At 32.0% G+C, this 144,179-nt stretch overlaps 6 protein-coding genes across 15 annotated transcripts; 3 read left to right on the top strand and 3 right to left on the bottom strand.

Annotated features, from left to right (window-relative positions):
- Nucleotides 1-66,659: 66,659 nt before the first annotated feature.
- LOC126773385 (mitochondrial inner membrane protein OXA1L-like) lies at nucleotides 66,660-67,991 on the bottom strand. Its single transcript, XM_050494321.1, has one exon. It carries the CDS (start codon nucleotides 67,890-67,892, stop codon nucleotides 66,717-66,719), a length of 1,176 nt encoding a protein of 391 aa, XP_050350278.1. The 5' UTR covers nucleotides 67,893-67,991; the 3' UTR covers nucleotides 66,660-66,716.
- Nucleotides 67,992-68,627: 636 nt separating this feature from the next.
- On the top strand, nucleotides 68,628-70,626 carry LOC126773359 (U3 small nucleolar RNA-associated protein 15 homolog). The gene is made up of 4 exons (XM_050494272.1): nucleotides 68,628-68,829; nucleotides 68,915-69,013; nucleotides 69,158-69,340; nucleotides 69,428-70,626. Exons 1-4 carry the CDS (start codon nucleotides 68,728-68,730, stop codon nucleotides 70,613-70,615), a joined length of 1,572 nt encoding a protein of 523 aa, XP_050350229.1. The 5' UTR covers nucleotides 68,628-68,727; the 3' UTR covers nucleotides 70,616-70,626.
- A 1,840-nt stretch (nucleotides 70,627-72,466) lies between these two features.
- LOC126773323 (DENN domain-containing protein Crag) lies at nucleotides 72,467-107,283 on the top strand. Of its 6 annotated transcripts, none has more exons than XM_050494153.1 (35): nucleotides 72,467-72,620; nucleotides 72,870-73,021; nucleotides 80,661-80,825; nucleotides 84,643-84,882; nucleotides 85,580-85,667; nucleotides 88,361-88,520; nucleotides 89,630-89,821; nucleotides 90,016-90,117; nucleotides 91,518-91,690; nucleotides 92,035-92,126; nucleotides 92,225-92,346; nucleotides 92,984-93,086; nucleotides 93,637-93,725; nucleotides 93,900-94,064; nucleotides 94,201-94,417; nucleotides 94,489-94,660; nucleotides 95,039-95,225; nucleotides 95,502-95,668; nucleotides 96,177-96,268; nucleotides 97,296-97,400; nucleotides 97,539-97,664; nucleotides 97,729-97,832; nucleotides 98,076-98,190; nucleotides 98,481-98,592; nucleotides 98,891-99,076; nucleotides 99,545-99,628; nucleotides 100,636-100,713; nucleotides 100,997-101,223; nucleotides 101,683-101,804; nucleotides 102,119-102,304; nucleotides 102,518-102,608; nucleotides 102,782-102,973; nucleotides 104,131-104,281; nucleotides 104,381-104,497; nucleotides 104,846-107,283. In XM_050494153.1, exons 2-35 carry the CDS (start codon nucleotides 72,895-72,897, stop codon nucleotides 105,033-105,035), a joined length of 4,839 nt encoding a protein of 1,612 aa, XP_050350110.1. In that variant the 5' UTR covers nucleotides 72,467-72,620; nucleotides 72,870-72,894; the 3' UTR covers nucleotides 105,036-107,283. The 6 variants fall into 6 exon arrangements, with proteins under 6 accessions (XP_050350110.1, XP_050350113.1, XP_050350112.1 ...); XM_050494156.1 differs by having other exon boundaries at nucleotides 72,467-72,652; nucleotides 99,557-99,628; XM_050494155.1 differs by having other exon boundaries at nucleotides 72,467-72,652; nucleotides 102,122-102,304.
- On the bottom strand, nucleotides 107,270-109,626 carry LOC126773392 (uncharacterized). The gene is made up of 3 exons (XM_050494329.1): nucleotides 109,323-109,626; nucleotides 108,919-109,137; nucleotides 107,270-108,023 (listed from the first exon to the last, which is right to left on the bottom strand). Exons 1-3 carry the CDS (start codon nucleotides 109,524-109,526, stop codon nucleotides 107,331-107,333), a joined length of 1,116 nt encoding a protein of 371 aa, XP_050350286.1. The 5' UTR covers nucleotides 109,527-109,626; the 3' UTR covers nucleotides 107,270-107,330.
- Nucleotides 109,627-112,298: 2,672 nt separating this feature from the next.
- Nucleotides 112,299-132,595, top strand: LOC126773417 (alpha-tocopherol transfer protein-like). Of its 2 annotated transcripts, none has more exons than XM_050494362.1 (7): nucleotides 112,299-112,400; nucleotides 118,305-118,394; nucleotides 126,867-127,026; nucleotides 129,208-129,463; nucleotides 130,382-130,492; nucleotides 130,645-130,781; nucleotides 132,275-132,595. In XM_050494362.1, the coding sequence occupies exons 2-7, from the start codon at nucleotides 118,307-118,309 to the stop codon at nucleotides 132,396-132,398; spliced, it is 876 nt and encodes a 291-aa protein (XP_050350319.1). In that variant the 5' UTR covers nucleotides 112,299-112,400; nucleotides 118,305-118,306; the 3' UTR covers nucleotides 132,399-132,595. The 2 variants fall into 2 exon arrangements, with proteins under 2 accessions (XP_050350319.1, XP_050350320.1); XM_050494363.1 differs by lacking the exon at nucleotides 112,299-112,400 and adding an exon at nucleotides 117,616-117,662.
- A 1,396-nt stretch (nucleotides 132,596-133,991) lies between these two features.
- Nucleotides 133,992-143,775, bottom strand: LOC126773421 (alpha-tocopherol transfer protein-like). 4 transcript variants are annotated; one of them, XM_050494369.1, is made up of 7 exons: nucleotides 143,759-143,775; nucleotides 140,322-140,400; nucleotides 138,724-138,886; nucleotides 136,249-136,495; nucleotides 135,705-135,815; nucleotides 135,127-135,260; nucleotides 133,992-134,651 (listed from the first exon to the last, which is right to left on the bottom strand). In XM_050494369.1, exons 2-7 carry the CDS (start codon nucleotides 140,398-140,400, stop codon nucleotides 134,540-134,542), a joined length of 846 nt encoding a protein of 281 aa, XP_050350326.1. In that variant the 5' UTR covers nucleotides 143,759-143,775; the 3' UTR covers nucleotides 133,992-134,539. The 4 variants fall into 4 exon arrangements, with proteins under 4 accessions (XP_050350326.1, XP_050350325.1, XP_050350327.1 ...); XM_050494368.1 differs by lacking the exon at nucleotides 143,759-143,775 and adding an exon at nucleotides 140,907-140,985; XM_050494370.1 differs by lacking the exons at nucleotides 140,322-140,400; nucleotides 143,759-143,775 and adding an exon at nucleotides 140,907-140,985.
- Between the last annotated feature and the right edge of the window lie 404 nt (nucleotides 143,776-144,179).

The raw sequence follows: 144,179 nt of genomic DNA, 5'->3' as shown, positions 1-144,179 counted from the left end.
TCACATTAATATGGATTCATGTATTTTACTTAAATTTAATAGGAAAGAATTTACATCCTCCGTGCTCAATAAATACATTATCGCTAAAACTGAATCGTGATTAAAAATAACACTAAAATAGAAAGTTTCGAATTCTGAAAAAAAAACACAACTTGTTTTATGAGGAACAAAATTTAACTGACGAGCTCGAAGCTCGTATCTGAAATCTGTAACACAACAGGTTCCCCAAAAGACTATTTTATGAGACTACGGTTGGGAAGCTACATTATGAAAATTGCCTTCTCGACGTAAACTGTTATTGTGTGCGAAGTAGGTGTTTTCTCAGCAAACACGATTTGGGAGCACAATGTCTCAATTTATGCGAGGCTGCTATCAAACGAAGGTCTTCTAACACGCGTAACAGATATTGTAATATATAATTGGAAGTCTACACTAGACTAATGATATCAGTTGTTTTATGTAGTACAGTTGTACTATTTTACTAGTGTAAATTATAATTGCATAGAGCTTAGAGAAATTACACTATACTCAACAATGTTTTTCTTGAACTCGGTAAATAATGTATTCATTTTTTTATTTGGATTTACTAATTGTCATCGGTTTGTTATTGTAAGCATTCGAATCTAAATTATTAAATAAAAGTATTAATGAATCAGACTAATAATTTCTTTTTAAGTATTTTATTTTATTATCAGTGTATTGTTTTTATAAGATCACGAACTAACGAGTTCTTAATTGCGAAACATAAGTTAACTATAAATGATGAAAGAGTAAGATCTTCTGACCAATTTAGTCTCAGCGACACAAAAATACATTACAGAAGAACATATTATAATGAACAAGGGTGTGCACAAACTATTCTCTCACTCTCATTATCTGACGGGACAGGAAATCCGACACGACCGGAAGAAGTTCAGGCGCAGGACCAATCGCTTTACGTACTTTAAGAATTGATCGACAAAAAAACCAAATAACATTTTTATTGACTCGACCTGGGGCTTAACCCAGGAACTCGGGGTAAACTGGCCGAGAAAAGGCAATGGCCTTTTCGCGGTCTAGGAGCTAGTACGTTAATCTAATTCTAATCATTTGGGTTATTTATTTGTAACGACATGTGTATGACAATTACATATTGTGAAGGTACCGTTTAAAAAAACAATTCTTTCCATACATTATAATTTACCTAAATTTCCTGTTAAAATGCCCGACATTTTATCTAGCTTTTGAACTTCATTTCAAACTATACAAAATTTTCATAAAATTAATAATACATGATTTTACTAAAATATATTTTAATAAAAATCAAAAATAATCAACGAAATTATAGTCATGGATACTGTATGTAAAATAAAGTACGCAATTATGTTAAAGTTGTACAAGATAAAACAACGCTAGAACACTGTTACGGGTATTATGCAAATATACGAGACCAACAGAAGATTTAAAAAAAATACAAGCTTGTATCCCAAGTAAAATACTGTTGTCTATGCTTTAGAAAACTAGCAGAATATAAAATTATCAATGGTAATACATTTATAGTAGTACGAGCATATTTAATTTAACTTTATTGAGAAAAGTAAATGAGTTATTCAATTAAGTATTTGTTCTTGATATTAAAAAATAAACTTTTATTTTAACTTGATTTGGATCTGGAGCGATGTTGGATCACTGCATCTTCTATCGCATCTATCACATGGAATATTATAATCATTCCCGTTCAAGCACGCAGGCACCAAGTAGCTTAATGTTAACAAAGAGCGCTTTCCGTAAGTATATCACAAAAGTGGAGTGTGGTTCTACGTAGTGATTTTATTCTCTTCAAAGTTATTTCGTAATACCTACTTTGTACAATTAAGCTATACCGCAAATTTATTTTATTTATCATTCCCTGTTATTTAATAACTTGATGTTTCATTAATAAGTATAAGCTTGTATAATAATAAAAATCATTTTCAATATTTCACGAGTGAGCTCTTACAGCGTAGCACAGCTGAACTGCAAACATCGAATATTAAATATCATTTTAGTACAAGGAATTAGTAGCAATTCTATTTCAGTCAAAAATTATTGTAGCTATTAAATTTTTAATTAGCCCGGTTAACTGTGACCTGGAATCAATATATAGCTACCAATTAATATGCGATGCGAAGTTTGTAGTTATGTCGAATTTAAACTTTCTACTCCAAGATTACAATGTAATGGGACGACAAAACAAATATTTGCTCAATCTTAAAAATTATATATCCAAGTTTATTCGATTTAAAGAGCAGGAAAACATATATCTTTAAACAGGTCAATCAAGCGAATTTAAGAATCAAGTGTACGCAATTTTCACATCGGTAAAAGGCCAACACTAAAAGCGAGCTGAATTTAAAATTTTTAGATAGTCTATAAGTGCTCACTGAGTCAGACACCGCTTTGTTGCAGCCTGTCCACTGTGCTTTCCGCCTACTGAAATTGTGTTTAATGCTTTAGTTTCATCTTATCGAAATATATTATATATAAATGAAAATATTAAATCGCATTGATTGCTGAAAAATATTTAATTTGATAGAGTTTATAATTGATGTATATAGTTGTACGCTTTATATATGAATCATTAAAATTTCCCAAAAAAGCTTTTTAGTGGGCGTCTACATAAAAAAATAGAAAATACTATTCTTTTGTAAATCATGTTGAGAAGCTAAACTAGCTATATTTATTTATAACTAGCTAATCTAGCTTATATTAATTAAATACGAATTATATCAAATGTTATACTGGAATTTGTATTTAATAAATACTAATACTCACAGTATGCCGAATATCATACATTCATTTCTGACTCAAATTTTGGTGCGATTTTCCAACACAAAGCCTTAATTATTTCAATTGGAACCGTGTCGGGATCCTGTCACATCACAAGGTTCCTAATTGTAGCAGTGACACCCTGCATTTTAAAATCCATTCGTTTCGAATCTACTGCTGGATGCCGAATATCAAATATATTTACTTGGTTTCGAATGCTTTTTCATTTCTTAAAATATTACAAAAATGTTAATTCAAATCGTTAGTTACAAAGATAACGATAAATGCTTAATCAAGTCTCCGGGTCTATTTGAATCTAAACTAAAACGGCATAATTGATTTTTGAATAGAATATTTTCGTAGACAGGAAACGAGTTCCTTTATTTCGAAAAACAAATGTAGGTATTGCATTAGCTGATACTAACGCTAATGAGATTAAATTTAATTTTTGGATGAAAGTACATATGGCATTTTAAATGTGATGTACATTTAAAGCGCCATTATGTATAGTCATTGGAAGTTACAGTATTTATGTTTTAAAATGTGTGAAAAAAGATACAATAAAATAACTTCTAATATGAATTACACGTTGATAATAATTAAAACAAAAAATTTTGTTTACACAAACATTAGTTACTAAGGAAATAATCTTTAGAAAGATAAGAAAAATCAGAAAATTGGTCGTTGAAGTAATACACAACTCATACATATTATGTGAAAACCTATATACTTTAGGTGGTTTAGGTGTTTAATGAAACAAGTACCGTACAAAATATATTCTTTCTATTTATAAAGCCACTGCTCTGTGTAAAAATAGGTGTACCAAGAACAAAGGATGGTTGTTATACTTTTGTATAGCGCTAAATCGAGTCTAAACATAGATGTCATTTCCTCACATCGCTTTACAATCTAATAAAGCCGATACCAGCCAATAAGCCCGCGAACAATCGCTTTAGAATTCAAACCTACAATTTCTTTGACATTCCCCTACAAGTGCCATCAGTAATGAGCTGACAGTATTGTTTGAGCTTTACACATAGGACTTGTGATTAAATTAATATTTATTTAGTGTTGTGAATTATTATAATAAAAAATATTATATTAAAATTGATACATTCTTGTACTCGACATAAACGCTTTTTTATATATATTATAAAACAACAATTTAGAAATACAATTATTTTAAGATTAATATTACTATGTCAATATTTAAGAGACAAGACAATCCAGCGGATAGAGGATTTCAAATCCGAACCAGCGTCACTGAGTTTCATATGCACTTTATGTTTACTGTAGTTAAGAAAGCTGTATTTGTCCGATGAAATTTTGTCACATCATCCAATCAGCAACGGAATAGCATGGTGGAGTAAGGTTCAAAATGTATCCTTAACATAGCGACCATTGCAGCCAGCAAGCATTACTATTACGCTTCTCGCAATAACAATTTTAATGTACTTGTATTTACTTTTTGGAAAGATAAATCACACGATACAGTAACACAGGGGTAAAAATTTATACACATATACTGTATGTGAATTACTAATATACAGTGTCATAAATCTCAATCTATTCATAGTTTTTCTCCTTTTATAGGTTGTATTTATTTATTATATACTTACTTAAGCTTATATAAAATTGATTAACTTTAAAAGAAAACATCATGAGGAATCCTGCACGTTTCAGATAAGTCTTCCACAAGTGTGTGGAAATCTAACAACCCGCAATAGAACGGCGTGGTAGACTCCACCACAAACCTTCTACTCAAAAGAAGAGAAAAGTTCAAACCGACTGTAGAACATTTAAAGACTTTTTTTAACTTATAACATTAGAACAAAAAATAAGTACGTCATGTTATATAAGCACCTTGATTAAAAATACTTGAAATTTAATAAATATCCTATATAACCTCAAAATCTTACTGGATGAGATTATAATCGTACAATTACTTTAATTAGATTCGACGTCGATTGACAAAACATTTTAATGATATCATCTGTGCTATAAAATCTCCATAAAAACCCTAAAGTTAGCTCGGAAACGACTTCGTAGACCCTTTTTACACAAAGGGGATCCACCAAACGCCTATTGCCCTTTAACAAAGCTTTGAAGTACTAGTTAATTAAATGTTTTGGTGCTAACATTATAATGAAAATAGGCATGTTATTCGCGGAAGTTTAGCTATTATTATATAGGGGTTATACTGAGATAGTAAAATTGATTAATAAATTCTTTATTTTATAATAAATGAATACATACCATAAACGTTTTCACCTAATGCTTAAAGGAATGTCCTATATATAGAGTTTACCTAGTAATATAATATTAACACGTAAATTCAATAACCCTGGGGCTATTGCCTAACAAATTTAGGTCCATTTTCATACGTACGCAGTCACGACATTGTCCATAGGGTTTGTAAAAGCCCGCCTGTTATATTTTACCGCCAAATAGCAAAACTTAGTATTTTTGTGCTTCGGTTTGAAAAATGAGTGAACCAGTGTAAGTACAGGTACAAAGGAAATAGCATCTTATGCGTTGATGACGCATTGAAGATGTATGAAATGGTTAGTGTCTATAGACAGTGGTGACCAATTACCATCAGATAAAAGAAATAAAAGTGATATAGGTTAATGTGACAATTTTCACATGGCTCGTCAATGAAATTATTACCGTGCACTACGAATGCTTATCGAATACAATGGGTCTAAAGCAGTAACCACCGTCGCAAATATATATTGACTGCTAAAGATTTGTTTATATGAAAGCCGATATGGTCCAGTGGTTAGAACGCGTGAATCAACCGATGATCGTAGGTTCAAACACAAGCAAGTACACTGAATTTTCATGTGCTTGATTTGTGTTTATAATTCAACCGTGCTTTACGGTGAATCGTAATCGTGACCAAACCTGCATGTAATCTACTTCACTGATCTAATCTATTTCACTGAAATTCTTCCACATGGTGGTAGAATAAGCTCCAAACTGTCTCCTTAAAAAAAGGAGAGGAGGCCTTAGCCCAGCTGTGGGAAATTCACAGGCTGTTACTTACTTACTTACTATATAAACACAAGTACAAAACGACAAAGCTAGCGCAGGGTATATCGTGTGTTTTGAGTATAAACAAGCATAGTATAAAGGGAGCACAACCAATTGAGAACCTAGAGTAAGGGCGATAGTTGTCTTCTATAATTAGTTTCGATAATAGCAAAATGTGCCGTGTTATTTTGTAAGAACGATCACTTGTTCTAAATCACTAGTTAGCGCAATACTATAAATAAGTTGTTCTAAGCAACTGCTCACGATCGGCACAAAGGACTGCTAGTGACATGGGCACTCTATAGCGTATTTATATTCTATGGTCGTTTGCTTTTTGACCGCTAACATACTGTACTGGTGCATTCTGATGAATCTGACGTTGATATGATTTAAGCAGTAAAAACCAAGACCCTCTCCTAAAAAAGAAGCCTTAGCCCAGCAGTGGGACATTAACAGTCTGTTACTTTTTCTTATTTATTTATTAACAACAAAATATTAATGTTTATTTTTATTCGCGACAACATAAGACATGTCGGCTTGTTTGGGTGTTTAAACAATAAACAACAATACTTTTTTACTTAAAGCAGTAAAAACGTATTCTACATCATGATATAAAAAAATATCCCTTCATATAAAGACAATAATTTCTTCATTTAAAGCGTATGTGAAATATTTGTAATACATTTTCATTAAACGAACAATACAGTTTTATTATTACCGTATACTGAGAATACATATTTTCTTCTTTTAATCGATTTACAAATATTTTATAACATATTATATAACATACATAACATACAAGTATAATATTGAAATATAACAAAACATAGCCCAGTGAAAGCTTACATTATGCGTCTAAGCTATTCGATGATTATATTTTTGTAATAATTTAATTCATAAGAAATAATAAAGTTTGTGCAAAAGGCCGTGTCCGAACGGCGTGTTTTATATAAATATTTGCGGTTTCGTGGTGACTACACCACTGCGTCAAATACCTTGACTGCTTTAATTAAATTTTATAGAGGAATATTTTATGTAGTTTAAATAAAAAAAATAGTACGTAAATAATATCATTTACTTCCTATTTTATCATGTAGAATATAGAAAATAGTTCTTTATTTCAGTGATAAAACTATAATACTCGATCATTTTCTCTAAGACTCATTATATTCATTTACTGTTTAACTATACGTTGACAGTACAACAAAGGCAATTTGTGTTAACATACAGAAAAACCTGAATGTTTTTATGTCATAGAAAATAGATCACGTGAGAATGACATATATAATTTATAGTAATATATATAGTAACGTATATACTAACGTGTCATGCATAAATAAAAAAAGATATAAATAAATAAATATTAAAACATTTATTTCCATAAAGTTGCCTAAGTAAAAGAATCCTCGACTTTAGAAGCCTACCACGACATGTATAAACACAAATTAAGCACATGAAAATTCAAAGGTGCCTGCACGGCCTTGAACCCGCAATCTTCGGTTAGGATTCATTTGTTCTAACCATTGGGCCAGACATCAGTATTATAATTAAAATTCCATTTATTGTAAATAATCAATTTCTATCTTTGTATCAAGTTCAGTTTATAGACATTTATTCCTCAAAAAAGACAATACATGAGAAATGTTTACAATTTAAAGAAAATATTATGTAGGTAGTTCGTCGTTCTTGTAATATCAATAATTTTGAGAGAGTAATACAATATTATGTATGTTATATTTTTTTTTTTTTTTATAGAAAAGGAAGGCGGACGAGCATATGGGCCACCTGATGGTAAGTGGTCACCAACGCTCTTAGACATTGGCATTGTAAGAAATGTCAACCATCGCTTACATATCCAATGCGCCACCAACCTTGGGAACTAAGATTTTATGTCCCTTGTGCCTGTAATTACACTGGCTCACTCACCCTTCAAACCGGAACACAACAATATCAAGTATTGCTGTTTTGCGGTAGAATATCTGATGAGTGGGTGGTACCTACCCAGACGAGCTTGCACAAAGCCCTACCATTAATCTAATTATAAAAGAAAAGAAAAATAAGTAGTATCGTTACGAGTATAAACAAAAGAAATAGTAATTATAGTGGTAAACAATACGTTGGTAGTAGGTGTGTACATAATTAAAAATAGGTCTTTATAACATGTTGTGCTAATTTAGATTTAAACATATGCATTGACTTACAATTTTTAATTATTTGAGGTAATTTGTTATAAATCTTCACCCCTTCGAATGTAATCATTTTTTTACCGTAGTTTGTTCGAGTCTTCGGGAGTACCAACCAACAAGCTTCGCTTTGTTACTTCGTGTTTAAATGTGAATGATAAGTCAGTATGGAGAGAATTTTTTAGTAGTTTGTGTATTAATATGCAAATATTGTAAATATATAATTGTTTAATATTCATAATTTTAGTGTCTGTATAAATTTTTGTAGTAGGTGTTAAATATGGGTATCGAAAAATAAGTTAATAATTTTGTTTCGAATAATTTGCAGCTCTGCTAAATGAGTTTTAGCGGCAGTACCCACACCTCAATCATGTATAAAAGATGTGGTTTAACTAGGGAGTTATAGATGTTATAGCGTGGGTATTCCACGACTACTGCGCTACTTTAACGAACAACATTACGAATGGGACCAATGCATGAAGAAAGTTTTGCTTTGATTTGTTCTTGTTAAAATATAACAGATATTAGCTTTTAACATTAATATTTGCTTTGTAATAAAATACTAAAGTCGTTCACTATCGTTAAAGTTCCACCCACAAGAGTTGTAGCGTAATTATACATATAACTTGTTTCAATATATAATTAAAATATATTTTTTATCGCATTATAGAACTTCAATTAGCACGCATAAGCGCTACTCTTTATAGTATTAGTACAAGTCGAGTGAGTTTATGTAACGTATCGATTTTCATTTACTTATTTTAAATAATATAACATCGCTACATTGTCAACAGATTGAAAATAATTAACAGTTATCGTGTATTTATTCAACAATGTCAAATTTTAATCAATTAAGTCAACAAGAATTAATTGCTACTTTAACGAACAGAACATGTTGTAAACGTACACTTGTACAAATTTCAATAAAATATTAAACTGCCACAAATATTACCGCATTTTTTGTATACTTAGTTACTTTTTGTTAAATTTATAAAATGACATAAGAAAAAATATTTTGATGATTGTTTTTTTTATTCCAAAAAAATTAAATATTACGTCCTTACTATTTAATATGAAATTGGCGTTTTTTACGGGAGGAATATAAAGTCAATTTTTTTTGTAAATTATATTTAATTAATCAAAGTATGCACCGTTGTTATCTGTGCACTTCTTGGCAAAAGTTTTTTTAGTAAAGGGATCAATGAACTACCTATGAGAAGTAGTTCATTGATCCCTTTACTAAAAAAACCATCGGGGCGAGAATCAATAAACTCTTTAAAGGTGGTTTGGACTGCCGCATTGGAGTTAAAATTTTTTCCTTGTAAGAAGTTGTCCAAATTCCGGACAAAATGGTAATCTGTTGGAGCAAGGTCCGGGGAGTACGGTGGGTGTCGCAGACATTCCAATTGTAGCTCAACTTAGTGGTTGTTTGATGTGCAGTGTGTGGTCTTGCGTTGTCGTGAAGCAGCGGTGGCCTAGAGTGATTGACCAATCTCGGTTGTTTAGCAGCTAGTTCTTTCTTCATGGTTTGCAGTTGCTGACAATAGATATCTGCCGTAATCGTTTAGGCCAGATTTTAGAAAGCTCTAGTGAACGATACCGGCGCTAGTTCACCAAACGCTCACAAGTTACTTTTTCTGAGTCATTTTTCGTTTAGGACAGGATTTGGCTGGATCTCCAGGGTTCAGTCATAGCAACGAGCGCTTCCGATTATCGTACAGTATCCACTTTTCATCACAAGTAAGGATTCGATTTATAATCCCTTCATTATTGTATCGGTTGAGCAAAGTCGACACGTGTTTGCAAGTTCGATTCACTCAATTCATGAGGTACCCATCGTTCAAGTTTTATTACTCTGTCGATTTGCTTCAAACGGATTAATACAGTTTTATCATTTCTCCCGAAGCCTGCAGCTATCTCTGAAGTGCTTTGTGATGGATTCGCTTCCACAATAACCTTTAATTCTTCATTTTCCACTTTGGTCTCCGGCCGTCGACGGGGTTGGTTCTGAAGGTCGAAATTTCCAAAAACGTTGAAACTAAAAACGTACCGTGCTTTCTTTTGCGACACCAGCGCCGTACACATCATTAATCCTTCGAGCTGTTTCTGCAGCACTGGTGCCACGGTAGAACTCATACCTGTAAATGTACCGATATTTAATGTTTTCCATTGTGCGCTAATAAGCGACGCCAAAGAAAAAAATAGTGAGGAAAAAACAAATAAATGTTTGTTTTCATAACTCAAATGTATCAGCTAAATGAATGTATAAATTTGAATTTGGAATTCTTAACCAAACGAGATATTTCAAATCAAAGTGGTCAGTACGACAAAACGCTAATTTCATATGTAAGGACCTAATATTATTTAGGAATTACTAATATTTTATACTTATTGTTGATTAGTAAATAGCTGCAGACTCCGAATCCTTGGTTTGAATTCGAATTTTTACTTTTAAGAAACTCTCAATATAATCCCGGAGTAAGGCCGATTATATCTCTAGTCTTGTCAGTTTGCCATCCCATCGGACTATGACAACACTATAATATATTATGCATAAAAATATTCTGCTATGGTCTTAAATTTTTGTGAAAGACTTTATGACATTACTATTTAAGCCTCCCCGAATCATAAATTGTGTGTTAAAAGTAGGTATGACGATTCCCAATGAATTAATGAATTTACATCTCTAGGCGACACTTCATAAGAAAAGTTTGTCATTAGAATATTTTGCTCATTACATTGATACCGATAATTTATTTTATTATATTCATAAATCTTATTGAACTACGGTCTTCCATATAATTAACGTTCCTTAGCGGCTGTTTAGTTAAACACTGATTTCTATTTGTTAATCGTTATTGATTTGACATTCGAAAGAAGAACACACAGCATTATTTACTCCTCCAGACCGATTTCGGCCACGGCGGCCAATCTGAAGTGAGATTAGCCAACTACGCAGGAGATAGTATAGTGCACAAGTGTGTGCGCAAACACAGGTGCACTCTCTATTCCCTAACTCTCATAATCCGATGGGACGGCAATCCGACACGACCGGAAAGAGTTCAGGCGCAGGACCAACGGCTTTACGTGCTTTCCGAGGCACGGGAGTGTACACTTCCAACTTCCAGGCTCCGGGCTGCTACTGAGAATTTTCTGCCAGAAAAACCCAATAACTTTTTTATTGGCCCGACCTGGGAATTAAACCCAGGACCTCCGGGTCTGCGGTCTTATATCAAGCCACTAGACCAACGAGGCAGTTATTACTAATCACCTGCTAAACAATGGTTATAAGTAAGGCTAATAAAATCAAATACCTCTTATTATTAGGTTATATTATTTCTATTATTTAAAAATTGCTATAGATGATATTGTGATATCACTAAATATTGTATTCAAAGTGATAAAATATAGATTTATTCTTGTTGTCTGGTAATAGTAAAATTCTACAAGTTGTGTCCTCATTTCTATCGTCTTACCATTACATTACCGTCTCACCGCTTCAGTTGAGCGGTTGAGGCTTCAAGATTAATTACTTACACTTGGTCTTAAATACACATCATATAACATAATAATACATTCCTTATATATATAATAATTTTTTTTGTTTTCTTTTTATGCATGATGTATTCTTCTTTATCCATTGTGCCACTTAGAATATAATTTACTTTTCTTATATCATATTATTTTAATCAGTATACACATTGTTGAAGATCAAATAAAATAAATAAAGAAATGTATTTGTTGTAATGAATTCTAATATTGTTAATATATATAATATATATATGAAAAGTATAATTTTATATTAATTATACCTTATATATAATAATACCTTGCATACCTTGAGAATTGAGTAAATTTTAAAATAAAAAATTATACATAAACTTCTCATGGTCTACAACTTTTGTTGGAAACATATCCCTACATCCAGCCAGATAACATCAATATTTATTGTAATAAACGTGACAAATATAAATCATTTTTTGTAGTTTGACCTTGGAAATGAAATTTGTGAGTGTTTTGCGGAAAATTCTGATCAATCGGAGGTACGCGCGTTTTCGGAAGTTTATTAAGTTTGGGTGTGAGTTTTCTATGGATATTTGTCCTTCTATATAAATTTATATATGTATGTATGTACATATAAAACATTCAATTAAACTAAGTCCTTCACTTAATGACATTAGAAAAGATAACACGCCACCAACAGTGTCTAAAAATATCATCTAACATCCAGTACGGCGATGTGAACGTTTTTATTAGCTTTTCCTGCTAAGCGCACCGATGCCTCTGATATGTACATATAAAACAGCTTTTGTTGATTGAGTATCACACTCCATTGTTATCATATATCTAGTACAGAATTTTATTGCCTCGTTGGTCCAGTGGATATATAAAGTTGCCAATAAAAAAATATTGGGTTTTTCTATCAAAAAATTCTTAGTAGCAGCGCGGAGTCTGGAAGTTGGAAATATGCGTCACAATTCCGTGCCTCGAAAAGTACATAAAGCCGTTGATCCTGCGCCTGAACTCTTTCCGGTCATATCGGATTTGCCATCCCATCGAATTATGAGAGTGAGGGAATAGAGAGTGAATCTATGTTTGCGCACACACTTGTGCACTATAATATGTTCTACATAGTCAGATAACCTGCCTTGCGATTGGCCGCCGTGATCGATATCGATCAGGAGAACGTCACTCGTCACAACAGAATGTATGTATGATACTATTATTTATTTAAAACCTTTATTGACAACCACAACATGCAGTTAGAACAAAATGCGGCCAACCTTTACGCTAAACAGAAGTCCGTGAATTAATGGGCACTAAAAGTTTTTTTTTTTTTTTTTTGTTTTTTTTTCAGCCTTTTGCCGTCCACTGCTGGACGAAAGCCTCCCCCATAGAACGCCAACCATCCCGATCTTGGGCAGTCCGCATCCATCCCGGTAATACTACATCTACGGTTTACTAAAAGATTAAAACTTGAAATTAAAATCTATCAGTTTATATCGTTGCAAAAATCTTTCCCGGCTTCCGTTTTCTTCACCACATATGTGGGAACCTCCAAATCAAGAGTGAATAGGCATCTTCCAGGCAAACGCGCTCCACGTTAGACTGCATCATCACTTTCCATCAGGTTTGATAACAGTCAAGCGCTAGCCTATACATTTAAAAAAAAAGACCGTAAGAATCGGATTTTCCGTCATATCAGATTATGCGAGTATTAGTTTTAAAGAGTAGATACTAATAAATTATGTAAGTAATCTTAACTTTAATCAAATCAATCCATTCAAAGTGTATTTTTAACAGAACAATATGTCATTTTCTTTAGATAAAATACAGTATATTTATACTGTTTTAATGTTTTTATATATTAATGCCTCACTTTAGTAATTCAGTGTTTTAAAGCACGGAATAGCAACAATTACTTGTAGCTATGATGCATCAAATGACTTTCCTTCTGACTTATTAAATCAATACAGCAACTACAATAATTATTATTGTACCCAATTCTTGTATTACTAGTGGAATTTAGTAATGTGAGAATTTAGTATGTTATCAACGTAAAAGTAGTAAGAACTATCAATAAAATATGATTCAAAATTAAAGAAGAAGTTATACGCTGAAAACGTTCATACACATTCAATACATAGAACCTAAACATAATATTTATTTATTTTATAGGAAGCCAACACAACGTACAATGTTTTTACATGTCTGTCCCAGAAAATAACAATTCAAAATAATGACACTCATTAACACTTATATACATCGCAATTATAGGCTAACTCATCATGTAATTTCACATTTTCAGCTTCGTTCACTCCAACGTAACATTTTTAAAGATATCGCGTAAACAACACATATACAATTAAATTAAAGAAGAATAAAGAAATATATAAATATACACATACATACACATTATATATAAACATATATATATATACGAAAAATAAAAAAATTATACACAAAAACGCAGTACAGCCGGCAGTACTTTGACATTTAAATTTAAATATGCAATCCGTCATAATATTCTTTTATTTTAAATTTGTATGCTCCTTGCCATCACCAAACAAATCTAAATCCGCCTCTTTATAAACATTATTATACGTTTTAAGGGCCTTGTTTAAAGGCGCTGTTATGCCTATGTTTGTTCGTGAAAACCGATATTTAAAAGTCGGTATGTTCACAAATCTTGAACTCTGTCTTATAAGACAATAATATTAAAAACTTTTTCTGTACTCTTTCCAACCTGTCCTTATGAATTTGATAAAACGGATTCCACGCAACAGAAACAGGATTATGTCCTGGCGTATATTTGCTCTTATAATCTTTGCAAATAATACAACCCACTCAACTACACTGTACTCCCCTGGGGTAATCCGTTCCATTTTTTCCCCGAGTATAATGAAAACGTGTCAAGTTCACACCTGCGCGTGTTTGTCTCCCCGAATCCGTGTTAAATTGTCATGGAAATAAGCACACGATTGTGTCCGGTTTCAAAAGACTATATTTACGCCATTCGTCAAACAATAAAATGTTTCTCTCTCTCAACTAGATAAGTTTAGCAAAAAAGAACCGTTTAAATAATAATAATAATATATATTTTTTATTTATACCCAAAAGAATCATGTACACAATTTGCTTGTAGTATTATCTAAATTTAGGGTTTTTTTACATTAGCAACACTGGTGGTGGACCTCTGACTCCGAAACTAATATAAATTGTACTATCAGAGTCTAAATTTCTCGACAATTCATTGCACACTAGATTAGATTCCTAGATACCTTTAAAGGTGTAGTAAATATATATATATATATATATATGTGTGTGTGTGTGTGAGTGTGTGCGTGTGTGCGTGTGTGTGTTTGTGAACCGTTTAAAATTAAAGGCACAAAGGTACTCTGAGCCTATATTGTTTCTATTTAAAGAATTGTATTTATTTATTTCTTATAAAAACTTTATATTTTCTTAAAAAGGATTTCATTTTATGTATCTACTAGAATTTTGGTGCAATGTTTGCCTTTTTTTCTTACCTCTATGGCATTTGTACAATACATATATTTATAAGATTTAATGTTATTTTCTATTATCTAAAAACATAAAATATATATAATTAAATTACGGTAAGTTACAAAAATCTAATATTATTTAATAATTTAAGATTATTTCATAATTTTTTTATTATCAAATCTTTAAAAATTATACAATTTAACGTAAACATTTTCGATTCAATATTATTTCAACTAATAATTTGTTATTGCATTACTTCTAACATAATATTCCAAAGCTATTCTACCCTTTTAATTATCTATTACCAATCACACAAAATTTGTGCGCAGTAAGCCAAACGCTGCATTATTAGGATATTGGACGTGTCACGATTTCACAATTGAAAGGGTTATAATTGTCTCTGTGATGGCTGTTGCATACAAAGCTGTTCAATTCCAGCATATTCATAAAATATACGTGTCAAACTTTATAGACTGTCACTGTAATACTAGGTCTGCTAAATGTACAACCTATTATTATTGTAGAGTTATATTTTACAACGTTTTTAAATGCTATATTTATTTTTATAAGTTTTTTGACTATACTCTAGTCATAAATCCATATTATTTCAAATAATAAAGATCTCATGTGGCAATATGAAGTCAATTACGACTCCTCCAATGACAAGTGAATCGAATGAATGAGTTTATGTAAGCCTTGAACAAGCATAATCTACACATATATTGGTTACAAATGAAAAAAAGTTGTGTTCTTCTTTAAGAAGGGCAAATTTTCTTTATTTCACACTGAATCTTCTTCTAAGATGAACTCTTAGAGACGACGAATATACGTTACATTATGCAAAACTATATACACTATATAAGTCAATCAAATGTATAAATTATTTCATGAACACACATAAAAAACAAATGCGGTTTTAAATAAAGTTTTTATGGAAATAATCAGGATTTCCACACAAAAAACACCAAAGATTTACAAGCGTATATACGAAAGCCGTACTTAATGACGCCCGACGGTTCGAGTAAATATCGTCTACGTGTTATCACATCCTCGTATCGCTCTCTGCAACCGCCTAATAAAAGCAGACTCGAGCCAATAAGTCCCTGGAACAATCGCTCAATTCAAACACTACTCTCGTTTAACATTCGATGTGCAAGCGACTGTAATGAGACGAGGGTGTAAAATTTGTTCAAGTCTACATTGGAAGTTTGCAATTAAAGTACGCGATTTTCTTTGTATATTATTTTATTTATTACTAACCGGTGACCGCGACTTTGTCAGCGTAAAATTCGATATATTATTGAATAAAAGCGACGTTCACGCTTTCGAAAATATTGCTTTTTCGTTTTTTGTTACTTTCTTTTTATCACCCACGATCATTTTCAATAAATTTATTCAATAAACAGACACCGGTTTTTAATGTTTTATTATTTGTATCGATAAACAAAAATCAAAATATTTAATTCAACATTACACTTACTTATTGATAGTCAAATTAGAAATTACCACTGGTTCGGAAAAGAAATACCCTGATCTGAAAAGAACAGGCAAAACAGACTCAGCTGGCTTTTTTTGTGATCATGTCTTGTATACAAATATTCACAATAAAAAAAATTACCAGAAGGCGACCGTTTCATTCCCAAGGTGTCCATTCATAAATTAATTAATTGTTTATAATATAACCATTCATACAATGCATACAAGCGTTCTTTAACACTTTGTTTTAAATATAACAACAGAAGCATTTTGAACGCTTTCTGAGATCCTGTTGTAGAACCGTATTCATTACAAAAGAGTCACTGACTCTATGCAGTCGAGAAACAGGAGTAATTAGTTTGTGTTTGCTCCTCGTACGAATGTTATGATTATCACATTTTCAATCAAAATCATTAATAATTTTATTATATTAAATAAAAATAATATAAAAGAAATTTTCTTTATTAACTAAAATAAGATTATTATATTATATATAGTATATCCTTGGTAATATTAGCTTAATACCCATTTTCAGTTGTAATGACGAATTCGTAATCTGCAGTAAGCCGCGTGGGGTTCGATGCCTCATGCATGCATGCATGATATCACGTTGGTGCGACAGATTGATTAAAATCGTCGAACAAACGTGACTGCAGATCTAACGTAAACGTCGCAATTGCTATTTCCGAGTGAAACATAGTGATACACTACACTGGGGTTTTAAGGTCATACAATTTGTAGGTTAACATTTATACATAGCTATGTTGGATTATAAACCCAGGTAAGCACCTCTGAATTTTCATGTGCTTAATTTCTGTTTATAATTCATCTCGTGCTTTACGGTGAAGGAAATCTGCATGTGTCTAATTTTACCTAAATTCTGCCACATGTATTCCACCAACTCGCATTGGAGAAGCGTGGTGGAATAAGCTCTAAATCTTTTCCCAAAAAGGGAGAGGAGGCCGTAGCCCAGCAGTGGGACATTCACAGGCTGTTACTGTACTGTACTGTATGTTGGATTCGAATATTTATACTGACCTTGATAGCCAGCTTCATCTTGACGTTATAAATTATTGTTATTATAAATAACGGGTCATTAATTATCATCGCAGCGCGGAATCCGATGCAGCTTGATATATTGTGTCAAGATACATAATAATAGGATATTATAAATAAATGCATTTCGATTCTCTCCAAATTTAGTAAAAGATATAAAATATATAATATATATAAAGTTAAAATAAAGTAATAGCCTATTAATATTGCACTTTTATATAAAAGCTTCCACTTGAGGAGAAGGTATGGAGCGTATTCCACCACGCTGTTCCAATGCGGGTTGGTGGTGCTTACCCGGATTTGAACCCATATCTACGGTTGAAATTCACGGATTCTAACTACTGGGCCATCTCGGTTCTTACTATACGTGTACAATATATTTTACTCATACATTTTATTTTAAAATGATAAGATTGTATCAATATTGATTTTCCTTTTTGATCAAGATAGATAGTTCTAAAGAGAAAGAAATCACTCCCCCTAGAACAAATGCCTGTTTCCAATACATCCAATTGTATTACCCTGCGCCTCTAGATTGATGACAGCGTCTCGTGAGATTTCAATTTCCAAGTTTTTTTTAGACTTCAAGTCAAGGTATTTATATTACATAACTAATCCTCGTAGGTCCAGTGGCTAGCATATAATGCTATAAATTCTAAAGCTCCGACTTCAATTGTCGCGTTAATAAATATTTATTGAGATTGTTTCAAGTAATTCTCACTAGCATCCCGGAGTTAGGATGATGTTAAGAGCCGGATTATGTGTAGGCCTCTAGGCGATGCACGTCTCAAGCTTGAATATATTTTTTGTACGACAGCGCTATTTCATTATTTGTATATATCTATGCCTTAACCCTTTTTCAAATAGGAGGAGAAATATTGCCTACATTACCTAATGGATAATCCGACTCTAATAGTAGTGTAAGACTCCAGAGTTTTGGAATACACGTGATCTCCGGTCATTACGGATTGCTATCTCATTGTATGATAGTGAGGGAATCGAGAGTGATCGAACTCTTTTGTTGTATGGTATTTTCTGTAAAGGTTTTTGAGTTTAGCATCATGGCCGAAGTTCCGACAGAAAAACATAAATCTCTATTATTGTCTATATATAACAAATAATATAATAATAAAAATTATATGGTTTGGTTAAATGTGGCTTAATTCATTTTTTCAGAGAAATTTTACCGTTGCCAGATGTTGCGCACTCATCAGCCTTAATTATATATTTAAGTAAATAAGGGCTATAGCCATCACAATTTTATATAACCATTATATCCTGAATGTCTGGACATATAATAAATACAAAATCATAATAAAAGATGCGAATTATTGATATTTACACATGTATTGAATACAAAATGTACTCACTCGGACTAAACATCTGTGTTAGGGGTTGCCGTCCTAAATTTTACTGCGTTATTCATTTTAGATATAAAACCGTTTTTGGACATATTACGTTTTTTAAGTTTTAAGGCTTATCATATTTCTGCAGAAGTTTTTAAAGAAATGTTATTTTCGTAAACTTTGTCTATATTATGATTTGAGTGCAAATAAAAGTTGTTTCTATTTATCGACTATTTAAAAAAACTATCAAAAGATATATAGTTTAATCTCATCATCATCATCATACAAGATAATTTTTTTTTTTTATGTTATAGGCTGGCGGATGAGCAACTGGGAAACCTGGTAAGTGGTCACCACTTTGACATTGGCGATGTAAGAAATAGTAACCATTCCTTACATCGTCACTGCACCACCAACCTTGGGAACTGAGATGTTATGTCCCTTGTGAATGTAGTTACACTGGCTCACACAGCCTTCAAACCGAAACGCAACAATACTAAGTATTGATGCTTAGCAGCAGAATATCAGACGGGCCCGCATATTGAAATTTCAAATAAAATATAATTATTAATGATTCTTTAAAAGTAGGCATTGTTAATATATTTAAAAAAAAACTTATACTTTTACTTGTTTATAACTTTAGGAATTACTTTACTTACAAAACTTTTAATAAACATCAAATCATCAAACTATGATTTTTTAACATTCTTTTATCATATATAATAACTTTATTATTCTTTAAAAACTACAAACATACAAAGAAAATTTAATTAACGTAAAGTTAACTTCATCTACACTAGATGTTCGCAGTATTCAATACAAAAGACGGAGAGAGGTGTTCACGCGTGGGATGCAATCATTCCATATGGTTTGAGCTACCGTTAGTTTCACAATCGTCCGACCGCGTAATCCTTTACTCACCACAAGATAAAACACATACAAGCCACTGCAATTTTTTTTATTGCTCGTCCTACCGGACTGTTTAATTGATACAGATAATTTGACATTCATAACTCGTGGAACGCGTAGATTATATTTATTTTGACATTCATGTTGACGTCAGAGATAATAGGAAATACTATTAGAATTAATGATCAATTAATGTGCCTTCAGGTCGCAACAATTTGTATTTATGTATTATAAGTGTAAATTGCTCGTTCACCAGTGCTACATACTTACGTTATAGACACTAAATCTGAAAAAGTTCGCATTTAAAATGTATTTAATTTTATATTTGTAAATATGAATCATGTACTGAAATTTAAATTATAAGATATATTTTAGAAGTAGCACATGATATGACTAAGCAAGTAGTATAGTCATATTAAAATTTGTTTTATTTTCGTATTGGAAATTATAATAGTCCACAAAGTTCTCTATAACGATATGAAATTTGAATACGTCAAAACTTCTTTTAATTTGATAAATTAACTCGTAAGTCCATATTCAAAACCACAGACAGATAAAGGCGGTGAAGCGCGAGACGTAATCATTCCGTGCGGTCGAAGTTACCGCTTGTCTCTCAAGCGTCCGACCGTATGATTCAGTGCGGTATCACTTTCGCCAAAGTGATAGATTTGCATAAATATATAATAAAGTTTCATTTTTAATGATAATGATCATAGCTTTTTTCTATATGATAACATAATAGGAAATCAAAGTCATCCATGGCACCTACCTATTTAGTGGCGCTCTAACGTAAATAAACTATTGACGGCGTTTAATGAACAGAGAAAATAAAAATATAACCCAACAAAATAATTAACTCTTCATAAAAGGAATCTGTGTTTGTCAACATGTATTATGTTCTAATATTGCAATTAAAGATGATAAATTATAGAATTAATATTGTAAAGCAAAATAAGTTTAAAAATTTAATTATATTTATCTTCATTAAGTTTTCTTTGTGAGTGAAAAATAAAATACATTTTCCAGAATAATGATTAAATAGACTTTAACAATTACATTATTGTAACGGTTAAAGTCAAAAAAGGATGTCTATTATAATAGAAGAAAAAAAACCGTTTCTATTACCTTTTCAAGGTAAGTTGTGATTGTTTGAGATCGAGCAATGAACTTAAACTCTTACTGTCTTTAGGTACGTGCATACTACGTATCTGAACTCTATGTTTCCTTTGTGGTGGGGCGGTAAAAGCTATAAAATAACTATTACGTTTTTATTTCCAACTTACCTTCACCTTTGAATTATTTTGGCCGAGATAACGTATGTCAACATCTCATCTAAGTAAGGAGACATATAAAATCATTTTATTTTTATTTTAAAATATTGATTTTTGAATTAACGTTACTTTCTATGAGTATTTTCCCCTTTTTCTTCTTGCATCTTAGTTTTTCAAAGGATATCTACAAGTAATTCCCGGGATGAGTCCACCTCTGAACACTTTCATAATTTATTTGATTAATTTTTGTTTTATATGTTATTTTTATACAATAAATAGATAACCAATATTAACATACGATTGAATTGATCATTAAAAAAGTATACAAATGTTGATTAACACATTCAATTCAATAAATATGTATAAAACTTGCTTTAATAATGGATCGAATGAGATAATTGTATCTGCATTGTTCATTTTGTGATAATATAATTTTCGAATTTTATTTACAGCATTATGGAAATAAAAATCAAGTAGCTTAATTTTTATTTTTAAATATTACTTTAGTTTATATGAGTTAATATGCAACGTGGCGACCGTTTTTATTTCTGATAGCAGTATCATATACAGAGAATTTTCTTACACTACTACTATTGTATTAGACGGCAGTTTGCCAAGTTAATGGTAAGTGGGCACCATCGCTCATAGACCCACATCGCCAATGCGCCATCAGCCTAATGAACTAAGACGTTATATCCCTTGTGCCTGTAGCTGGTTCCACTGGCTCACTCATATTTCAAACCAGAACGCAACAATACTAAATATTGCTGCTTGGTGGCAAAATATATGGTGAATGAGTGGTGACTCACCATGAAAGTGGCATTCATACATATATTATAATTCGCTACACATCAATTTCTACAAACTTCAACCGATTGTCATGACACATGTATACATAAATACAGGCACGAAATCGTCCGCTTTGATTTGCTAGTCGCTTATATAAATAAAAATGAGTTTTTGTTTCCTTTTTTGTCGTCAATGCGTTCTTAAACTATTCGTCCGAATGTGTTGAAACTTTTGTGACAAACAATTTTACGTTCCATATAAACGTCTTATGTGTACAAATTATTTTATCGTGTGAAGCCGGGACAGACTGAGAGGAAAAATCTTTTGAGTATCTAAATATTTCTACGTATAATCTATACACTGTGTAGAACCACAGTTTTTTCCTACATAACCAAAAGTGCAAAGAGAACACTGTTTGTTTGCGGGATGTTATAACTCTACGAATTTCAAGCGATGTTTATTATATTCATTTAGAGTTCTTCGTGTTATTTTTACGATTCTCGCTTAGGAATTTTATGCCATTGTTCAGTCTTCATAATTACAATCGAAAAACAAGTCGCTGCTGTGAGAATCTACATTCCTATGTAGTTTATCATTCCACTACACACAAAATCACTCGCGTGTGTGTATGTATCAGCATATAAAAAATTATTGTAATCCTCAAATAGAAATAATTAATCAAAACTTTTTTTTTTACTACTATAAGAGTAGTCAAAAAAAACGTACAACCTTATACTCGTGCAATGCCTAAAAATAGTATTAATAAAAGATAGTAAAAAATAATTTTAAAAACAAGCTTTTATTCCTTCTCCTAAAACCGTTCTAGATTTTTTCGTCATCAGCATTAAAAGTGTGTGAAAAAGCTAGCTCAGCTCAAAAGTTAAATTTTACGAAAAAGCTATAACACCAACTAGGAATAGCAAAATGTTTTGTTCAGAATTGTATTCCTCAGGTTTAAAAAATATATAAAATAAAAAAAAAACATTCATACAATAATTTACTTTAGTCGTTATCTAGTCAACTAGAGTGCCCACTAGATCAACTGATCTTGCTAAAATTTAGTAGGTTTAATTTTGTACGCATTTATAAGTTAATATTGTACGCATTTACAAGTTTCGAATATTTTGTACTTAACGTAAGTATTTCAGATAAAGAGATTTTTGCGTATGTTTTCCCTTTTAACTTTAAGACAAGCCATCTAATGCTTTCGAAATTTTGGGCATAGTAGTGAAAGAGATACTTGGTATTTGCATGCTGTCTTTAATATATTTTATGATACAGCTTCATATTTAAACAACACACCTTTGTTAGATATGCCACATAATGTTCCTAATGAAAACATAAAAAGTATTGTGTTTATTTGTTATTTGCGCTCCAAAGTAACCCTCAAAAGTCAGAATTTGTTTATGAAACCTATTATATCACAGCTACGTCTGTAATTGTAACTGTTTATGAATACCAAATTTTAACGATTTTCATCGAGCAAATTTGATGATGAAAATCTATGACAAAAGGAAAAGCAGACGAGTGAACAAGGGTTTCATTTTCTCGCCAAATGTACAAAACCCTGACAAACAATCAAAAGCCTTATAAATTTTAAAATAAATATAATTATAAATCCAGGAACCTGTGACAATTCAATGGTTCTATTCAATGAATATTGAAGTCTCAGCTCTTAGCACCTTATAATCACCCATTTATTTTTAACTTTCACTAATTAAATATTATGATAATAAAGTAAGATTTAATGATTTGCTCAACTATAACTCGTGCAAACTCAACGGCACGTACTTCCGCAGCAACGTGCGACTCAAAGCGGCTGAAAGGCATCGAATTATGGCTCATATAACTATAGGTTCACACTTTAACGTCTACTGTTACACGTAATAGCTTGTTCAAGTAAAATACCGTTTTTTGTATATTTTTCTCCGAGTGTAAATTATATCCTTACTAATTTCAAGTACATTTATTAAAACGAATAAACTGAAATATAACTAAAGATAAAATGCCAGTGCTTAAATGTGAATTGTTAAAATTGTATTCCAATATATATGTTTTTTATGTAAATTGGTATTACAATACAATAGAAAAATACTTTAAAACTAAAAGGATCGGACAATATCACTAAATAGAGATAAATATCTTTAAGACAACTACTACTAGTACTAAAGGGGTAGTAAAGTAATATGGATGTTTAAATATTCATATACTATACATAGACATGTATACATTTATAGCATAATGTATTTATAGCATAAAATCATTGTTAAAACTAGATAAGAAAAAAATTCATCTCACAATCCACAAGCTACTTTTTAGCGTATAAATTGGGAAGAGATATAAGTCAGCGTGTTTTGTATAAAACTCCTTTACAACCTTTACTACTACAACAACGGTTTATTGTTTTTAACTACAAATTATTTTAATAACACCGCTGTCTACAAACATAAATCCTCAACCGTTTCGAAGACAAGGAGGCGGGACGTTCTGAAAATTATTTTCTTTTCAAGATTTTCAAGTTGCAGTAAAATTCCCTGGCTTCCACAGGTACAAGCTCCACTATAATTTGTGGAAACTCAACGGCACGTACGGAAATATACGGCTCTCCGCGGGGCTATGCCGGATCGAATTTACTCTTAATGTTGTATCGTCCCGTCCTCTATCTATTCGAAATGTCATTTCTACAGTGCTTCCATTTAGTGTTACAGTGCTTTGGAGAATATTATATATTCATTTACACACAACTCATTCGAATTCCTCTCAATCGCTAAGAAAATATAATACTTCAAAAGATTTTCGAAAAATTTCTATCTAAGCTGATCTTCATTTAAATCAATTTATATTTCTTTACTATTTAATAAGTATTGTTAATAAGAAGACCACAATCAAAATTGTCATCATAGAAGTCTGATTTAATCGCCGCTGAAGTGACATTCTGTAAGAACTATTAAGTTAGTTAAATCATTCTTCAATCAAGTGAAGATGATGAATCATCATTCAAGTAGTAATCTATTTTATAGTATTGGTAGGCGGACGAGCATATGGGCCACCTGATGGTAAGTGGTCACCGTCACCCATAGACATTGGCATTGTAAGAAATGTTAACCATCGCTTACATCGGCAATGCGTACATATAATAATACATCTTAGTTACCAAGGTTGGTGGCGCATTGCAATTGTAATTACACTGGCTCACTCATCCTTCAAACTGAAACACAACAATGCCAAGTACTGATATTTTGCGGTAGAATATCTGATGAATGGGTGGTACCTACCCAGACGAGGTTGCACAAAGCTCTACCACCAATAAACGCTGACATGTTGTCATTCTTGACATGTTAGAAACCGACTTGTGGTGTTTTAATGCGTATTTTAATGATTTTAATCAATGTCTCATATCACCTACTGAAATTTCACAATTGCATTCTGCACTTACTTAAGAGTTTGTTCTTATATGATATCTCTTTAGAAGAAAATTAAAAATGTGACTTCTTGCTCCGTTATCCGTCCCCAGCTTCTCACAAGACGGCCTTATCATATAATAATAAAGATACTAATATATTTTTAAATCTTGTGAAAATAAATAAGACAACAATGCTTGTTGTTCAAGATATTACTTTAAAAGGAGCAAGTCATAACTCGGTATACGTCTGTAAAACTTTTTCATTGTTCTTAAAAATTTAATCTGGCACACACATTTGTTACAAAGTTCGTGTGAGTAAATTAAAAGTGGTTTGCGCTCATCTTGCGAACTTCGTTCATTTTCGGGATAAATTTATACTTTTCTGTTTAAATTGGTAATGGCCATATGATTAATTTTATAAACATAATATGAGATCAATTTATCTTCTTGACTTTCTAAAGCAACAATTTATCTTAAATAAAAAACAATAATTACCACAATCCACTAATCAAGAATATTTAATTAATATCTATGTTATTTAACAACGATATGAATATCTCGTTGTGATTGTGCTTATAAGGCTGCAGATCCCAGACCTATTCCTGAGTCCTGGTTGGGCTAAAAAAAAGTAATCTCAGTAGAGTTTATCTTAGTAGCTACTCGTGTATAGTTCGGACTTAAACAGATGTCAGTGTGTGACATAAAGCAGTTGGTTCTACACCTGAACTCTTTCCGGACGTGACAGGTCTCCTGTCACATCGGTCTGTGGAAATAAGGGACTACACAATACAATACACATATACAATGTTCCGCAAATATTATTTCCGTTAAGAAGGGCCGCCGTGGTCAAAATCGATCATCAAAGTATTATTAAAAAACAAATATTCATTTATTATAATTTGCGTCTACAATAATTAACAGCGGCATTTTCTTTATCTAAAAGTTCTGTATCTGAAGTAACAGCAGGTAATATCCCTCCCTTAACTCCTCAACTTCGGAGGAATAAGATTCGTGCTGAAGTTGTGAATTCATTAAAAACAATAACAGTTCGAGCAATAGCACCTTTCTTATACTAAAATTAAACTTGTTTAAGATTTTAAGCATTCATTTTCTTAATATTCAGATAGAAATACATTTAAAAAAAACAATTCAATATACATTTGTTTATAATAATAATTAACGTATATATTCATTTATTGTTATATAGATTTATTGTATTGTTTGCGCACAAAAAAAATATTTTGATTTTATTGTTAGATCTTACAATAAAATTAAAATATTCGGACGATTACATTACAAGTTTTATTCTAAGACACGATAAATACAAAAAATGACAGCACGAAGAAGACAATTCTGTCGTTAAACAATAAAAAATACTATAATATTGCTTTAACATTACTTGAAAGCTATGCCAGTCAAAATAAAATCTATACTCAATAGTATCATAAGATCTTAATGTGGCGTCCTTTAACATTAAAACTATACTTTACATTGAACTACCTGGATAAATACAAATCGTTTGTTAGATATTTTACATGAATATGTTATTATACTTACGAGTACATTCCTGGTTATCAGGTCACAGATATATTATAATTTAAGGCGCAAGAGACATAACTTTTTATTTTCCATGCTTTCCCATTGACATTTAAATAGTGCTACTACTACAACTATTATATAATACTTCATAATGTCATCTCTTGAGATCTCTTGAGATCTTCTTTGTCTTGTTCAGAGTATCGTAACGGTAGCAAAATAAGCTTTGATAGTATATTTGTAGTTAATCGTTATTTTTATATATAATATAAATTGATTAGTAGATACGTATATGACAGAATTTTAACCGATACATACAACTTTCCTCATAGTGATTTCCTTTACCGCCATATGAGAATTTTTTAATGCTTACCCTCGTGTATTTAAATACGCAATCTTCTGTTTCGACTCACGTATTCTTATCACTGTATATCAAAAGACTACTAACTACTTAAATTTTAATCTCAGTAATATGCTCCTATAAGTGAGTGTCAAATCTGTGAGTTAATTATAATTCTCTCGCTGGTGGCTTATAATATAGATTTTGTAGCCGCTCATTCTCGAGTCACGTTCTAAAACTTTATCTCTTTTCTAAATTACCTTAACTATTTAATTTTATGTAAGCTCAATTCTAATGATACCTACCAGATTTATTTTTAAAACAAATTTTAGCTCATTCATGTCGCGTCGCTGGTCACAAGGTTCCGCTCCTCTTGACAAGATTAGAGCTTATTCCACAACGCTGTTGCAGTGCGAATTGATGGGTAGCTATATTGGTACATATGGCAAAATTGCATTATTCATCACATGCAAGTTTCTCCATGGTCCATCAAAATAATAATAGGAAGAAAAGGCCTAATAATCCTTTCGAAAGGTATCTACTTGAATTTCATTGCTAAGAAGTTCAAAATATATTAAAAACAATTTCAAGTGAAACAAATAGCATAGACCGGCTATTTACTCTTTTGAATAATTGAAGCGACCCCTGCGGGCTGTTTTCGATGCGCGGCGTCACATTTCAATCCATTTCTAGGTCACCGTGTAGCCCTTAAGTTTTATTTCGTAACACCGCAATCCTGTTTATCGGTAAAAGCATCGTGTCTATACATTAATTATTTTATTTCTTTATTATATTGAAAATTGCAAACAATTGCAAAATTTCGCAAAAAAAAAAACCGCTGAGTATCTTTCGCAGGTTCTTCTAGGGTATTTTCTTTTCCGAACCGGCAGTAATGTTTAATTTAACAATGAATAAGTAAGTGTAATTACTTACTGTAAGTGCTTTTATATTGAATAGAGAAACAAAGGAAATTGAATGGTATTGAATTAAAGAAAATTAAAATTATTACTCGGAATATTACATTGATATTCTGAGGAATACCGGTAAATATCGCATAAACTTTTATACAAACAATCTCAATGTTTCAAACATTTCCCTCAAAGATTTGATGATAACGCATTGATGGTGTAAGAAGCACCATTTTTTTCAAAACATACATATAACGTTATTATTTACCTCAACAGGTGACAGGAGAGTAATTTTCATATATAAAACGGGAATTGCTATTCCAAATCACAATCGAAGTGTTATACCATTTCTGTTATAAACAACATTAAAAAATATGTAAAAAATAACATTTATGCTTCTAATGTTCGGCTCATAATTCCACAAGTCGCGCCGCGCCAGCTCGCGTAACACGCCGTTTGAAAATAGTTATCGTGATGGCGCAAGTTGACGCGTGGCGCGGGTGAGCATCTCGTCGTACGTAAACATGGTGTGGCCAATGAAACATAATTAATAAAAATACTTTATTAATACCAAAAATATGACATTGAATACAATCTTAACAATATTAGTTTAAAAACTATTTATATTAAATGACGAGCACATAAGTCTAAACTAGTTCGAAATTAAACGTAAGTCTCTTCCAATGACATACTTCGTAAATACTTTATTTATTTTATAAATGCTACATGTAAGATTATGTGCAAAAAAACGGAGAAGCTTTATAAAACTCACAAAGCGCGAACTGCAAAAATAGATACAACCAACATGATTATATATAAAAATGAAAAGCTTATTTACGTTGATGACAACATACAGGAACAGCAGAGTCCAGCGCGTGCCGTCGCGTGCGAGTACGGGTAGCGCACGTCGAGCATTTCCCTTTAAAACAAACTACTAATTATAATTGAAAAAACTAGTTATAAGATTAATGCTAATTACCTGTAATATTGTATAATTATGTTGTGTTCTCAACCTATCCTCAAAAAAAGGAGAGGAGCCTCCTCTCCTAAGGGCTAAGGCCCAGCAGTGGGACATTAACAGGCTGTTACTGTTACTGCTACTATGTCGTGTTAAAATTTCTTAACTCTAGTGAAGGCTGAATTACTTTAAGATAAACATTTGTTTAATATTTACGTATCAGAAATTGCACTTATCTCTTATTGAAAACTTCTTGGACAAAAGTCAAAAGAAACCATTTTATACCCTCGCCTAAGTAAGCTGGAAGTCTGAGATAGATCTGCAATGCAAATGCTATTTTATTAATAAAGAGCAGCTGAATGAGAAATTTAATTCTGTATGCATTTTAATTGTCATCAAACTTCTTATTATGATTACTTCTGGCAATATTGACAGTCGACTCAATTCTAATAAGCACTTTACCTCTTAATTTATTGCTTTGACTTTTGCTACTTAACAAGCTTAAAGTATGCTTCAAAAAAATATCAAACATTATCATTGAATCATTGAAAACTTTCCTGTTTAGAAAAAGGTTTAGAGCTTATTCTATAGTAATGTTTCAATGCGGTTCGGTAAATTATAACAGTTATTTATATTAGAGCACAAATTTAGAGGAGCATCGGAGCCAAGAACGGTAAACATCTTTTTTAAGGTAAGGTGATGTTTAAAAATTATAGAGTATGGTATAAACTAAGAAAATGACATGCAAACTTCTTGGCAACAACTTTAATCTTTTACGAAGTCGGGATATATGGTCATATAATTTATGTAGTCCAAATATGAAACGATTCCTCTGTACATTCTGTATGTATTCCAGTTCGTTAGTAGAGATAGATCTAAATAGATAGACTCAACATAATTCAATACATAAATATACGTGCAAATAAATTTTCAACCATTTTTAGGGCAAAGATTTGGCTCAGGAGGTTTTAGTTTTAAATAGTAAAATGTACAAATAAACATCAAATAGAGCCAACGGAGGCGAAAATTTTTCGGATCACCTCTGCAACTTGAGGCGCTCTAAATTTTTAATCTAAGGCGAAACTGATACCGAAAAGGGGAAATATCGGCTTGTACTATAGTATAGTGGTATATATAGTTACAGCCTGTAAATGTCCCACTGCTGGGCTAAGGCCTCCTCTCCCTTTTTAAGGAGAAGGTTTGGAGCTTATTCCACCACACTGCTCCAATGCGGGTTGGTGGAATTCACATGTGGCAGAATTTCGATGAAATTAGACACATGGAGGTTTCCTCACGATGTTTTCCTTCACCGAAAAGCGAGCGAGATGAATTATAAACAGAAATTAAGCACATGAAAATTCAGAGGTGCTTGCCCGGGTTCATCGGTTAAGATTCACGCGTTCTTACCACTGGGCCATCTGGACTTGGCTTGTATTATCAATCTTCAATTTATTTGGGCTTATTAAATGTTTAAATAATTGATACTAAACTGCAATTTTATTGAGTTTCATATTGAATATATCGTTAACATTATGGATGTCATTAATTGCCTTTTTTAGGTACACTCGGTAGGTATACTCGAAAATGAATGGCATTAAATATTGCAAAAAGTAAAGAATGATACGAAAAAAAATTATATAAATATAAAATAGACTAGGTGACGTCTTTGTGATCTAGTTATGCCAAAGCAATCGTGAAAATTACTCCAATTTGACATGGGTGTACCTAAGGTACATAATTTAGTGACCTTACGCCAGGATCCGGCAGTTCTTAAAGTGTTGAGCCACGATATGATAGCAACCCTTACTAACTCACTACATTTAAGCAGCCCTTGTTATTTATTGGGTACTGTAACACTACTTATGCGATAAAGATTATTAAAAGTAAACAGAATGAGATACGCTACTTAACAACTTTGGTAATTAATAAGTTAACATTTCATGTTTCGAAGGAAGTAACAAAGTGTATGAATAATAAGATTAAATTATGCATAGAATATTGACAAGGAAGATGGACGAGAGTCGGTCTTATCGTTAAAACAGCGCTGTCTTGCAGACAACTTTAAATATTTAAAGCTCTTAAATCGTCATTTTGAAATACTAATTAAACTTACTTAACACTAAGACTTGTACAAAGCTCTACCACCAGTAGAACTTTGTGCAAGCTCATCTGGGTAGGTACCACCCACTCATCAGATATTCTACCGTAAAACAGCAGTACTTGATATTGTTGTGGTCCGGTTTGAAGGGTGAGTGAACCAGTGTAATTACAGGCACAAGGGACATAAAATCTTAGTTCCCAAGGTTGGTGGCGCATTGGTTATGTAAGCGATGGTTGAAATTTCTTAGAATACCAATTTCTAAGGACGTTGGTGACCACTTACCATCAGGTGGCCCATATGCTCGTCTGCCTTCCTGTTCAAAAAAAAAAAAGAACAAATGATATGAAAGCGAGTGGTTATTGATATATATGAACTCATTATTTACAATTAAATTGTATATATTGTGCAGGAATATCTACTAACTACTATCAATTTTATAAACTATTTATTTATGGAAAATTATGCCATATACGTTAATTATTGTATAATAATAACTACATTTACAGCTTCTCATACATACATAGTAGATATTCATATTGAATCATAAAAATCAAATAAATCAGAAGAAAAACGTATAAAAATGTGAATGAGACACGAAATTCATCTTAATAGCCATTCCTATCATATTTCGTCTTATTTATGGCACACAATTCATTCATATTAAAATTATAAATATTTTTCCGAAACGAGACCCTTGCCAATGGCCGTAAAATTTTATTTAAGCGAAAACAGATTCGTTCTCTATATTTATGTAAATAAGTAAGTTTTTCGAAATTATCTTGGTTCACAAAAGCAGTAAGTATAAGCAGCTGTAGTGTGAATCAAAACTGGACAAGATTGATAACATTTGTCAACTTTTCAAAAACAATGTTATGTTTTTATATTTATAAAACTGAGGTGTTGATCCGAGATCCAAAAATATCACATATGGATTTTAACCAGCGTTCGCAACTTCCAATCTGCGCGAGCACCACTGTGTTTCCATTATGCTTCATTTGTATTTATGATCTTATAATCGGTGATAAAAGACTTGATAAAATCAACTTACGCTGGATTTTGCCACAAAAGTATAAATTAAACCGTACCCCTGAAAAAATACGAAGGTATAGGTTTCAAGTACTAGAAACTTTACCTGGAGGCCTTGGATCGGTTGTAACGACTTGCGATTCGCATTATTGGCGACGCGAAAATCGCTAACACCCTCGAGCAATTGCGTCGAGATATAGCAGCGCTAAGCGCTTTCTATAGAATGTATCATGGCGAGTGCTATGAGGAATTATTCTCCCTCACTCCTGCTTCACCTTTCCTTCACAAGTCTACGCGTGTTGGCTCTCGATGTTACCGCCTAACTGTAACATCAATTCCATCGCGCACGAAGAAATTTGGCAACTCTTTTTTTGTCGCACCACTAAAAAATGAAACTCTTTACCAGCACACGTATTCCCCTCCTCTTACAACCTGAGTTCCTTCAAACGAGGCATGAATAGGCATCTTGCGGGCCGGCAAGGCTGGGTCGACAGTGCAGATTATTCTTGCCGACTGAACTAACCGTTGTCGCGTTTGGACTACCAGTTACCATCAGGTGGAGTGGTCATTTGCTTTCCTGGTATATAAAAGAAAATCCGTGCAGAGAGAGGATTTTATTCAGATGTGGGATTTATAAGATGTTACTTTATTTTTTTACTTATCTAATAAAACAACTTTACTTAAATTCTACTTTCTTTTTTTCAATTATTCTATAAAACATAGATAGGTTTAAAAGCGAAAAATATGAAGGAATCATTTATGTGTACTTACTTACTAATTTACTTCGTATGTCTTATTTGGCATGACAATGTCATGACATTACTTTCGTGTAAATTTTTAATACAATTAAAACTTAGTGTTTTAACAAATTAGAATTACTCGTTTCTCCCAACAGCCAACCTCTCTCCTTGTAAGATCAATATTTGTATCAACAGATATCAAACTTTTCATAATTAATTGCTTAAGTAACTAAAACACGTTCGAGGCTTTAAGTTACACAAGCTGAGAGCCATGCAGATGACGAGGGTGTAAGATCTCTGTACCGCTAAGTTTTCAAGTCGAATCTGCCATTATTCCACGGGCCCACACCTGCGCTCGTACAAATAACCACGTAAGGCTGACAAATTGTATCACATTCGTATTGGTCATGCGCGCTGTGTGGCGCGGCTCAGCGCGGCACGGCGTGCCGTTCTAAAAATTCGGTATGTTTTCAATTCGGTTCACGTTTATTCTATCTTTACATAGGTATCTATTAATATTCATATTCTATCAAGTAAAAGCGTGGAAGATTTATTATTTTAAAACACTCCTTTTCCCGTTTAATAAAATGGCACAGATTTAATAAGGCTTAAATATTTGTTGAATTAAGTATGACTAATAGTTAATTTTTTAATATGTTTATGAAAAAATTGATTGAATTTTTATACGTATTATTGTTTTCATAAAACTGGACACTAATTAAATGTGTTTTATATTTATTGTTTTGTATTTATTTATGTTGGATGATAACAAATTATTGCGGTCTCTTATAACAATAATAATACTTTCAATTGTATTAATAAATAAAAATATTAATTTTGACATTACAAATATGCTTATTGCTTTAATTTCATTACCGTTAATTTTCTCTGTATTTTGTAAGTAATTAAAATGAAAATGCCGGAGTAGTCTTCGCAATATCAAGAAGTTAAATTGCATTTAACATTACAAAGGTTATCGATATAGGGATTTCAGTTCGAGCCGTCCCCCGTACTGTTATATTCAAATTTTGATTCCCCAGCGTACTTCGCGTATGGAAAATTTAATAAAAATCCCTCGCGTACAGAACGTAAGCTACTGCCTTATCAGACTACCGTTTTATTTCTGAATCATTCGCTACCTGTAAATTTTTAAAATCGAATGAATATTTTAAATTGCTTTCACCAAAAGGTAAGGGATTTGGTTTTAAATTTACAAAATTTTTAATCTGTTACATCGTATCTGGAAATGTAATATGAAAAGAGGATTATGTATCAAAGTAACACGATAGAAGACGGTTATAAAACGTAAATTAAAGGCTTAAGTTTAATTCTTCACTCAATTAGGAATTCAATCCACTTTTCGTTAATTTACAAAAGTTTCTAAATGTAATCCGATGAAATCAAAAAGAGGTAATTTTTGCAGTGTGAAATTGTAAAGTAGTACATTTTTGCAAACTCACCGTTTGCTAATAGTTTATAATCACATAAAACCGTTGATCCTGCACATGAATTATTACTGGTCGTGTGGGCTTGCCAACCCATGGGGTTATGAGAGCTAGAGAATAGAGAGTGGACTTATGTTTGCGCACTATAATTCATGTTTTACACAGATGGCTTCTCTCTCTCAAGAATAAACGCCGTAGTCGGAATTGGTCAGGAGGTCGTCATACAAACATGTTGTATGCATTAATTGATATAATTAATGCATACAACATGTTTGTGTGCATTAATTATATCAATCATCCATGAGCTTTGTATAAGATATGTCTTTTTAATAAACGCTCGGTTTCCTGGAAATACTTTTATTCCGTGGATATGACAAAATATCTTTCATGTGGAAGTCAAAATAATTCTCCATTAAATAAAGTTTTGAATAGACTTTTAGATATTTATCTCATCATTTTTATTTCAGTAGATATGTATTAGTTAAAAAAATGTAATGATAGCTTATTCGTGTGAAATAATGAATAATATACCAATATCCATATATAATTAAGATATTTGTATTTTACAAATGTTACGATTCATTTTAGCGAGTAATAATCTTAGTAACGATTTGTTTTGCAATTACCGATATGTCTTTGAACATAATAACAGCCTATTTATCTGAAAGCAATAGCAAATAGACAAGACTCAGGGGTATTACAAATAACAGTTCTGTATAGGGAATATTACTCTAAGAATTATGTCATATGAACATGCCTAATACGAGTTGTATAACCATCAGTTAAAGACAGTTCTTATTTTGAAATATTCGTACTTCGTACATATTAAATCATACAAATAACAATTAAAGTATGTTCTAATGATAATAAAAAATATCTAATTATGGTTTTTTAAAAACAGAATTCAATAATAACTTAAAAAAATCGCTGTTATGTATCACCAAGTGTAACGAATGGAACTCATCGAAACAAACTAAATTAACCCAGACTCGAGGCGTTGGAAATCTTGCTATAGCAATTGTAGAGTCCAATAGTTCAAAATGATTATATCATCCAAAGTACACAATATATGAGCAGTATATCAAATCGTTACGACAATATTTACATTTGTGTTTAAATCGTCTACCTAGATATGCTGGCTTGACATACTGCCTCTGTTTGTCACGTCATACAAGTAAAATGCATATATAAAGATTTATTACGCATTAATTTTAGAATAGGAACAATATAAGATTATCAAAAGTTTGCGTAATTTGATTCTTCTGATAATTTTGAATAAAATAACTCTTCTGCTAAATAAACGTAATGGTAATAACATAAACAATAGTAGCATGGCTGTATTGAATCCATTTTTCAACGGCATTCAACCTACACCGAGCAATGACAGGTGGACATTTTTTAATCGTATCGTCAGTTCATCTGTATACCTATAAATCGCTAGTGTTGAATCTCACAGTGAAAATACAATAAAGCACATGTCACGGCTGAATCCGTACGCCCGTTGTCGCCAGCCAACACGTGAATAGAATTTTAAGTTTCATCTGTCCATTTTCAACCTAAATCTATATTCTAGCTGAAAGAAATGGCTTTAGGCTTAAATTGTTAGCACACCAGAGGTTTATAACTGTTTTATACTAGGAATCCTCTTTGAAATATATATAGACATGCTATGGATATGATAAAATTCTCTTGTGTAAGTGTGCATGTATATATATCTCTGTGTGTGTGTAAGTTGTACTAGATCTTGAAATTCCTATTAGGTTATTAATAAACCTTAATTATAAATAATTCAAAATATAACATTTTTCATGTTTCATGAAATACGTAAATATTTGCTTAAAACTTAATCGTAGTCTTAATTGAAAATCAGAAACTAAAACGCACAAAGTAGCAGATGTTATTTTGTAATTCTAAAACATTATTCAAGAAAAATCTTTTGGCGCCGAATAATTATTTAATTACTCTTAATATATTTTCCGTACTCACCAACTTTAATCCCCTTAAATTTAGTTCCAAAGTCAATGAACTTTTGAAAATTTCAACATAACACGATAAAGAATAAGAACGTATAATATTGACTATTATAATTTAAAGGATAAAATAGCGTATCGCCATAAATCGGTTTTTCATCATTTTACGACTAAAATACGAAGTGAGCACACTCACACACTACAGTGTTTAAAGTCGATGTATTCACGGGATCAAATTCTGAATGAAATTAGAAATAAGAGAAGCTCTCTACCGTTCACGAAACTGGTAATCAAAATGTGCTCTCAAGCACTTTTAAAGTGTCATATTACAAGCTAAATTAAACGTAAAGTTATTAAGGTACAAAATGTAGATTCTACTGAAATAAAAAATAATAGAATAACAGGAAATAAGCAAAAACTCTTTTTATCAAATATATTACATGTATAACTATATGTAATAAAATTCATATACCCTGTATTACGATCATGTGCCTTAATTTAATCATATATACTTTTTAAATAAACTTTAAAGTTATTTATTTATTTATTTTAAGGACCACTAGTAGCTACTACATGTTCTAATGTCAAATGTAAAACAATTTAGTGAAAATAGCTAACATGTGAAGCTTTTTAAAGTAGCCACAACAATTACAATATTTGTTTTAAAAATACATTAACACAATTATAGCAACATGAGTAGAAAGAAAAAAAAAAAAAGTCCAAATTGGTACAAATTAAAGACCATAAAAAAAATAAACATGCACTTAATAAAATTAAAATTAAAAACACAAATAGTTTGAATTGATATAGGTACAAATTAGAATTAAATAATTCATTAAATTCATGCAAAGTTTACGTTACAAAAAATTACTAAAAATATACTAATTAATACAAAAATTAGTAAATATACAATCGTAAATTAAATGAGTCTCAATTATATAATTTTTCTTTTGCTGCTTTTCACTCTCATTGAATTTATTGAATTTGTGGTACTTGGAGTTTGACCATTCATATTAATTGAAACATACATACTTAATTAATGCATGCAATGCATAATGCATGTTGTCGGATAAATGTCTGATTATTATAGATACAATATTTTTTTTGCCCCATGATAATTTGTATACAATTTTATACATCTATTGTCAAGGGGTGCACGTGTGTACGGGGTTCGTTCCACCAAGACCGTTACATTAATAAAACTCGTCATAAGGATTATAAAATTTACAACATAAAAAATCAGAGAGTGGGCCGTTGACAGTATCTGGTCAATTAAGTTAACATTAAAATAATAAAAATTTAAATATTGAAAAATTAAAATTTTTAGGGTTACACTATAAACAAACATATATCAATAATTATCTAGCCAAACGATGTACCCTGTACTGTGCTAATACTAGTAGTTAGTAATCAAGTTGGTACTCACTTATTCTCGTGTTTTTTTTTTAAATGCGTTTATTTGAATATCTTGTAAGAACTTTAAAACTTCTAGTCCTAATTACAAAGTGCTTATACCAGCCTTATACTCAGCCTTAATTTACGAAGAACGCTTATATCTAATATTTTTATTTTTATTTTAATAAGGATTGATAGTGTATGTTAAAAAATTGAATTAAATATAAAATAGGTTTTATCACTTTACTAAGAAGGATAAATTCTGACGTTAATTTTCTATAGACACTTTGGAGAGATTTTACGAATCTTTCATACATAATTTGCTTGTATTTGTTGTAGTATGTTTAACGTTCGCTTGGAAAGCGCCCAACTGACAACTTTCTCTTCAATTGCTTGACATAATGAGGTGCTCGTGTATCTAAAAAAAAACAACATATAGATATACGATATTGTCTATGTCCCTGAAAATTATCAATAAATACTTACTTTTTATTATTATATAACAATTATGTTCTTAATCTGACCTGACCTGATAGACATTAGCTACGATAGCCAATCTCAAATCCTGATAGCATAGAGAAATTATTGTTGACAAGCGAGATAGTTCAGTGAACAAATTGAGCCATCTATCCAGGATGCCATCCTCCTTTAGGCTATTAGACTTGTGTCTCAAAAACCGAAAAGATTCGGCTTCTACCATTGAAGACCTGCCGTCATCATCCTACCTACTCCCCAATAGGAGGCTGCGCTATAGAGTTACTCGCACGGTTCTCGCCTTGTCAGAGAAGTCCCAGGGGGACACGTATTGTACCAACGTTGCATCAATCATTCGCCATGGCCAGCAAGCACTCCGAAGAGTACCCACCAACCATACCCAGGAACGGATACGGTGATGACTGACCATCTATATGCTGCCCATGGAAAGTAAATTTTATAATAAAACATATGATTACTTTGTTATGAAAATTAACTGTTTATTACATCACCTATAAGCATCACTATAAGCAATATACGGAAAAAACAATAAAAACAGATTTTTACGTAATTTTAAGATAGAGGACTTATTAACAATGTGTACTCTCTCGTAAATAGCACCGAACTGATTAATGTGTTTGTGATTAGCGTTTAATTAAATTAAAACTTGTTGATGAATAACTTTTTGCAGAAAAAACAATAACTCGATTCTCCGTACTAAAAACTTTACTTCCCAAAGCGAATCCGTTTTTGAGTTTGAATTCTATGTTAATTAATTTTAAACTTTATTATTAATTTGCACAATCCAACAAATAATTCCTTTGAACAGTATATTTAAGTCATTAGAAATGCTAATCAAACAACATACATATTTTACGAAATTTTAGCTGAATATATATTTTAATAATATATTAATATTTGGTGTTGATGTTGAATATGGCGATAAAGTACTATCCTCTGGGAACCATCATTTCCGAAACAAAAAGTATACTTTATAGTAGACGAGAGTACAAATTGTAACGATGATGGATTCCAGTTATCATTGCTGTAGTTTCCACATAATGTTCGCGCAGACCGACTTTATAGTAATCAATATTTATTTTAAATTTGATATATTTATATTAAAAATATCTGCGCGCATATTCTTTTAAAACAAAATATTTGTATTAAAAATTAAAATGATGTTCAAGCAATTAAATTTAAATTATAGAGCTCGAATGGGTTTTTTAATATCGCAAAATAAACGAATAATCGAATGAAACGAGGTTATTATGAAATCAGAATATTTTCAAAGATATAAAGTGCTTCGCATTAAATTCTAAATCAACGATTGGATGTGCTAGTAATTTGATAACATGAATTGAAAAATATCTCACCTTTTTACTTTTACAAAACATTGTTGTACGTGTACAAGAGGGACAAATTAGTAGACACAAACGTGGGCACGTTAATTATGGGAAAATAACAAGAGAATAGCGAAGCAAAATAGTTAAAACTCCCGTACGACTTTAGTATCGCCATACAAATTGCACGAACACAAATGAAAACATACAGGGCGCATTTGAACTCGATACAGTCACAAACATAAGTGTAAAGAAACAAACTTATTTTTCAGCAAATTAATTGTAGAATCAGTTATCATATTGAACAAATAAGTAGTAAAAAAAAAACATACATCATTTCTTATAGTGAAAAATTACACAATTTTACCGCCAGTTAATATATGATACAAGACCTCGACGACGTATTTGTACTATGTATCATATATTAACTGATAGTATCACTGCTACAATAGACAATGAAAATACGCTCTGGCGTCTGCTACTTACAATACAAATAAAAATTTATATTTGTATAATATCCAGACCATAAATAATATATAAGAAGAGTAACATTTCTTTACAATTGTAGTATTTATTTATATCATTTTATAATTTTAATTTTATAATTATAATTCTTGTTGACATGGAAAACTAAATATAAAATTAAAAAAAAACTTAGATTTACATATTGTATGCGAATTTCCTTATAGCTTTGTTGTATTTTGCACAACGAATAGTACTTGGTTAATATATATTTATTTATAATTCAATTTTACTGCCAAAGTTCCGATAGCAAATCGCGAATCCATAATGAATAGTAAGTAACAGCCTGTAAATGTCCCACTGCTGGGCTAAGGCCTCCTCTCCATTTTTGAGGAGAAGATTTGGAGCTTATTCCAACACGCTGCTCCAGTGCGGGTTGGTGGAATACACATGTGGCAGAATTTCGATGAAATTAGACACATGCAGGTTTCCTCACGATGTTTTCCTTCACCGAAAAGCACGAGATGAATTATAAACAGAAATTAAGCATGAAAGTTCAGAGGTGCTTGCCCGGGTTTGAACCCACGTTCATCGGTTAAGATTCACGCGTTCTTACCACTGGGCCATCTCGACCATAATGAATACCATAGATCAATCAAGATCTCGACCAATGATATCACGTCAATTCAATGTCAGAGTTGTTTATCTTTACTGTTCCTGCGGTTGGAATTAACTATAGTTGGCAAGCGCTCTCACCTGTTATAATAATGATAATAATAATAATATCCTGGAACATTATTCACACAAGGCCATCTGTTCCCAAACTAAGCAGGGCTCGTACTGTGGAACCCAGACAACTAATATACTACATATACTACTTATTGTAAATACATACTTATATAGATAATTACAACCAGACTCAGGAAAAACGGACATGTTTATATACCCAAAGGTCTGTCCTGGGTGGGAATCGAACCCACGACCTGCGGCGTGAAAGGCAAGTATCTACCAACCACGCCAACCGGCTCGTCGTCGTCCATATTTATACGAAACGTTATAATGTTACCAATAAGAACTTCCTGTCTTAGAAATAGGTCATATTTATTATAATTTTTATTTATTGAAAAGATGTTATATATAATATTTATTATCAAACTTTTATTGTAAATAGTTATTGTTTAGATAAAAAAAAAGAATAATTAGAAATGTACCGCTACTAACGTACATTGGAGTTGTACGAGAGTGTAGCGTAATTTATGAGCAGGTCGGCTTTGTGGCCGTTGAAATAAACGCTTTTGTTCCCGACGCGAATGTTTCTAAATCACTCCAAGATACAATCGGTAATGTTGCACTTTTTGTTTCAAATACAATAGCTGAAGCGTTTTATTAAAATGCTACATGCAAAATCATACTATATTTTTTTTTACCAAAAGCAATAATGTAAGATAAATAGTTACCAAATTAATCAAAGTTAACATCCTGTAAATGTCATTAATGTTCAGTTATGGGATCTGTTGCTTAAGAATGTTTGAAATTTATTCCTCCACGCTGCTGTAATGCACGTTGGTGGATCCACTCATAGTAGAATTTCATCCGAGACTCCTTTACCGCTGAGCAGGAGCGGTGTTAACCCAGTTTTAAGCCCGCAATTTTCGATTAAGATATAAGATACACGTATTCTAGCCACAAGGCCATCAAGAATAAATTAATTTAACTAAATTCAGAACAAGAAACCTTAAGTTACTTTGTCTAAATTTGAGAATTCATCTTTTATATTAATCAAACCGTATATTATTTAACATAGGACTTAAGATAACAACAAAATATTTATATTTGACAACCTTTAATGTAACCCGTTCAACTATAAAACTGATGCCCAAGTAGGTACATATGAGACGCTTTTATATTTGATTCTAAAGGAAATTGTATCCAAGGAACTCGATTCAATCGAAGTACACGCAGCTCTTTCGCATACAGTCTTTGCAAAATGCATAAAGTTGCAACACCAAACTTTCTGCATGAAAATCGTAACCGAGTTTCACCTGCAATTTTCAAAACAAATATACGAAGAACCTTTACGAGAACTGCTTGCCGAAACTTATTTTCTATTCGATATTTCTTCTTCATGCAGAAAATTGTAATCTATGTAGCATAATTTATGTATTATTTGGCTGTGCGAAATGTCTTTGTCTACAGTCATTTCAATTCGCTATTCCGACGTCGTCTGAAGGGTTTAACTTTTATAACAATTGCCGTATTCTTTTCTGTTTCGTTCGAAGTTCAAGTAGCTCCTCTTTAATCGGCAATCGTAAAAAGTTTTGTAGCTATAGATAAGAGAGTTCATGAGTTATACAGACTTTAATTACGTTAGAAAAGTTTCAACTACCGTTAAATTATCTAACGTTGTATAAAATAACCTAACAGAGCGTAAATTATCTTAATAGTAGACATCATCATTATAATATGATTCCAATTTTAGTCTTTATTTTTAAATTAAACATTGAAACTCAAAATCCCCTTTATATGATAATTAATTCATTCATATAACTATAGTGTGTTACACTTAAATTCGACACAAACAATTTAAAATCGTATCAGTATCGAGTGTCGATACAAGTGAATCAATCGATTGGCAAACAATAGGGCTTAGTAGTGCACCCGCTTGGATAACTGTTTGTGACTAACGATATATTTATTTATATAGCGAAATAGTCGAGCATGTATATATATATATATATAATTGTACATGTCATTTATAAACACAAGCTCGCAGAAAAATACATAGACATACACACACAGGCACACAATTAATATATACACAATCCTTAAAAAATCAATTAGAAACTTTAGTACTGCAATTATGTATATATATATAAAGGAGCACCTATAAGTATAAATAAACACACAAAGTACATACATACCTAAACATATACTCTTAAATGTCAATAAGAAAGTTTGGTACTTGAACTATACTACTTGGAATAGCTATCTAATGTAATGTATACATTTATAAATGACACAAGCTATTCGCATTTTAAGACCATTAAAAGTTGATAGTCTATGATGGGTGATCATTAAAAAAACAAAATATCATTTATCAATATAATATTTTCAACAATCAATCAATCAATCAACAGCCAATCGTTGTCCACTGCTGAACATAGGCCTCTTCCAAGGTGCGCCAAAGCTCCCTGTCCTCCGCCTTCCGCATCCAATCGGTGCCAGCCACCTTCTTAAGGTCGTCGGTCCACCTGGCTGGAGGGCGCCCTACGCTGCGCTTGCCGATTCGTGGTCTCCACTCTAGGACTCGTCTGCTCTAACGGCCATCGGTCCTACGACATACGTGACCAGCCAACTGCCACTTCAGCCTGCTAGATTTGCAAGTTATGTCGGTGACTCCGGTTCTTTTCCGGATAATCTCATTTCTGATCTTATCCTTCAAAGATACTCCGAGCATAGCTAGCTCCATAGCACGCTGAGCGACTTTGAATTTGTGGACTAGTCCCGCAGTTAGTGTCCACGTTTCGGTACCGTATGTCATGGCAGGTAAGACGCATTGGTTGAAGACTTTCGTCTTCAAACATTGTCGATACTTTCAACGACATAACTTAAAGTTTTCATTTCATAATTGTTATATAAATAATTACCCACGTCCATTTTTTCTCTATTAGATTTAAAAAACGATTTTCAAAAACACACCAGACACTTGAAACGCTAATCATTTGACGAAAATAAAACCAATGAAAACAGATAATTTGATCAAAAATGTTTTTTTTAATTTCTAATTTGAATAACGAAAGAGAAATCAATTAAGCCCGACAGAGTCGCTATTTGATTTCATTCAACTCACTTCACATTTAACAAAATCAATTGCCTTTATTTATTTCAATTTAAGCGCGTTTAATTTATTTTCTATTTTATCTGTTCTTTGAATTGCCCTCCGAGTAAAGATGTTCCATTGATAGAATGCACGGATCTTAACTGATTATGGTGAGTTTAAACTAATTAAATTAACTAAAAACTACAGTGTATAATAACTACATATATATTTTGAAGATTGTCTATGTAGATATCTCCGTCACTTGGGGAGGAACAGTGATGTTCAAATTCGCTCCACCCAGTTCCAACAAGCGCTGCCGTCGTGGCTCAGTTCTAACACGTACTGCTGTTATGCTGGTTTAATGCCTTATCTCTCCTATTTTTTCTATCGTTGATATGAATGATTATCACCACTGATTTAATAAATCCTAAATCGAATTTGTAATAAATATTAATGATTCTAACTTACAGTTATGCAATTAAATAAAATCTTACGTGACTTAGTCCAAACAATCTATTTGCTGCTGGCAACTAAAAACCATTGACAAAATAATTAAATTTGTTACCGCCTATCAACAATGTTGATAGGCGGTGATGACCGCTGGCCATCAGCTGGTCCAATTGCCAGTCTGCCTACCTATTTTTAATAAAAAAATAAAACTTCGTATTGTATAATAATAAGAAACGTCACAGTTATATCAACTAATCAATACCATTTTGAAAGTATAACTAGTTAATTTTAAATAAAGTGATTTGTCATAAAGAACATGTTTTTAAATAAAAACAGACAAGAGTAGATAATCTAATTCAATGTAGATAGAATTTTTAACTTTTCGCTAAAACTGTTTACTTATAAACAAGAAAATAAGAAGAGAGAAAATACAGTTATAAGCACCTTAAACGAAAACATAATCCGCTGGCAAGCACATTCAATATGCGGAGTCTCCAAACTACTTGCCTTTTAACTGAAAACCTAATAACAATTTTTACAAGACTGCGGTAGTTATTGCCTTTATCTTTACCATTTTTTTTTTCATTATACAAAATTGAAAAAGAAACTACTGTAAGCAAAATTTTTATATTATAATATTAATTATAATACAAATACAATAGGTTAATTCTTGATTGTTAATAAGTAATGTCCTCCAGACCGATTTCGGCGACCACTCTCAAGAGAGATTAGCTAACTACGCAGGAGATAGTATAGTGCACAAGTGTGTGCGCAAACACAGGTGCACTCTCTATTCCCTAACTCTCATAATCCGATTGGACGGCTATCCAACACGACCGGAAAGAGTTCAGGCGTAAGCCCAACGGCTTTACGTGCTTTCCGAGGCACGGGAGTGCACACACTTCCAACTTCTAGACTCCGCGCTGCTACCGAGAATTATCTGACAGAAAAACCCAATAACTTTTTATTGGCCCGACCTGGGAATTAAACCCAGGACCTCCGGGTCTACGGCCTTACATCACGCCACTAGACCAACGAGGCAGTCAAGTGAATAAGTAAAATTTAAACTAATTAAATTAATACCGATGAGTATGTAATTTATTTGAGCTATATCTGTTTCTTTTATTTAAATAGTATTATACCTTCCATTCTACAAACATCGAATTAAAAGAACTACATTCAAAGTAATATTACTTTTATTTTACACTTGTGAGATCCAAACAGAAAAAGCGAGAGCTGAATTAAACGACTACGATGTTTCGTAGTCTGTAACCGTTTAGTTCAGTAACAACTCTTCTCTCGTTTTAATATAACATGTAAATAATATGTAATACAGTATGATATGTAGAATTTCACAACATTACGACAAACATTTAGATTTATTCATTCACCTCAGCACACAGATTTTGTTAAGCATTTAATTAAGATTGTCAGCAAGTATAATAATTATAAACAACATTCAAAATCAAAACCTTAAACCCGTTAAGGTAAACTCCAAAATCAGCGTGGCTAAATTTCTTTGCACGTTCGGGACTCGGAAAGTCGTTTCGCAAAGTAATTGCTTATGAGTGGAAGCGGATAAACGAAACGAGTTCCACTCTAGCGGGGCTCGTAAAATGGACTCAGGGGCTTGCATTTAATTAATACGACCACCACTACGTGAGAGCCACATCGTCTGAAATGGAATCATTCCTTTTGACCGCAAAACTGACTTTTCATGCCGAAAAACTCGGTATGTTCGCATTGGTTTGGAATAAAATTGCAAAACAAATTCGCTGCTTTCGCTTTGACATGAGCTCGTAAGCTAATTTTCACGTTATCTTTTTTTCTTTTTTTTTATAGCTAAGGTGTGTATTTATAAACGTTTTTATAAAAGGTTTTAAAAAATATAGCTCAGTTTAACTACAATATGATATTCGTTTTTAAATAATATTAGAGACTTAGTTGAAATTTCTATTCATTCTAAAATTTACCTTCAAAAATTTTTTATCAAATGACATTTCAATTGAAAAATATATAAAAGACACATACAAATAAAAATAACACAAACGGCAAGTTTCAGCTTTAGCGACAGTTCAAGTTCTTTTATCATACTTATAAATGAAGCAAGTTGAATAAAAGAATACTGCCAATAAAGACTAGGAAGCCTTCCTGAAAATTTCCAGGACCTACTTCTAGAGTTACTAATAGCGTAGCCGGTGTACAATAGAAAAAGTTAAGGTCAATAGTCTTTAATTTAAGGTAGAACAAAGAGACGCCAGTAATGGGAGACAGGAGCGCGATTACACAATGACTTTTATGTGTCCCACTTACTATTTCATAGAGTTGTTTGACGCGTTATTTATAAAGAAAATTGTGTGATTGTATCGACAACGCAGTAGACTGTACTAATATGGTAAAATTGTGAGACCTCGCAAAAATAAACCAAGAGATAATTGTTAAGTATTTATGATACAAGAACGTGTGTTACAATCGAATCGTTTCTTGTGAGACAGGGTCAGGGACAAGTCCCTTCTGAAAAAAAAACATTAAATATTTGAAACTGATATCATGGCACAAACCTACCCTTACCCTAAAAGACATTCATTTAAATATTCACGTTGGCTGTTACTTTTTAAGTACTTATAGAATGGCCTTTTTAGGTTTCTGGTACGAAGTGGCATCATACTACCTCTCTCAAGGGCCTAAGTTGGGCGATAACTTGACCGTTAACAAAACGTTTTTAATCATAATATAATTGTAAGATACATAATAATAATTTGTGAAACATAAATAAGTAGATTTAAAACATTAATAAACATTTTTAAGTCGAGCATATAAATATTACAAAAAGATATATTTACAACTCTGTATAGATCCCCGTTTTTTCTTAAGGCCGTCTTCGGTATGCAAATTGCGAATTCATTAAATAATTGTACGTCCGACGCGAGCTTTCTTTTTTTCTTTGTCCTTGTTAAGAATCTCTTGTCCAAGGGACAAAGAGGCGTTTAAATATACTAATAAAAACTGTCTGGCTCGTGTTTACATTATTTCGTGTCTACGTAATCAAATTACCCATTTAAGATTCATTTAATTAGCTTTTATGACTCTCCTTTTGTCATACGATAATTCACTTTCTATCTTTTAAATTAAAGTGAATTATTTCAATAATTTTATAAAGAGCATATTACAATACTAAAATTAAAAAGAGAACTATTTAGTTTTTTTTTTCTTCACCTTACCGAAATTGCGCTTACAATTCCGTAACCGTAACAGCCTGTGAATGTCCCACTGCTGGGCTAAAGGCCTCCTCTCCTCTTTTTGAGGAGAAGGTTTGGAGCTTATTCCACCACGCTGCTCCAATGCGGGTTGGTGGAATACACATGTGGCAGAATTTCAGTGAAATTAGACACATGCAGGTTTCCTCACGATGTTTTCCTTCACCGTAAAGCACGAGATGAATTATAATCACAAATTAAGCACATTAAAATTCAGTGGTGCTTGCCCGGGTTTGAACCCACGACCATCGGTTAAGATTCACATGTTCTTACCACTGGTACCACTTAAAACTGAAAAACACTTGATCTTGTCATTAAAAAAATTATATATAAGCCATCCGCCATGGAGAGGTGTGGTGGGAAATTATTTAATTTCTTCTTAAGCGGAGGCGGGTTTTATATATTTTTTGGTTTACATTGTTTTAAAAAAAATATTATTATTTCTATATTCTTGCTTAAATTGATAAGAAATCGATTCTGGTTATCGAATTATTCCATAAAAATATATGCAACAATACTTTCCCGATTAAGCTTTTTCTTACAGCCGCCGAAAATGAGCTACACAGCTGTCCCAACAACGGGCCACGTGCTGGCGCGCTTCACCAACGTCATTTCGAAGTGATGTTATGTCATTTTGTGTATAAATAATAAAAATACTTTTTTTAGTAATATGGTTACCATTACATGCCAGTCGAAACTCTTAACATGTCCCCTATGTGCTAATGGAATGGTATTTAGAAGCCGCAATGGCTTAAAAATTTATGCTAACCGTTGTCACAGCCTTCCGTTGGGACGTTCAACCGCTATTATTCCTAATGTACCAACTAATACAAACAGTGAGTTAAATTTAATTCAATTTGAAAATATATTTATGAAATATAACCAAAATATACTATCTAAGTGTCTAATGGCAGGATCAAAAACGTATTTCTGATAACAATTACATTTGAGACGTTGATAATACCAAATACGGCTGTTTATAGGCCAACAGTACAGTACAGTAACAGCCTGTACTATATAGGCCAAATTAAAATATAATAGTTTAATAGATACGATATTAAAATTCCGAAATATTTTTAACGGTTTCTAATTTCAATATCACAACACAAATCTTTCCTCTAGCAATATCCTCTCATTTAACACTCGCATGAAAGGCATCCTTAATGAAATTTGTTCTTTCAATACGACCTATTCATTCAATTTCTTACAGCTTAAGATGAAAATATAAATACCGGCTCTGCTAATGGTATAGATAGTACCACATCACAACATCTAAAAGATCTTGTGAGTGCTTCAGCCGAGGACGTTGCCAAGAATAATATTATTATATTTATGAAATCATAATATTTATATTTTAAATAATTGGAAACATGACGAAAATATTATTATTATAAAAATTAAAATATGAACTTGGCAAAATACAATAAAATCATTTTTGCCGAAAGTCAACTCAGTTTCGTCATGACGCCTCATGAATTAATCTATATCGAATTGTCACTTGTTATGAAGTGATGTAATTACCCTTTATGATAATCAAATTATAGACCGCGGATGAGCAGCTTAACTTCAATCAATAATTGACTACTTCTTCGCGTCTCGTCATCTACATTCGTCAAAACATTACTAATAAAATCGTCTTAAGATGTTATCATAAGCCGTTGGAGTCTCGACTGGAAACTCTTCGTCCACACTCATATTCGCTGTTATTATATCTGATCTGATGAGTCATTAGTCTCTGCACTCTCTTCCTACGGTGATAAATACTTTTGAATAAATCATCGAATTCTATCCCTAAGATTTTCATAGCAGAGCAATCATTGAACTTCTATTAAAATAGCGTATTTTCTTCTGTAAATAATTGAAATAATTAAAGCATTTTTAATTACATAAAATATTATTTTTAGGGTAGTCTGTGATTACGTGTTAATTAATTCATAGTATTCTTCCATATACACATATCCGTCGCATTAATTAAATTATTCTAATTAAATGCTGAATACAGATAGATAATATTATGTTCCATATCAGGAAATATGTTTAATTTAATATGATCTTCACATCAAACCCAAACCAATGACACTAAACAAATTGCGTCAATGTTCTCCTGATCAGACATATTCATAACTGGCTTTCATGAATAGAGCTTAACTTAGCTACAAGCTTTCACACACGATATTATTACTATGGATTTGTGATTTGATTCCTAACGAACCACCACGAACACGGAACGAAGTGGGTCATCAAAAAAGTATATACCAAAAATATTACCTGAACAAGAACAATAAAATTTTGCTCTGTTAAAATATACTGAAATATTTATTAAACGAACCATACGGCTAATGCAAATATTTCAACGGCTGTAACACTTTATGGTATATAAATAACATAGCTATATTAAGTCAAAAATTTACAGTTATGTGTAGCAGCGTCATTCATTCCATGACGCATGTCTGCATTTATCGAAGTTCGCAGGTGGCTTGCATCGCTATATATCAGACCATACCACTGCACTAGCTTAGTTTTATTATTAATTTATCATAACGCTCACAATTGTTTATGCGACGCATGGAAATACCACCTACGTGGACAGCGTTATTGAATATGAGTAGTATTGTTAACCAACCACAATGTTATGATATTTAATTTATTAGCTTATTCTTTCTTACTTGGCTCAATTAATTTAGCGAATAATGTGCGTTTGTGATAGTTTTACAAATTAAACACGTGGATGGTTATATTTACAATTAATTCTTTAATTGGTGTTTTTTTATTACTTTTAAATTAATTAATTGTCGCAAAAATATAACTCTCTCAGACTGTTCAATTATAGTTTGTTTCAAACCAATTACAAAGTTTTTGCCTGTTATATCCGTATGGTAGAATATTTACTATTAATACTCCGCCAAAAATACTGTTGTAATGGATTATATTTCAAAAGTATTCCATCCGAGACATTAAATCAAAATAAACTACGAATTTTATGCATCGAACATTTAATTTTTCTACTATTGGTACTGACCACCGTTTTGTCTTCGCCTTTTTATACATAGAAAAAAACAAAAGTACTAGTGAACACTGTGCATGTTCTACTGAACTGGTACCACTGACTCATCAGTTATTCTACCTTATATTAATAATTTGTATTCATAATTATTGTACACATTGTACACATAGACACATGCAGGTTTTCTCACGATGTTTTCCTTTACCGAAAAGTACGAGCTGAATTATAAACAGAAATTAAGCACATGCAAATTCAGAGGCGCTTGCGCCCGGGCTTGAACCCACGTTCATCGGTTAAGATTCACACATTCTTACCACTGGGACATCTCGACTTATAACTAAGTTATCATCGTACATACATTCGTAAGTTTAAAATAAAGTTATATATATACATATATATGTAACTTTATACGCTACTTGTATATTTTTCGAGAAAATTACCTATCTATAAAAATATTAAACATGTAAAAGAAACGTTTTTATACATTTATCCAAGGAAAACAAATTCAATTTATGTTAATAAAAAATTCCATAACCTCAGGAATAAGCCACTTGCAGCAGAACAGCAGTGAAAAGGGTTCGTTTGTCTCCCGCAGTTATAGAATATATTTCTTATTATTGAATAGAGTCAATCATGAAGCAACGATAAACAAAGTTATTAGTTTCAAAGAATTAAACTTATGAAAAATACAATTTCTTGTGACGTTATTCCCCATAGTCGTTGAACGAAATACTATTGAATAAAGAGTTTATCAGAGATATGTTTCTTTAGTGAAGAGGGTAACCGAGGTTAGGGACCTTGGAGTGCTTCTAGATTCTAATTTATTATTTGACAGGTATGTGAATAAAATCACAAAAGCTTACATTATGTTGGGTTTCATATTTCGCCAGGGAAGAGACTTTAAAAATATCATTACATTTAATGTGCTCTATAATTCTTACTTTTTTTACTTGAGAAACGCAGGGAATGCAAAGGTCAGGTTTTTCTTTATAAAATTGTAAATAATTTTGTCGATTCAATGTACTAGTCAACAATATTTATATCAAGAGTTCACATTCCATTGCCCGTTCAAAACATGTCCTTTTATATCCCTGTGTGCTAAAAATCGCTTTTTGGTAAGAGCATGTGACAATTATAATAAACGCTACTCTAATATAGATATCTTTAACGAAAATTTATTTAAGTTCTTAGAAGCCTAAAAACTGTATTTGTCATAAATATTCCTAAGGTTTTTTTTTTGTTTTACTTTTTAAATTACATTTTAAATACTTGACTTTATATATTTTAAAAAATTGTCAAATAAATTGTTATTGTTAGGTTCACTCCATTTTAGTTTTAATGTAAAAGTGGAAACTTTGTTGGCTTATGTGAGACTTATTTTGTTACCAAATGTTTATGTATTATATTATGCTGTATATTTCCCAAAATAAATAAATAAATATATGATCTCATTAGGGCCACAATATACTGAAACAAAATCAAATGATAGTTTTATGTAAGCAGTGGCAATTAAATTTTAAGCTACCACCGATTTGGAACGTAGATTCTACCGAGAAAAGTCTGCAAGAATCTCAGTTACCTACTCTTTTCAGCAATCATATTCATTTTAAAATCATATACAATTAAATGTATATATCCTGTATAAACATCAACGAATATCAATTTAAATTTAACTAATTCTATTTTCAAGCTTCATTATAATCTTTGTAAGCTTAGTACAAAATAATATGCCCTATTTATTCATGTTTATTTTTTAATGTTTCTTCATAATTAATATATGTAAAATGCATGTAAAACTGTACTTTAAACATAGTATCGTTTAACTTAGCTAACATTTAATCATGTTTACATTTGAAAATAAAACTGCAATGAAATAGTGAAACACATTCAAGCTTGTAATCGTTTTACGTATAATGAAGCCGTTACCGACTTATGTATGAATATCATACATGATATTATGTTTGTGAAAAATGTATGTAAATTATTATTTAATATTAGCTACAAACATTTCTCACTAAAAAGTATCTTGTTCACGAAAACATACAAACCACCTTTTATATCATTTTTTTACTTATAATTAGTTGAATATAATAAATTAAGAGTATGAAGTTGCCTTAGAATAAAAAAAAAACCTTCATTAATAATGACGTCAGTCACACATTAATGATTGAAATACGTCATCTGTGAAACATTGTTTCAAGCAATAATAACCATTATGACTTCAAAAACTATAAACAGTAATACTTTCTAATTGTCACTATAACAAAGGCCTAAACTGAACAGAATGGGTTGTTAAAATGAAATATATCGGGTGAAAAGTTGGAAATAGCACTCATATATCTTTGTAAGGGTTCCCACGTTCCACGGACAGTCAGGTTGTGCGCGGACAAATAACTTGAACAGACCGTGAAGGCTGTCAGAACAAATAATATCTACTAACGTATAATATACGTTATTAGTCTATATATATATATATATATATATATATTATATATATTTTTAATAATTATAATGCCTCCAAAATAATGTATATTGCCCTAATTCACTTACGCTTCACTTATACACTCACCAATAAATATTTTGAATTTAATTAATAATTATATTATAAGATACGTACAGCCCCGTTCTCTCGGGCTATGGATGATTATACCCTATATAAATATTATAATTTTATTAATAACTGGGTGGATTGCCTTCAGCAAACAAATCAGACCTTCAGCTCTTTAAAACAGTAACTATAGACAATTAATAACAAACTAGAAAAAACTGAATCATATTTACGTAATGCTATCAATTTTCTCAATCAGATTCGTTCAGATATTTTTATTTAGAGCATCGCTATAAACGCGCTGAATAAATTTTCTGCTTCCTGATGCCGAAGTGATACTTTGTAGGCAACGTCAACAATGAGATCTGCATCAAATCGCTTTTATAGGATTTATTTATTGCATAATGTTAAGTTCTTTATTAAGAAGTCAACATAAATTATCTCTAACTTGTTACAGTATTTAATACACATTTATATGCTTATAATAATGTCACAAGTATAAATATAGGTCAGATATTAATTAATACAGTCTGATATAAACACTATATGTAAATTTAAATTGTCTTGCGACTCTTTCTTTCTTTCTTTGATAGTGTCCACCTGGCCGGTAAATCTTATGGGAGACTACGAAACTACGCAGGACATATTATAGTGCACATGTATGTGCGCAATTACAGGTGCAATCTCTATCTCTATCCTCACTCTCATCTTATCCTTATCTCATTTGGGACGACAAATCCGACACGACCGGAAAGAATTCGGGCGCAGGCCTAATGGCTTTCCAAGGCACAGAAGAGTACACACTTTTAACTTCCATACTCCGAGCTGCTACTAGGTTTTTTTTGACAGAAAAATCCAATAAATTTTAATCGACACGACCGGGGCTTTGAACCTAGGACCTCGGGGTCTGCGGCCTTAAATAGATTTTTTTTCAATAAGTAATAATAAATTTAAAATTATATTTTCTATGCAATATCCTGAAAATATAAGTTAGTTTTTAATACATTTTTATACACAATTTGAGTTTCTCGCATACTAATACGTGTAATAAATACGGATTTACCATGCGAGTGTGATAAACGGCCGAAGTACATCTTCACAGATAACATTTTCTCCCACCATCACTCTGTATTAGGAACGTGAAATTCTTTATAAATAAAGATCTATATATAACTACTATAATGGCAATTTATCTTTTACTATATAAGTCAACAAAATATGAATGAGAGAATTTACAGCAATTGTGAAAATAAGGAATTAAAAAGACGTTCTGAAATATGAGCTTTGAATATTTTCTTTAATAAGAGCAAAAAAATATATTCCCAAACATCCTATCATTTGAAAATGAAAAATTGCTATTCTGTAAAAAATCACTTCGTACAATCACCCTTGAAATGTTGAAATGTTGAAACTGACATATGCTATTTTGATGTATGTATGTTATAAAAATTATACAATCAATGTCGCTTATCAATTTTTTACATTTCACGATCTTATTCTGCGGTGAGTTTCATGTTTGTTCTTATAGATTATCTCTAAATGATGCTAAATTTAAACGGAGAGCCTTCAAAAAGTCACATGTCACAGTGAAATTACATTGTCTAAATCAAAAATACTTTAAAGCACACTGTGTCATTAAACCTTTAAAATATTAGGAAATTAAGCTTACTTTAAAAAATTATGAAGCTTAAATACAAAATATTTTATATTGTCTTCTATTAAACACCACTTTAATTCTAATCCTAATAATATTATAAATGCTAATATAAGTTTGTTTGTTTGTAACGCTTACACGCATAAACCACTAAACCGATTTAAAAAATTCTATCACCAATGGAAGCTACTAAGCTACATTATCAGAGAGTAACATTTGCAACACTTTGTCCCCGTATTCCCACGGGAAAGGGAACTACGAGAGTGAAAACGCGGGCAAAACGTTAGTAACCAATAATTGTAATTCCTTTAACATATTATAATATAACTACTTGACATACATGTTCGCAAAAGTTTAATGAATGTAAAACATTTCTATGTTACACGAATTTCTCCGCATATTTCCGCAAGAACTAACACGTTCTCGCAACATTACTCATAAGAATTCGCTCAGCTCTCAGCACGGCTTAAGTAAGATGGCTTAGAAGCTCACATATTAAGTAACAGGCAATTTTAATATAAGTATGCAAGGGATGTTTGAAACTCTATACAATATTATGCATTACATCAATGATGTTTACCGTAACACACGTTATACTGACTAATAACTCTTCTATAGGTAAACTATATAGACTTATAAACTAAGACCAGTCATAAGTACTTAATAAGATGCAAACTTGGCCATTTATGTAATAAGATTGCTTGTAATAAGTATATATATATATATATATATATATATATATATATATATATATATATATATATATATATTGTATATATTTAGATAATCTTATTAAGCGCATATATATTTTGTAGTTAGTAAAGATAGTTAAAAACACCTAATTTTGGTTTTCGTAAAATATCTTGATATTTATTGGAAATACGAAAAAAAAGTAATAATCTAAGTTGAAAACTCTCTCGGAACAATAGAGAAAAAAGTTTAGAATAAAAAAGATGAGAAATTTTATCCTCTACAAAAAGAGGTATTTACAGTTTTTAACGTAAAACTCACCGTTTCCGAGATATTTGCAAAAATAAGTTTTCCATGATGGCGGCTAACGCTCGCGGTCTAGGATGACAAAAACTCGGTTTTATAATTAGGAGGACCCTCTAACATAATCCAATCGAAAAATCTAGTAGCGGGAATTTATCAGAGCGAATGTCCATAAATCTTGGACTAGAGTTTCTTTCTTTTTTATCAATTAGTAATACCTTACATAAACCACCATTATCTATCAAATATTTATATTAAGTGTGTGTTGTTTTGTTTGAAGGTTTCTTTGGGGAAAGCCTGCTACTAATAAGATACGTGATAGTAACCACTGTCCTTAGACATGAGCACAATGACTCACTCAGTTAAACAGAGGCACACCATCAAAATATTGTCGTGGTTCATTTTATAGTTGATGACTGTGTCGTACCTAGTGGTAAGAGTGGCAGGCTTTTATTTATTGTGTATTCAACTAATTTTATGTTCTCTCTTTTTTTAAGTGAATTTTATACTAGTTTTCCATCCAATTAAAATCCAATTAAGTTTGGACGCTGATGCCACTAAAATCTTGTATACCGCATTTTATTTATTTAGTACATGGATGAAATAATTAATTTACAAAAGGAGTATTTAATTAAACTTAGTAGGTAATATGATTACAAAATAATATGTACATAATAGATTAAAAAGATTAACGATAGAGTTATCGGTAGAATCTAGATACGTTTACGAAGCGGTAGTATCACTATAATTAAATGATTTTTTTAAATGATGACACAAAAGATACTTCTCAATAAAGTCACTTTTTTATTTTGGTCATGTTATTAATTAAATTTGATTTCTTAGTTTTAAATGAAAATAATTTAAGCTTTTCCAAAAACCGAAAGAAATTTAAATAGTTAATATTTTCTTCACAAAATTCAAAAGAAATATCTGCTAATGTATAATATTCAATGCTTATAACAAATAAATATATCAATGGTTACATTATATTCGGGTCGAGAGCAAATTATACAATACGTGACCCAAAAACGACTGGAGTTATGGAAAATAATAAATATCTATGGTAACGTGCGATTATTATTACCAACGTTCTTTATATTTTATTCATAGAACAAATACATTAAATAAATTAAGTTTAGTAATCAGTACTACATAAAAACAAAAAGTTCATTCATTTGTTTTAAACATTCATTTGTTTCAAAATTCAACTTAAGCTATAAAACTTCATACGCCAGTATTTACTCCAAAACATTGTATCTGAATTACTTCCAAATATTACCATATTCGGCTTTCATTCTCTGACAAAATTGCTTCCAATCGGCTTTCTCTGAAACATCGTGTATATAATGCTTACACAGTTTCGTGCAGCGATAATATTTTCTGAACGTACAAAACGACATTACAACATTAAATACAGCAATATGCATCAACAAAAACAAATAATAGTATGTGGCATATTAAAAAACAATAAATATTCCGTTAATTTCAAACTGTAGTTTTAAAAAATTGTGCTAGTGTAGCACTGGGCCAAATAAGCTCCAATCCTTCTCCTTTTGAGGATAAGGATTAGAGCTTATTCCACCGCGCTGGTCCAATGCGAGTTGGACCATGTGGCAGGATTTCAGTGACATTACACATTAAGGTTTCTTTCAGACTGCAACAGTATACCCCACTATTGGATTAAGGCCTTCTGTGACCAGTGAGCACCAAGTACTCACCAACTTGCCTTGATTAGAACCTGGAAAGATGCACACATGGATCCATCCAGAGCTCGCTCCAATCAATAAAGCGTGCAAGGTAATAATAAATTAATATTTTTAATCATTGATACGTAAAATACATTTGTGTTCGTCCTTGTTCATAAGTATTTATATATAAACATTTCCTTAAAAAATATTTATTACTTATGAATGCTGTAGACGGTGAAAACAGGAAATTGAATTATATTTTAAAACTGCGAGTCAGGCGGGCGAAATTGAAGTCCCTTCGGAATATTGGAAGCGCAACACTCGAATGATCATTTCAAAATGAAAAATTCCGAACGTTTCGACTATTGGGGAATGTTTAAACGTCACATCACTCCGCTATATTGCATCGTTCGCTTAATTTGTATTCAAGAACACTTCAAGACACATTTGTTCATAACTTGTACTCGTTTTACGTTAAAGAACCACTCATTCAAATATATTAGCTTTTTTAATACCGTTACCATTCGTACAACAATGCTTTTTGAACTTATTTTTGTTTTAAGTAAAATATTCAAAAATTGGTTAAGCAACTTACGTTACGTAACCATATAGATGAATGTACATAACATTCAGATGATTTGTTATTAAATTATAACGTTATAAAAATTGTATTTTTTTTACGATTTAAAGTTACACTTTAATTACAAAGGATATTAAAATTTATAATTTTCAAAATTGACAGTTTTGTCGTATTAAGAATAGTATGTCAGTTATACGTCACTCAATGTACGTACCATTAGCATTAGCTACCCACAGACAGCACTTTTGGCTAACAGCTCCCCTGAATATAATTTATTTCGACAAACGACTCTTTCAGACAAATTGAGTCGTTTGCGTGTCTCTCGCTGTATCCGACTCATTTCCCGGGCTGAACACCCAACACTCATCTACTTAGCTTAAACTGAAAATCAGACGATGGTAAATATTAATATTAACTTTGTTTATATACTGTTAACAAAATATAGAAACAGTATAAGTAATTATTATTTATTTAAACTAGAGATCGCCAAGTGATTGAAATTCAACTATAATAATCATTATTGAACATTTGACATATCAGAATTTGCATGTTCCAAAATCATTATTTTTTTTTTTGATAACATCACTAAAGTTTGTCGACAGCTACGAATTAAAAGAAAGTAAAATCGGTTGGCAATCGGAGAAGGGATAGGTACGGAACTATTTTTTATTTATTTATACATATAGATTGTATGTAAAGTAGATGTAGGAAAATATGATCCTCAAAAGGAAATAAATCTTTTTTTTTTTTATAGAATAGGAAGGTGGACGAGCATATGGGCCACCTGATGGTAAGTGGTCACCAAACGCCCTTAGACATTGGCATTGTAAGAAATGTCAACCATCGCTTATAGCCAATGCGCCACCAACCTTGGGAACTAAGATTTTATGTCCCTTGTGCCTGTAATTACACTGGCTCACTCACCCTTCAAACCGGAACACAACAATATCAAGTATTGCTGTTTTGCGGTAGAATATCTGATGAGTGGGTGGTACCTACCCAGACGAGCTTGCACAAAGCCCTACCACCAGTAATCTTAACTCCAATAATTCGATTAACGACCTTAGAACAAGATATTAGCGCAATAAACTACCAGTGTATCGGAACATCGTCCAATATTCAAGCACATGATAATATCGGGGTTGAATCGTTATTAAAGGGACGGGAACAAATCATATCGTACGTGCCCACAGCCCGCAATAGTTATGGAAATAGATATAATTATAACAATGAATGTAGGCTTTTGATAGTTTTCGGAATTTTATTCTACTTAACAGAATATTTAAATAATTATGTACATTTAAAAATTAAATTTATCCAATCGAAATTGGAAATAGTAACAATGATTTTATATCTTTATAAACATTTTAAACGTGTAAGAACGGTTTAGGTCGAATTCACATATGTAATTATAATTCCGAGACTATATTTAACAACTAAGTTCCGAAAGTCATAACAAAAATCTCGAAGCAGCTTATAAATATGCCACTGCTGAGAAGAGTTGGAGCTCATTCCACCAAGCTGGTCCAGTTTTGACACATGGAGGTTTCCTCACGACGTTTACTTTCCCACTAAACACAGCATTAACAAAAATTAACTAATCACAGGTACACATTATTAATACAAATATACCAAAATTTTGTCGCCAAATATTACGTTATATTGGTGTAAAGATGAAAATTACACAAGTATATATATCTCCTTAAGTGGAAATGGGTGCAGGGGGAGACTACTGACGAGACAATTCCCCTACATTTCGACAAATCCCTTCCGACAAGTATTGTATTAAGGCTGTAAAGATAATTAACATTTATTTAGAAGACAAGGAACGCATAAAATTCAGATTATTATTTATTCAGATTATAATTTAATTATGTAGTGTTTTTTAATAGATAGTTAAATATATTTTTATAATTTAAAAATCTATCATTCACTACATAAACTATATCTTATTATCTTTATCTATTATTATTTTATTTTTAGTAAATTATTATCAGCCTTTGATTCGTTGTCACATAAAACTTTACTATAAATTATGAATATATTTTAGCTCAAATGATCAAATCTAAATAGTAAAAGATTTCATATGGTAAAAAAGACATAAATATTATTACTTTATGAACAAAAAAAAAATAGAAACTTCAGATACAGATGGTCTTCTGCGATTCTGATATATTTAAAGTATTTCCTTGTGGGTTTAGTTATTTTAACTTCACTAAAGAATTTCTTGTCCAATTCTCCGAGGTACATGTCAGTCACCAGGTGAAACATATATCACTCGGAGAACAGTAATATTCTTCCGTTCCGCAGATTTGTCGTATAAATCTTCGAGACACGGCAAGCGACCGGTGTCTGGGACGTACTTATCTTCTACTCTTTTATTTTATTCTCATGAGTTATTTGTAAGTAGTATTAAATGAAAAAAGCTGATATGTTGACAATTTCCAGATAAACCAAATTTAAAGTTTGAAACAGTTTCAAAGTAAGCTCCTACTTTTAAATATCCAAAATAATACTGAATTTAATGACAACAGTCTCTTAATTTTTAGTAATTACCATAATCATATAATTCAAAAAGATTAAATACTGAGTTCCTTGCCGGTTCATTTGAATCTGCATTTGAACCTGGTAGAAGATTTTCATCTTTTTTTAATATTATAAATGCGAAAGTGAGTCTATTTCAACCGGTCATTAAGAAATTTTACATACACATTGTCAGGGGTACAAAAGAGGCCACAAACACCTTTGTCCGTGGCTTCCCTCCCGCTTACACGCGAGAGAAGCCACGGACAAAAATTTGTTTATTATAATCCTTTATAATGACTATTCAATAGTGCTTGTAAGAACATACTTGAATCATACTATAGTATAATTTTCATTGATTTTGGATTTACTTAATAATGGTTTTTTTATATACTTATTTATAGAGTTTTACAAAAATAATAATATAATCAAGGCAGTATTTAAAATCTTTCACAATTATAGTAGAATCAGATTATTACTATTCTTAAAATTACTTCCAATTCGATGGTCACAGTTTGATTCAAACAAAAGAGATAGACTAGAGAAGTAATTAAATTATTCTGCTATTGTAATTATAATGTCGGCACAGCTGCAGTAACTCTAAGAAAGTGGGATTAAGTTCGAATCCCCGACAGGGAAAGATATATTATGGTCCCTCCAAAAGTATCATTAACAATGCCGTCAAAGGATTGGATTGTAAGTCAAAATTTGGTCAGCTTATAAATTTAATAATTATATTAACTACTTGAAAAGCAAAATATCTGAATTAAGTGTTTTGTGCATGTGATAAAAATTTAAAACTCTTAATTACTTCTTACAAATTCTTCTAACTTAAAATTTATTATATTTTTTATTACGAGTACTATTGTTGACAAAATAAACTATTTTTAATACTTCAAACAACGACTTCAAAAATTAAGAAGGTTATATATTCAATGGAAATGTATTTTTTTAATACAGCATATTTATATTTTTAACAGCTGAGTTATTTAAACTTTATTCTACGAAGGTAGGTTTCCCGGTAATCCTATATTTAGATTTTTTCTTCTTTTACGTATAGGTACCATTTTTCATTCTCAATTAATTAAATTTATTTTAGACTGACGTCAGTGTATGCATCCCAAGTAATATTTTTTCTCAATTAACTTTGATTTATACTGCGTTATATTTAGAGACAAGTTACGTAATATTTTACTGACACTGTAATCAAATATAAAATTAAATTAATATGTTTTAACAACAATAATATTCATATTCCGTCTCTTGCGTCACAGAAATATGTAATTGAGTCCTAACTCCTAAGCATTCATCCTTTGAGATCTTTGCTTTATTCGATTAACAATGGCTTCTCACTTTATTATTATATCAGGCCAAAACATTTCAACAAACGCGCCGACTTCTGACGCTCCCAGTAACACAATACTTTTTTTTGGAGCTTTTCCATTTGTATTTCAATATTAAGTTAATTGTTTTTCACGCTGCCGTGTGCGTCGTAAAGTAGTATTTGCTTTGTTCTGAAAAACGAAGGACGGCTGATGTATTTTTACAAGTGTTTTCTTATTACCGTGTTTTTTTAAATAGTCATATTATTATTTTCATTTCTTTGTAATGTACTTCATCGATAAAATGTTTCTTTTTTTATATAGAATAGGAAGGCAGACGAGCATATGGGCCACCTGATGGTAAGTGGTCACCAAACGCCCTTAGACATTGGTATTGTAAGAAATGTCAACCATCGCTTACATAGCCAATGCGCCACCAACCTTGGGAACTAAGATTTTATGTCCCTTGTGTTTTAATTACACTGGCTCACTCACCCTTCAAACCGGAACACAACAATAACAAGTACTGCTGTTTTACGGTAGAATATCTGATGAGTGGGTGGTACCAACCCAGACGAGCTTGAACAAAGCCCTACCACCAGTGGAAGTTCAAACATATTAGAGCCTTGTAAAACATTGAAACAATACCTTAACCTATAACCTTTCTATGTAGGCGCTTGTTGTTATTGAAAATAGAAATATCTATGTAGTTTTCAATATGAGTAGTAGTAGTAGATTATTGTTAAATGGGTCAACATTGTTTTTGATCAATAAAAACGAAATCATTCTGTTTTCGTAGCTATAGATAATTATTATTTTTTCCGAGTTGTCGCTAAAAATATCCATATCATGCACGAGCATGTTGTATGACATATTTTAACCTTTTAACATATAAAATTGGTAATTAACGTTATAATTTATAACACAGTAACAACAGTCAGAACTATTAGGCACTGAATTTACTGAACTAAGTGTAGGTAAAAGCTATAATTAAAAAAAAACGAAAGGATATTCTTGAAGAAAGCTGCAAGTCTATATTTAATTTTATTTATTTTTTTGGGAAACATACAGCATAATATAATACATTAACATTTGGTAACAAAATAAGTCTCACATAAGACAAACAAAGTTTCCACTTTTACATTCAAACATGGAGTGAACCTAACAATAACAAGTTATTTAATAATTAATTAAAATATATAAAAAGTATTTAAAATGTAATTTAAAAAGCAGAACAAATAAAAATATAGGAATATTTATGACAAATACAGTTTTTAAGGCTTCTAAGAACTTAAATAAATTTTCGTTAAAGATATCTATATTAGAGTAGCGTTTATTATAATTGTCACATGCTCTTACCAAAAAGCGATTTTTAGCACACAGGGACATAAAAGGACATGTTTTGAACGGGCAATGGAATGTGAACTCTTGATATAAATATTGTTGACTAGTACATTGAATCGACAAAATTATTTACAATTTTATAAAGAAAAACCTGACCTTTGCATTCCCTGCGTTTCTCAAGTAAAAAAAGTAAGAATTATACAGCACATTAAATGTATTGATATTTTTAAAGTTTCTTCCCTGACGAAATATGAAACCCAACATAATGTAAGCTATTGCAATAATTTTATTCACATGCCTGTCAAATAATAAATTAGAAGCTAGAAGCACTCCTAGGTCCCTAACCTCGGTTACCCTCTTAACTAAATGATTGGAAATTGTGTAATCAAATAAAATTGGATTTTTTTCTAGAAAATGTTATTATATAGCACTTATCAAAATTAAGAACTAGGCCGATAGATGAACAATATTGCACTAAAATATCTAAATCATATTGCAAATTTTAGCAGTCATCACTTTTTTTTATGATTTTAAATAGTTTTGTATCATCGGCATATAGAAGTATGTTAGGATTTTGAAAATTTTTCAGTATATCATTAATGAAAATGTTAAACAATAGGAGACCGAGGTGAGAGCCCTGAGGAACCCCAAATGTTATTAGGACAAAACTAGATATGTGTCCTTTGACAGCAACTGCTTGAGTTCTGTCACGGATATCTGATGTTATCCATCTAAGCAAATCGCCGTGTATACCAATATATTCAAGTTTTTTTAATTAATAACAAATGTGGAATTTTATCAAATGCTTTTGAGTAATCAGTATACACAGCGTCAACCTGATGTCCTCTCTCCATGGCTAAAAAAACAACATCGAGAAAATCAACAAGATTAGACTCAACTGATCTTTTATTCACGAATCCATATTGTTGGGTAATGAGCAGAGGTTTTATTAAACGAAACAAAGTATAGTAAATAATCTTCTCAAATAATTTAGGTATGATTGACAACATTGAAATTCCACGATAATTTTTGACATTATGCTTATCTCCATTTTTAAAATGAGAACAATAAGGGATTTTTTCCAAGCAGGTGGTATTATGCCCGAATATATGGATTTGTTAAAAAGTAAATGTAAAGGAATTGATAAAGGTTTACTGCATTGTTTTAAAAACATAGGAGGTAATCCATCAGATCCACTGCCTTTAGATGAGTCGAGTTTTGAGAGATATCTTTCAACGACGTGATACATTAATAGTAGTAATTAAGGACTGAATACCATGCTTGTTTAAAGTATCAATATCGGGTTGATTCACAGCATCTACTTCATAAACTAATTTAAAGAAGTTGCTAAATAGATTAGAGATGGTAGGACCGTCGGAGCCAACAGTATTATTATGAAACATGGTGTCAGGCATTTTATTACTTACCTTTCTTTGATTTTATAAAAGACCAAAATTTCCGGGAACAGTGATGAATATTATCTTCAGCCCTAGCAATAAAGACATCATAACACTCTCTTTCCATCAATTTAGTTCTGTGTCGAAGGTCAACAAATTTGTCATAGAAACTAATATGACCATAAATTTTCTATCGTTTATGTACTTGTAATTTCTTTTTAATCAATTTAATTAAACACATATTAAACCATACAGGATATTAATTGATTGATTGATGACTAAAGCTTAAAACGAAAACAAACGGACATTTTTTTTGGACCTTTTTCACACGGCCATCTGATCCCAAATTAAGCTTGTACTATGGAAACCAGACAACTGATATACTACATATACTATTTTTCTTTCGTAAATACATACTTATATAGATAATTACACCCAGACTCAGGACAAACAGACATGTTCATGCATACAAATATCTGTCCTGGGTGGGAATCGAACCCACAACCTTCGACGTGAAAGGCAAGCATCCACCAATCACGCCAACCGGCTCGTCAACAAATGTTTCATTAAACTATTACGTTATAATTTTTAGAGGTCGAAGTAATAAGTGTCCATTTATATCTTTATAAATTATATCAATCAGTTTTTAGGAAAACGAAACGCGTTAATAAAATTAAAAAACTTTTCTCTAAAAAGTGAAAGTCCCAATGCTGGGCTAAGGTATCCTCACCTTTTTTGAGATGGTTTACCTTATTCAACACGCTCCAACTGCTCCAATGCGAGTTGATGGCATACACATGTGGCAGATTTTCAGTGAAATTAGGCACATGCAGATTTCCTCACGGTGTTTTCCTTCACCGTCAAGCACGAGATTAATTATTTGTGTTTATAATTCATCCAGTGGCTATCGTAGGGCTAGGTAGTGCAGTTCACCAGGGCCCCGGAGCTCAGAGGGCCCTTTAAACTCGGCTTTGAAAAGAGGAGCATAAAAGAAAAAAAAATCTTGTTTGGACGTGGAATTCTGTTAAAAATCGTTTTATTTTTCCTTTATTGATCTCATCTTTATAATAAATATTCTGTATTGTCATGTGCGTCGTTGTTCATTTGTTCCCATTTTCTTCCATTAAACACATACAGATTCTACCCCGACTTTCTATAATAACGACGTATGGATTTAGCCTACTAGATAAGTTGATCTCACTGTTTCCTATTCTTGTTCCTATCTAATTATGAAGGCCAATAAGTTAATAGGAAGGCGGACGAGCATATGGGTCACCTAATGGTCACCAACGCTCTTAGACATTGGCATTGTAAGAAATGTCAACCATCGCTGACATCACCAATGCGCCACCAACCTTGGGAACTAAGATGTTTGTCCCTTGTGCCTGTAATTACACTGGCTCACTCACCCTTCAAACCGGAACACAACAATAGCAAGTACTACTGTTTTGCTGTAGAATATCTGATGAGCTCTACCATCAGTGAACAACAGTAGTCTAACATGCAGATTTGTATAAGAATACATTGATAAAGCTCCACTTTATATAATAGTATCATATAATTAATGGTTTTTCTAAAACAATCGGTTTTAGAATAACAAGAAGTGACTTCAAAATAGGAGGAAATTACTTTAATGTGCTTTCAAACTCAAAACAAGGTATGTATTTGAATTTTACCTAAACAACTGAATATAATACGAAATTAACATAGAAAAAAAATCCAAATAAAAGTTGTAGAAAATTCAATTTCCTTCACGACATATTTTATTTACTAAGAAATGAATAAACAGATTTGAATAATGTATCAATGTGGTATTGCCTAAATCTCGATAAATATAATACAGTTTAAATCATCAAAATCAGTTGTCACATTATTGAGATGCAGATGAAATTGCATTTCTTTCTTTAATAATCTTAGAATTAAATTTCAAATAATATCAGCATCATTATTCTCTGTCAATCAATGATCAATTATCTATGTTTAATTTCATCTTCAAGAAAAATTGATTAATAATTTAATATATATACCATCTAATTAAACCAATTTTAGTACAAATAATTAAAAATATATAAATTATCATCATTATGAATGATATACAAATAAAAAATACATAGTAATAATTAAAACAATATTTATTACATAACTACAAACTAAAGTTACAGTAAGTCTAATATTTATTTTGATTTGGCTTCTACTTTTGTTGGATCGTATTTATAAGTTTTTTGCAAAGGCCCTTTACCGGCTTTTGTAAAAATCATTTCATCTATTCTCTGTCTGTCAGCAAGGTCCCTTGATAGCTTCATATTGGTCCATGACTCCTTTGCTCCAGCAACAAATCCTTTTTTTTTAATTGGCAAATTCTCAGGGGTGTGTTTGATAAGTTTCGGTATTTTGAAATAATTTCTTATTGCTGGTATCTTTAAGAAAGATACTTGAACCAGAGAAATGAAATTAGTTGAACACCAATATACTAATATTGCTCCAGGAAAGTTTATTGTAAAAGGGATCATGACAACTGGGATTGCTCTAAGGAAATATTTCATCATGTGCATATTTTGGGAATTAAGACGTCCGCCGTCCACACCTACTTCAATTGTTGCCCACATCGTCACACTTGTTACAATCGGAAGAATAAAGAATTGATCAGGTACAGTTAAATCTGTAAACCACCATAATCCACCATGCATCATGCTTTCAACTGGACAATTTGCCATACCCCTTAATCCCATGAAAAATGAAATGAAGAGAGGCGCTTGTGCTAGAGGAACAAGGAGGTTTTTAAAGGGATTTAAACCTTTTTCTCTCATGAAAATCATCATTTCTTGTCCATAGCGGGCTGCTTCCAATTGATTTCCTGTTTGCCTAGCCTCTGTCATTTTCATTTGAAGTAATTGAATTTCTGGTAAATTATTATTCATAATTGCAGTATTTCTTTGTGAAAGAATTACAAGAGGGAACATGATAACCCTCACAACTATAGTACCAATCACAATAGCACCCCACCAAGGTACGTCGAGGGAGATGTGTAGGTATTCTAAACAATTTTGTACAATTCCCACTGGGCTCCATCCACCAAGTCCAAGACTGGCAAACGTTGGTTCACCATTAGCAGCCACGGACTGAACTACTTCGGTGACATCACTAATAGTTGAAGGATCAGGTATCGGTGGTGGCTCTGGAATATTTTCCACCAACGGTGAAGTTTTTCCGACATCTGTAGATGCGAACCGCGCTGAACTAGCTGAGGAGTAGAAGTAATATACTCTTGCTTTTCTAACCTCAATGTTCTTCTCACAGAATAAACTAATTATACCGCTTCGACGTCCATGTCTACTTAGTAGTTTAAACATTTTAAGCCTACTTTAAAATATAACTAAAATATTAAAAACAGTTCTAGAATTACAAAATAACCAGAAAACACAAGTTCTTTAAAATGTCATTTTTGACAATTATAATTTGTTTTTTTTTTACTATTTACTGTTGGAAAAGAGGAAGGTAATGCAGCGTAAAGCCATGACAACAATAAATTGACATTAGCAATCTCATATAGAAGATTTAATTCATCTAAGGGAGTTATAAGTAGGTGGATTAATTTAATTACATATATTCCTACTTCCTATTTTATTAATAATGATTATTACGAAATACCTAATTTACAATAAATAATATATACATTACCAAACTTAAAATATTTCATAGCAGCAGCAACGTTCTGGATACAATTCATAACAAGACAATCTGTTGGACGGCATTTATAAGTTTGTTATTAAAATAGTATATATAATATAGCACTTCAACAAATTAATTAATTGAAGCCGTACATTAAGGAAATGTTTCTAATGCATTTATATATATATATATATATATATATATATATATATATATATATATATATATATATTCTTTATGTTACAAAATAAATAAAATCATTTGCTTAAAATGTCAGAGATCACTAACACAACTTATTCACATAGGACACCTTATAATGAATGCTTTTGCCTTTAATAAAGGAAAAATATTTAAAAGTAAAAAGATACACGTGCGTATATTGTCAAAAATCCAAGTATTGAGACATCTTATGTCAATGTCAAATTTGAATAACAATGTGATCGAGTTTATAAAATAAGAGCTTTTTTCATATTTTTATTAAAAACCAAGTATTCTGTAAAAGCTGTAAATACCGAAATGGCGCATATATCTTATCCCTTTAAGAAAATAAACAAAACTGTGTACCAAAAGCCGGCATCAATTTTAACAGAAGATGCAATCTACTGGAAGAAGTTGGGGGTAACTGGAACAATTTGTCTACACGTTTTTCATCATTAATAACTACTGCATTATCCTTAATAATCTGCATTGATTCATTTTACAGTTACCTGTTTTAGTAAAAGAATTTGGAGCTATAGACTACATAGATTTCAGCCCAGTGGAGCCATATTATTTTGCAGCGACCTGCTCCGTTAGAATACAGGTAAATTGAAATAAATCAAATAAATGCCATAAAATATCTTAATATCTTCTCATCATATCAATAGTGATATTGATTATATTAATAAAATTTGAAATGTCAGAGTCATGTTATTACTTAGAAAATTGTACCTATTATTTGTTACAGATATATGATCCAATTACTAAAGTTGTAGCTAAAAATATTTCAAAATTTGCAAAAGCAGCTTATGGTGGTAGTTTTAGAAGGGATGGACGACTTCTAGTAGCCGGTAGTGAAGAATCAGCTGTGAAGATATTTGATGTACAGTCTAAGAATGTTCTTAGAGTTTTTAATGGCCATACTGGTCCTGTAAGTTGATTAAATTATTATTAGCACTATAAAGCATTAGTTGCCCATATCTTGTAATTCTTAATAAATTTTTGTTATCAATTTCAGGTTCATAGAACATTCTTCTCTAGAGATCAGGTTAAAGTTCTTAGTTTCTCAGATGACAAATCAGTTTGCATGTGGGACATCGCTACTGAAGAAAAGATTGCAAGCTTTTCTGAACATACAGATTATATTAGAACAGGTGCTCCGAGTCCGATATCACCTGATATAATACTATCTGGCAGCTATGATCACACTGTAAAACTGTATGATTGTAGATCCAATGAAACTATTCTAACTGTTAACCATGGTTGCCCAGTTGAGTCAACATTATTTCTTCCATCTGGTGGATTATTCATTAGTGCCGGAGGTACCGACATAAAGGTGTGGGATATATTCAATGGTGGAAAATTGTTGGCAAATATTTCTCAACACCACAAAACTATAACAACATTAAAATTAGCCAGTAACAATAGTAGACTTATGTCTGCATCTTTAGATAGACATGTAAAAATATATGATTTAACTACATTTAAAGTAGTACACAATATTGACTTCCCAAATGCAGTACTTAGCATGTCCATATCAGAAAATGATGATGTCTTAGCAGTTGGTATGATTGATGGAGTAATTTCTATTAGAAAAAGAGTACAACCAGCATCTCTATCAGAAGAAAAAAAAGGTTTATTTAAATTTGCACCTGATCATGTTGCAACAGCAACAGTAGATGAGGTAGTAACTAAACAGAAAGTTATTAAAGGACCAGATTATGAAAAGTTTCTAAGAAAAATGGAATTCACTAAAGCATTGTCAGCTGTACTTAAACCATATGTAGCTAGTAAATTTCCAGAGAAAACAGTCGCTTTAATACAAGAAATGCTTAGAAGAAAAGTTTTGCACATAGCTATAAGTGGTTTGGTTGAGAAAGATATAGGCATGCTATTAAAATTCTTTAGGAAAAATCTTGGTGAAACTAGATTTACAAGGATTATTATTGATGCAGCAAATGTTTTTGTTGATGTTTTTGAAGACAAAGTAAAGTTGTTCTCTGAGCAAAACTTGTGCCTTTACACAGCATTACAAGAAGACATAAACGAAGAAATTGATGTGTGCAAAAGAGTAAGTGAATTAGAAGGTGCAATAGGGCTGCTATTTTCAGGTGCTCAAGTTTCTACATGTCTAGACAATTTCGAAATAAATGACAATTTATTACCGTCATCAAAAGCACTGAAAGATATTGTTATTGATGTATAAATAAACAATTACCAAAACTTAAGTACATTTTATTTTTATCTACAGTACAGTAACAGCCTGTTAATGTCCCACTGCTGGGCTAAGGCCTCCTCTCCCCCTTTTGAGGAGAAGGTTTGGAGCTTATTCCGCCACGCTGCTCCAATGCGGGTTGGTAGAATACACATGTGGCAGGATTTCAATGAAATTAGACACATGCAGGTTTCCTCACGATGTTTTCCTTCACCGTCAAGCACGAGATGAATTATAAACACAAATTAAGCACATGAAAATTCAGTGGTGCTTGCCCGGGTTTGAACCCACGATCATCGGTTATGATTCACGCGTTCGAACCACTGGGCCATCTCGGCTTTTTTTTTTATTTTTATCTAAAGCTCATCTAATTCACAATGTAAAATATGGCTTATTTTTAATAAACTCAATCATATATTTGTTATCAATGTTTTTACATAAAGCAATACTGCAAGAGAAGAATAAAAATTCTATATTGTAATTAATAAAAAGAAATCACATAAGCATAAGATTGCTCAAAATTCAGTAGCAAGCTTATACCATTGGATTAACAAAAAGTAAAGACAAAGACGATTTAAGCTCCTGGTTAGATCAATTTAAGTAAATGATAGACACAATATGATTTTCTTTGTTGAATTGCTTTTAATTTTAAATATATCCCATTATTTTTCAATTCGCACACATTAATAAAATGTAGCTACGCTATATGGGTGGTATAACTTCAGGAAGCTCGGTAAAACGTAGTGATCATATTATATTGTCTTTGCCTGTTAAATCTTACTGCTAAAATTACTTTTTGACTTATTTTGGTTTTAATAATGCCAATAAAACGGTCCTACGGCTGTTTAGTCAAACAAATAGTAATGTTGGTAATACTTATAGTAATAAATACTTTTATGTCATAAGTCACTATTGATTTGACATTCTAAAGATATCCGCTAGATGTACTTCAATTAATATATTTAATAATTCCATTTTATATTGTATCCGATTTCATAAAAATATAATCGGTTTTAGAAATTAGAACGTCATTAGTATTGCTTAGCTATAAAGATAAAAATAGTTTTTCCGCGTTTTTTTAACTGTACGACTGTCATCGAATTAACAATATAAGATATTTTGTTAGTTTAAAGATAATATAATAAGATAAAAATGTTTTTCTTGTACTGGTGTATTTATTAATATTATTTTAAAAATACATTGATTTCCAGCATTTTCCAGAATTTCGTATTTGTAATATACATTAGTTTAGCTCGTAAGATATCAAAACAATTTTGGATAAAATTAATATCTACATAATATATACCCAAAATAAAGGAACCATCGTATAACAACCATTTGAGAAAAAATATATATAATTAATAAAAACATCAGTAAAACTTTTAGAAAATATAAAACATTAGACGGTAAAAATAACTTGATAAATGAGGAGTTGAATATATATTTTATGTATTTATTTTATTTTAGCGATGTAATAAGATCAAGAAAAGATGCCATCTGGAGCTTAACCGACGATATTCGGTGCTGCAACGAATATCGAAAAGCACCGCTGCGGTGACAATATCGTTTTTATATATAATATATTGATGATAATGATGTACTGACCAATATGCGGCACTGAAAGTCGTGTATATGATTATGAAAGCATAATAATAGAGTTGTATATAAGTTCACATTAATAATAATTTTGGTCCACAATAATTCCGCATTTTGTTAATCTTTTTACATTTGATTGCTTAATTTTATTTACTACTAATTTTATAACCTGTGATTATTTTGTTTTGGCAGGTGTCATTTCTAAATTATAATTTACAATCTGTGGATAAATAATGTGATTTGTGATTGTGGATGTGAAGTACGTAACTTGCATAAGATTTAAGTTGTATTTAAAACGTCCAGAGCAACAAAATGACTATATTGCCATCAGTTTTGATATTGAAATTTGCTTAGATATAGTGGAGTAACAAATATTACAGTGATTATGCTCAATTTGCTGGTAATATAATTCGTTATCTGTTCCAGTAATTTGTAAGTTGACTTCAAGGGTTTCATGTTTTTAGTTAATTTCTTATTTATTTAGCAAAAAAAATAAAAATTATTTGTTCTAGTCCATATGTTTTTATAAAATCATTGTAAGTTTTGAGTAAAAAAATACTTTAAATATTTTATTTATTTTTGTTAAAGTAATACAAAAAGGTTAATTAATCGTATAAAATGTATTGACTATTTGGTTTTTATTTTGTAGGTCTGCAAGAGTAATATCAGTTGCAATGGACGAACGAAGAGTAGCTGATTATTTTGTAGTGGCTGGATTGCCTGAACAACCAGAGGTACTTGATGATTCTGACTCTGGTCATCTAAAGGGATACAGTACAAAGCCTCCAATTACAGATATCGGTAAGACATTATGCAATTATATTTTTACAAAGCATTTTTATTATAATTTAAAGCCTAAAAATTTATATATTTTAAAGCCTAAAAATAAGAGAATGAAATAATATCATTTTAAGAAATAAAAAAGGGGTAATTTATTATGTTTCATATAAATGGTGAGATTATTATAATAAATAAGGAAGGAACTAATTAGTCCGATGTCACATGTGCATAATTTATTTACGAGGTCACAATTGGATGTTTGATTGTGGACCTAGGCTGTTTAGTTATTCCGTTCGAGCCATCACATTGTTGTGCATAATAATTGATTAAGTTTGTATGGTACTTTTGACTAATGATGATGTATTATGGTAATTTGATTTTTAACATAAAATTACTTCTATGTTAATTTTATAATAGTCCTTATTCATATATATAAATATATTGTTAATTAAAACTGAAACATACATTTGCTTAATATAAATGAAAACAATTTTTTGAATGAATCTTTGATCTTTAAATACATATAAAATAGTATAATGCTTAAAACAAATACATTGATATGTGTATACATTGCTTTATGTATTAAAACTAATATTAAAATTAAAACTACAAGAATATGCATTGAAAAATAATGAAACTAGAAAATAACCATTTAAAATTTTTGATTCCCTCTTTAGTGGTCACCAAAGAGTTTGCAAGACTTGTAATGAGTCCTCCACTTGGCATGGTTGACATATATAAAGCATGTAATGAAAAAAAAGGGTTACTTATATCTTTTACTAATGGCAATGGTAATATGATGCTCGACCACAGTCTATGTTTCATAGTCATTGTTACATGATCACTGGAAGCTAACCACAATCAATTTCATTGATATGCGTTGATTAAAATAAATTCCTGCAACTGTTTTATAGATTTAAACTTTTGAATAAAATTTTATGCTTGTTCATGTTACAATCTATTCATTAATGCATATTTCATCTGAACGAGGTGAAATTACCATCAAATTGAAATGAAATTTATGACATGCCAGACTTTAATATTTAAAGATTAATTCTTTATTAACTGGTTTATGTAGTTACATACTGTGGGTGGTAATTTTTAGGGATTTATAGTGAAATAAAGTTTTTTTTTTATTAATCTTCTCAGTTTCGAGACTATGGAGTTTCTACATTTTTATATTATATAAGTAAAAAAAAATCCTTTAATTAAATAAATAATTAATGATGAAAAATTTGGTAATTATTCTTAATTTTTGATGAAACTTTTCTCATTATTCTATTGCATAGTATTAATTTCAAAATATGGGTTATTCAAATTCACTTTTGAATCATAATTTTTAAAAGATCAATTTAAACTTCCAATGCATTCAGAATGTAGATTATGGTTAAAAAACTTCAAGTTTCTTTTTTTTTAAATATTGAATTATATATAAAACATAAATTCGGTTAATACACCATTGACTCATTTGTAACTGTGCCATGTATTTGTGGCCTAATCAGGGTATCATCATGTCTCGCATTGATTTATTAGGCGAAAGAAAAGTTGCATGGCAATCAATTACTTAATAAAAAATTGTTACAAAGTATATTAAATGATGTATAGCAAAAATAAGCCGAAGGTTTCTTTGCTATTATATTATTTAAAATACTGATTTCAATAAAAAAGAGAAAAAAGGTAATAACAACAAAAATAAGTGCTTTACATATTTATAAAAAAGGTTTTTTTTTTAAGACAAGATAATAATTACTAAGAAAAAACATTTTAATTTTACTCAAATGAAGCTTACATATATCTAAGCCTTATTCAATGTCAATGCACTGCCAACTATGGAAATGCAGATTTTGTGTCCCTTATCACTATGTTACTTATCCTGTAAACCCAAACACATTGGTACAAAGTATTACTGTGTAGCGGTATATGCTATTGATGGGTGGGTGGTACCTACTTAGACGAGTATGCACAAAGCAACCAACTACCAGTTGAAATGAGACATTTATGGGCCTTTACTGAATTCCTACCGAGTGAAATATAAACTATATCATTATTTTTTTGTACAAAATAGAGCAGAAACTTTAAAAGTGTTTATTGTTTCTTTTTGGTGAATAAAATTATTTTATTATTATTATTATTATTTCTATAGGTATTATTACTATATTCATATTGACATATATGACGTAACATGTAAAGCATTAAATTTATAAATGAAAAATGCAATGAACATACAACTTTTTTTAATTTTAAGTAGAACTTAATTTTTACAAAACTTTGTAACCACACTAACAGTAGTGTTATTTCGTGTAATGTGTACTGTTTTTTTTATAACTCGAAACTTACTCGATTATTATCACATAGGCATCAAATTTTATGTTAAGCGATAAGATTATTTTCGTTTGAAAATTAGTTTAGTAATTATCAACATGCCATCAATCGTCATAATCGTAGAAAAATGATTGATCTCTTCTTTAACTTGACAGTACATTTTTATTAAGGTTTAAAAATTTTGTCATATTACAGACTTATACATGTGACCTACATAAATTTTTAATTTCTAATAATAATATACGAAGTTTATAATTTATTGTTGATATATTTAAAATGATTATTTTTCTTAGCTCCATTTAGATTGTTCTTAGTAATATTTTTCGTTTCGTTTCGTTATAGAAGCTTTAATAGCTAATAAAATATATATCAGATTGGTAATAAATAACGTATGCGCATGCAATAAATTATTTTAAGGAATGTAAAATTTGGCTGTCTTTGAGACATCACACAAATCTATAATAATATTGTTTGATTATAATCAATTATTTTCTGTTTCTTCGTCGTGTGTGATATTCAACAAGCATTATACTGTCGAACAAATGGACTGACAAGAAAGCGAGTTAATAGTATTGTAATTGTGATTTTCAAGTTGATTCGGGAAGTTCGTTTCATAAATCGATAAACGAACAAACAACCTACACGAAAGCGACTCATGATTAATTTTGTTAAGGATTCAAAGATTTTAACGATAATAATAATTATGTACTTAAGTTTATGTACTTAATTTTTTCCGTTTGTTTTATTCTACGTGTACTCGGAGTCTTCACTTTTCCTTCATGTTCTACTTACATATAAGTTTTTATTAATCTCTTTCGTCCGTTTATGCGATCGAGTAAATTGTAACACTACGTACTGTCTGATATGTTTTGTTCAATTATTTCAGTCTTAGAGATAGAATAAAAAATAAAAACAACGTGGATATAAAACGAAACGATGAAATGTTAATTAGTAAATAATGCGTTGCAGTTTTAATTATGCAGATTTACTAATTAACTTTATACTATTTGATATATAAATTGCATTTGATAACATAAAATAGATTTTTGTAAATTTTATATTTATATGTATGTAGTGTATAAATTAATAGATTGTTATTATTATATAGTGCATATATATTACGAGACATTTAAATGTATTTATATAAAATTAATATAAATTTTTGACTTAATATTATGCGGTATTCATGGAATTGTTTTGCTCGAATAGTATCCAAGGTGTATTAGCTATGTATATAAAATTAAATCACTTTTATTTTTATCACAGGCTTAAATGGTTTAATGATTTGTGATGTATAAAAGTAAAGCAGATTGTTGTCTGTTATCACAGAAGCAAATAATTACTAAAGAGTGTAGACTTTGCTTACTAACGTAAATGGAGCCTTGAATGAATTGAAATGTATTGATTCAAATATGCATTACGAAAAAAATCAAATTTAAAAAGGCAAGGACTATACAATTAAAAAAAATACAAATCCTAAAAAGAAAAAAAGTTAAGCGTAGATTTAAATCATAGTTATTCGTATATTTAATAAAAAAAACAAGAATCATTTTAGTGGGTGAAGGTGAAGGTCTTTTTAAAGCGACCGAAATGTTTTCGCGTCACGCTTTAAAGAGTGTTAGTTACTACTGTTTATTATATGGGAACAAATTTAATTTCTATTTTTGTAGTAACAACGTATATATATCGTATGAGCTTCTTTAATTTAAACTAAATTACGCGCTGCAGTGATATTCTATGCACACTCGCTTTGTATCTTAGACATTTTAATGTGGAAAACTGACTTACGGTGATACGCTATTTCGATCTTTTTATATAATATTGTTATATAGGCCAACTGCCCGTTCGATAGAAATATTAAAAATTCTTCACATGCAATGCGCCACCAACCTTAGAGCTAAAGTGTTGTTTCTGAGCCTGTTGATACACACTCGCTCTTCAAACGGAACTCAACAATACTAAGTATCGTTGCTTGGCGGTAGAATATGCGATGAGTAGGTGTTACCTATCCAGGCTTGCACACTGAGTATGATGAAGTTGATTCGTCCATCCTTGAAATGTTATTATTATTGAAGTAACATTCGTCACTTTCTTACATCGATCGTGTTCTGCGACGGGTGTTGAGTTTTATTACTAGAGAATATCTTAACAGTTCATAATATTATACTTAATGCGTGATTTATATTATATTTTTTTGAATTATCTTATATTTTTTTCTTTCTTGTGATTTATTAAAAACAAAACATTATCTCTATTGCACTTTTTATTTTTTTATTTAAGATTACTAATGTTTTATTTTTTTTAATTCAGTAATTATTTATGGTTATCGATTCAAAGTTGGAAAGGTTACATATAAATAAATAACGTATAGATTTATGTCCGGAATTATTAAAGTTTACATAAGGTTATACCTTCGAGACCAGTCTATACATCGGCATACATTACCTTATGAAGCAGAAGTCTAGGACGCAAGGGGACCTTGATTCGCGCGACAGATGAACCAGACTTAAAAAAGATAAAAAAAAAGTTGCAAGTCCAGTTTACAGTTGTCTGGTTAGACTTTTAGAGCCATTACGCACTATCGAACTTAACAACGTGAACGACCTCAAATCATATACAGTAATGTTCTCCCTTTCCAGTAATATACATATATAAATAAAAATGAATGTTGATCCCAATGCGTTTCTAAACCATTCTTCCGATTATCCTGAAAAAATGGTGTGTCCTACGACTAAAGGTTGCTAGCTAAAAAAACATTTTTTTTGTATGTTTGTCCTTCAATATAAACGATTTATGTAAATTGTATTCTTCCCATGCGAAACCAGGACGGCAAGTCCTTAATAATAATTTTGAATGTTAAAAATTATTACACAATATGTTATCGAAAACTATTGGCTTGACGATGGTTCAGATTGTAGCATTATGCCTATCAGTATACTAAACTAAATATGTTATCGGTAATTACAGCCTTTTTTAGTCTCGTAGCTTGTTAATACAGAAAAATATTATTTACGGTGCTTAGATAAATATGTTATAATAATATTTCTGTAAATAATATAATAATTGTGGCTCTATACAAAAATACAAACGAATATGATGTTTTATCTACTTCAGAATATCTAAAATGGTCTACTGTGATGCAAATTTTATAACTATGTTCGAGTCAAGCTATTGTTCGAAACTTCGATATCTGAGTTTCTGGAGACAGACAAAGTGTGAGACAAAAGTTCAAATTATAATAACTTTCGTAGAAGTTTTAATATTATTCATAATTTAATATGAATACATCCAGAAGTTATAGCTCTGACGAAACATATCATAAATTTCAAATGATATTTGAACTTAATTCATTTCTATTCAAACGAGCCGAGATGGACAAGTGAATCTAAATCGATGACCGCGGGTTAAAACCCAGGCAAGCTCCACTGAATTTTCATGTGCTTAATTAGTGTTTATATCACCTATCCGTATTGGAGCAGCGTGGTGGAATAAGCTCCAACCCTTCTCCTCAGAGGGTCTTAGCCCAGCAGTGGGATATTTACAGGCGTTTACTTCTCTACATTATATTTAAAACATATGATCTGCATTAAACTAATAAGTAAAAAATAATGTATGTAATCTTCTATTTTTAATGCAATGTCAGATCGTAAAAGTATTCTAACGCGATAAGTTGGTCAGCTAGCTCGTCTTCTATTTCTATTTAATAATCCTATCAACAATGTCACGTAACACACGTAACAGCAATATTAGTTCATCAAAATACATTCTAAAATACTTTTCAAGTTATAGTTTAACATTGAAATCATACAGCAACATGAAATGCATATTATATACAAATTTTCAAAATATAATAAATAAATAATTCACTAGCTGTTCCCCGCAGTTTCAACCGCGTTAAACGTTCCTTGTTCAATAAATGATATCTTCTAAAGCAAAAATATTTGTTTCGGACGGAGATCCTGAGATGAGCGCGTATAGACCAACAAATCCAACTTCTTAATAATATTAAAACCAAGTAAGGGTTTGACAGAGTATAATAGAACAAACAATGTATCCATTCGTATGGTGGTGGGGAGTCAAACCATTGGCAAAAAGCATTGTCATGGAGGGTGTATTAGAGGGTGGGCGTGTGGCAGACGGTCGGTCGTAAAAATTCGTCAAATCTTTTTTGTTTCAAGCAATTTACACAATGCGCCGACCTCAAATAAAAGGGCAAATTGCAAATGGCATTTCAAACAAGGGCAAGCAACGTAAATACTATTTTTAGTTTGTGGGGTTCGAATCATGATCATGATATGCAAGATTGTAAAAGAAATGGAGAAAGAATATAAGTTTAATCTAAAAGTAACATTGACGATTCTATGTCGGTCTGGTTCCCAGTGATAAAGTTCAACAAAGGTCGCTATTGACTGACCCTCTCTCTGATTCATATTTATTATCATTGATGGGCCTTGAATGAATCTTTGATAACGTAAAGTAACAGGAAAGCCCGTTAGCGGATTGTGTTCGATTTCATATTGATATAAATGTATATTTTGAATTGTCTTATTGCACTATATATAAACCAAATGCTCTTATATAATGCGATAATAGGTACAAAAAAGCTAGCAATTTTAAAGTGTTTAAATAAATTTATATTATTAGGGAAGTAATTACTTAATTCTACTTTTAACTATCATATCCTAATTAGCATTAACTTTAGTCTTTTCGTTATAGCATTACATAAAGAAATTTTATCGAAAATTTTGTATAAAAATTAACACGCGTTATTAATAATAGAAAAATGTATCAAAATATTTGAAAAATGCAATCCGTTCATAGTGCCGTACTATATACTCGCCGAAGTAATTCAAGACAGCCCAAGAGAGTGTACGCTGGCCCGTGCCTTGTTTTTTTGTTGCTACCTCGTTGCCTCGTCATCTATAAAAATATGGGTAAAATATTTTATCTGTGTTCGTTATACGCTTTTGGCCTCAGATCTATAGTATCTAGAAAATAGGCGAATGTGTAACTGGCATTAGCAATATCTAGAGACTTGGGACGCTTCATGTACAATGGATTATTTATTCAAGGTAGTTTTTCCTACTATCCATAGAGCACCCGCATGAGTGCTATTACTGTCATATATATTTTTATATTTACAATGACTTCAATATTTTTCAACAACCTTTACAATTGCGTTATCTTCAAATGTGGGTGAAGCTACAAAAATCCGACTAATTAATAATGAATATAAGTTTGTAAAGAATACATAGAATATATTTTTTTGTCATTAATTAAACATGAATAAAAATATGAACTTTGAACGAAAATAACTCATTAGTATGTTTTGTTGCAGGTGTTATATTCCCTGGTCTAGGAGAAACTGTGCCAAATGGGTACGAAATGTTAGAACTGACTCCGACGGGGTTACCTGCAGATCTGAACCATGGCTCGATGCGATCACCGGAATGCTTCCTTTGTTTGAGGAGGGGTCGAGACAGGCCGCCCCTCGTTGATATAGGTAATAGCTTTAGCAACTCAACGCTTGACTAATACCAGCTCCTTCTGATAAGTCCGCCTTCGCCTACTTTCTCACTTATCAGCTATTGAAGGATGAGCCGGTATTATTATTGGTACAAGAGACAACATTTAAATTCTTATGGTTGGCATGCAATGTCTATGCCCAGATGTCATTTTATTGTCACGTTGTCCATATGCATGTCTGCCTTGCTACTGTAATTGAAAAAAACGCAATATGTTTTACTGTGCACATTATAATAAACAATGTTGGGGTCTTCAAATCCAGAGTAAACAGGTTTCTTATAGGCAAGCGTGCTACATTCTAGACCATGTCGATGCTTAACATCAGGCAAGTCAACGGTCAATATAATAAGAAACAGAAAAAATAATAATGTACGAAATATTAACTCAACATAAACCGTTTCCAATAGACAACAAGAAAACATTTAAAAGAGAACAAAAACGTACGCAACACAGTAACATAATAATTTAGGAAATAGTTTTTCGAAAATCATAGATTTTCGAACCTTGAAAATTTTGATTTTGTAAATGTCATCTCCAGATTTAATAGTTATTGTTATAATTTATACATAATCTGCAGTTGAGAGGGGGAAAATAACCCATGTCGGATTTAGCAAGACCAATATTAAATAATTAAAAAAAAAGACCAAAGGAATCTCGAAGGAGCAGATAAAACAATAAGTGCTAGAAGGTCAGGCACACAAAATTGTGCAAGAGCAGATCGTCTAGAATATATTTATGACGCACCGATGAAGTAATTTTAAAGTTTATCAGAGTTGTTAGGGATTTCTTTATAACTGTAAGCTTAGATAAGAAACGCTATTGAATTAGTTCTAACCGATTTATGTAAACGTCAAAATATGGGGTGCAAATAACACTAATATATAAATATTATGTTCGAGGTTTGAAAGAGTAACATAAAGTAATATTTACACCATATAAAATATTTGCTAACATCGCCTTAATATCGTATAATGTTTCGTATATTATCACAAATATTCCAGTATGAGATGGTTTTATTCAGTGAAAACGTAACGAGTAAAAATTTTTATTTTTTAGCAATAAAAGAACGTGGGTCATTGTTTTTAGTATAGATTGTGATGCTATGCATAACATTTATATACATATTTATATATAAGCAATGCAAAAAAACAAATTATCATATAATTATTAAGATTTTACACAACAATAAATAAAGTTACGACAATGTATAATGATAACTTGAGATTATAAGTTTTGAGTTTAAATATCAACGAATAATAATTATTATTTTTGTAATGATACCTATTGCAATTTCTTCCTCTATTATATAATACTTGTTGCAAATACAGTACAGTAACAGCCTGTTAATGTCCCACTGCTGGGCTAAGGCCTCCTCTCCCTTTTGAGAAGAAGGTTTGGAGCTTATTCCACCACGCTGCTCCAATGCGGGTTGGTAGAATACACATGTGGCAGAATTTCAATGAAATTAGACACATGCAGGTTTCCTCACGATGTTTTCCTTCACCGTCAAGCACGAGACGAATTGTTAACACAAATTAAGCACATGAAAATTCAGTGGTGTTTGCCCGGGTTTGAACCCACGATCACCGGTTAAGATTCACGCGTTCTAACCACTAGGCCATCTCAGCTTTCTTTTTCTCATTTTGTTGCAAATACTTACAGATAAATATACATTACAAAATCACATTCAATTTCTGATACACTCATGCTGTTTTATTCTCTCGGGGTCATTGGTACAGATATAACAATATGTAGAACATTCGAACTTTAAATTAATGTTCTCAAAGAATCATTGAAGGGTATTAAACTTCTAGAAAATATATTTTTTCAACAAAGCTTTATTAGTTACGGCTTAGTGAGGATTAATGTCGTTTTTCACTTAACCGCCAAGCAGACATTTTGACATTAAGACGGTCTCCGTAGTATATTATAAGGATTCTAATTTTACTTTTGATACTGTTATATAATTGAAAGGTTTAATTATAAAACTAAAAACAAACATCTATTATTATCAAAAAAAGAACTATTATTTGATACGAATTCCAATATAAACTATTTCATATATATGTTTAAATACATAATTATGTATTATGTATTTAAAAAATAAAACTGATTTAAAATTAAATTCAACACCATAAAAATTCTATTCCCCTATTTTTTTACACTTAGGGGCTGTATTTTTTTTCAAATTTCCTATTGTAGGACCAAACATGAAATAAAACAAAAATATATTATTCCGTATTGGTTTGTAAATGACCGAGTTCCGAGGCAAAAAAATACAATCCAATTGAGAACATTTCCTTTTTTGAAGTCGGTTAAAAAGTATTTTATAAAGTAAATAGTCGAATTATATATTAAAAGTATTTAAAACAAAAAGTAAATAGCATGCAACTCTGAGAAACCTTTTAGTTTTTATTTAGTTAGTTTTTTATTAAAGTTGTTTGTCCACTGACTTTTGCGTCATTTTTAAGTTTTGTTTTTGTGTTATATGTATGTTGGTTTTAAATAGTTCCGTTGCAATCGTGTTTTTTTTTAAGAATATTTGGCACGGATATTTATGATTTGTATGTTTGTAGATACGATTGTAATAATATTTTAACCCTTTTAACTTAAACACTCAACTTAAAAACTTTTTTCCAAATGTTATGTACAGATAACGGTACTTACGACTAAATTCGAAAATTGTAAATTGTAATTCTCGTCATGACCAAAGAAGTTTTTTATTTAAATAATATAATTATGCCACATTTCTTTCCGTGCTATTCAATTTGTATGGATTAAGTATGACTACATGTAATTTCTAACTGGCTTTCTCGCGTAGCAAATCCCATGTGCTATTACAAAATAGGAAACGCAACTTGATTTCGAAATAGTAATATGATGAATGCAATCACCATAGTATCAACTTGTATAAGATATATTTAACTCAAGTATGTAATTTCTAATATTTTATATATTTATATTGTCGATAAAAGTGAACCTTGAAATATAAATTTTGTATAGTTGAATATTTTCGTTACATAAATTTTTTTTCGTATTATATTTTATCAACGGCACAATATTGGAGAAATATATATGCACATAACTAGCTGATGCCGGGCTTGCGTTGCAATACCTCTTTAAATTTATTTGTTAACTGATATCCGATAGAACTTGTGTTATAATGTTCTAGGTGCCCAAATGTACACCATCGTTTGAAAGATATTAAAGATATTAAATTTGTTAAAATTGTTGTTAAAATGTCCTCCAACGCAATCTACCGAATATTAATCTTAAAAAGATATAACAATAATGGATTTCACATCCTTACTATATATATACTATATATATTTACAAAAGTTAGTTTGTTTGTTACGCTTTCGCGTCTTAACTACTCAATCGATCATCATGAAATGTTGCATACATGTTGTCAGGGATACAGTTAAGGATATAGGGTACGAAACACTCACCTCCCGATCTAATACGCGGGTAAAGCCGCAGGCGGAAACTGGTATATTATAATAAAAGTTAATTTTTATGCATAAGCACATCAAAATCAAACATTTTTAGCAGATAATGTTGGCCTAATTGTGTGGATACAAATGTATCTGCATATGTATACAGCATGTTCAACTAATACGATACTGTAGAAAATGTTCATATTAGCGATCATCGACTAAGTTGTCTCGCCAAGCCGTTGGTGATGTCAGTTGGTGGTCGTACATTTACATACCATTGATAGTATGACAATGTAAAACGTTCAGGCTAGAATCAATGTCAAAATATTTCTCTCATGTATATATTTATTTTTTTAGGCGTCATGTACGATGGTAGAGAGAGATTGATGGCAGATGCCGAGATGGTTCTGGTCTCCGTCGGGGGTCGACTCGCCAACGTGAACAATTCTACCGCGAAAACATTCATAACGTACAGACGCGCTCATCCCACTGCGCCCTGCAACGCGCTCGTAGTTGTCGACGTGTGTGTAATAGTGGCCAGTAGAGGGGAGACTCCGCCTCATGCGTTCTGTATGATTGCCAAAAATCTTAATAAAGGTAAATATGTCTTTCTTTATAAATTTCAATCTCAGTTTATTCACATTTAGTACAATATTGATAGCATTCTTAAATAATAAGACTCATGCATACTATGAGTCGTAATTAATCAACGGAGTCTGAATCGTCGCTACAAAAGACGAGAATAGCAACGTCTAGTTCGATAACTGAAGAGAGTAAGTACACACAATTTGGTCGTTGGTTGGTTTCTTTTTTCCTGCAGTTTTTAAAAAAATAATTGTTTTTTTTTTTTGTATCTTTGAGTGACTTTCATACCAATTCATGAAAAGAACTAATCGGTGCAAGGATTTTCTGATAAATATTAGATATTTTTAAATGATTGATTAAAATTTCTCAATTGCTATTGATTTAATTTTAAAATGGATATATGAGCACGCCATTACCGCTATATTAATTTTCTAACTTTCCTAGCGAAGCTTTATTTAAAAATAATCAAATCGTAAAATTTCTTCCGAGTAATATTTCCAAAAATCCTAGCTTCGATAGGTATAATTAAATTCAAAACTTAGGCTTAAATAATTATTGTTTTTTTTTTCCACATATATTAAGTATACAATAGCTATGGAATAGCTAACGCGATTTACCGTTGTGCCAAATTTGAAGTTCTATAGGTAAGGTAGTGTGTTGTCAAATGTATGTATAAAAAGTAAATTTATTCGTAATATTGTCTTGGCAGGTTTAATGGGAAGTGACGTATTCCTCTGTTACAAGAAGTCAATGAACCGTCCGCCGCTAATAGCCTATAAACCAGAAGTACTGTTTAGGTAAGTTAGAATATGTTTATCCATAAATTGTGCTAGGCAAATTTATATATATGTCTTATTTAAAGCATTGTTCACCGCTATTCGGTATATTATATATGTATACAAATCTTATTGTCTTTTCAATAACTAATACGTGTTCATTGAAACTTTTCACTTGCCTAAATTTCAATGCGTGTCGTACATATCGAATACAAAACAATATAATCAATTAAACTTATATGGGTACATCTAAATCTAAAAATAAAGTTTCATAACGCCTCAAGCCTTGTAACTCAACTAAGGAAATCGTAGACCTTTGAGAGTACAAAGCGCAATTAACACTAGGATTTCTCCTTGAAATGTACGCCTCGTGTCGACGGTAATAGCGTATCGATGAAAATGGAGAGTTTTGAATGAAGCGGTGTTACATTTAAAACAAACGCTAATTGAAATAACTTTCACAAAGTGCGTTAGTAATTAACGCCTCACGTTGCTAAAAGGTTCTGTTTAATGAACTTAGTCCACACTGCCGAGTTTAACGCAGTGCTTTAATTGCATTAAAAAGCATATTTCTATTGCTAAAGGCACTTTCAGCGCGTTTATAAAGTACTTAATTGTATGAATTTGTTTTTGAACAGCGCTTTAAGATCATAACTTTGCGTTCGTTTAAGCTTTAATGTTTAAGAATTCTTACTTAATGAGTTAGTTTTAAACGTAGTTTTGTTAATGGTCTTTCGTCGAAGTCAAAATACTGTTATCGCCTAATTATGTTATAACTATAGAAGTAAGGAGCAGTCTACGGGCATAGTTTTTAATACACAACGCAAATTAAAAATATGCTTACTTATCGTTTTAAGTGGCGAAGTAGCATTTGTCCACCCGGTCCTGATATTTACGGGCTTTTATTTTATTTTTGGATTCGACACTTTGAAAATACATATTTTTCTACTATCTGCTTTACAAATCACTCACCAACTTACGGATGAAAATAATATTCCCATATTAGATATATCAGGAAAAAAACACCTATGGGAACAATACATTTCATCAATGTTTGCCGACGATTTTCGAAGCATAGCGGTAAATTGTGATCCAAATGAGGGATATCCTATCCTGAAAAATGAAGTCACAAACGCTCTTAAAAAAGCTAAAACGGGAAAATCAACCGGACCGGATAATGTTCCCATAGAGGTACTTAAACTTATTGAAGACGAAAATATTAACTTCCTGGTTAAATTCTTTAACTTGGTATACGACTCTGGCAACTTACCCAAAGACTGGCTAACCTCAACTTTTATTACGCTTCCTAAGAAGACCAACGCAAGAAGGTGCGAAGAGTTTCGAACGATTAGCCTTATGAGCCAAGTATTGTAACTATTTCTGAATATCATCCACGAGCGAATAAGAGCTAAATGCGACGAACATCTCGCAGATAGTCAGTTTGGTTTTCGAATCGGAGTGGACACGAGAGAGGCTCTTTTCGCAATGCAGGTTCTCGTACAAAAATGCAGAGACATGCAACAAGACGTTTTCCTTTGTTTCATCGATTACGAAAAAGCCTTTGACAGAGTACTGCATGACCGTCTAATTGCAATATTACATGATATCGGCTTAGATGACAAAGATGTACGTATTATCCAGAATCTGTATTGGAACCAGAAGGCTACTGTACGAGTTGACAATGAGGAGACTCATGAGGTAGAAATAAAGAGAGGAGTCCGACAGGGCTGTATATTATCACCCACGCTATTTAATTTGTACTCGGAACAAATAATAGCAGAAGCAATTGAAGGCCAAGAATGTGGAGTCAAAATAAATGGCCGGTATATTAACAACATCAGATACGCTGACGATACAGTCCTAATAGCATCATCTCCCGAAGAGCTGCAATTAATTATGAGCCGTGTTAATGAGTGCAGTGAAAACGCTGGTCTGAGGATGAACCTATCAAAAACGAAGATCATGGTATTATCTAAACATAACTTCGATGACATTGCTATCATTGTAGCAGGTCAAAAAATTGAGAGGGTGCGCAAGTGCAAATATCTGGGGACATGGCTTAATGACACCTGGAGCTGTGAACAGGAGGTAAAGACTCGCATTGAAAAACGTTCACGTTGAAAAAAGTACTCTGCAATCGCAGGCTTAAGATCCCTGTGCGCATACGACTCCTACATTGTTACATCTGGCCTATACTTCTTTACGGATGCGAGGCGTGGACAATTAAAGAAGACCTCAAAAAACGTATAGAAGCTTTCGAGATGTGGGCTTATAGACGTATGTTGGCCATTAGTTGGACTCAAAAGGTCTCGAACGTGGAAGTTCTGCGACGCGTCAACCAAAAACGGCAACTTTTGGAGACTGTCAAGAAGAGAAAAGTTGCATATCTCGGACACGTGCTTAGGCATGAAAGATATGAACTTTTGCAACTGATTATGATGGGAAAAGTTGCCGGAAGGAGAGCTGTTGGGCGCAGAAAAAAGTCTTGGCTGTGCAACATCCGTGAATGGACGGGAATCGCGAGTGCTGCAGAACTCTTTCGCCTCGCGAAGAACAAGAAGGAGTATTTAAAGCTGACTGCCAACCTTCGCTAGTCGGAGTGGCACTCGAAGAAGAAGAAAAAGAAGCTTTACAAATATAGTATATATTTATTGTATAGTATTTGACAAAAAAACAAATCCAAACGATATTATGCAATGAAAATCTTTTCCTAGATATCCAACAGTCGACCGACGTAGTCTAGTTTTCCCGACGTCCGTGCCACTATTCTGTTTGCCAATGGGCGCTACGTTGGAACTGTGGCCGAACAATGCCGCGTCACCGAAGCCGGTATTCTCTACCTTCGTCCTGACGGTAGCCGATGCCACTGATAAGGTAATTTAAAAGAGATTGGATATTTCAAAGTAAGAATGTAAACTCGTTTTATATTACATTACGTTTTAGTAAGAATAATAATGCTAATGGTTTCTTAATTATAAAATAAGTACTACATACGAGCGAAGTTAATGTGTGATACATTCCTAACATACACAATCCCGACAGAGTTAAGATACTTACTGGTGGTAGGGCTTGTGCAAGATAGTTTGGTGCAGGTACCACCCACTCATCAGATATTCTACCGCAAAACAGCAGTACTTGGCATGTAATTACAGGCACAAGGGACATGACATCTTAGTTCGGTGCATTGACGATGTAAGCGATGGTTAACATTTCTTATAATGCCAATGTCTATGGGCGTTGGTGACCACTTATTTACCATCAGGTGGCCCATATGCTCGTCCGCCTACCTTTACTATAAAAAAAAAAATATTTCTGATACAAATAATCTTATACCTTCTTATAATATTCCGGCTAGTTAGCGCAACGTATAGAATGCGTGGGTTGTAACAGGAGATCTCTGGTTAATATCCGAGTTACCAACACTCAATTTCCGCCTTTAATTGATATATTACGCAATTTAAAATACTTAACAATAAATAACGTACTCTTGTATGTTTGCAAAAAGAGGCCCAGGCAGAGAATCTGAGTACACAGACAAGCCAGAACAGAGCTCTCTGGCGCAGACGTACAAGGAGACCCGACCCCAGCTGAACTGGGAAGAGGGTTTGGACAAAGAAGACGAGATTACGTACTCTTGTACAACGGCGATTACTTTATAATGTGTATTTACCGATCTATACTACGCATCAGGTATGCTTAGTGTAGAACGGTAAATGTTGTCGAAGTCAAAAATCTTGTAGGATCACTTAGTGAGAGGGCTTTGTGCAAGCCCGTCTGGGTTGCCAAATAGCAATATTTAGTATTGTTATGTTGCGGTTTGAAATGTGAGTGAGCCAGTAAGTATCTATGATACATATAAAAAAACATAATTACGGGCTGCTATATTTTACTGTCATAACATCCTATTATAATTATATACATATATATAATAGACGCATTCGTCAATGAGACTGGGAAGGCTCAGATTGTACAACTTGGTCCAGGTGTACGGGTCCGCGGTGACGTTCTACGAGAGCTACTCGCACTCGCAGCTAAGCGAGTCGCAGGCGGAGCAGCTGGGCTGGCGCGCGGGCGTCTCGCACAACACGCACGCGCTGCACGCCAACAAGTCTATCTGCCTTCTCTCGCGCTGGCCCTTCAGCGACACTTTCGAACGCTGGCTGCTCTACATACTGGTAAGGAGACGACCACTTTCAACTGCAGGCATCAACCATCATAGTTGTTATTATAATATTTTCATATTATAAATCTATGTATACAATTTTTCCAGAAAGTATTTGAGCTTTTTTTTGAGTTTAGATTTTGGTTATGTATACATAGATGTATATATGACAATAATTCCCATAACTTATTAATTATTTATTCACAGGAGATGTCATGGAGCAAAGAACCCTTAAATATACCGATTGAACGATATATAACACATTTGTTAGAAGAAGTTCCTTTTCCCGAACCAAGAATATTATTACAGGTAAAAAATTAAATATATGCAATATTAAAATAATTTTCTCATCAGTTGAATTTTGACTCACAGGTAAAGCGCCTGTGAGCTATAATACAGTTTGCTTTGCATCAGGTAAATTTGCTATTCTGAAGTTGGTAGTAATTTTATTAGTAATCAATATATTATGTCGATGGCAGCAAAGTAGATACGGACGCATATATATAATATGATACATAATATTTAAAAATATTATATATCTTATTTTTGTAAAAAAAGCACTTTCACAAAAATGCAGATGTCCGTATCTACTTTGCTGCCATCGATGTGCAACCAAAGTAACTAGCAAACATGTGTTTTTTTTTTTTTTATAGAATAGGAAGGCGGACGAGCATATGGGCCACCTGATGGTAAGTGGTCACCAACGCTCTTAGACATTGGCATTGTAAGAAATGTCAACCATCGCTTATAGCCAATGCGCCACCAACCTTGGGAACTAAGATTTTATGTCCCTTGTGCCTGTAATTACTACTACACTGGCTCACACCCTTCAAACCGGAACACAACAATATCAAGTATTGCTGTTTTGCGGTAGAATATCTGATGAGTGGGTGGTACCTACCCAGACGAGCTTGCACAAAGCCCTACCACCAGTAAATTTCAGTTTCAGTGTGGTACGTAGAGCATTATTTTGTGTCTCTGGTGGTCGTTTATTTCCCATGTTTGCGTCTCGCTCGCTCATTGCAGCCTGCAAAAAATGAAACCGAAAATAATAAATATTTTTTTTAATTATTTGCTTTATTATTATATATGATATCATATGTATTCTCTTATTATATGTAATGACTTGTAATAAAATTAGTTCCGACATCGGAGCAATATTTAGCACGTGCTGAATTAAAGGATAAATAAATAATAGCAAATATTATTTGTATTATATATATCTGTTTGTCCCGAGTCTGAGTGTAATTATCTATATAAGTATATATTTACAAAAGAAAAGTAGCTTATGTAGTGTATCAGTTGTCTGGTTTCCATAGCACAAGCTTTGTACAAGCTTAATTTGGGATCTGATGGCCGTGTGTCCCAGGATATATATAGTTAAAAAAAAAAGAAAAAAAAAATTAAAAATGAAAATGTGACATTTATATTTATTTTCTATACTTATAAAAGGAGGTTATTTACTTATAAAAAATATATTAAAGCGAATTAATCGATCCTCTTTACCTGCGCGGTCTTTCATAACGGCAAAGTTACATGACGCAAACTATGTTTCACTGTTTTAGAAAATATAACATTAAATTGCTCTTCTGCACGTTTAATGCAACCTTTAACTTAATAACAATACAAGTAATGTTAAGTTAGTACTTATATATAGTATTATCAAATGTCCTCTATATTGACATTCTGAATATGTTCTTTCCGTTCAGTTATCACCAACGAACCCCCACGACCGGGTCATCGTGACGCGTCGCGATGATCAGCCGCTGGTCCGCAGCGGGGCCGGCTTCAGACAGCTGCTGCTGAACCTGGGACCTGACAACTGCCTCCTGCTACTCGCTCTGGCCATCACCGAGCAAAAGATACTTATACATTCATTGAGGTATCAATCGTTTTCGTTTATTTTCACTATAATGGTAATGAACGCTGATATATTCCGACTGATAATAACAGAGGCATTTGGAGTCCGATAAGTCGTTATAATACCTATTAAACAGTTTTGTTTTTTTTTTTTTAAATTATTTCATACTTTATCATATATTACGCAGTGCAATATAATTGAACTTCCTGTATTTTTAAAAGATTAAAAGCTCTATGCGTGTATTAATTAATTAAAAGTTAAATTTGTGACGTCAATTGTTTGAGTTTATCAAAAATTCTTTTTTATTTTTTAAATATATTTTTTCGGAATGTTTATTCATATTAATAACAACATTTTTTTTTCAGGCCCGACACATTGACCGCCGTATCTGAGGCAGTTTCGAGTCTCCTGTTTCCATTTAAATGGCAGTGTCCATACATACCTCTATGCCCTTTAGGTAAAAAACAAGCTTAATTACTAAAATTGTTGAAGCACATTTATAAAATTTTCTTTTTAATCTTTTACATATTAAAAATATTTCTATATAATCATTAGGCTTAGCAGAAGTACTTCATGCGCCGTTGCCGTATCTTATAGGCGTGGATTCGAGGTTCTTTGACCTCTACGAGCCACCACCGGACGTCACGTGCGTCGATCTTGACACTAATAACATTACTGTAAGTTTATAATTTACAATAGTAATCCAAATTGCTCAATTAGATATTCAATACAGATATTATTCGGGAAACATTTATGTACTTGGGTAGATAGTTTTTTTTTTTTTTTACGGTGTGTCTAAATTTACTGCTGTATTTTAAATTACTGTGTGTGGCACAGAATATAAATGTAGATTTCTTTGTCGAACTCCTGTATATCGACTAATTTTACCTATCGTCCATCACGTCTCAGTAACAATATTAATTTAGTACAGTAGTAATTAAAGATTTTACCTATTAATTTATAAATATACAAATTTTATAAATATACTGGTGGTAGGGCTTTGTGCAAGCTCGTCTGGGTAGGTACCACCCACTCATCAGATATTCTACCGCAAAACAGCAATACTTGATATTGTTGTGTTACGGTTTGAAGGGTGAGTGAGCCAGTGTAATTACAGGCACAAGGGACATAAAATCTTAGTTCCCAAGGTTGGTGGCGCATTGGATATGTAAGCGATGGTTGACATTTCTTACAATGCCAATGTCTAAGAGCGTTGGTGACCACTTACCATCAGGTGGCCCATATGCTCGTCCGCCTTCCTATTCTATAAAAAAATAAAATATGAACACTAATTATACCAATATCTATTTACAGATATGTGAATCCCAGCGACATATCTCGTTGAAAATTCTACCGAAACGACAAGCGAGGACACTTCGCCAGACACTCGAACAGTTATTTGCCAACATAAGACCTGGTAGGTTGAATGCAAATCTTATATATGTTTTTTGATTATCAATAACCATGGTAACAGTTTTATCTCCTAAGTCACCAGATTTTTATAATACGAATTACATTTACATACGAAACAATGGGAAGGTTGAAAAACTTGAAAAAACATTATAAAATTTTTAAGTAATATATATATATATACGCATAAAATACCTAACAGAGCTTAGACACTCGTACTGAGTTACCTCGTGTCACGAGTCCCAATCTGTAAATGTAATTATATATATACATGAAAACTAACTAACTAAAATTAATTTTATTTATTAAATAAATGCCTCGTTGATCAATTACTAGTTAGTTTATCAAGCTACAGATTCCTAAGTCTTAGGTATTTTGGGTCGGCCAAATAAAAGTTGACTGAATTTTTCTTTAAATAATTCTCAATAACAGACCATAGTTAAGATATCGACAGTGTTACATTCCTGCTTCTGTTTACCAAGTAAATCCCATGATTTGTCGTCCCATTGGATTTCAGAGTGAAGGTCTTCATTTAATCCAAGATATTTTTTTTGTAGCCTCACCTGTCCACTCTTCAAATGATAGTAAATATAACGGAGAACCAACAACAAGCTTGGATCGAGATTTTCAGAAAAGAAAGAAAGAGGTCCTTTATTTTTATTTTTATTTAAGAATTAAAACATAAAGCATATAGTAGTAATATTCAACATAAGTTTTCCTTAAATTTATTTAAAAATATTTATCAATAGAAATAATATAAAATAGAGCTTTCTAATGTTTTTTCGAGAATCAAAAATTGAATAATGTATTAACCTTTTAGCAAGCTTTAGAACTGAAGATTCAGGAAGCGTTTCTACGGTTCATGGCGGTAACTCTACAGGGTTACCGAAGCTACCTCATACCGATAACCAAAGCACCCACCGTCGGTACCACCGACCCACATGCCTTGTTCCACATGGACGCCTTCTTGAGGTCTAGGGATAAGGTAATTTTAATTTTATCTTTATAGTATCGGTCAGAAGATATTTCATAATACCACATATACGGATTTTAATATATAATACTATCCAGTATTTTAGTATTTTTGTGATAGTTTTAACGCCTACTTAATCTCTCCGCAGACGTACCAGCGGTTCTACGCGCTCATAATGCGCACGCAGATGTTCACGCGGTTCATCGAGGAGCGCTCGTTCGTGTGCGACGCGGACCAGTGCCTCACGTTCTTCGACGAGTGCACGGAGCGCGTGGCCGCCGTCGACGAGCCGCTGCTCGGCCTCGACGCCGGCAACGCGTCCGAGCGGACCGTGTTCGTGCTGCCGCCGGACCCGCCCGACCCCGGTACCGCCCGCCCCGCCCCTTGCGCCGTTAGTCGCGTGCGTGTCACTAACCGCGTCGGCGTCGTGTCGCAGAGGGGCAGTACACGTACGAGAAGCTGGTGCTGGACGAGCGGCTGGCCACGCGCGGCCGCGAGGGCCGCTCGCTGCGCGCCGCGCCGCCCGCCGCGCTCGCGTCGGCCGAGTCGCTGGCCGACGCCTCGCCCATGGCGCGCCGCACCAAGAACGAGATCGTCGCCGCGCAGCGGTACTGCCGCACTCTGTGCTTTGCTCTCCTACATTCAGCCACCCTTAAGATACGCACGAAATTATATCATTATGTACGATAAATAATGAGTAGGTTGAATTGAAATAAATATTGAGTCATAAAGATATAAGAGTGATAAATGGTTTCAAACGAATACATAATAATATATTATCAAGGGAGAATTTTTAGCCGTTATTTCATATATACAATAATATCTTCGGGCATAATGTCTTTCCTTTATCTTCCAGAAGTGATTATGATTCCCAAATAAATAATTTGAGATTTTAATATCCTCTTAGTCTTTTTAATTGATACAAAGTAGGTAACAATTTTAATTTTAATACAGCCATTCGATTTTAATTTTAATATCGTTTTTAGTTTGGCACGCAAAGCGAGTCTTTCGCCCGAAGCGTGGGCGAAATGTCTCCTGGGCGCTTGTTATTCGCTTTATTTCCTGGCGCTACCGTGTCGCCTTATACTGTGTCGGGGAAAGGAGCACGCAACCCTTCGCAGCGCTTACGAGCTGTTGGAACGTGCGACTAAACTGAGAGTGCCTTTGGATGAGGTTCGTATTATAATATTTCTAAGTTGTTTTCAATTTCTTTTAAAATTCCACATTTTAGAAACATTTTTAAAATATTTTTTTGTTAAACTTTATTGTACCAAAAAATATAGACCAATAAATTTGTTACCATATAGAAAAATAAATTAGTCAGTTAGTTAGTTAAATTCTATTAGTAAAATAAGAATCGTCTACATCAAGTTACACGATATACCGGTCTGCATTGTACTATCGCGAGTTAAAGCGCGGTACGAAACTAATATTTAATATTTTAAATAGGTATGCTACAGAGTAATGATGCAGCTATGCGGTATTCACTCCTTGCCAGTACTGGCCGTACAATTGCTGTTTCTGATGAAGAGAGCTGGACTACAACCGAACGCCCTCACATACGGTTACTACAACCGCTGTGTGCTCGAAGCGGAGTGGCCGCAAGACATGCCGAGGTATCAAAATTCATAAGTTAATTAGTTTGGATATCGATTTTTTTATGCGTAAATCTTGTTGCTATATAATCAGTACGTAGCATGTATAAGTTGATAATAATATTAAAACTGGTCAACAGATGCAACAATTTTTTTCACCAGCACGTTTTATGTAGTTTTTATGACTCCAATGCATATCTTATAGTAAATTGGCGTTAATAGGTATAGGTAAATTTTTAAATTAATATCCATATAGCGACAGAGGTTTGCTGCGGGCTGGGAGAAGAGTTGAGTTACGTTAATAACGTCTGGGACACAGAGGAGATTTCTTTTAATACTCGTATAATTTATTATTCTTATAGTCCGTACTTAGCACAATATTATCCCTCTCCGTTCTACGTCCGCTTCGTTACCAAGGGGTATGTCAGTAACGTAGCCCGAGAAGGTTTTAATAACGATGAGGAACACAAACAGTGAGGATGGTATTTAAACGGTCAGGAATAAAAATCGTGAACGTTTTTTTCGACAGCGGCTCGCAGTTGCTGTGGAACAAGCTGCGCGTGGCCGTGCTGGGCGCCGCGCTGTTCCGCCACGCCGGCGCGCAGCGCGCCGCGCGGAACGGTGCGTCACGTGCTCGCACACCACGCGCACTAGCTGCCTGATTATAATTACCACTTATGTGTTCTATTAATAATAATGTCCTCCAGACCGATTTCGGCCACGGCGGCTAATCTTAAGAAAGATTAGCCAACTACGCAGGAGATATTAAAGTGCACATGTGTGTGCAAACACAGGTGCACCTATATTCCCTAACTCTCATAATCCGATGGGACGGCAATCCGACACGACCGGAAAGAGTTCGCGCAGGACCAACGGCTTTACGTGCTTTCCGAGGCACGGGAGTGAAGAAGGAGGCTGCTACTGAGAATTTTCTAACAGAAAAACCCAATAACTTTTTATTGGCCCGACCTGGGAATCGAACCCAGGACCTCCGAGTTTGCGGCCTTACATCAAGCCACTAGACCAACGAGGCAGTCTGTTCTATTACAGTAACTTGTAATCGAATGCGCATTTCGTAATACTATATCGTAATAATATAAATAGCAATATAAAAATAATTTAAATAGTATTTCTTCATTTTTATAGATTTATTTATAAATAAATGAATATTTACGATTACGTAATTATATATATAAATAAGTGCTTATTCATCACCAATCAGTGAAATTTCTGAGAATAATTCTGTAAGATATGTTATGTTATGAGTTAAATGGTTTTAGTTATTTAGTTATTACTGGTGGTAGAGCTTTGTGCAATCTCGTCTGGGTAGGTACCACCCACTCATCAGATATTCTACCGCAAAACAGCAGTACTTGATATTGTTGTGTTCCGGTTTGAAGGGTGAGTGAGCCAGTGTAATTACAGGCACAAGGGACATAAAATCTTAGTTCTCAAGGTTGGTGGCGCATTGGCTATGTAAGCGATGGTTGACATGTCATACAATATGCTCGTCCGCCGTCATATTCTAAAAAAAAAGTTTATGATTTTTGAAAATACATCAATGCCAAAAGACGTGACGAAAGTTTATAGAAAATTTTGATAGGTCATCATCAATATATGTTTACTTATTTACTAAGTACTCTTCCAGGCTCCGGTACTCTACCGCGAGTTCGCACAGTCGGCGGTGAGGGTGCGGATCTATCGGCATTGGCGTTAGCCGAACCTAATCGTAGCAGATCAAGTCTCGATTCTGGTAAGTTTTTAAGAATATAAACAAATTTATCATCTGTATTGTCGTTATAACTATTTTTCTTTCTTTGACATGAGAGGGTATGAGCAATAAATAAGAAACATAAATATTTATAATCCAAATAATAACCGTCGTGCGCAGCGGGCGAGGCGAGTGCGGGCGCCAGCGCGTTCGAGGCGCTGGTGCGGCGCGGGAACATCGTGCGCGCCGCCACGGCGCACCCGCGGCACTGCCAGCTGTCCGCGCACGCCGGCATACTCATCTCAGGTGCGCGCCGGCGACACAGGACCGAGCCTGCGACCGACTTGCTCTAATGAGAATGTTCCCCTAGGTCTGCCGTCCGATCCCGACCTGACCAGAACCACGAGGCCCAGAAGTAACTCCTTAGGGAACGAGGAGACCGAACCGACGTTGTCGATTACTGAGAAGAGACAGGTTTGCCATTTTTTACGTCTATCAATGTATTATAATTACAATGTACTATAGATTTATTAAAAATAAAGTGAGTTTCGTCAGATAGTAATTGGATTCTTAAAATAATATAATTATGCTTCAAAATGTAAAGCAAAATATATTAGAAAGCGATAAATGATTTCTTATGTTAAAATGACGAAAATAATGTTAAAGAATGGAGTTCTATAAAATACCATATTTATTTATTATCATACTTCCCCGCAGACGATCCACGTAAGTCCAGACAGTCCGTCCGATCTACGTATCCTGACACGATCCGAGAGTTTCGCTGGAGATGCGCAAATAGTTCAGAACTTACAGAGGCTATCATTCTCTAGTGGTGAGTGTATTACTTGATACTAGTACTCAGAAATGTATAGATAGCAATTTGTTTGTCCAGAAGAGATTTCTTAGATTTTCTACCCATTTCAATTTCTAGAATATTCAATTAACAGTATACGATTTTTTTCAACGAAATTTGTATGTCGAAAGCTAATGAAAACTAACAGTAGTCGTATCTGCGTAAATTTTAATAACAATACTATTTCAGTCAAATTAAAAACAATGACAAAGAAAAAAAAAGCGACAACATAAACTCCAATAATTTTATTATATTTTGTTGTATTTCAGGCACGTCGAATCCTAAGTCCCGTTGTTCGCGAACGCTAAGTTTCCCTGAGGAGCCAGAGAAAGAAGCGGCAGCTACTGATCCATTGGAGACGACGAAATCATCACCACTCAAGTGAGTCGAATTCAAAAGTTGCGTTATCTATTAAGATTATTACGTCACAAAAATAAACGCATTCTGTAGTCATGAGTATTTGTATAATTAAATTGATTTTTTTACTATTGTAAATAATTCATAAATGCCGACTTTTAATACCGTAAAAGTATTTATGCAGCACCCTAACACGCTGACGAGGCTCGTGGGTGCCAAGAATAAATATGGATAGTTTGTTGCTATAAATAAATTTGTATAAAATGAAAACAATCGATGTTAATTGCTCATCGAAATACTCAACCGCCCCGTGCGCGCGCAGGCTGTCCCCGCGCACGCCGGTGCTGGCGGACGACCCGCTGGGCGCGCTGAGCGCGGCCGCGGCGCCGCCCCCCCGCGCGCCCGCGCCCGCGCCCGCGCCGCCGCCGCGCCACGACCTCAGCGTCAGCCCCAAGCTGTTCCACCGCCGCAGCGGCTCCTTCCACGAGGACACCGCGCCCCTCGCTGGGTATTTAACATCCTTTATCGGTCCGATCCGAAATTGTCCGCCCGGGAATCGATTGTCAAAATTTAGTATGCCGTCGGACGAGGCGTACGTTGTATGTAAATATATTTATCGACCTCCGTCCGACGTGAGACTCGAGACTTTATTTTTTTTATTCGGTTTTAACTCATCCCGGTTTCCCTCCTCATAGGTCATTGGTCATAGATGCGTTTAATAAAAAAGTAAATCTAAGTTAATGTATATTAAATGCGTCTATGCCTTTTGATCTGCATGTAATGGGCAAACGGTGCGGTAATTATGTACACCTATTGCACGCAAATGAATGACGTTCGCATATTGAGTGAGTGTCCATTAAACGATATTCTCTACGAGTGTCTACCGCCGCACCGCGAGTCCTTACTAACCGTGTGCCCGCTAACTAGCGCTGGCTAGCGCGCGAGCGGGATGAGCTCGATAGTTTCCTGCCGGCAGGAAACTGCACAGGAGCGAGACGGCGCCCGCCACCGTGTCGTCCGGGCTGGCCAGCATCGGGAACACGCTCAAGATCAGCTTCGGGTGAGTCTCGGCACTACCGCACACCTTTAACTATAACACTGATTATTCTTTTTTAGATTGTCTTAAAGAAAAAAATATATTTAAACATTATTATTATGGACTTCTACTATGATTTGTTGGTTTACAGTTTACAATACAGAATCCAAACTCAGATGTCATATCTTATTTAACTGTAAAAATATTGATTTTTTTTTACATTACAAACAATGCCTATTTTCGCATATAACATTGTACAAATGTAGCGATTGTCTGTGATATTAAAAAATGTGCTCAAACTCGATGCAACTTTCACATCGTTCATAACGGTGAACTAGCGTATATCAAAACAATTATATGTCCATGTATCCCTAGCCTTAACGATGTCTACAGATAAATTATATTTTAATCTATTCTGTAGTGGTTAATTATTTCAAGATACTTATTTTTACAAGATTTTTTTGTGTGAATAACGTCATCGGGTATTGTCTAGCTTTCATTTATGAAACATGTTTGAATGTAAATAATTGAAAATGCCCACAAACGCCACATTATAAAGTTCTAATTCATATATATGTATATCATAGAAATAGGAATTTCAGGCAGTTCAAACATATTCCAAAACATACATACCATCAATACATCGAACCATGGCATGTACTTATAGAAAAATGCATGATGAATACTACAGTTCCAGTTCATATAGGATTAATTACTTGAGATGGCAATTCTATTGAATTGTACAAGAGAATTTTATATTAGTGGCTACTTTCAACACATTGCATGCTAGTTTATGACTGTTAAAAATTTATTTTTTTAGTCACATTTTTTATATTATTTTGTATTCCAATTTCTTCATTATCATTACTCACACATTTTATTGAGTTTTAATGAAAAAAAAAATAACGAATATTTTAATGGTTCGTTAGACAAATTAAAAATATTATTATTATCAAGTGATGAAATTGGTATATTATTTTATATCACATTTTTATTCGCACCGTACGCCAGCTAGCTGTTTATTTTCTTAGACGCTTTTCGCCTGCAAGACTGTCGTTGCGCAAGGAAAACATGAATATCGGCAAAGCAATGATCGAGAACTACCTCAGGTAAGCATTCAACTAATATTGCTGAAAAACATTAATTTAGGTCATTGTCTGGGGATTTTCGTCATTTCCATGTCTATATATTTTAACCACTGGCTGCTATTTTTATTTTTGCTTTTTTTTTTAAAGGTTACATCTAACAATCGTGTATCTTATTCTATGTGTTAATTTAAAAGTTTTGTGTACATTTTGTCCAAAATATCAATCATAAAACCACTGTGAATACTGTTCTTAAATATCGATGTACCGACATTTATGCATTTAATTTATAATTATACTCCATTAGCCCAACAAGTATAGCGGGTAAGAAGTCAAACGAATTACTCCAAAGCGGTCTCAGTAGTCTCAAGTCTGCGGCGACCAGTATGGCGAAGAAATTTGACGAAATGAAAGAGGTTATATCAGCGAACTCGACACCGGTCAAAGGCGCTATCGGTAACGCAACGAGCGCCCTGACAAGTTTCATGACGGAGGACGATTCGGCGGACGGATCCTCTGAGTTGAATCCAGATGGTGAGCATTCATTCAGATTAATATCATTCTTGCAATTGCGATATGACAACAATAACAGCCGAGATGGCCCAGTGGTAAGAACGCGTGAATCTTAACCGATGATCGTGGGTTCAAACCCGGGCAAGTACTACTGAATTTTCATGTGCTTAATCTGTTATTATAATTCATCTCGTGCTTGACGGTGAAGGAAAACATCGTGAGGAAACCTGCATGTGTCGAATTTCACTATAATTCTGCCACATGTGCATCCCACCAACCTGCATTGGAGCAGCGTGGTGGAATAAGCTCCAGACCTTCTCTTTAAAAAGGAAGAAGATGCCTTAGCCCAGCAGTGGGACATTTACAGGCTGTTACTGTAATTTCAATATTTCAAGCTTTTGTGACAATGTTTTCGGGAGAATATATAAGTGAGGTAAAGTTCTCGTGCATATCTTGTGAAAGAAACGTATTCGTGTCCAGAGTTTACATCGGGGTCTGGGTTCCGACGCGCGTCGAGTGACGCCGAGCTGGCGTGCAGTATGGAGCGCGGCTCGCTGGCCACGCTGCTGGCGCACTTGCCCGACAATCTCTACCCGTCCGCCGTAAGTCTATATTGAATATGAGATATATAGAGATATCTTGAATGTATTTAGTTTTGAAAATTTTAATTCATTCCAGACAATCCATCCATATTTTCTTTGATCGTCTGCCTTTTAATTTATTAATAGAGAAATTGATCACTTTTCATTTTTAACTTTCTACCTTTGACATTTGATTATGTTTTCATGGATAATTTTCGATGGCATTAATTACACTAGAGCCCAAAAATTCAGGTTATTACTGATTCGTGAGTTGGTAATTCTGTTGATTAATCTGTTTGGTAAATAAGCACGTTATAATTTTATAATATTTTCAGCAGGACAATTCAAAGTCGGATAACCCGTCAATAGAAGTCCACATAACGTCGTGTTCGCAATGCCACCAGTGCCTCGCATTTCTGTACGACGAAGACATCATGGCGGGCTGGGCGGCCGACGACTCTAACCTTAACACGCGCTGTACTGCTTGCGGACGGCATACTGTACCGCTTTTATCGATACAAGTAAGTTATACGTACGTCTAAATTATAAAGCGCCTCGTCGTTTTACAACTTGTATAGCTGCAGAAATTAAGGCTTGCTAAAGTTCCGGGGCTAGATAATAAAAGTTATTGCCTTTAATTTGTCTGCTTTAATTCGTAGTCGACATTTAGATCATAAGCATATTATTCATCTAAATTTAATTTTATTAACATAAAAAATGCCTTATTTTTTCAGGTAATTCGAATAGGACAAGCGCAAGCAGAAACATTAAGCGTGCCTTATTTAAATCCATTGGTTCTGAGGAAAGAATTCGAATCTATTTTAGGTAAGTTACGGTGATTAGTTAAACAATGCTGTCTTCTTCTTTCGAATGTCAAATCAATTATGACAGAAAGAGCGAAATAAATGTTTAAATGAATAGTCGCTAAGCAACGTTAATAATTATAATTAAGTTAATGTTTTGAGAAAAATAAGAATGAGAAAATGTTTTGCTTTCAGGTAGGGAAGGCGATTCTTGTCTTGCGGAACCGGAGTTCGTCGAATCGCATCCTATAGTATATTGGAATTTGGTTTGGTTCCTCGAACGCGCCAATATTGAGAATCATCTCCCCGACTTGTTGAGTCCCGATTACTCTGCGAAGTATATGAGTTCTGATTCTGATCCCTTGCCGGATATGGAAAAACCTGCCGGTAAGATTTTTTTTTTCTCGAATTATAAATTATATTATTAATTATTTATATATTAATTATATTTTATTATTTTATATTAATTATATAATTATAAATATGAATATGAATTATGGCGTGTTATAAATTATAAGTCTTAAGCGCATTTATCAATATCAACACTTCAACAGCACATATTGTTGTGTAAACCTACAAACAATAGCATTTCTAGTGTGGTCGGGTGCAAGATCGGCCTTTAAAGTAGCCAAATCCTTAAAAATTGTTTATGAACTGTCTTATTACTCTGAGCCAAATAAATTGGTAAAGTACAAGCGAATGATGATTAAAGATAAAAGAGTTTAGTTGTACTCCCTATTATTTTTTAATTTAATAAGACGTGATCCCTAAATGGAGCATTTTTCATTTTTTGTTCCGAAATCTCATTCCAAAGTTGTTTATGGTTATTTTATTTCAGTGTAAAGTGAAAATTATGTGAAACTCTAGCTTGTTTATCACAGTGAATTGTGCACATGTCATATTTCTTATATTTTATATAGAGTGAGAGAATGCATGGGGCTTTAAGACGGTACTTTTAATTTCGTATGAGTCGTAGTTAACGTTGGTGTATTAAAATTAACTAGACTAGAGTAGAGATACATAGAGATAAGAAAAAGAAGAGAAAGCTATTTTTATACATTTGTTCTAGCATGAAGAGGCATTTTAATAATTCTATATTTAAAAATAGATAAATGTAATACGATTAAGTTATTGTTTGATACAAGAAACTCTGCTCATTAACAAACCGTTTCGATCTTTCTCTATTTAACAGCCCGATGTAACAAAGCCTAAACTATTAGAGTTTCGAATCTCGGAGTCAAGACGAGCCGGTTGGCGTGGTTGGTAGAGACTTGCCTTTTCACGCCGAAGGTTGTGGGTTCGATTCTCACCCAGGACAGACATTTTTGTGCATGAACATGTCTGTTTGTCCCGAGTGTGGGTGTAATTATCTATATAAGTATGGATTTACAAAAGAAAAGTAGTATATGTAGTATATATATTATTATTATTAACCTTTTGTAATGGTAATGTAAAACTAAGAAAGTATTTTGTGAGATTCGATTCGATGTAGTGAAGTTGCATCCTCATCTTCAATGTGTAAAATGTCGCGGCGCGGTCCGAAGGCGTGTCGGTGGTGTGCGCGTGGGAGGGCGCGCGCGCGGCCGAGGGCGACGCGCCGGCGCTGCACCGCGCGTGGCGCGGCCGCCTGCAGCCGCGCTCGCGCACGCTGCGCGCGCTGCTGCTCACCGACCACGACTGCTCCAAGCACTACTCGTGAGTACCCACTGAGCCTGCCCGACGGTGCCCGGGGAGCTCGGTGCTCTGTTAGTATTGTACGTTCTAATAGTAAAGGTATTTTTTTGTGTTTCACAGTGTCGTACTAGCAGTGTTGGACGGTCTCTTAAGTAATGATCTCTCCGACGCGATCAGAAAATTGGCCTCGTGGCGAGAATCCACCTGTGGAAACAAACGCTACTATTCGTATTACAGGTTAGCTGCTATTATATTTTTACCCTCAAATTGTATAAAATTATTTTTAAAGCAGAGACCGTATTATATTTTTGCACTAAAATAGTTAGAAAAGCTAAGATGTACAAATTTTACCCTATTTATGCAAACCATAAAAAATATTGATGTGTTTGAAAGTAAGTCAGTGTAATTTTAGGTTCAAAGAAAGTAAAATTTAGGCACCATGGTTTTTTAATGAAAGTAATGTTTATGTATGTTTATGTATTTTGTAGTTTTACTGACAGTACTTATAAAGTGACATTCGTGCGACCATGTTTAACATTTCCAATAGTTTACCGCCGTGTAAATTTTTAATAATAATAATTTCAGGGATATCCTCTTCCTGGCAATGGCGGCTCTGGGTGAACAGAACATCGACTTCTTAGCGTTACAGAACGAGTACACTCGCGCCCTCGACCAACTCGGCACTGAAGCCAGACCCCAGGACTTACCGCCTTCAACGACGGCCATATGTTGCAGGCATTACTTCAAGAGATTGCGTCTAACTGTAAACGAATAATAATTCGGAAAAAGAGATAAAAATACGAGTACAATCGCTTATATTCAAACGTTGGAAACAAAAGCATTCTTATGGGTCACTCTAGAAGTTAGATGTTGATTATGACATTTATACGTGATTAGAATTTTATTCAGTGCGGTCCAAGTATCAATACGCCTTATTGCAGTTTCATATTACGATGGTAAATGTACAAGGTTTAAAATAAATGCGTAACGCTTACGTTTTATTTCAACAGGCGCATATGTCTTAATTATTAATTCGATCCATGTAATAAATAAAATGTTAACAACCTATGATTACATATAATCATGAGATATTGTCATATTTTGTCTTAATCAATATAACGAACCATCTACTATTTTTTTTTTTTTATTCTGCGATTCAGAATGTAGGTCAATGTGTCAGAAAAAAAAAACTTTTCTTCACATGAGGTCACAAAGACCATTATCGCGTTCATTAAATTATAAGATATAATATATTGATAATATTTTTATTAATCGACGTGTACATAAATGTTTTTGAAATGAAATACTAAACTATGAGTACGTAATTAAACATATTATTCGAGTATTGCATAACAACAGTACGTGGGATCGCCGTCCAGTATATTTAAGTTTATCAGCTTATATCCGCATGATGCTTACATTATTAAAATGTTCTAGAAAGTTCCCGTCCTTTCCCGGGATCAATATGGCGTTAAATGTTAGTTCTAGAACAATTCTAAGACTGTTCAACTAATCTTCGAGCGCAATACATCAAAGCTGCTAATGAAATTGACGTAAATCAATTAACTGCTTGTTAATGATCTAGTTTTTTAAGAATTATTGCCCCAATTATTCATTTTAATAATAAACTAGGACTCATTTCGAAGAAATCTCAATCATATGCAAAACGTATAATTATTTAAACATCTAACGTCTAATTTAAATCAAAATAAAATTATTCTTGTTTATACATTTTGAGTATTATATAACGGTGACAAGGCGTTTATATTTAACGTGTGTTTATTGTATTATTTTTTTTCGTAAGCTGATAATATAATCTCGTCATGTTATATTTTATCGATATCACGTGTTTTAAATCACAATTAACGCCCCGCACTAGTGAAGCAATGTCGAAAGTGTTGTGTTGAGAAGTATATAAATTTATTATTAGATTTTATGTATATATAATGCTACTGGATTTATATGTTTTTGTTTTTCGGCATATTTATTAGTATAGGATTGCGGGTGCTAATGCAAAGTAATTTGGAATCGTTATTATATAATTAAATGAATGTACATACATATTATGTGTAAAACAATAAGAATAAAAATTAAATGGTCACGATAATGGGTAAACTATTACCCGACTATTCGGTGAAGTGGTTGTTACACAATTGTTTGCAAATGTTAGTTTGAGATATTATTATACACGAGTTTTTTTTTATTTAGTCGCATAGATTTTTTTTTTTTTTTCATTCCAAAGCACTTTTTCGTGTAGTGTCGTGCTAATAAGTATTAATTAAATTCAAATAGTAATATTTAAGTCACTTAAAACGTGACTGCCAAATTATAAGTATTTGAAACGTGTCAAAGTATACGGTTATGTAATTTTATCGATAAAGCAGCTGTGTGTAAATTCCCCACAAGTTAATTAATAATCATCACATAAACAAACGGCCTAATTATGAACAGCAACTTATATATTTGATTGAATTAGAATATATCAATATTATGAAATATGTTATATACGAAATACTCATGATTTTACCGATACTTAATTGTTTATATGTCAAAGATGTTTCAGATCGACTTATTATTTATAAACCTTAGTAAATGAAATATATATATGAGGAAATATAATTTATTTATTATTTCGCTTTATTTTAAAATTTAAATTAAATTAATTGTAATTTTATTTTTATGGCGCTTTAATATTATGTAACCACTCTGTCAGTCTTATGTTATCATTTATATAAAACAGTTTTTGTTTTGTTTGCCTCGGGTGATGTTAAAAGCCATATTTTTTAGTTCCATTATGTGTACAATATTGATAGTCAATCAAATGTATTTTTATAATAAAGTAGATGTTGTACTGTTATTTTTAATAATTATCTTATTGAACAAGGTAATCGAAAAGACATGCAATAATATTTTATGTGTGCATTATTTACCATAATTATTTCAAATTTATTTTATGTAATGGACAAGTATTTTATTAAAAATGTAATAATTTTTTATAAAAAACAATATAAGGCTTCATTTCATTTTGGCTGTTTTATTTTATTAATAAACTAATAACAGTGTATACTTTTTAATTATTTTCCATGCCTATAACTCTGTACAAAAATCTGCCATCATCGTCATAGAAACAGTCGTTCATTTTATAAGTGGCGCCTTTCTTATATGCCTTCTTGGGAATTCTTATTCTTTCTGGATAATTAACTCCCACAGTAACATTATTCTCATTTTCTTTAAATTCTGTTAAACTTTTTTCTTCATTTGTTGCTTGAATTAATCCAATTTCTTTATTTATTTCTGATTTAGTTTCAGATTCATCATGATTTTTTGTCATGATTGAATCTACGATTATTCTATCGGGCATATTAACATTTTGCCCATGAACTAAACGCGTCTTAATTTTAGTAGCTAATTCATCTAATGTAACTCTTTTAAAATCTGTTTTTAGTTTAGTTTTAGTTTCATCTGCTATATTTGTTTGATCACTTTCTTTGCAATGAATATTATCCTCTTCTTTTTCATTATTAGCATGTTTTCTAACTATTTGTTCAAATTCTCCCATTGTTTCCTGTGAAATATCAATTTTAAGAGATTTCCTATTAAGGGGAGGTATTGTTCTATTTGAGAATTTAAGAAAGTGTTCACGTAGACTGTCTGAAATAGGTAGAGACCCCTCTTTTAGTTCTCGCCAGTTTCTCATAGCTGATGCATCATGTCGGGCAATACGTTGTTCTGTTGCTGGTTTCCAAGGATATTTCAATAATTTCTGAAAAATATATTTTTTAATTTAATTGCAATAATATATACACATATATTTGAAATTTAGTAATATCCAAATTATGTTTGTATAAACACTATAATAGCTTACATTTAAACCTTACCAACCTTAACAACTAATTAATATTAATAAGCTCTATGACGATAAAATCAGATATTTTAACATGTTTACACTGAGACAAAGACGTATATGTAATGACCTCTTTACCTTATATAAAATAATTCACACAAAAATAGATTCTTTTGACCCGTTATTGTTTCTTAATTTGAACATTAAATTTAAATCTCATCGTCCACACTTAAATAGTTTTGCGCTCAGCATGCACATCAATAACACATCCTATTATAATCCAGTTGTCAGACTTTGCCCTACTTACAACTATTTACTTTTAAAATACAGTAACTTATTAAACATTTTTAATACCAATTTACCAAAATTTAAAAACATTATAAGGCATAAAATATCTACGATGCAATAATTGACCGATTGTACTAAATAACTTATATTTAGACATTAAACTTTTATTCATATTAATGAATTTTAATTTTATTGTCAATTTTATTATGTTATTTATTTGTATTAATTCTATTGCTTATTTTTTTTAATTTAATATAAAATTTTTTTTCTTAGTTCATTTATGTTATATGATGAGTTATTATAATGTAATCTATTAATTTATTGAATTCAATTAATATTTTAATTTTTTTAAATTAATAACTGGCTACTAAAATTACATAGATACTGATACTATATGTAATTTTTATGACCATGTCGTGTACACAGGCTTTGGAGTGTAATTTTGATTAAAATTGTATAGTTTCCTAATTTTTCTGTATGTCCTGATTACATTCTGTTTTGTGAACCTAAATAAATAAATAAATACCTTAACTACTTGCTCAGTTACTGGAAAGCTTTCTGCAATTTTCTGAGGTGTCCATTCTTGAGGCTGGGTTGTGGCCAAGTGACGGATTTGTTCCTTTTCACTCCATGTTAGAAGATTTGGCAAATTATCCTTAAAATACTTTCCTTTCACTATTTGTTTGCGTAAATCATGTTTGCCAATTAATGTCTCATATAAATGTTCATCATAAGCTTCATCAACCTGGAATAGTTTGTACTTATACATATGGCATAATTATGACTAAAGAATAGGTAAATATTATGAAATGACTAATATCAGAAATATAAATATTATTAATTGCTTACAATAAAATAATTTATTGTGATATGGCGTTAAAAATAAGATTTCGAAAATATGCAATATAGGTAACTATCAAAAAATCTTACATTTTGGAAGTTGCTTTCAGACTGTTCGATAAAGTCTTCTACATCATCTTTTTGAATGTTGATACCTTCATTGCGAAATGCCTTTAATCTTTTATCGATACCAGGGTTTCGCCGGCGAATTTCTAATATAGTACCGCTTTTAAAATTTCTTGATAAAATTTTATCACAAACGTAGATCATACGTTTGGCACTTAACGCAAACATATCTATTATTTACATGAACACTGTTATTCTTATACATAAAATTCAATATTTTATGCTGTGATTCAAAATATAACCTTAAAAGTTAAAAACTGAAGTGACAGTGACACTGACAGCATGAGAAATTGACAAGGCGATAATAGTAATAATTTAGTTTTTTATTTTATTTTAATTTTGTATATTATAAACATTTCTGTACATAGTTTACTATTGAATGTAAAAATATAATAAAGAAAAATTTTATGAAATGAAAAAATAATAATAATTATGACAACATAAGTTTTTTCTTAAATCTGAACTTGAAAAATGTAAAAATTATACTTTATACCACTTCGTTTTCAGTATTTTCTTTTATATTATCTTGACAACAGCTAACAAATAAATAATTTATATATCTATATTAAGTAATTTATACAGAAATTATTTCTTATGAATATATGAAAGAGTTTTTAAATTTTTACATGCATAGAGCTACCTGTTTTTAGGATAACGAATGTTTAGGCCTACATTTTGCAATCACTGCCTATTATGGAAGCACGGTTGCTGTAAAACTCGCTTCGGCAATCGGCATTCACATCGCTACATGCTCGTGCAGGGTGATACTGACAAGGGATATCGGTTTTTGTTTTTATATTATAATTAGGTGGACGTGTAAATGGACCATATGAGTAATTTGTCATCACCGCCCATAGACATGGACAACGCAAGAAATATTAATAAACTAAAATATTATACCCCGTCTTATTGCCTCTTGGTTCATTTTTCGCATAAGAAAACGTTTCGTATAAAATACTGAATAGTGACTATTTGATAATAGAATATGTGATGAGTGGGCTACCTAAACCTGAGTGCCGAAACTTCGATAATTATAGATATATATACCAATATTACCATTTTATATTGATAAAATTATTTTAATAAAATTGCTAGTCACATTTTTAGATCTTATTATTAAAATTAAATCTTCACCTTGTATGATATATAGAATATGTGTTAATTTTTATGGGTCTTTTAAACTCAAATGGTTTTGTTTAGTAAGAGTTAAAAAGGAATGTCATAAACTGCTGCTTCATATTAAAATCTATAGTAGATTCATAAGCAATTAAGATATAAGAGTTAATGAAAACGTTCATATGATACATCACTGAAATTATTTATATAATATTTTGTGTTGGTTCTTCATCTTCAAAGTTTTCATGTTCTTTAATTCCTTTCGACTTTGATTGTGTTTGATTGTGATTGGATGTTCAAATGAGTTTTTTATTAATGAAATTTGATGTTTTACTCCTCCCAACATTTATTAATTTAAATTGCTGGACTTGTCTTTATTTATTAATGTTTTGTCGATGGGTACATATAAGATGCAATTCTGTACTACAATATCAAATAATTATTGTTTATAAATATATATACGTTTACTTTTAACAATCTAACGCCACACAAACAAATTTAAAACCAAACCAATCTCTACAAAATAGATTAGTAAAAATCTTACACAACTACGACTTTTTAACATCTTCTAAAACAATTTACAAAGAAACAAAAACACTAAACATCATACAACGATTCACCTATAACATATGTACGTATACTTATATATAAAATAACTCATAAATTAATTTATTCTTTATAATATTAGGTCCTTATATATGAAATTAGCGTTTTGTCGTAATGACCACTTTCGGAATACCGACTAAAAAACCAGTGGTACCCTTTCCCTCTTAACGAGGAGATCCACGGGATCGCTTTCGCCTGCAAACAGGCAGGCCAACTGTTAAAATGCCCTTAATTAACTTATCCCCGACAATACTTTACTTCTTTAGAAATCAATATCGGTAAGTTAACCGTGTAAAATTATATAATTGCCAATTTTCCAATAGTCGCGAAAGAAAAATTTTAAAAGTTTAATTTTATGTATTTTATAATTGGATGTAATTACTGGTTCTTTCAAAATCCTTACATATTGTAGTTATATCGCATGTCTGTTCAGCATAAGACACAAACATGCGATGTGTTAATATCAAACGTATTAAGGCCGTTCGCCTACTGAATACTATACGAAGTCCAATGTAACGGTGATAAAATGAATCATCTCGTGCTTGACGGTGAAGGGTATTCCTTCGTGATCGTGGGGAAATCTGTATTTGTCTAATTTCACTCAAATTCTGCCACATGTGTATTCCACCAACCGGCGTTGGAGCAGGGTGGTAGAATAAGCTCCAAACGTTCTCCTCAAAAAGGGAGAGGAGGCCTTAGCCCAGCAGTGGGACATTCACAGGCTGGTACTGTATTATGATTGGATTTTATAAAATGTTGATATTTTTTAGTATTACATTATCACACCAATAAGTTACTTAATCTCGTAAGTCTTAACTATATATACTTTAAGGGTATACGGTATTGTTTATTGTGCTTTCACGACCTAACTACTGATCAACATGAAATTTTGCATGGAATTTTGAAAGATCATAAGTGCCTAACGCCTAACTACCCCACCCTTCTCTCACGCAGGCGAAGTCGCGGGCAGTAACTAGTGTTATGAAGATATGTATTTAATAGCTAATTAAAGGCATTAACATGATCCCATAGACATTTGTCTACTTTTATTTACAAGTTAGACGTTAGTTGGGTCGTGTCATATAAATAAGTAGTAATTATAGTGCTTTATGTAGAGCTGTAACATTATATAGTATTTATTGGATAGTAAACCTTACCGTGAAAGCAAGAGTTACAATCTTGGTGTACACTCGCCAGAGTCGCCAGTTTAGTTGGATTGTCCGATAAACGCGCTCGTTAAAAACTGTCGTGTTCCAAGTTACGTGTAAATAAATAGTTTTTTTATATTCTAAATATTTATATAAAGGATTGATTATATAAGTAAGTTATCATTTTTTTAATAATTAAAAACGAACGTAATATTATAAATATATTTAGTCCGATATGCTTTTATTACCGCAAATATTTCTCCTGTACGGACTTCAAAATGATATACTTAATAATTATTTTAAATATGTTGTTACTAACTTAATGATAAATTCAAAACTGAATTATTAATTTTTGTTATAAAATTTTCTTTAGTAATTTGCAAAATATTAATATTATAGTTTAATCAGAAAAGTTACACTATCACAAATAAATAAAATAAATCATTTTCAAAACTAAAAAAAAATTGTTCTAATACATGGAGAATATTATTTTCTTAAAAGATTCACGCATTCTTAAATTATTCCCTTAGCAAATATCATGTAGCTGAAGATGCATGTAGTAATATTTACAGTGGTTAAAATACGAGGATATTAGCCGATGACTCAGAGTTCAAGCCCGAGCAAGCACTGAATTTTTATGTGCTTAATTTATGGTTATAATTCATCTCGTGGTCGGCGTTAGAGAAAAAATCTTGAGGAAACCTGTTTGTGGCAGATTAAAATCTGCCACGTGTATGCACTAACCCGCATTGTGGCAACAGGATGGAATTAGCTCTAAGCCTTCTCCTCAAAAAAGAGGCCTTAGTCTTAGCAGTGAGACATTTCCAGGCTTGTTACTTTATATAAACTATAGTTATGAAATATTAGGGATTATAGATGGAAAAGAACAAGCCCGCTTGGCAACCACACTTAATTATCAGTTATTCTAACATCAAACACAAATACTTCGTGTTTATATTTTCCGGTTTGAAGGGTGAATATTATATCACAACATTTAATAACGTTGGGGCAAGGAATGACTTACTTACTCTCACAATGCTTTAATCTATATCTCTCTTTTGGAGATCCATTTGCCTGTCTTCCTGCATATTATAACTAAAAAATAGTTTTATAATAATATTTAAGTAATAATAAGTCCACTCTCTTAGTAGAATCTACATTTCGATGCGGTGGTAGCTTTAGATTTAATTCATGTGTCAAATGACAATGACATGATTCAAAAGTGCCCTGTACGAATATGTGCCTATTTGAATAAAAAAAAAGATATTAATTTGATCTGACACTCGAACACTGCTTAAAAATGTTATCGTATTTCAATAAAACGGAATATAGTTAATTTGTTCCCATGCAATACGAATTGCATTAGTATGATGAAATACTCTAGGTTTACGTGTTTTGCATTGCGTAAATGGACGTTGAATTAAAAATCGGTATACCTTCAATCCTCCATGAATACTAAACAATAAGTCCGTAAGATCTTAACGCAGATTGAACTTTCTCTTTTAGTTTACGATTTCCATATTTTATAAACTTTTATGATAACACGTATCATTGTTATTTTCTTAATTCCATTATTAACGTCAATAACACCTTAAAAAGTCATTATTCCCATAAATCAAATATAATAGGCATAAAGGTTATCATAATAACAAACTATTTAATTTCGTTTAAATAAAAAATTCGACGGGTATCTCAGTTTGTACCCAGCGATTAGTAAAATTGTCATAGTAGGTACTTTTCTGTTCTTTTTTTATTGAAAATTGGGTTTTGTAAACCCAAACCAAAAACCCAACCCGTACATATTTTGGACATTATTTTGTCGAATGTACTTTATATTCCTAAAAAGGGATTGTTTTATACTTTTTTAAACTAAACTTAGTTAAATGTTAACTTGCACAAGATTTGCCTTGACTTCGTGTAGCAAAACAGTAAAATACATCGTCGTCCAGGAACTACATTATTCAAACAGATTACTAGCACATGCTATGAATTCTGCATAAATATTATTAAGTCACGATATTGCACTATATTGTAAATTAAAAATATACGTTTGATAATAATTATCTTAACATATAAATAAAGATTAAATCTTGATATATTATATGTTACTTGTAACAAAATATAGTTTAAGAATTAGCAGGTAATTGTTGGCAATTTTTTTGAATCATCGTGCGACCTTAAATTCAACTTGATAAGCGTATATTGTGGTATTATGGTGTTATTCAAAGTTCATTATTTAAATATTTAGCTAAAGGTTTTTGCTTTACCCTAGACCGTAAGTGGAAACTAAATATGTTTTTATATACGGTTGCCTTTAAAAAATACAAAAAACTAAGCTATCTCGTGACTCGTTATATCAAACGCACGCAATTTAAGTTGTCTAAAATGAAGGTTACGAAATGAAGGAAATGAATCTTGCCAATATTTTTTTCAATCACATTTAGTGAGTGACAGAATATTTTTTCTAATAATTATTTTAAAACCCTTTTACTGTCGATTATATAATATATCTGAATCTACATCTATAATTTCGTTATTTTAGAGATTTTTATGTTTTGTTTATAATACACTGGTGCGATTTCTTTTCAAATTGAACATATTGTAATTAGCAAATATATATATTATCAAATAATACCTAAATAAATAGTAAGCATTTATTTGTACAGATAAAAAATTAAAATGTATTATCACTTTCGACGTACAAAATAGATAAGTAATCATTTTTGTTAATTCGGATGTTTCAATAATAATTTATTTCGGGACAAATTAAATACTTTTAACAAACATAATGATATATAGTAAAGTACAAGGATTATACCGTACTAGTATTTTACTATAAGTATCTTCACAATTTATTACATTAAATATCCCGTAGAATCAGATAGTCATTAGATGTCTTTTAATTAGTTTTAATTCTTTTATTATAATAGATAATAATGGGCAGATTGTAGGTATAGATTATATTTAGTTTAGAGTTCTGAGTTCACAATTAGCTTATAATTATTCTGTTCACATACAAGCCTTGGTACAAGAACCTATCAAGACAAGTAATATGTTTCTTTTGTACGTGACCATTCGATATTGTCATTGCAAATGGTCGTTTGTTGATATTTTTTGTTATGTGATGGTCATTTTTTACACCTCATCACCGTTTTTTTCAATTGCCAAGTCTTCTGCCCTATGGTCTGGTAGATATCGCTATTTAAGCGATAAGATTTTTATTTACCTCCTATGTATTCAGTATCTACGTATGATATTTTTTTTTGTTTGTTATACAATAAATCATATTTATATTAAATGAAACTGGTCAAACAAATACAGTATTAATTTTATCTTCATATATAATACTTAATATTAAAATTATTAGATCCTTACATATGAAATTGGCGTTTTGTACGGAAGGAATATAATGTCAGTTTTTTTTTGTAAAATATATTTAATTAATGAAAGTATGCATAGTTCATTGATCCCTTTACTAAAAAAAACATGGGGGCGAGAATCAATAAACTCTTTGAAGGCGGTTTGGACTGTCGCATCGGAGTTGAATTTTTTTCCTTGTAAGAAGTTGTCCAAATTCCGGAAAAAATGGTAATCTGTTGGAGCAAGGTCCGGGGAGTAGGGTGGATGCCGCAGACATTCCAATTGTAGCTCATCTAACTTAGTGGTTGTTTGTTGTGCAGTGTGTGATCTTGCGTTGTCGTGAAGCAGCATTGGCCTAGAGCGATTGACCAATCTCGGTCGTTTAGCAGCTTGTTCTTCCTTCATGGTTTGTGGCTGATAACTGATATCTGCCGTAATCGTTTGGCCAGATTTTAGAAAGCTGTAGTGAAAGACACCGGCGCTGGTCTACAAAACACTCACAAGTAACATTTTCTGAGTCAATTATCGTTTAGGGCAGGATTTGGCTGGGTCTCCAGGGTTCAGCCATTGCGACGAGCGCTTCCGATTATCGTACAGTATCCACTTTTCATCACAAGTAATGATTCGATTTAAAATCCCTTCATTATTGTGTCGGTTGAGGAAAGTAACACAACAGTCGACGCGTGTTTGCAAGTTCGATTCACTCAATTCATGAGGTACCCATCGTTCAAATTTTTCTACTTTCCCAATTTGCTTCAAGTGGAATAATACAGTTTTATCACTTACCCCGAAGCCAGCAGCTATCTCTGAAGTGCTGGATCCGCTTCCACAATAGACTTTAATTCTTCATTTTCCACTTTGGTCTCCGGCCACCCACGGAGTTGGTTCTGAAGGTCGAAATTTCCAGAACGATAACGTAAAAACCAAAAACGTACCGTATTTTCTTTTGCGATACCAGCGCCGTACACATCATTAATCTTTCGAGCTGTTTCTGCAGCTCTGGTGCCACGGTAGAACTCGTACTCGTAAAAATACCGATATTTCATGTTTTCCATTGTGCGGCAATAAGCGATGCCAAAGAAAAAAATAATGAGGAAAAAACAAATGAATGATTGTTTTCAAAACTCAAATGTACCAGCTAAATGAATTTATAAATTTGAATTTGGAATTCTTAACCAAAGAGGATATATTTCAGATCAAAGTGGTCAGTACGACAAAACGCTAATTTCATATGTAAGGACCTAATATAAATAGAAATTCGCTTTATAGCTATATTATATATGCAACTATGGGAATAAAAACATTAACAAAAAACAAGCACTAATATCATTATGGTATTATATTCCCAAGGTTTTCCTAATTTGTAATTTCAAAAGTTTTGCGAACAAAACATTAACGAACTAAAGTATTATTACTCTAAGAATAAGCACAGCATTTGTGCTCAAATTGAAAGCGATACTGGTCCCAAGATTTTTGAGAATGAAAATATAGGTAAGTCAAGTAGAGCACAAAAACTTTTAAATGTAAAGCTTCTGGTAAGGAAGATTTTATTAAGAAGTACCTACCGACAAGAAATGCAGTAGTGTCTTAGACACCAATTAAATTTCATAGGAATGTCAATTAATTACAATTAAACGTTTATTATGCTGCATAAAAATACTTACTCCACGATATGTTATCATTTTAATTATCATAGAGGTAGTATGCGTTATTTTTTTTTTTTTTCATGAATAAGTTACGTTTTAATATTTCTAATTAATAAAATATATTTTTTTATAGAATCGATTATCTTGCTCGAGGGAAGATGTATCGACTGTGCGGAATCTTAACGTTAGTGTTATTAGTTCTCGTGTTCATATAATATAACGACATAAAATTTCATTTATATCCGTATGAAAATATTATTGATATAACATATTTTACGCCATTCGAATGGTTTATATGATATATTTCATAACATATTGGACGCTGGTCGCTGGTTAGAGACTTTATGGGTCAGATTTCGTAAGCGGTTTCTAATCTACAGACCAGTTTTTTAATAACCATTCGATTGCAGAGCCTGGTGGTATATTTTGTGAGAGCCCTTAATCTTAAAGTTAGGAAGTTATTGCTATATAACTAAAACATAATCAAGTAACCGTCCCGTAGTAGTTAAAATTAAGGTTTTTAAGCGTGTTTTAAATAGTAGCGAGCAGTGTTGTTTACCAAGTGGTCGAAATTTGAGCAATATTATTATTGAAAATTTGGGAAAAAACATATATGTACATATGAATATGAATGAATATTTTGGTCATTTTTAAGCTACCGTAGTCAACAAGGAACCTTTATAGTTTCGACATGTCCGCCCGTCCGCAGCTTAGCTCAGAGACTCTTAGTACTAGAAAGTTGTAGTTTAGCATGTATACATCAATGGTCAAGCCAACCGACAGAATATTTTAACTGTAAACGATTGATATCGTATTTGATCGTAATTGAGATAAAAATGTCATCGATATCTTATCAAGCGTTCGACGGTTTGTTTGTTCATTCTATAGATAGTTATAATGTACACAATAAGTAAATATTATGGTTTAGTTTGCTAACAATGTGATGACGCAGATGACGAGGGTTTTCCTAGAATGTAAAGATTTTATGCATGGTAACGAACTAAAAATAAAGATTCGTGACATAGAACAGTATTAATTTAAGTTACTTTTATATTTACTTTTTTTCATAGCTATGCCTGATCAAGAAGTAGAATGGAACACAGCGCTCGTCCCCATTAAAGATTGGCTCAGCAAGCAACCTCATTTGCCACATGATGTTGGTAAGTTGAATTTATTATCTGTTACTAGAAGTATGCGCAAGCGATATTGTGACGTCCCGCAAAGAGACGAGATCGGGTATCGCTGGTTTTTTTAGTGGGTTTATGGGACTCGCCAGCACTGGATAACGCGTAAGTACGATTTTCCAGCGAGTTAAAACGTCAACATAAAACGTTTATATTGAAGGACAACGTACAAAGAAAAAATGTTATCAAGGAGAACAAACACAAACATTCATTTTTTATTTATATAGAAGAAATAACATTACAATAAAACCATATAAATATTTCTTAGTATAAGTATTTCGCACATTTTATGAGATATAGTTGATTATACCAGATTAAATCAGATCGATCGTCTCGTCTCAGGGGCTCGATATGTTGTAGCATTTACTCCACCGACATTTAATATATCGACATTAATTAAATGGGTAACGAATATGTTAAATAGTGTGTATTTAAAAAACAACCCTAGACGTTTGTAAAAAAAAAGTAAGGGACTAAATAATTTATTTTAACATGATTTTTTAATTTAAACCATTTTTGTAACGCCGAGGTGGTAGGAACTGGTTCCATAGATAGTTAACATGTGGGATTGGTACCAATTTATCAAAGAGAAAACTCACGGTACATGTCATAATTTATTTTGGAAGTTCAGTTGAACTACGGTATTATTAAAATAATTGTAAACTTTCATAAATACAACAGATATGCTCTAATACACATTTACTCGTATCATAATAATGACTCATTGATTCATTTATTACGCAAATATGATATTATTAGTTTATGTGCATAATATTCGAAATGTTTTATATTACGTATTTCATTTTATCAGGCCTTAATATCAGGACCTTTATATAATAAGTATCTATCTTTAAATATAATTATATACAAAATTTGTATTAAATGGGCATGAAATTATTGTATTTGTAAACCGGAACCGAATATACATAAATTGTCAGCATTTATGCATAAATGCCTTTGAAATACAAACATTATTATACAAATGATTGATGTAATCATAATTTTCAGCGTATTAAAATGTATTTTTGTGTGTTTTGTTTAGTGAGATATTGGCCGAGCGGATTTTTACTTGTTGTTACATAAAGGTTTCCCTACGAAGTATTTTTCATTACCGCGCAGGAAATAAATTATAAAAACAAATTAAACACCTGAAAAGCCAGTGGTAATTGCACGGAATTATACCAGTGATCTTCGGTTGAGATCCGTATCCAATCAACTGAGCTATCTCAGATTTGTATAGCTCATAATACAATGAACAAGTATGGCCAATATTAATCCTGTAAATATATGCTTAAGAATATATATTTTATTTTTTATTTCATATAGGTTGGAAGACCGACAAATCTACAATATTAACAAATCGACTAATCCCACCTCCCATACACTGGCTCTTTAAAGCCGGCTCTACACTCACCCCATGAATCGCGGCCGCGAATTGTAGACGTGATTCGTAGTGTTTGCGCGAAAAATGCGACCCTCTTAACTCGCAACGCTTCATTCCCTTTATCACGGGCCTTAGAACCGATACCGAACGGAAAATATCACGAAGCGCGAGAAATAAGCCGCGAAACCATCTTCACATGCGTTTGGGAATTAAGATGTCCCTTGTCCCAAATGTTCCTTGTGCCTGTAGTTACACTGACTCACACACACCATTTAAATCGAAACATAACTGCTGTTTGGCGGTAGAGTATATGATTAGCGTATAAATAACAAATATATTTGCAGATTGTATAAATTTTTTTAAATATATTATAATGTCTATTGTTCTTTATTAAAATATACATCTCAATAAATTTTATAATTTTTTACAATGGGTATTATAGATATACTTAAAAAAATCTCACTCCTTGTTTTGTATATACTAAATTACCAAAGCTGTATAATATAATAAGCCGAGATGGCCCAGTGGTAAGAACATGTGAATCTTAACCGATGATCGTGGGTTCAAACCCGGGCAAGCACCACTGAATTTTCATGTGCTTAATTTGTGATTATAATTCATCTCGTGCTTTACGGTGAAGGAAAACATCGTGAGGAAACCTGCATGTGTCTAATTTCACTGAAATTCTGCCACATGTGTATTCCGCCAACCCGCATTGGAGCAGCGTGGTGGAATAAGCTCCAAACCTTCTCCTCAAAAAGAGGAGAGGAGGCCTTTAGCCCAGCAGTGGGACATTCACAGGCTGTTACGGTATAATATAATGCATAAAAACAATGATTCAATACTGCTTTTGAAAAACATTGTTGGTTTATTGTGAGTATCACAACTTTATTACAACTTTCGAAAATTCGGTAGATTTAATAGTTCGATCAAAGAGGCCATTGTAAGGAGGTCAAGCCTTGATGATGATGATTGATCAAAAGGTTAAGTTAATTTCAGGATCTTAACTGGTTTTAAATTTTTAAAAAGTTTTCGTACAATTAATAATTTCGGAAACATTTTTAAAAATAAAATCATTACGAATACAAATTTGTTTTTAGCCTCTTGAGATTTTTTTTTATTATTAAGAATGTTCGTTTTGCATTATGTAAGAAATAAAACCTGTTTTGTAAATTTTATTATTAGTGGTTAGTATTATAAAAACCATAAATCCTTGTCATATGTATTTTGTTAATGGACAATGTAGCTTTGTAGGTCATGAATCGAAACATAAGTAAAAGTTACTTTGGATTAACTTTCGACCGAAGATGATTTGAGATGGTGACCCGTTAGCCTCGATAAGCGTGTAAAAAAATAACCCCTTTATTTTTTTTTGAACATTGTCAGCCCATTGAGGACATTACTGTAGAAGGAAATTATTTTGAGTATAATTAATGTTTTTAAATTACATTTGACAATTATTGGCTAAAAATATGAATTTTATTATAATTATATTTTCTAACGAGAAATTGTATTTCTTATAGTAAACAATTTATTGCATTCAAATATTCAAATCAATACAGTTCCACCTTGTAACTTTGACTATCAATTTATACAGAATTTTTAGTGATGTTTTGGTCAAAGACTTTTACAATTTACAATTCGTATATGATGTGTAATGATACGTTTGATAAAGAAGCTTTTAATAATTTACCCGTATCTAATGTCTTGATCTATGGTTTACACGTTGATTGTGCTGTAATTTCAGTGGGTATTTTAATAAAAAACATTTTTAAGATTAGTAACTTCTTATACTAATTAATATACCTAGTGTTCACGTTCAATTCGAATGGTCGCATTTGCTTTTTTGATTTCCCTAAATCACATCTTGTGTAGGTCTGATTTTGTCATCAGGGTTTGGGATTATTTTCAATATATTACTTGGATATGATTATATAGAACTAGTTTATATTTTAAATGCAGATTTCGGAGAATCGGTTAAGATTTTCTAAAAATAAAGCCTCCTGATTACATCTGCATAGTATTTATTTATTTTTAATAAATTTTACTAAACTTTAAGTAAACCTTTTTTCTACTCTGCTGAGTGCCGGGGCCACACGTTCTGATCATAATAAGAAATAATAATGTATAATGTAACTAACATTTACATAAAAAATAACGGTTGTATAATTTTCTTCCTTCGCTGTTTAATATTTTGACAGATTATTTATATATTAATATATTAAAGTCCAATTTAACTTTAAATTGACAATTAAGTTATAAGTACGAGTAAATGTTTACATTCAGAAAATGTGCAAAGTACTAATCCTGAATAAAATTATAAATGCGAAAGTGGGTTTATTTATTTGTTTGTTACGCATTCACGTCTTGATTACTGACTTATTATAAAATCTTACATCAACGTTGTCAGAGGTACAGAATGGGATACCTAATAGGGTACGTTTGATCTCGCTGGAAAAACTCATTTACGCGTTTCCCCCTCACGAAATGGGGGTTGGTGGGGGTCTATGTCGGACTCGCCGACGCCTAGAAGGTTCAGCGCATTGGAATACACACTATGGGTAAATAAGCCAGTGTAACGAACCCAAGGAACATAACATTTTAGTTCCCATGGTTTTTTATGCATTGCCGATGTAAGGGATGTCTAGGCGCTGGAGACTATTTATCACGAGGTGGATCATCTGCTTATCTGCCTACCTCATTTAATGTAAAAAAAATATTTTTGAATCCCAAATAACGGATACAGGTTTTTTTAGCGCATACCTATATGCGTTAAAACATTCGGCTCGTTTGAAGGCGATGTAACGGCTACAAGATAGCAATTAAAAAAGTTACACCTGTAAACTATATTTATGCTGTTAATTGGTTCCAGAACATTCCATGCGGTTATAATAATATTAAGATCCTTCTATTTATCATTATTTTGACATTGTGTATATATATTGTGTATATATATCAGTTTTAAATGTTAAATACTTAAAATGTATTACAGTACATTACACATTACAAAAGAAAGCGGAGAGGTTACGAAGTACAGCTTGTACACACACGCTCATAAATAATTATGACACACTTGAACAAAACGGACGTTTGCGACATCTTTACTGCATCTTTTCAGTGTAAGTTATTAAAACTTGGAAAGATGTGTAATAATAATATTATACAAATAGACTTTGATTAACAAAAATCGATCGTTTTGATTGCTATATGTCTGTAAGTGGCTAATTGTAATTTTAGGTTAAAAAATTGTAATTGTCTGAGGATCGAGTGTGAGCCGCCATCTTGAAAAACTTGTTTTGGCAAATATTAAGAAAACAAATAGTTTTAAGAAATCCATTATAAATATCTTTATAATTTGTTTGAGATATTTATAATTGTTTTCTTACTATAATACTTACCATAAAAATAGTTGGAATTTTTGTTCAGCGACCTCAATTTTGACTTTTCCTCGAGACTATTAAGCAAAAATGTCAATAATACAGGAATGTTCGTGCCAGTCTACCGTCCATTAATTGTAGAGTTTCGTAATAATTCAATCTCTTCGTTGGCAGAGTTATTTTGTAGTAAAGTAAAAAAAAAAGTGAGAGCCTGTAAATATACCACTGTTAGCTTAAAACCTCCTGGTCTCGTTTTTGACGAGAATGCTTGGACGTACACCATCATGCTGCTGCGGTTTGGTATGTTTGGAAGATGTTTATCCAAAACATGCAGATTTCCTTACGATATTTCACCTTCACCTCTAAGCACAAGAAGGATGTTATAAACACAAATAGCATATGAAAACTCAGTGTCACTTAATTGCCCGGGTTTGAATCAGCAATCTCCGCTTAATCACGTGTTCCAATCACTGGGTCAGCTCGGCTCTGTTTTAGAAATTATCGAGGAATCAAAAACGAACAAAAGTTTGTTTTCAAATTTAAAATGGTATTTTGATATATATTAATTTTATGTATTATTATTATATACATAATTATGTGTTCATATACATATTATGTTAAAATGATATTATCAACCGCTTCTAGAAAATTATATTGGTATCTTTTTATAGCTTCTATAATATAACAATATATATATATATATATATATATATATATATATATATATATATATATATAAAACAAACGATATTAATATATATATATATATATATTAATTATCGTTTGTTTTTATAATAATTTCCGATAGGATCAGAATATTTGTTTTTGTTGCAACAATGTCACAATCTTTTTAATGAAAATTTTTTGTTATAAAATATTTTATATTTATCGCTATTCATAGATAAGATTATATTATATACGGTAGCTCATTAATTTATAAAATTTAAAATTAATTACAATAATTATCTTATTTAATAAGTGTTTGACTGAAATAAATATCTTATATAAGTTTTTAATCACCTGAGTATTTGTGTATGTTCGTTCATCTATTCTCGTATATCTCCTAAACTACCGATTGTAATTTGATAAATTAGGTATCGTTTGGAGCATCTTGATTGTCCGCTGGTTATGTGTGTATAGGCTATGCTATGTCACATTACATATAGCATTCTCTATATGGGGCGTCGCACTAGAAGTATTTTTTTTTTATTTGATGTTCATTAGTGGCTCAACAACAGATTGGATAAAAATATTTGTTATTGTAATGTTTGCTAACTGGTAGGTATTGTTTGAATTTTGTTAGTTATATATTCTGATTGGTACACGTTGACAAATTAACCACTTTTACCACGTTTGGAAAGGGCCATGCCGTTAGCAATAAAATGGCGCTGTGGGATATTTTTCAGTGCATTTATATGCTTCGGTTCATGGTTGTGAAACATACATAGCCTAATGCTAAGACCATTTAGTTTGGAATAAAGTAACTATAAGAATTGTATTTTGTGTTTGTGAGAGACATTAAAATTGTAATTGTGGGAATTCATTTAAATTCTTTCGAACTGTGATGCCTGACTCCCGAGATAACGATCGGGCGTCCGTCCCGGGTTTGCCCCGAGCCCCTAGGCACACACATATTATGTACGTTGTAATTAAATAACAAAACCTACCTTTGACAATTTCTTATATAAAAAGTGTTTTTCATTTTTTAGTTCCTTACTTATTTTATACAAATATATAATATGCAAATGAATAAAATATCGGTCAGAGTTTAGGATGACGGAGTGCATACAAACTAAGCAGTTACATCTTTTGGCTTTTTAAGTAAAGTTATATATTAAGTCTTTGTTAAAGGCAATTTAAAATAATTTGCATGTAACAAACATCAACGAGTATGATATTATGTAAGACATTTGTGCATTGTTAAGTTAACAAATAAGGAGCGACAAAATATGGAAAGCGTAACTGTCGCCGCTACGGAATTCAGTCTATTGTTTTAAATAAATAAATAATATATTTAAAAGACAAATTCACCTTCAGTCAGTGGCATAAAAGTTAATTACTTACGCAACATCCTCGTTACGAATTACATTTTCCTATTGCATTTTCCGGACATGAAAATGGTATTGCGATGATAATATTATCAAACAATTTTTGCAATGCTCGTTAAGTTAAATGAATATTTATTGTTTTATTATACGAGTATCTACTTTAGTTTAAAAACAATACAATTTTCTCGCAATAACAAATGCAGTAAATTATCTTGCTTATTAATTATTATTATATATAAAGGAGGAACGACCTATTGCATATGTATATATATAGTTTTCGTCCGCACCTTAGCCCACGTGTAAGGAGGGAGGTAGGTGTGACTCAATATCGTTTGATGGGAACGGGTATGCAAAATTTCATGTTGTTCGGTTGAGCAAACTTATGCCTAAGTGTTTTTTAATTTCATTTCTTATTATTTTTGAGAATAAAAATTTGCGTAATTCTAACTGCATTTATTTTGTAAGGATTAGGACTTTAGATAAAGGTCAAACGTCATTTTGTAATGTAAGCGAATACCATAGTATACTGGTGTAAATAATAACATATAATGATTGAGTATCGATCCATAGCTAAAACGTGTATATAATTTTGAGGATGCGTACGTTTTATATTGTTGCTCAATACCAAAGGATTTTCCAAAATGTTGATTTTAATGTGACGCTGCAACCAATCTTATAATATCATGATCACGTACATAATTTAAAATTGGTAAACATATAAATGTATCGCGTTGAAAACTCACTATTTCATTAATATTTTTTTTCGCGTGACTCATATTTTTATACCTCCTTATAAAATCCAAACCAAATATTATTATACCAAATATTACATTGAACATTTTTATTTTCAGCGTTTATGCCCAATCACTCAAATATGTAGTTTTATCATCGTAGAAACGAAAGTTTCCTGTTTTTGTGTTCCATATATTTTTGAAGTATCTGACAGCGTGTGTTTATATGCCTAAATGTTTTATTGGACACAGTATAGTAGTATAAATCATCATTTTATAATAACTCTTTTACAATTCAGGCTATTAAACTCTGGAACGATCTTCCTATAAATATTCGAGAGGCCAAATCTATAAATATTTTTAAAAAACTTGTGAAAGATCACTTTTTGTCTCAAATGCCTTATCACCAATAATTTCTTTTATTTCAGTATTTCTTCTATTATTCATTTGCTTTTCTTTTTTCTTATGTTTGAGGACTTATCGTTTTATTCGTTGTTGCTGTATATAGTATGTATTTATATCATATACTTATAATTTTGTATGTACTGATAATATTATTTATTTATGGATATATGTATAGTGTGTGTATTTTATATTTACATTTAATAATTGGTTTTGTTTTAATTCAATATTAATATTATTTTATTCATATCACCACCTACCCCATATCCTATCTGTAATTACTTACACTCGGTTACCTGGAAGAGATCGTTGTGTAGCGATAAGGTCGCCATAATTGTACATTTATTTAGGCAATATACATGTTTTGTATTTTTCTCTTTGTGGTGTGATGTACAAAGTATTAAAGTAAAGTAGATGTTAATTCGGTCAATAGGTAAATAAAGTATTTTGATTTAGAAGTTAATAAAATTATTTTTTTGTTTTAATTAGTAATTTCATCTTTTCAGAGGATGTACTTCTCCGTCGGTTCTATATCAGTTGTGGCCAGAGCATGGAACGCGTTAAGCGCACTATTGATCTTTTCTTCACGATGCGTTCCACAGCGCCAGAACTATTCCTTCAAAGAGACCCTTGGTCACCGCAGATCAGAAGAGTATTCGAAATTACGTATGTATTTTTTAAACATTTACATTTATTTACCGCTAGATTTTCTGAATTTTGATGTTCTCATCAAATATCAGGTTTACTTTTAAGGGCAGTATGATCTAGATATTTTTGACCTTTCCGATGACAGATAATCTTCTTGCTCAAAAGCGGGTCTGTCCCACTATATACGGAACATACCCCCGAGTATATATGTATGCCTCGTTCGTCTGGTGGCTAAATATAGGATCCTGGTTTTGTATCCCAGGTTTGGTCAATACAAAGTTGGGTTTTCTTTCGAAAAAAATCTCAGTAGCATCTCGGAGTCTGGAAGTTGGATATGTGTACAATCCTGTGCCTCGGAAAGCACATTTACCGTTGGTACTGCACTTGAAAGCTTATCGGTCGTGTCCAATTACCGTCCCACCTTTATCCACTATAATATGTACTGAGTTTTCCTTGAGATTAGCCACTGTTGCCGGAAATCGCTCAGGATGACGTCATCATCATCACGTATTAAATTCACACACGTGTAAAAAAATATATTTATTATTTGTTATAATCGTTGAATAAATCGGCAGTAACATATTAAATTTGTTAATGTTTTTAAACTTGTTTTTATTTCTCATTCCTTTCTAGACTTTCTCTTAGCTATATGCAAGGAACTTCAGATCTGACATCCACACATTTATATTTGTTCATTATTTATATAAGTTAAAAAATTCTGGAGAGTAAAATTTATCGACTTATTTTAAAAAATAAAAATAATAATAATCCTTATTTAAATATAAATATGTCAGATCTAAAGTAAAAATTGCTTTTTTTGTTTGTAGCCGGAGACAGGTCATTTTCTAAAAATAGTCTTACTGAAGTACCAAAAAAAAATATCCGAAGATAACCAGCTTATATTTAGGGTGACTCCTATCTAACCTTCACTAGCATTTACGTGTGCACCAAGCGAACAATGTTGAATACTTATCAAATTAACGATTAATATCGATCTATATCATGATAGGATAGGATATTAAGCGGCTTAATATTTATCAAGCTACCTACTATGTCCCTGCCATACCAAGTCTCCAAGGCAATATCTACAACACAATTAATACACAAAATGCGCCCAGAACGTACGCAATACTAAGCTAACCTATGAATATAAATAAAAATACGTGAAACCATACGTAACAGTTCTTCATGTTAGAATAGTAAAGAATAGTATAGACGTATATTCTATGATTATATTTCTAAATATTTTTCACTTAAATCATATATAAAATTCAATGTGTTTTATTATATTTTTGACGGGCGTGCATCAGCACAAAGTGTTAAAAGCAATAAATGCAATTTCGATAAAATCAAATACCTCCAAATTTAAAATGTATATTCTTAAAGCTATTAAAATTATATTTTGTTACTTGTTGTTGATAGTTTCTAAACTTTCTTTCAATCGTTCAGGCTAGCTAGTATGTAGGCGTTTATATCTATTACACTTCAATGGAACAAATTTTATCTTTACTAAAGCTACGTAGCTCTTAGGAATCTTTATGATGGTTACCGTTATAACATATAGTATTCATAATTGGTGAATACATATTGTAACATGTCGAGAGATCTTCTCTTCTTAAGGAGAACCTTGGAGCCTATCTATGTTTAATTATATTCCGCCATTATGATACAGTGTTAGTTGGTAGATTATAGCAAAATTTCGTCTGACACATTTAGGATGCCATCTTTCATCCGTCACTACCGAGTACGAGATGAATTATAAAGAAAAATTAAGCTCATGAAACTCAGTGGTGCTTCCTAAAATATAACCGCTTTTTTCGGTTCAGGGTTCTATCCAGAGGCCCATCTCGGTTCATCATGTTCGTCATCATCATCATCCATCATGCGTGAAACTAATATGAAAATTTCACTGCTATGGTCGATTTAATTCGGGAATTCCCACATCACAATGGAGCGCAATAATAACTTTAATTAAACTGGTACCAAGACTAATAAGTTTTTATTGTATAAAAATAATTATACAAGAAACGATTAATCTTTTAAATTTATTGCTTTTATGTATATAATTGCTATACGCTTTTTAATATTCACGAGATCGAGCAATATGATGTAATTTATTTTATAAAAAAGACTAAATGTACACAACATGGAAAATATTTTGCTTTAATATTTCCTCATAGATTTTATTATCTGTTACAGAGACATGCTGCCGTTACCAAATAAAACGAAAGAGAACTACAAAGTTTTTATCTACCGCTTGAACAATCCCGACTACGACCTCTTTAATTTCATAGATGCTGTGAAGACATTCTTCATGCTCGCTGACACTCGCCTCACTGAAGAGGACGACATACCTTCAGGGGAGATACCTATATTTGACTCAGCCAACATCACACTCAAATTTATTGGGAAAATTAATCTATCGGTTTTGCGCAAATATATGTTATATACACAGGTAAATAAAATAATATTCGTAACCTGTGTGTGATTAACATTTATTTCAAACCCATAAATTCATTAAAAGAAAGCTAATTTAATATTCAAATATTATTGACGTTTTTTTTTAAAAGTGCGCGCGTAAAAAAAAGTAAAAATTTAATGGGCAGATGCCAAATCATTTTTTATCTGTGTGTATTATCTGATACGGCTTGCAAATAATAATCTTGTAAAATAATCTCCATGTCAAATGTATACCAATTCTCATAGCGATCGGTTGAATAGTCGTTTGGAAGCACTGCAGTAATATCTTGTGGCGAGTTACAATTAATTTGGATGAAACAAACATTACTCCATAAAAAAATACATATATGTTCCAACTTTCATGATGATAAGTCAAACGGTATCGAAGTCTTATTTATCTCCGATATAGCATGACCTATTTGTATATTTTATGTACAACGATGCAACGTTATTAAATAATATATCCACCTTAAAAGACCACAGTCTATAGAGTAGTCCAGTTTTTTGAAAGACGGGCAAATTTTGATAAAAAAATTGAATGTATTCAAATAAAAAACATTGGACGTAACTGTATATCACTTAATTACTTACGTAGACGTCACTGTATATAACTTAACTTGAAGTATTCTCTCTAATTCCTGCTTCCCCCTTCCCTCATAAGTCTACGCGAGCTGGCTCTCGATGTCACCGCATAACTGTGACATCAATTCCATCGCGCACAAAGAATATATATATAAAAGCCTAAATCTATGAAGATATTAGATATTTGTATCTCTATAAAAAATGAAGACGTCACTTAGACACTTCTATTACCATTAGCAAAACTAATCGTTTTTTGCAAATAGTAAACGGGGTAAGAAAACCGTGCGTTGAAAAAAAATTGTAACTAACAATTTCTCATTATTTCTTTCAGGAAGCAATACCGATTAGGTTAAAACAGGTGCATGTGATCAACACACCTTCTTACATCGGAAAATTATTCGCTCTTTGCAAACCCTTTTTAAAGGCTGAAGTTGCTAAATTGGTAAATATAATTTTGTAGTATAAATGAGAACAATTCGATTTTTATAAATCTTTGTATTTAAAATTGTTGATATATTTTTCATTGAAACCAAAATAATTTTTTTAGTTCTAATCATTTAAAACATTACTTATTATTTTACTATAATTTTATAGATAAAGTTCCATGAACCAAATTCAGACACCTTGTATCAAGACGTGCCGCAAGATCTACTACCAACTGAGTATGGTGGTAAAGCGGGTTCCATAGACCAGATTAAAAGATACTGGATCAAGCGGGTAGAAGCGAAAAGGTGAAAATTTATCTTTAAATACATTTTGTCAAGCAAAATGTATCTATTTATTGGACACTTTATGTCCGTTGCTTTCTTAGCTCACGACATGTTTTCATCTGTTCTGGTAAAAGCTTATAATACGTTTTGAAATAGAGACGTTTATTTCCTTTTTAATCTTTTTTAATCCTTCTTACCAAACCAAACCTGGTTATTTTCTTTTTCTATTATTTATTTGGCGTAATAATATTCAATTGAAATATGTATAGAAGTAAACAAATAAAAAACAACGATTTTAAGTAAATACAAAAGAAACTCGGATAATAGAAAACCACTGATATTAGTTTTTTTTAATTTAAAAAATACTAAATAGTGTTAGTATTATTTATTTATCAAGACAACATCAAAACATTCTTCGTTTGGAATGAAACATTGTTTGTGATGTAATTAAAAATCAAAAATACCAATGTCTTGAAGCGATAAACGAGTAAAAAAAAAAAATATTACTTAGAGTTCCGAGTTCGATCGAATTTAGTTTTTGTTTGATTTAAATGAAATTCAATTGAGCACATCACATTACCACCTTGTGAAATATTGCTCGCAGACAGGAATAGTGAAAGTAAACAAAAACAATATGTCTCGCCATTTTTGCGAGCAGCGTTAGAAAGTCTAACAAAATAAATTATTCATACTTACTCAAATTTAAAGTACATAATTCATATAATGTAGATATTAACAATCTTCAATCAATGCAGAGATGCATTGCAATGGTGCTCTGCAATTTGTAATTTAAAAACGCATTGAGACTAAATTACAATATTACATAATATATTTTACTCTCCATAGTTTCAAAGGCTTACTGAAATCGCCATGCTTTCACTAGTAAATCTGTTACTTAATTATTAGTTAAAGAATAATTTTGGCTTTTGTAAGTATATAAGCTATATGTATAGTAATGGACTTTTTGCCAAAACTGTAATACACTAAAATTCAAATAGTTATAAAAGACTTTTTTTTTTATTACTTATGTTCACAAATGCATAATAAAAAATATAAGGAACGTTTGGGAGTAAAAACGGGGAATTGTTTTTTATTATTTTAGTTTAACATTGATTTTTTGGTTGATTTAAATGCATCCTTAAGGTATTTTTACACTACTGGCTCAATGGTCTAGAAGGTAGGGTCTCATCTGCTGATGCTGATTTGGATTCAAATCTCGAGACAGACCAAAAAACCAATTGTATTTTTTTTTGAAATTTTTAGTTAACCCGGAGTTAGCCGAAATATGTCTGAAGATAGTCCAGGGTTAGGTAGTAGAAATCCCAGTTGGTTTATTATCGATCGACCCTGAAACAATAGGAGTAAGGCCACGGGTTTAGGTTCTGCTTCCATCCAAATCTTACCCATGACATCGCATACCACTGAACTAATTGGAAATATTACTATAAATATGTTAGTATTTAATATCATAATTATATTATTTTTTATATGAATTTGTGCCTAATTTCTTTCAGGGATTGGTTCCTGGCCAATGATAAGAACTGGGCGTTAGATGAAGGATTACGTCCTAATGACAGTAACAATGAGAATCAAGTGAAAGATCTTCCTGGCTCCTTCAGATCACTTGCTTTCGATTAAATATCGAATACCTTTTTAATTGATACATTAATAACTAATAAAACATGGTCGACAGCTTAAGTCCAAGAAAAGGAATGATGATGAATTCAATTAGCGTTTAGAATTTATTTACTAATTTAACTTCCTTCTATGATATATTTATAAGATACAATTATCAATATTTCATCATTTAATTAGTATATCATAAAATAATCCTGAAGTCCTTCTATTTCTATTATTATATACATATGATGATGATTAAAAATAAATGTTTTTTACCATATTGTAAGCTTATATTGATGGTATGTTTAATGCATTATACATTATGATTTATTAATAAAATAAAAGGCATTAAAATAAAATTAAATAAAAAACATTATATTGTACAATTTATAATCTTTAATAAAGTATTTTTAATATTTTCTTATGCAAAAAACTTTTAAGGATAATTTAAAAAAAACCTCTACACGTCAATTTTTCATATAACGAATTATTGTTTAGACTACATCTTGAGATCCTTTATTTATTCCTAAATGAAAAGAACAAACAATGCAAAATAATATAATCTACCATCACATCTAGTTATATTAAATTATAGTCACCATGTTCGTGTAATACATGAACTAATAATTATAATCGAATATCGAAAGAAACTTTACTACTTTTCAATTTTGACAATTCAAACATTTACTCGTTTTTATTTATCGTCATCATCGCCTTAAGTTTAATTAATACATTTTTACTATGTAAGGATGTTTAATTCTTATTTCGCATATTCGTTTTATTAAATCATATTGTGTTATTTCAATGAATGTCTAATGTCTAATTTCACTGAAGTTCTGCCACATGTGTATTCCACCAAACCGCATTGGAGCAGCGTGGTGGAATAAGTTCCATACCTTCTCTTTAAAAAGAGAGAGGATGCCTTAGCCCAGCAGTGGGACATCCACAGGTTTTATTAAAACACATTTTCAACTCAACTCACTAACCAGAGAAAATTAACGTACCTACCTAATTATATTTGACTGGTTAGTGCGTGACGCTCACGATTTATGAAGAACTTGTTTGTTTGTAAAGTATCAAATCGTGTCCGCCTCTGGGGAATAAACAGGTACTTTAACGAAGTTATTGACCTTGATACGATGTAGGCTCGTTTTTTTTCATTTTAAAACTAACCATATTGTTAAGTCGTACAATGTCATATATAAATAGGCTGTTCAATACCTTTTTAACACACGGAAAATCCGTTTGCCAATCGATTCTGTCTTACAAATTCTGATTCTGTTTTTTTTTGTAGCTATTGACGTGTTTTAGTATTAGGTATCAATAAAAAGAATTGATAATAAGTGTAGAAAAAAAAAACCATGATCGAAACATTCGTATGTTTTCCTCAATTTTTTTAATAATAGTTATGGTTCAATTTCGACCACTAGTTTACAATAATAGTTTCATTATTATGATAAAATATATTAATTATTATAAATATACATTTACAAGGTATTGATATAAAAATTGATAGTTAAATATAAAAGTTGTTACTAATTTAAACCAATTGTAAGCAACAAAATTTGTCATCAGTACTCAATGCAATACTAATAGTATATTTTTTCGTGTATATCACTATATCGAGAAAGTTTACTATTACTTACAGCTCCCAGGCCTACAAGACACCGGTCAAGAGGCCCAGTGAGCCAAAACTTTCACCCAGCCAAAAATAATATAATTTTACTCTATTCTATGAAGTCTCTCAAATTTTAAAGTGCGTTGTTGTTTTTGCCAAGTTGCCTTCGATCTCTTAGTCCAGTCCTGATTATTTGCTTGTCACCATCTAATTTTTAGGACTCAGCGCAGTGTATAAACACGTCTTAAAAAATAATTTCGCAAACTTTGAAGTACCAGCCGCCTGCCTGATGCCAATTCTCATTGAAAATGCTTTTGTTGGTGAGTTGGTTTCCTGCCACTTTTCGAATGATTCAGAATGTATGTCTGAATAACTTAAATATATTTTGAATAATAAAATATATTGTGAGGCATAAGTTATGTCTAATCAATAATACAATTCTTTCTTAGTTTTTTATGTGTCTGCGAAATGTATTCTTCCTTTTTCCAAATGCAATTGTTTATAGATAAGTTTTGGTTTGTTATTTTTAGTTAAATTATTATTAGTCAATGGATAGTTTCTTAAAGGAGCCATTCATTGTTACGTCGGTGTTACTATTTTTCAACTTCTTCGTCATATCAGCCTTCCATAAGTTTTCGTCGAGATAAAAAAGTCTGTAAAAAAATCATACAAGTCAAAATATTAAGAAAAGTATTTAATTGCTTATTTAAAATATTCCTAAACGAGCGATCCAATTTAAGTTTACACTCTGTCTGTGAATAGTATTAGTATTTTTTTTATTTATATTTTTTATTTATATAATAATTCAGTTACATATTTACTACTTCTAATTAATTTAATTGTCGGAAAATAACTCCTACTAAACCAAGTCCTGAGTTTCTTGCTGGTACCTTTTGGGTGGAATCTAGATTACGAAACGGTGGTTACTTTCAATTTAATTTCATATTATTAAATAACGTTTAATTTTTTTCAAAATTACATGTAATATAAAGAAAAGGGCTGACTTGTATATAGAATAATTTGAATTAAATTTTGGAAAATTGCTCAAAGCTTAAATGTCGAAAAGTTAATCTATGAGAAGATAGCATATCCTCATTAACATTTAATTACTTTAGATTTCGGAATTACCTGTCATCTTGTATTTTTTTCAGCCACATTTTGTTTTGTTCGTACATACTTTGCGCATCGCCCCCATATTCAGAGGGTAAATATCTTTTGTCTATGTATTTGTATAAGCTTTGGTGGTCAGAGTAGAAATGGATCTGAAAATAATATATTAAAATAACGAACACTAAGCTTTATAATAAAAGACACAATCTAGTCTAGAAACACATTTCATGAAATTAATTGATAAATCATTAGTGGCCGCTGTTTCTTATTTATTTGCTTAAACTTATCAACTACTTATTGTTATTATTATTAGCTCCGTGTGATTATTTGTGTTTATAAAGTGAGAAAACCTGCAAGTGTCGGTTTTTTTATAGATTAGGTACCTGATGGTAAATGGTCACCAATGCCCATAGACGTTGGCATTGTAAGAAATATTAAACATCGCTTATATCGCCAATGCGCCACTAACCTTGGGAACTAAGATGCTATGTCCCTTGTGCCGTGGCTTGTGTTACGCTGGCTCACTCACCCTTCAAACAGAACCATTAAATTGATTATTTAAAATTTAACATTTTGATGATACGACAAATTCTTACCACTTTACAAATGTCGGCGGGTAAAGCAGGTTTGACGAGGGCGTACATCTTGTCGTAGTACGAGGGTGCATTGATAGCAATCACTTTTTTCAGTCGCACTGGCATGCCTTCCTAGAATGTATAATTTTAAATTACTAAGGTACAATAATAAGTAGAAGAGTAAACAACAACCAAATACATTTTAAATTATATAAGATCTATTTAACAAAAACTTTTTTGCATGTCAAAACATGTGTGAATTATGTTTTCTAAGATAAATAGCGAACCAACACATAAAAAAACGAGACATCGAAACTCTGAATTCGTGAACAAAGCTTTTTATGGTATTAGCTTACAAAATAATTTGTAAGCTAATACGATAACACGTGTAGATGTTACAAGGATGAGATTGTTTCTTACTTTCAATGTTTTTTATTCATTGGATTGCTTTAATTTTATACATTGAATTCTATTGAAGAGCTTAAGAATCATCCATCCAAGCCATTGGCTTTATAAAACTTATAATTTCACTATCTTATACAAATGTATAGTTGTCAATTATTACCAGCAAAAATAGTAGAAAATCTCTGAAAAACATAATGTTCATTTTCGGTATCATCTTAAGCGAAAAATAAGACATATCGACAATTAAGTAGTGTCCATCCGCTATAATCGGATTATTTTTGATCCATTGGTCAACTTGTATTGTCAACGTCTTCAAGACATCGTAGAAATTAAATTTATCAACTGTTGGGTCGTCGTATTTGTATACAATTATTTCCTCTTTTTCAAATTCATAGGAAGCAGCAACCCTGAAAGATGATTAATCCTAATTAAGTTATATATATATTTGCTATTCCCTGATAATTGGTGCATTGACTATTTAATAATGTCTTCCAGACCGATGTCGGTCACGGCGGCCAATTTCAAGAGAGATTAGCCAACTACGCAGGAGATATTATAGTGCACAAGAATGTGCGCAAACACAGGTGCTCTCTTTATTCCCTAACTCTCATAGTTCAATGACGGCAATCCCACACGACCGGAAAGAGTTCAGGTGCAGGACCAACGGCTTTACGTACTTTCCGAGGCACGGGAGTGTACACACTTCAGACTTCCAGACTCCTACTGAGAATTTTCTAACAGAAAAACCCAATAACTTTTTATTGGCCCGACTTGGGAATTGTACCCTCCGGGTCTGCTGCCTTGCTTCAAGGTACTAGACCAACGAGGCAGTCACTGACTATTTAACTTTCAAAATAATTGTGGAGAATTAAATTTTTGCCAGTTCAGCGGCTGAAGTTAAACTTGATGATAGAGTTGTCTTTCTTTGACCATTCATCTTATTCATCTATCACAAGCATGATTTATTACATTATTACTTTTTAAAGCTTTTCCTGCCTCGCATTACCACTGGGAACCAGCCCGTGAGTTTTCCGAACCGATATAATATAGAAACCTTAAAGGAAAGAGTGTACTTATTCCTTAAAGGCTGGCAACGCACCTGCAAGCCCTCGTTAGTTGCAAATATCCGGTGGTAGTCACTTTCCATCAGGTGAGCTTCCTGCTCGTTTGTCTTATAAAAAAAATCTTGTTAGAAAGTTTAATTTTAAAATGTAAATAATTTGTAAACAGACTTTTCCACTTCATGATCCTGAATTACGCGCAGAACAAATAAAAACTTTACTATGAGCTATTATTCAACCTCCTACCATTGATGCACAGTAAGACGTAATATCCGCATCGTCAAGCAATTTGAAGTATGCTGAATCGGAGGATTAGAGACAAACTCATCTTAGGTTTACATATTCCATGCGATTTGCTAATACTCTCTCTTTAATCTAATCTCTTCTTTGTTATGCACTATATGCAAACATGCAAACAGTTCTTGATAAATATATATTTATTTATATAATAATACAATACCATTCCATTGAACTTAGTATTTAAAAGTGTGTGCAAAATTTCAGTTCAATCGGTTGAGTGGAACTGGTTTAACGTTCACTTCCAATAATCAAAGGTAGAGTTAAATAAAAAAAAACACGTTTGTAATACTCGTTGCTCATTAACCTCAAAACTATAAGAAAAATATAAGATATTATACCTGCAAATGTAGCTAAATCAATCCCAAATTTAATATTCTCTAGAAGTCCAAAAGATACTTAGGTTATTTACGCAGTCAAAATTATGTTTAAGAATTTTTTTAATTTAATTAAGAAAAAAACTTATAATGAGAATCATATCCGTTTTAATTGTTGAAAACATAACAATTCTCAAAGAAAAACACTAGATATTGATCAGACAAGGAATTTTTTATCATAATTAAACTCATAACAAATCGGTTATTATTAAAGCTATATATATCTCAAGGTATTTCATTTCAAGGTTAAATAACTAAATGGGTTTTGACTCCATTTTGAAGTTACTGTTTTTTTTTTACCCAAATATTTTTATAAAGTGATTTTAAATGATCGCAGCGAGTTCTGCCACACCAAAGGCGAATTGAAAGTAATCCGATCACGTTTAATTTTAAATCAACAAATACGGATGTCGTTTGAGTGATATATTATACATTTATGTTACTTTAATAATGAAGTAAAATAAATAAATTCATAATCAACTTATATTAAAATTAAGTAAGAATAAAATTTGCATTTTTCTTGTCTTATCTTTTGCTAGTCTTATAGCGAAGTGTTTTAACTTTTTTAGCGAGTATTTTCTATTAACACATACAGAACTATAATAGATAGGAGCCCTGTTAGATACACTGTTAATAAAACAATAATGCACTAGTCATGATTCAGTACTCTTTATTTTTGCTTCATTCTTTTTTTAAATTTTTGTACGTATTTACTTAATCTAAGCTAGTTTTTGTGTTTAATATTGCGCTTCAATCGGGTCAGAAACATTACAAGAAGTCTTTGCCCAGCAGTGGGATGATTAAGATCTTTCAATTGTTGCATTTGATTTTTAATATACACAGTTAATTTAAATTATATATAAGTCAACATCCAAAATAAATTTATTTCATATAGCTTACGTCACAGATAACATGTACTGCAGTTTAGGTGCAAAAGGATCCCTGGATGAGTAAATTTCATTCGTCATTAGACTTCGGGTTGTGCAAAATCGGTTTATGCATTTTTTTGTTTTCTCTAAACTCCAGTAACAGCTGTGCAGGAATTTTTTTATCATTTCATCATCTGAAATAGTAAATCTAAAATATTTATAGACTTAAAGTGTTTAATTCTTACATTAAGCACAGCGGGGTCGGAAATGCTAAAATCCAGTGCTGTCATATCGCGGGATGCTGAAGGCTTACCGAAAGATCCTGACAGCAATATTAAAAAAAGATTAACACACGGGTACGATTGAAATATTTTGGCAATCGTATCATGATATTAATCCTTATGCAGCTAAATAGTTTTATAATTAAGGTTGATGTATATGTATTTAAATTCCTCTATAAATTATTCAAATCAGACTTTCCGTTTAGTAGTTACGACGGGTATAAAAATGCTAAAAGTAATTTGAATGCCGCGGTGTGAGCGAACACGGATATCGGGGGCGATACTACTATCTATGCTGTCTATTATTTACGTACACATTTTGTTTTGTAACCTAGAAACAGTTAAATGCTACGTTTGTGATTTTAATTAATTTTTTTATAATTTACAAATTTAAAACGCTCTATAAAAAATATAACAACCGCGGTGCCACTTAGAACATGTTTGTCATTTACATAGATATATTTAAATTAATGTCTTAGGAGTTATCACAAAATTAAAATTCTTGAGCATATTTTTATTATTTATACCTTAAAAGAATTTGTTTATACTATGCCCAATTGTTGGTAAGGCTTTGTGCAACCCCATCTTGGTACGCTCACTCACTTATCATATATACCACTACCACCAAAGAGTAAAACTTTTAAGTCAGTTTAAGTTTTCTAATACACAATAATTTATGTTCCGGTTTGAAGGGTGAGTGAGTCAGTATCAGCCAACTTTTTCAAGAGGTCTGTCTCATAATGCAGAACGAATGTACGATGAGCCACCGTATGGCTTCTAGCCATACTCAGGACTCTACCTAAGAAGTTCAGAGAAAATTATGAGTATTTGTCGGTGATTTTTGTCGGGCACTTCCCATTTCAAAAATAAATTATACCTACCTAATATCTACTAAGATAATATAATCGGGAAACTAGTTTCATTTTCGTAATATAAATTATAATGACAAAATCAAATATTTTATATTTATTACGAAATGTTCCGCGTTATTGTACTTTTTTTAACAATGGGAGATCGGTAGCCCTGGATCGATTTCTTTACCCCGAGGCTATGCCTCTAAGAAAATAACGTTTAAGGCAAAATTGTGAATACTTTTTTATTTTGCATGGGTAAATGCAGTTAAAACTAGAATATGGTAAATTAACTTTATTTCTAGATAGAAAAAATAAAGAATTATTATCGTGTTTAAATATTATTAAACACGTTAATAAACTTAATATAACTTTCACTGTGATTGTAGAACACAAATTTTGAATCAGTGGAATTTGTAATATTTCAGGTTAAATTGTTATGATCGGAAGAAACCTCAAGATCGACATATTAAACAAAAAATAATCCATTTACTTACCAAAATAATGAGGCAAGTGTGGTTCTTTTGACATCCATTCCTTTATAGCTACCACATCTTGAATTAAATCTTGTGGCATCTACGATGATTAGTATGGAGTATTATATAACAGATATTTTGGAGGACCAATATTATTTATTTTAAAAGTGTTGTACATAATAAATTTAATAACAATAATTTTAATTTTTAATATGTACATTTATTTATAAAAAATACAAAGAGCGTATGTAATATAACAACTAATAAAAAAAAACTATTTAAACAGTATTAACCAGTAACTCAAAGGTCAATTTCGAAATAAAATGTTCCTTGTTTTTTAAAATTGATCTTTTAAATGTACTGTACGTACTTTCTGTTTTACAGATACATTGTATCACAGATATTTTGACTAGTCAGTTATAATTATACTTAAAGATTATCAGTCAAAAAGTCAAGCTTATTTTATTATAATAATAATGTCCTTCAGACCGATTTCGGTTTATTATTATTTATTAACATTATAAAATAAAACTAGTTATAATACTATATTTATAGTAATAACATTATGAATATAAAATAACTATAATATAAAATTAGTTATATTACCGTTATTATCCAGGATTTAATAAATACACTTAACTTTTTCACTTCTATGTCAATTCGCGTCAACAAGAGACATATGAATGTATGTTTCATCGCAGCGTCAGTCGTTTATGTTGGCAAAGCGTGTGCGATTACTTACGAATGAGAAAAATATCACACATATATGCGAAGATAATAAATAGAGCTTAAGGATGGCGGATGTTATAAGGCATTAGTTAGGTAGAAGCTGCTCATTCTAACTATTTTTTTAAATATAATAGATTCCAGATTTCCAGATTTCTAAAATCATCAATACATCTCGTGCTTTTCGGTGAAGGTAAACATCGTGAGGAAACCTGCATGTGTCTATTTTCATCGAAATTCTGCCACATGTGTATTCCACCAACCCGCACTGGAGCAGCGTGGTGGAATAAGCTCCAAACCTTCTCCTCAAAAAAAAAAAAAAGAGAGAGGAGGCCTTAGCCCAGCAGTGGGACATTTACAGGCTGTTACTGTACTGTACTGTACTGTAATAGATTCCAGCGCCAGATTAAAGTATAAGTATAAGTAAAGTTTCAGATTTAAATATAATAGATTGAAGCGCCGAAATACTAAAAAATATTAAAAGACTTCTAAAAACAATGTTACCTAAAAATTTGTTATGCTTTATAACAAGTGCCATGCTTAGAATTTCTGACTATATTTTAAGATGGATTTTCAAAATATAAAAGATAACAAACAACGTGCGAAAACGGCTCAATGTAGGTACGCTAGCCGACATTGTGCTGATAGGAATTTATCGCCTAAACACCAAAATAATACAACCGACTTCAACTTTAAATTACTATAGGTATCGTACCTGTAATAATAAAAACCAATGTGAAATTTAAACAGTGATATTTTTTTTTTTTTATAGAAAAGGAAGGCGGACGAGCATATGGGCCACCTGATGGTAAGTGGTCACCAACGCTCTTAGACATTGGCATTGTAAGAAATGTCAACCATCGCTTACATATCCAATGCGCCACCAACCTTGGGAACTAAGATTTTATGTCCCTTGTGCCTGTAATTACACTGGCTCACTCACCCTTCAAACCGGAACACAACAATATCAAGTATTGCTGTTTTGCGGTAGAATATCTGATGAGTGGGTGGTACCTACCCAGACGAGCTTGCACAAAGCCCTACCACCAGTAGGGCTATGATATGCTACTGTTTATCTTATTGATTCTTTTATATGAATCCAAGGCATACAAACCTTGAATATTTTGCTTTCCATAGAATTTACTTCATTACGGAATATATTTTAGTACGATAAATATTTATTTACTGGTGGTAGGGCTTCGTGCAAGTTCGTCTAGATAGGTACCGCCCACTCATCAGATATTCTACCGTAAAACAACGGAACTTGTTATTTTTGTGTTCCGGTTTGAAGGGTGAGTGAGCCAGTGTAATTACAGGTACAGGGGACATAACATCTTAGTTCCCAAGGTAGGTGGCGCATTGGCGATGACATTTCTTACAATGCCAATTTCTATGGGCGTTGGTGACCACTTACCATCAGGTGGCCCATATGCTCGTCCGCCAACCTATAATATAAAACAAAAATTCAACCTGTATAACACAACACGCTATATACAAATCATGATTTTTAATTATTAGACGTTATTTAATTGCCCAATTAACATAAAACCCATGCAACTAAATAATATGTTATGTAATGTTGGATATTATTAAATTCCTGAATCATTTAATGAAAGACAATGTTTTTAATGAGAGGGTAATTAATGTATATATAAATCAGCTATCGTTGTATGACTTTGAAAAATACTTTTGATCGTTTGAAATCGTTTGATATATGTATGTATCGTAACGAAAATGTTTATGTTGCCTACTACTCGATCTATATCATCGATCGTTATTATTTGTATTTGAACCTTGTAAAGTATACTTATTTACTTTAGAAGTACAAAGTATGTTTAATAAATATATTTTAAATACCCTTGGTAGATTGAACGATTTTAAAAAAGTGTGGCTTCTTTTTTTCTTTTAACATTACGTTATAGCTTAATGTTTTCGTACATTATCGACACCATGAACTACGCATATTGATGTTTTGCTCTGAGAAGCGAGCACTTCAACCACCTCGATGGTGACGGGATATCAATTCATTGGATGTTACTGATCGCCTCCTTGGATAGCTGTGAGCGTTACTTCTTATACTAAATGGATTCTCGTGCAAAGTGCAACGAAGTGGTATCGGTATGTGATAATGATTGCAATAACATCTTTGTCTTTCTATTGATGATGGTAATCGTTTAGTGTTTGAAGCACGACGCCCGTTGCTAGCTCAACAAAATGGGTTACATAAGACCTAGCGAAGAAATACTACAAGACATTTTGTACGACAATATATTTACAAATTTTGATAATTATTCTACATGTAATTATTCTACGTTAGGTGCTCTGTCTTGGATTTAATTTAATTCTACTTAAATTGTTGCACAAAGTAAAGTTCAAAAAAGTAAGAAAGTTTAAGAAGTAAGAGTTTAAAAAAAACTCAATTACATTTATAATTAAATGTGATATTCCTAAATATAATAACGTAAATTTTAAAATTAAATACTTACAAATTATATATTTGAAGAGCAATTACCATAGCTTGGGAGAACATATTTAAAATTGAGTTACACACATGACCCACTAACTATCAAGTCGTCAGCTGGCTGTGATATCACTATCCGCCAAGGCGTGCTTTCGTTGCTATTCACCAGATAGATCAGATCTGTATTGTTTGCAAAACAAACAAACACATCATGACCTATCTTTAAACAAAGTGACGGCACATGACGGTAATGATAATATTAAATTCTAACCAATTAAATCCTCTGCGATGGCCGTTCTCTTCAAGGATCGAAAGGGCACGGGGTCATTTTGATATAAAGTTCCCTCCCATGCGACGCTCTGTGTGTCCGTCCGATGCGGAGGCAGTCGTGTCGATCTCGAACATACGTAAGGTCAACTCAGCTGCCATCATCATATCTTGATGATGAAACGTTCAAACGCCAATTGAGCTCAACCCTATACTAATCCCATTTAGCCGTCTAATTCACTCTGCAAATTATGCAAATAGATATATGTATAAATACCCATGTGTATTTATACATATATCTATTTGCATAATTCTCCATTTAATGGTGATTTAAACATATGACGGATTCTTATCCGACACAGAAAGATTTTCTAACAAATGTTTACCTTCACCGCGAAAATTAATTATAGACACAAATTAAACAA

The sequence above is a fragment of the Nymphalis io genome, chromosome 14 (assembly GCF_905147045.1).
Source record: "Nymphalis io chromosome 14, ilAglIoxx1.1, whole genome shotgun sequence".
In the NCBI taxonomy this organism is placed as follows: domain Eukaryota; kingdom Metazoa; phylum Arthropoda; class Insecta; order Lepidoptera; family Nymphalidae; genus Nymphalis; species Nymphalis io.
Note: the sequence above shows the minus strand (reverse complement) of the source record. Positions and strands in the feature narration are given on the sequence as shown.

Coding starts and splice junctions, on each gene's coding strand:
- LOC126773323 (XM_050494153.1), top strand. CDS start 72,895: ATGGACGAACGAAGAGTAGCTGATTATTTTGTAGTGGCTGGATTGCCT. Junction 92,127..92,224: donor CATACCTCTATGCCCTTTAG/GTAAAAAACAAG, acceptor TATAATCATTAG/GCTTAGCAGAAGTACTTCAT. Junction 98,593..98,890: donor ACGAAATCATCACCACTCAA/GTGAGTCGAATT, acceptor GTGCGCGCGCAG/GCTGTCCCCGCGCACGCCGG.
- LOC126773421 (XM_050494369.1), bottom strand. CDS start 140,400: ATGCCACAAGATTTAATTCAAGATGTGGTAGCTATAAAGGAATGGATG. Junction 136,496..138,723: donor CAGTACATGTTATCTGTGAC/GTAAGCTATATG, acceptor ATCATCTTTCAG/GGTTGCTGCTTCCTATGAAT. Junction 134,652..135,126: donor AAAAAAATACAAGATGACAG/GTAATTCCGAAA, acceptor ATTTTTTTACAG/ACTTTTTTATCTCGACGAAA.
- LOC126773385 (XM_050494321.1), bottom strand. CDS start 67,892: ATGTTTAAACTACTAAGTAGACATGGACGTCGAAGCGGTATAATTAGT.
- LOC126773417 (XM_050494362.1), top strand. CDS start 118,307: ATGCCTGATCAAGAAGTAGAATGGAACACAGCGCTCGTCCCCATTAAA. Junction 130,493..130,644: donor AGGCTGAAGTTGCTAAATTG/GTAAATATAATT, acceptor ATAATTTTATAG/ATAAAGTTCCATGAACCAAA. Junction 130,782..132,274: donor AAGCGGGTAGAAGCGAAAAG/GTGAAAATTTAT, acceptor AATTTCTTTCAG/GGATTGGTTCCTGGCCAATG.
- LOC126773392 (XM_050494329.1), bottom strand. CDS start 109,526: ATGTTTGCGTTAAGTGCCAAACGTATGATCTACGTTTGTGATAAAATT. Junction 109,138..109,322: donor CTGAAAGCAACTTCCAAAAT/GTAAGATTTTTT, acceptor AAACTATTCCAG/GTTGATGAAGCTTATGATGA. Junction 108,024..108,918: donor TAACTGAGCAAGTAGTTAAG/GTATTTATTTAT, acceptor TATATTTTTCAG/AAATTATTGAAATATCCTTG.
- LOC126773359 (XM_050494272.1), top strand. CDS start 68,728: ATGGCGCATATATCTTATCCCTTTAAGAAAATAAACAAAACTGTGTAC. Junction 69,014..69,157: donor CCTGCTCCGTTAGAATACAG/GTAAATTGAAAT, acceptor TATTTGTTACAG/ATATATGATCCAATTACTAA. Junction 69,341..69,427: donor TTAATGGCCATACTGGTCCT/GTAAGTTGATTA, acceptor TATCAATTTCAG/GTTCATAGAACATTCTTCTC.